This window comes from Dermochelys coriacea, chromosome 2 (assembly GCF_009764565.3).
Source record: "Dermochelys coriacea isolate rDerCor1 chromosome 2, rDerCor1.pri.v4, whole genome shotgun sequence".
Classification (NCBI taxonomy): Eukaryota; Metazoa; Chordata; order Testudines; family Dermochelyidae; genus Dermochelys; species Dermochelys coriacea.
Window position 1 is genome coordinate 142,516,975 of NC_050069.1, and position 144,179 is coordinate 142,661,153.

Sequence of the window (144,179 nt, forward strand, 5' to 3'; positions counted from 1 at the left end):
TGAGTCAATGCATATTCCATGCACCATACCATAACCTGATTATTTTAAAAGTTGACTAGCATTGGTACATGAGACTCTATCCCTTGAAGGGGTAGGGTGGGGGGGCTGATGAATGCGGTGGCAATATGAGGCTGCTAGGCAAGAAAATAGAGAGTTTAGCATATTACTGGTCTTTCATGAGCCAACAGCCACAGATCATATTTTGGGCTAGATCAGACCCTTAATTATGTAAGAAGATTCATAGTTTATGGTCATGTAATTAATATGATTTGCAAAAAAACTCTATTGGGAGATTATCCTAGAGTTAGATTCCTGCTTTGCTGGCCCGATTTCCCTGCTGCTGCTAGTGGCTGGCTGCCTCGTTTCCCCTCCCCTCTCCTCCCCTCCTCTTCCAGTTGGTTGGTTAGTTAGTTGCCATTCTGTCTTCAGGACTTTTCATCCATTCTCCTAAGAAGCATAATGGAATGTTCCATAATTTTGCCTTCTCTGGAAAGTACCAGATATTATGCAAAACATAGACTTTTTTTAGCTCTGTATTTATGCAAGAGTATTTGGTGTACATTGTGCAAAAGAAATGCTGATTTAAGACTTCTGTGTTTTTAAGGATGACATCTCACACAGATGGAGTGTAGGCAATAAAACAAAATCAACCAGTCCAGACGCTACAGTATGTTGTTACAACCACCCTCAAATAAAGTAAATGATTATTAATAAACAGTTTTCATCTCCAACAGTTTTACAGATCTTAACTAATCTTTATAGTGCCCCTTTGAGATAAGAAGAAAATATTTCCATTTTATAGATGGGGAAACAGACTGTTGCTGTCCTTTATACAGCCATGACGTATAGGAGAGGCACCCACCATCATAACCCTCAAGCTCTGTGATACTCTGTCTCTCAGAGGAGTGCTGCACTTTACTATGGTTAGTGTACAAACAGCCTGAGCCAACCCATTCTGTGCAGAGCAAAAGAATTGTGCAAACATTGCACTTTCCTCTTAGGTGGGTAAGTGAAAAATGTTATCCCTCTTTCACATACGGGGTGTGTGTCACAGGTTATGTACCTTGTGGAAAATGCAATAAAATCTGAGAAATTGAATACATTTACAACTAGGTTAACTTTACAAGCATGTACAATTACAAATATGTAGCTCTAAATAATGATAATTAATATTTTGATCTGAATGCACTTGAGAAAAATCAGTTAAGCCCTAAGTTAGCAAATCCATGCTGTATGGCAGAGGTGGACAAACTACGGCGCGCAAACTACTATCCTGTCCAGATCTTGAGCTCCTGGCCGGGAAAGCTAGCCCCCCAGTCTCTCCCTTGCTGTTCCCCCTCCCCCGCAGCCTCAGCTTGCCGTGCCACCACTGCTCTGGACGGCGAGCTCCTGCCGGGCAGCGCAGCGGCATGGCTGCCTCCAGCCATGCAGTGCGGCTGCCAGACATGCTGCTCGGAGCAGCATAGTAAGGGGGCGGGGAGCAGGGGGGTTGGATAAGGGGCAGGGGGTCCCGGGGGGGCAGTTAGGGGACAGGGAGCAGGGCGCAGATGGATGGGGCAGAGGTTCTGTGGGGGGGGCAGTCAGGGGATGGCGAACAGGGGCGGTTGGATAGGCATGGGAGTCCCGGGGGGCCTGTCAGGGGGCAGGGATGTGGATAGGTGTCAGGGCAGCCAGGGGACAGGGAGCAGTGGGGGTTGGATGGGTGGGGGCTTCTGAGGAGGGCAGTCGGGGGCAGGTAGTGGGAAGGGGTAGATAGGGAGTGGAGGCCAGGCTTTTTGGGGAGGCACAGCCTTCCCTACCCAGCCCTCCATACAGTTTTGGATCCCTGATGTGGCCCTTGGGTCAAAAAGTTTGCCTACTGCTGCTGTATGGTATAACTATCCCATTCTACACAGGTGGGGAAAGGGAGGTACAAAGTGTACGATGACCCCTGTGACCCCCACTACTCCCTTCAGCCAAGTGGGCTGGAGGAAAAAAAATCTCCAGTGATTCAAATTGGCAGGAGCAGTATCTTGGAGGGGTAGAGAAGTCCAGGTGGGATACTCTGCTCCAACATCTCTTAGACCTAGAAGTGTGCAGGGTAGAGCTCCCCACAAGGAAAACCAGACCCTATGCACTTAGCCACAGAGGCTCATCCATGGAGGCAAGGCAGTGACAGCAAACAAAGGAGTTTCAGCTGCAGGCACCTTTGAACCACTTGTTTACTGATGATGTCACCAATCCGTCTTTTCCCAGGGTTTCCTCTCGACATTCTCTCCCCTGTGCTGATTGGCTGTTTGTGCCCACTTCTCCCTCTGTCTCTTCCCTTCAACCTCACTTCAGCTGCCCTTCCTGCTTCTCTTTCCTCCTCTCCCTTCCATCTCCCCCCTCCTTTCTTTTGTCTTTCCACTCCCTAAACACCACTCACAAAAACCCACAAGTAGAACGAATGGGCACATGTGAACCATCCCATTGTTCACTCTGCTGGTATGTTACAGACCTTCCTCCGCTTTGCCCCTCATGTCTGTGTTGTCCCCTTACTAACACTCAGTGGGGTGTTTTAGTTGCTAGCTCCCAGTACCAAAAGAAAGGGGAAGGGTCGATGGGAAATCGGGACCCTGAGACTGACAGTCCCCAGGGGCAATGGGGAGAGGCCAGTGCTCCAGGTCAGCCTGATTGACAGGGCAGGCAGGCCAATAAGAGAGTCAGGAAGCCGGGGTCCCAGTGAGCTCAGGAGCGAGCAGGAGCCTGAGCTGAGCTGGGGAGCAGAGCCAGAGGGGCAGCCCAGAGGCTGTGCTAGAGGCAGAGCAGCAGAGTGCTGGAGCTGGAGTTGGAGCTGGAGCTGGAGCAGTCCGGAGCCAGGTGCGGTGAGCAGCTGGGGAGAGTGAGGTGGGCCCTGGGCAGAGGGCCCCGGCAGGAGACACTACCAGCGGAATAGCCACTGGGCCAATAGAGGCTGTGATGAGAGGTTCCAGCCAATTGGCCGGGCCCCAGAAAAATGGGCACCTGACCTGCTCCGCCCACTTGGTGCTCCTGCCGGGGAGTGGGGTAGAGGCACGGGGACTTGCCTGATCCGCCCGCCCACCCAGCAGTCCTGCCGGGGAGTGGGGAAATCTCCTATGCCCCGACCTTGCTCTTCGGCAGGAGCAGTGTGGGGGGATTGCAGGTGGAAGGGTTAGAGAGGGGCCCCCACTTGCTCTGGCCCAGGACCCCACAAACCTTTAATCCACCTCTTCTAGCCAGGAGGCCTGGCTGGCCAGACTTGGAGGGATCATAACCCCAATGGGGGGGTGGGCAGATGCTGGGAAGAAGGGTCCTGCCACCTAGAGCCCGAGGGCTTGTGGCCATCGCCAGAGCAAGTGTGCAACCCGCAGCATCCCTGCAGCACAGCCAGGGCCTGGGCAGGAGGCCTGGCACATGTGAGGAACAGACTGAACTTCCCTTACATTCCAGAGATGCTGGTTGTGACGTCCCCATGCCACAGAGCAGGGTGACATGTTTTCCTTTAATCTTTCCTGTTTTTTCCTTATTTTTAAATTGATTGCTGTTTAATAAATCTTATTTGCTTGAACTATATGTAATGATTAGTGGGTCAGGGAAGCGTCCAGAGTGGAGCGAGTACCTTCAAGAGGAGACCCCAGCTCCAGGTCTAAGTGACCCCTAGGAATCCTGGGCCCAGCCTTGTTGGGGTTACGAGGACTCAGCCACACAGGAGCCCCTGAGGTCAGGCAGGCCTCTGGGTAAAGGGAATGGAAGCGAGGACTCAAATCCTTTCACTAGCCAATTCCACCAGGGAGATGTATAAATCAGGAAAGTTCCCCACAATAATGGGATCATTCCTCCACTTTCATCTATGTAGATGGTAGGCTCTTCAGGTAAAAGACTGTCTCCAAAAACAGTGGGGTCCCTTACCTTAGTTGAGGTGCTACTGTAGTACAAGTCTGTAATAGGAGAGGCAAAGGCACAGAATTTGAAGTTTACTTATCCAATTCTTGATTTATCAGGTTTGTTTACCACCACATGTTGTGCAGCCACAACCTCCACTGAAGTCACTGTGAGCTGTGGGTGCTCAGCCTTTCTGAAAATTAAGCTCTAAAGGCCACTTTTCAAGTTATCAGCACAAGAGCTGATCAAAATTGTTGGTTAACTTTTTTTTTCTTGTTGGAAAACATTTTGAAAGCAAATGAATTTTCATTCACAATTTTTCATTTATGAAAAAATATTTTGATTTTTTAAAAGGGGTTTTTGATGTGAGGATTTTTTCCCCTTGCTCACTTTTCCCCCATTTTTTTCCACTGAAAAAATTTGAGCGTGAGTGGGGGAAAACCCACTGGGAGACAATGGAGTGGGGAAGACTCATCACAGATACAGCAGAAGAGGAGGGCAAAGGTGTTTGGTGGAAGGAGAGAGAATGAGAAGGGCAAGAGAAAGAATAAAGAAAATTAATCCAAAACGTAAGGTCAAAATGTTACCAAAAATACACTATTGTTTGAATGTTTATGAACTGAATCCAAAGCACATTGAAATTAACAGACTCCCACTGACTTTAATGGACTTTGGACCATCCTCAATAAGAGGAGATATCAGGGTTCAGTAGTTCTATAGGAGGATGAAGAGGTGGGGGTTTTAGGAGACAAGGTGGTGCACAGGAGTTGGGGATAGGTGTGCAGTGTTGTTCTGTTTAAGGATAGGAATAGCTTATCAGAGGAAGGGGACTTTTTTGGTTTCCTGTGCAGGGAAGGGCAGTAAGAGGCATCCATCAATTAAGATATTTTTGTAGCCATTTTTAGAAGCTATCATCATGGCCATATATTGCATGTGACAACAAAAAAGGGTATATGTACATACAGAACTAATATAGGTCTTTCTGACCAGGCTGCAAGCTTAGTGCCTGGCAAACTTGCTGATTGTCTCCAGTACATGTTAAAATCCTGCCAGCTGAATTCTGTACACATTGCATTTTGTAAAGAGAGGCCTGTGAGAGATCTGCAAAGAGGGAATTACTATAATCCAGCTTGGATGTCACAAAGCATAGATTAATATTTCATCATCTGGCTCTGACAATACTGTTGTCAGCCTCACTTTGTTCCTGAGCTGGGGCTATGATCTTCAAAAGACAGCCCTAAAGTAAAGATTATGGCAGCGTCTTCACAAGCCAGAAAGAGAGCAGTCTCTAGAAAATATCTTGTGTTCTTCTGAATTAACTCATCATTGAAAGCAGAAGTTTGAACTTCCCAAAACTGAAATGCTAATACAAAATTGTAACATATCAGCAGATTGTTAAAGGAGTTGGAGCCCTCAGCAGTGCCAAGGCGAGACAGTGAGAATTAGACTGTGTGGGCATACTCAAAGTATGCTAGTACTCAAGGTGAGTAAAGGGGCCAAAACTGGGCCCTAAGGTACCAGCTGACTTGGGATGGGGGAGGGAAGAGTAGGAGACACTCACTATATAGATCTGAAAATAATGTGATTTACAATTTAAAAAAAAATCCAAACAAATGATTATACTGTTGGGAAATGAAACCAGAAACAATATAGGAAAAATGGGATCATCATAGAACTAAAACTAGAACCTTAATAAATGTAGAGTCTTGAAGACTCAGTTTTAAAACTGATTTAATAAAAACCAATGCAGACCTGTGGATAGAGGCTCTTATTTCAATTTGAATATCTTACTTTGGTTTAGCTTAAACTGATTCCTAACTGATGTAAATTAAATCAAAATAAGCCTTGTTTAAACCAAAATAAGAGTGTCCACATAGGTTTCTCTGCCTGTTTAACTACATTGGTTTAAAATAACATCTTTAATTAAACCAATACAACTTTCTTGTGTAGACAAGGCTTTGAGATATTTGAACACACCTTGGCATGCTGTTTAGGCTCCTCACCTAATAGAATCATAGAAGTGTAGGACTGGAAGAGACCTCGAGAGGTCACCTAGTCCAGTCCCCTGCACTCATGGTAGGACTGAGGGTATGTCTACACTATGAAATTAGGTCGATTTTATAGAAGTGGATTTTTAGAAATCGATTTTATACAATTGATTGTGTATGTCCCCACTAAGCACATTAAGTCGGTGGAGTGGGTCCTCAATTGCTAGCATACCATGGCTAGCATTGACTTATGGAGCGGTGCACTATGGGTAGCTATCCCACAGTTCCCGCAGTCTCCATTGCCCATTGGAATTCTGGGTTAAGCTCCCAATGCCTGTTGGGGCAAAAACATTGTCGAGGGTGGTTTTGGGTACATGTCATAAGTCACCCCTCCCTCCATCCATGAAAGCAACAGCAGATAATCATTTTGCACCTTTTTTCCTGTATTACTCATGTAAGCATGGAGCCCGCTCAGCTCACCACTGCTGTTGTGAGCATTGTAAACACCTCACACATTATCCTGGAATATGTGCAGAACCAGGCTAAGAGATGCCAGCATGAGGACAATTGTGTTGAGGACATGGACACAGATGTTCCTGAAAGCACAGGCTGTGGCAATTGGGACATCGTGGCGGCAGTGGGACTGGTCGATACAGTGGAATGCTGATTCTGGGCCTGGCAAACAAGCACAGACTGGTGGGACCGCATAGTGTTGCAGATACGGGATGATTCACAGTGGCTGCAAAACTTTCACATGTGTAAGGCCACTTTCCTTGAACTTTGTGAGTTGTTTTCCCCCACCCTGAAGCACAGGAATACCAAGATGAGAGCTGCCCTGACAGTTGAGAAGTGAGTGGCAATAGTCCTGTGGAAGCTTGCGATGCCAGTCAGTTGGGAATCAATTTGGAGTGGGCAAGTCTACTGTGTGGACTGCTGTGATCCAAGTTGCCAATGCAATCACTGACATTCTGCTATCAAGGGTAGTGACTCTGGGAAATGTGCGGGTCATAGTGGATGGCTTTGCTGCAATGGGATTCCCTAACTGTGATGGGGGTGATAGACAGAATGCATATCCCTATCTTGGAACTGGACCACCTTGCCAACCAATATATAAACCACAAAGGGTACCTCTCAATGGTTCTGCAAGTGCTAGTGGATCACAAGGGACGTTTCACCGACATCAACGTGGGAAGGCTGGGAAAGGTACATGACGCTCGCATCTTTAGGAACTCAGGGCTGTTCAAGCAGTTGCAAGAAGGAACTTACTTCCCAGACCGGAAAATTACCATTAGGAATGTTGAAATGCCAATAGTTATCCTTGGGGACCCAGCCTACCCCTTGTTCCCATGGCTTATGAAGCCATGCACAGGCAGCCTGGACAGTAGTAAGGAGCAGTTGAACTATAGGCTGAGCAAGTGAAGAATGGTGGTAGAATGTGCCTTTGGACATTTAAAAGCTCACTGGTGCTGTTTGCTGACTAGGTTAGACCACAGCGCAACCAACATTCCCATTCTTATTGCTGCTTGCTGTGTGCTCCATAATATCTATGAGAGTAAGGGGGAGACACATTTATGGTGGGGTGGGAGGTTGAGGCAAATCACCTGGTGGCAGATTTTGAGCAGCTAGCCACCAGAGCGATTAGAAGAGCACAGATAGGCGCGCTGCACATCAGAGAGGCTTTGAAAACCAGTTTCATGACTGGTCAGGCTACGGTGTGACAGTTGTGTGTGTTTCTCCTTGCTGCAAACCCGCCCCTTTTGTTGATTTTAATTCCCCATAAGCCAACCACCCTCCCACCTTCGACCACAGCTGGCAAAGGGAAAAAAGTAACTATTGTTTTGAAACTATTCATTCTTTCTTTATTAATTAAAAAAGTGAGATAACTGACAAGGTAGCTCGGGTGGGGTGGGGTGGGGTGCGGGAAGAGAGAAGGACAAGGCCACACTGCTTATTGTAGCCACACTACAAATCAAAACTGTTTGAATAACAGCCTTCTGTTGCTTGGGCCATCCTCTGGAGTGGAGTGGCTGGGTGCCCGGAGCCTCCCCCACCGCATTCTTAGGCGTCTGGGTGAGGAGGATATGGAACTTGGGGAGGAGGGCAGGCGGTTATACAATGGATGCAGTGGAGGTCTGTGCTCTTGTTGACTTCATCATGTCCATTTGCTCCCCCATTAGTCTCAGCATCAGCTCCTGCCTCTGCTCTTCGTGCTCACTTAATGCTTTCCTGGACTCTGCCACTGAATGCCTCCATACCAGAAAGGAGGAAAATCTGCTGCTGCTGGGAAGAGGAGATGTGAAAAGGGGGAGGCAGCGGGGGGAAGTGTGCGGTGTCTAGTAGTGAAGAAATGGCATGGAATTGGACTGTTATAAATTTAGACTCTGAAGAATTTTCAAACTCTACTCTAGTATTTTGTCACTGAAGATTCTGACTGTTAAGCTATTGAGGATGTCCCAGCTCCTATCACTTCTTCTTCCTGCCCTAGCAACAAGACACCCTTCGTAGCTACGGCTCTCAACTGTAACTCGGGAGCAATCAGTCCTACATAAATTATGCATGGAAAGCATACATTGTTTGGCTTTGGATCCATCCTGAAAGCCGTGCTCTGGAAGCTAATGCACAGGGGAAGCACATGATGGAAAGCCAGGATGGAGACTGTTAGCATGCAATGCCCCCCCCACCACCATCTAATAGTTACCTCAAAATACATAATTTATACAGAGACTCACGAAGATCCTGTTTCAGGACTTGTAGGTTTAAATGTCCAGAGTGATAGCAGCCTCTGTGCTTGTCTGTCTAATCCATTGCCTACAATACTTTGCTGCACCCCAGTGATTACTCCCTTTTCCTCCTTTTCCCCATTATTTCCCTTTTCGGTTGCCTTCATTTCCTGTGTACTACACAGAACTAGAAGAAAATCAAAAATCAACATTATCGTCTCGTTTCTGATTCCATTTCCCAATTCTGAGGCTAATTCAACATTTAGAGAAAAACGCTGGTTCTGATAATGGAAAGTGTGAGGGGAAGAGAGGGAGGGTGGCACAGACAGAACTCTCAATTGTTCTCCAGAGTCTCAGCTTTTTATTTAAAAAAGTATATCTCTAGCTGCTATAGTTGTGAAGAAAATCAGAGACTTGAACATAACTGATGCAGAGACATCTGCTGTCGTTTGAGGAAAGCCAGAATCAATAGCTCTAAGTTGTGATCTGCCCCATTCAATTCAGTGGGTGCTACTAAGATGCCAAGGATGCTACTTTAAATCTCACATTGTTAACTCTTTCATTACTCATCAAAGCTTGTAAGAAAAGAGAGGAAGTATCATTATGAAGATCTACACTGAAAAGGGGTGATGGTGGCAGGTGGAACCAAATGAATAGTAGTGCATATGTGCAGCGGCTGTTAAGACACATAGGCCTTTAGCAGTACATGGTGCAGGAGACTGAGGCCATGTCTTCTCTTATCAGGGATCCACAATGCTGCAATCAATGCAGCGGGGGTCAATTGAGCTGGTCTAGTAAAGACCCGCTAAATTGACTGTGAAGCACTCTCCAGTCAACTCCGATACTCCATCGGAATGAGAAGAGTAAGGTAAGTCGAGAGCATCTCCAATTGATGCAGCGTGGTATAGACACTGCAGTAAGTCAACCTAACTTAGGTCGACTTACTCCAGTAGTGTAGACAGGCCTGAGATTGGTTTTATTTTCCTGATGCGGGCTCAGAATTCAAATGTTTGGGAATCACTGAACTGGTCTCTTCTGCTTATAGGAGATGATTTTAGTGGCAGGACAACAATTGCGGTCTTTTTATTTAATTTATTTATTTATTTATTTATTTGTAAATTCCTGCCTAGTAAATAGTTGGAGAAGTATGCGTTAAGAAGCCCGTCCAGGTTAGATAACATTTTTTTCCTGAGGAATACTTTCCAGTAATATCAATTCAGCTGAAGTATTTTCAATCATTTGGAATTTAAAGATTCCATTGCAAAATTTACTTTAAAAAGTGCCTGCAATACTGTCAGTCTATTCACGAGCAATATCAGTTAAGAGGCCCACCCATTTAATCTTAACTGAAAAGAAATGTGGGATTAATATTTTTTTAAGAAAAACAGTGTACTTTAAGAAACCAGTCATTTTTCAGTAGGTTATTTCTTCATGTTTTGTGCTTTGTTGGACAGCTAGAATAATTCATTTTACCCTGGTTTTCTATTTGTTTTGTTTTTACTTTATAGAGATCTATTTTCAGAATCCTTTGGCCAAATCCTACAGTGTTAACTCTTAAGCAAAGCTCTTCATATACTTCAATGGGAGTTTTGCCTGCATAGAGTATATGAAGTCTTAGAATCTATAATTCAAAAATGATCTGATAGTACTGATGTAAAACCTAACAATGTTTGGCTAATTTTGACGATCTAATCTGTGTACATTTTGTTTCACAAAGGTACAACATAATGATCAGATTCTGATACTCCTACTCACACTGAGTAGCACATTATCCCATGAGAGATCTCACTGATTTTAATGGATACACTTGTGGAATAAAGTAATATTCATAATGAGCAAGGGTATCAGAATCTGACCATAATAGCTAAGATGTAGTTCTTACAGAAATAATCATTGAGATTCAATAGGGATCAAAGAATGGTAGAAATTAGAAAAAATATTTTTAAAATCTAAGAAATGTGCCTTCTGAGGACCACATCAGCACTCAAATGGGTCAGGAATAATGCTGAGAATTCTCTTTTAGGCAGTGAAACAAATTACCATGCAACTTGAAAATGAACTATTTTGATGTAAAACCAGAAACACTTATTACATCTGTCTCCAATGGGAGCTACAGCAAAAGAAACAAGAATGACTCTACTGACTTTTATTTAATTCCATTTTTAGACAAACATTAAGTCTAGAGAAACAACTATATAAATAAATATATAAATATAACTAGAGGTAGAAAGAAGTGCTTATGTAGTGACTTACGCAAAGATCAGTATAGCACAAATTGTTTTTACAAAGCTCTATGGCAAATAGCAGTCTAAGGTCAAACTCTCTTGATAGTACCCAAATGCAGGAGCAAATTTATCCTCTGTTCAAAACAAGTAGTACATTTTTATTTGCCTTCATATAGTTAATATTAGATTTTTCATAAAGAGAGCCCAAGTATTGATTTTATGTGGCATACTGCCTCCACTATATCAGGTAAGATTTGTATTTTGTGAGAGAAATATTGGTAAGTCCAATGTTTTTTCACTGAACAATCTTCTGTGAACACCTCTACTGAATACTGACTTGAAGTTGCACTCATGCTACTCGGAAGTTTCCTATTAAAATATAAAACCCCAAAAAACTTTATCACATCTAGGCCAAGTACCAGCACTTTTCTATGCAAAGTATCTTCTCTTAGCAAGTGTTTGAGCTTGGGGCTCCTTTCATGGGACAGAACTACCACTTCAGGGCTGTTAAGGACATCCATAGCCAAGGGCATTGAACCACAGGTGACAGCAACAATTTCCCAGACTCTCAAGGGCCAAATTTTATTTGCATGACATGAAATTGACTAGTGCATTGTGGCCCAAAGAGACTGAAGCATGCAATCAATGCTCCATATCTATCTGAACAGCCTCCAGTTGATGTTTATGATTGTGCAGGCCACACCTCTACATCCAAGACAAGTGGTCACAGGCTTTATTTCAGAGCTTAGCGGAAAACATTTTGGTTATGCCTGGCAAAATTATTTCTCTTTCTGTTATAGTTAGTTGTATTCCTATTGCTCACTGCTGCAATAAATCCCCACATCAGGAACAGTATTTCCCTATGAATGACCACTAGGATGGAAGGGGTCCTTCCAGTGATTTTCAAAGATAATTAATTGATGCATGGAAAGGCTATGGAAATGGAAGTCCATAATTCGTTATTAGCCATTGGGTTCAGAAGTGTGCATAACTTCCATTAACGCACCAAAGTCTCCCAGACTGGCATAGGGAGGTATAAATTTTGCTGCACCCTAGGAAGGATTCTCTCCAGGCAGTTGCCTTCCTTTCCTTTGGCGAAGGCACCTTTAGTTTCTATCAGGGCACCATAGAAGTCTTGCCAGTAAAAGCTGCCGAAAGGATCAACTGAATTATTAAAAACAAAAGGATAAAAGACCACTCAGAGTGAGATAAAATGAAGCCCTTAGTCATTAGACAATGAAAATGTAGCTATTTCTGCTGAAATGCAGCTGGGGATGCAGATTTACAGGGCAATCAAAAACACTTCTGTGATTTCAAATCAGGTAGCTAATCATGGGCCTTTCTCCGCTCACCCTGGTGTAAACTGGGAGTAAATCCACTGCAGTCACTGGAGTAAATACTAGTATTACACTGACCAAAGTAAGAGACAGGCATATAAATTTTGTCTTCTTATCTAGCAAAGATAGAGGCTAACTGTGAGATCCATTTGGAAATCTGAAGGATCACGGTACAGTTGCCAGGAAAGAACTAAGAGCATATCTCTGTGAGGCTGATTAATTTTTGGCCATTGTATTCCTGAGGTGACTGATGTTTTGTGGAAACCATTTAGAGTTTATACATATAAAAAACAGTCACAGGATATGCAGCAAAGGTGCCAACATTGCCAGCTTTTCCAACTGACTCAGCCCATCAGCCTCAAACATGATTTAGTGGGACCATCTCTGGGCACGAGTGTATTTTCAATGCCCATTCAACCACTCACCTCTGAAGAGACAGCCAGCAAGAGTGAAAAATTAGCAACAAATACAATTAACTTTTTTCTCATTGGAACACTTGTCCACTAGGAGTTGGATTGAGACCACCCAGGTTAACACCATTCATCTAGGCAAAATGGTAATTACTAACCACCCCCACTGACCTGGTTTAAACTCATATTGGTGATCTAGAAACAAAAGGCAAAACCCCTTCATCTCTGAAAAACAAGTGCATAATTTTTAGCAGATTTGAATTCTTTTAATTCAGCATACATATACAGACATGCACAGCAAAGTACAAAGGGTTAGAACATGGGCTTCATTTTCAGCCCTTAATTGTAACCTATTGTACATTAATCCCTGAGAGAAAGTATGTCAGCTGTATCTCTATCATGAGTTAGAGTGCAAATTTTTGTGTTCGTTTTGCAGTATTGATTACTTTTGGGATAACAAATCTGTCTTTTGATACTTAAACTCACTATAGACACCACCATGAGGGGTGACCTTACAAAAAGCCTAGCTAGAGAGAAAAACATTGCTTGACAGGTCCACCCAGGCTCTTCTGAGAGGAGATTAATTAGCAGCAGTTGTGATGCTTTTATGATGTGAGCCCTAGCTTTCTAGGAGCTGGATTTTGGTCCATGGCCATTAGTGTTTCACTAAGAGTCTGGTCAGATTGTGGCCATTCTATGTGCTATGGGGGAGGAGGACCCAGGCAAACTTCCCCCTCTTTGCATGTTGTGAAGGAGTCGGCCACAACTGCATTTAGGGACTGCTCCCTTCGAGCACCCCCAAGCATGCTCTCTGCTACAGCAGAGGCAATGGATCCCACTGTGCTGTGGCCATGACTCTACCTCTCTGCACCAGCCAGTGAGACCAGCTGCTGTGAAGCATCATGCATGCTGCACCTTCCTAAGGGGCAATACAGCAACTTGGTTCTCCAGGAGCTGCAGAAGGGATTGCACTGGACCTCCCTGAGACAGAGCTCTTACTGAGATGCAGTACCCCTACCACCTGCTTGGGGCTATGTTAACAAGAAATGTCTGACTGACCCCAAGTGTAAAAAGCTTCTCTAGAAACCTTTCTCTCAAATGGATGCAAAAAAATGGCAGAGGGTGTGATGCAGGAGAATAGGGGAGTGAGTCCCACCAGCAGAGCTGCAATGCCCTGATTGACTCTGAAGTTACTGAGGCCTATTAAATACTTCTGCTAGCTCTTAAAGCTGCTTAAATGTGAAAACCTGAGAGCAGCAACAGCTTGTTTCCTGTCTTAGTTCAATATATTACTGTTGACAAGATGTGAAGCAAGATCTAGAGAGAGTCACATTCTTAGTGCCTTTGGGAACTGAGCCTTATTTGGGAAGGCTGTAATTGAGAGTACAGTAGAGTATAGTGAAGAGGGGTTACCAATGCATTAACATTTTCAGTAATATTCTCATTTAAGTTCTATCTAGTCTTGAATGCAGAGTAACACAGAGCAATACAGTGTGTTTGAAATGGAAGGAAATATAAAAACATAGATACATTATTTACTGTATGTCTTGCTGTTTTCTTTTGAATACTATATTAACATTATCTTTCTATTGCAAGTAGCAAGCACAAAGCCCTTACCAAAGTTTGTCAGCTAACTTGCTATAAAAAAAAAATCTATAGAAAATTCCTAAACTTACAAGTGGTTTCTATGCCCTTTACACAACCTTCTTGATAGAACCAAAATAACCTTAATATGGACTGAAAGAAACTTTGCCCTATTAAGCAAATTCTGAGTTTCAAAAGGGCTATGTATATACAGGAATGGTGCATTTCTGTGGCCATAAATGCCACTCACGTTCTAACATTACATCTAGGATTATGTGTGGGACTTAGGGAATTGCTCTGAAAGTCATAGGGCTTTGATGCCGGTAAAGCCACCATATGCAGCATACTTTATTAGTTTTATGGGATCCAGGAAGGGTATGGAACAATATGCCTGACATCATTGCTCCTCATTTGCCAGTTTAAGAACAGTTTGGGTGATTCCTGCTGTGAATTTGATATTAAGAAATTGTTTTCCAAGGGCTGGGATGGAGATGGTAGACACAGCACTCCCCATTTGGCACCCAAGTTGCACTATTTCAGACCCTCACTAGGATGAGTATCCTGGATTTCCAAATGCTGGTGAATGGGCTGCCTCATATGACCTTTTTGATTTTTTTCATAGAGTACTGCTGCACTCACTATCCTTGAGCTACTTCTTGAAGGTGGGAGAAGACAATTTCATTATTTGAGTGTTCATCGGGTCCTTTCTGGCTGTATGCTGGACCATTCCCAAGGGGCAAACTTAGATTTAGTAAAAGGACCTTCAACCAGCTGATGATTTTGTAGGTAAATGCAATGATACAAGAGTGGAGTAACACATTCCCTGAGACAAAAGAGAAGGTCGATAGCAAGTAAAGGAAAAACCGTAAGGGAGGAGGGAAATCTTAAAGTTGACCATGACATTAAAAAATTGGGCCAAATCCGCAGCTGGTGTAAATGGGTGTAGCACCTTTGACATATATGGAGCCAGGTTGATTTACATCAAGTGGGGATCTGATTATCTCAGTTGTTGAGACAGTGTATATGTTAGATATGCAGCCATTTTTTATCTTCAAAGAGTAAAACCAATAGCATTAAGAATCACATTCATTCAGACAGTACATGTGTAGCATTTGATACCTTTGATGTCTTAAACTCTGGTTTTCAGAATTAAAATGTTAATCATAAAGTGCTTTACCATATTCAAAAAGATCTGCATTACATATAGCCCTGGATTCATTACCCTCCACCTACTGTACCAAGATTGTGGCATACCTTAAACTCTTTGTGGTTTTCATTATTATTACAAAGCATTGCAATTCATATGGTCCTACCGAAGGGGAAGGGAGAGTGACTGGTATCAAAAGCTGAAGCCCTTAATTTTATCCAGTAGGAAATGAACACAAAACATGGCCCTTTCATGCATATGTGCAGTGAAAGCTGTTTCTCAGCTGTTAATCTTGGGGAAAAAATCACCACCTCAATTTTCTGCCAGTGGGCAAACAAACAAGTTTTTACACTTCAACTCCAAGATTTCCTCACTCCACCAGATACAGACAGTGATAGCCCATGTGCTATTTCAGTGCCATAGGGCCATCATTCAATTTAGTTGCCTCTACTTTGATGTGCACAGTCTGTTAACAATGGCATGTCTGACATCATCCCCACCATTGAGTCATGTCCTGTTTTTCTGTGGAGACCCCTGCCTCAGTTTCTGAGCCTCTGCTGCTTTCCTCTTCTCTTGTTCCTCTGCCTTCTTCCGCTCCTCCTTTAGCTCTTTGTATCTCCATTTGGGAATCTGTAGATAAGTGCCATCTTTGACACTGCTCTTCCTCCTCACTTTCTCTGGTTGGTAGGTGGGTGGAGGAGCCTTCTTGACACGGACTTTGGGGATGACAAATCCTGGTCTCACACTGCTCCTTCTCAGTAGGTGCAGTGGCAGGAGGCTTGCTTTCCTTGTGACCACAGTGTTCATGTGAGCTACTGTGAGGCTGAGGGGCTGCAGACTAGCCCGCCGGTCCTTCTTTTTGGGGACCAACATGACTCTGGAGTTCTGAAATAACTTCTCATAGCTACTAATGTGGTCTCTGTCCTGAGATCGGATTTCCTGGGCTCTCTGCTTCCTAAGGATTTCCTGCACAGCCAGTGTGCGTTTCCCCACACAGGGTGGGCTCCCTGGGCACACAGTCCTGCAAGATATGGCAATAAAGGGGCTGCTTAAACTTGTAGTCATCCTAACCATGTGGTCAAGGACGCCATCTTCTTCAGGGCCACAGGAAGCCCTGAATGACATTGCTGACCTCACACCCTCTGAGATCCTCTGCAAACAGCTTTTTGGTTCTGTGGCCTTGGCAAGAAGTTCCTTCATCTTTGGCCATTCTGACTTATACTGATCACAGAACTGCTCAGGGCATGGCCTGTCCATCAGCCTCTGCATGAGGAAGACTGCTTCTGATCTTCCTGTGTAACAGGCCCATTCCCGTGAAGTCATTCCACGGCTTGGGTCAGTCGCGTGAACATTTGCTCCTTAAAGGAGAGAAAGGAAAAATATTTGCGTTGATCAGTTATACAGTGCACACTTCAATTCCCACTGCCATAATCAAAACTGAATGAAGCAAGGATGCTGTCAAGAAAACTTGTATGTGATTATGTAATTGAAGACGGTAACATAATGCACACAAACAATTCTGGAATTTCCTGATTTTTGAGTGCTTGACTTTGCAACCTTATTGTTTTGAATGTGGTTTTCTTGTATATAATTTCCTATTTTTAAATAGCACACTGAAAATAAAACACAAAAATAAAACAAAAAACATCACACAACCCAAATTCCATCATGTGGAACCATACTGACCCCCCCACCATGGGTCACAAATAGGACTGAAACCTTTAGATCCACAGCACAGACCTCTGCCCACTTGAGCTAATGGAGTAACTGGTAGCAATAGCAGACTGTTCTCCTATATGTGGACCAGTAACTACTGAGTAATGAGACATACAGCAACGGAAGAACCCCTTCTGTCTCTGTAGTAAATGCCTACACTACAGCAGTGCAGGTGCAGCTGTGCCACTGGAGCATTTCTGGTGTAGACATACTCTGAGTGACGGAGGATGATGGTGCTGTCTACTATGATAGATAAAGAAGGGAGAATGTGGGTGATAGATCAGAAGCGCAGTTTTAGCCATGTTAAGATTCAGCTGATGGCCAGACCCCACAAGGAGACATCAGAAAGATAGGTCAAGATGTGGTTAGGATAGAGAGAGACAGGTTGCAAATAGAAGTAGATCTGTGAGGAATCTGTATAAAGGGAATAGTTAAAGCCAAATTTGCAGAGAAGATCATCAGAGACAGGGTACAGAGCAAGAAGGGGAGGGGGCCAAAATGGTACTCTGTGGGACCACACCAAAAGAAGGAGAGGGAAGGAAGAGGAGGACCCACCAAATGAGACACTGCAGAAGCAGTCAGAGAAGCAGGAGCAGAAGAAGGGTAAGGACAATATTTTGAAAGATAACAGCAGACAGGATTTCAAGAAGAATCTGGTTAACAGTATCCAAAGCTGTAAAGAGGTCAACAAGAATATGACAGAGTAGAGGCCATGATGTTTGGCCCTGGTCTACTCTTCACCTCCCCATCAGCCTGTCTGTCTCTGAACCCCTATTCTCTTCCCCTACACCAGCCTCCTGTTCCTTCACCTTTCCCCCTCTCTGCCTGTCCCCTTAACCTGACAGTCCCTGGACCCCCAACCTTTCCTCAACCCCCCGTGTGCCTGCACTCCTTCCCCTCTCCAACTTACGTAAGTCTCTCTGGGAATATAGGAAATTTCATGGGAGTTGTTTGTTTGTTGTGTTCATACAACATACATTTTAATAGTAAGCCGAGGGTGAGAATGATTTATTACATAGGACAGGGCCCCCAGCCATGTGCTGTGGATTCTGAATGTGTTTAAATTGGCCCTGGGTTTTCAGATCAAGTTTGCTGATTGCCAACCTCCCACGCATGCTTCCCCCATGCCCCCAAAACCACACACACACAAAGCCAAAACATTAACAATTCCAGGGCATATCATCCAGCCAGACCCGATGTTAGGGGAGGTGGCTATTCTGATATATGATTAAACAGATTAACCGATTTGTGAGGCCATCTCCACTTGGATTTGTTTGCAAACAGGCAACACAAAGCCAAGAGTGTTTGCCTCCAGATATATTCCAGATATAGAATCATGGAAGAGCTGTGCTCTAACTCTAAACCACAGTCAAATACACTGTGTTTCCTCTTACTCAGATACATTTCTCCAAATTGATCAGAGAACATTTACAAAGGTCCATTGGGCTCACCATTTGTGCTGCCTCTTCTATGATTTCAGATTCTATCAATACAAATTGACACATTCCCAGCTCTTTTTGGAGCTATATCTCACAAAAGAAATCTACCAAATACAGAGATCCAAATCTTTTAGCAGCATACTCAATGCTGATTTTATTTCTCATCTAATGAAATCTTGTGTGTCACGAGATTTTCTTAGGACGCTACTGACTTACTTTGCAAATCCAGAAACATTCCTAAACAAATTCCTCATTCAACAGAATTTCTAGGGGACTTTACCAATTGGGTCAGACATCAATATTCAAGCTCTTTTTCAAAGGTTATGGCAGTCTCATTGAACTAGTTGTCATTCAGATTTAAGGCTGGTCTAACGAGTCTTCTTTTAGAAAATGTGTGCATTGCCCTTGGTCCTCATTTTCCTCAGATTAAATCATGTCCTGAATCCTGTTTTTCAAGCAACTAATTTGAGTAGATGTGTCACTTTGGGATATTAATATTATATTCAGTTAATGAGGTTTCATGTCTCAAGAGATTGTTATCCGCAAAACTGACATCACTGCTGCTGTGTTTGTGCTGCGCTGCCAGAGCATCAGAGTTCCAATTAATCAGAATTTCAGACCTCTGAATAAAAATGCCCAGGGTACTATGAATTTTTTTTTATTAAAATCAAGTTGTAAGTCGCACATTTCCTGCATTGCTCCTTTAGCTTATCTGATTAGTGACAGAATAGACAAACAACTGCGGGTTTCTTCTCAATGTATGCAAGTCTTTTAATAAGTAGGATCTAAAATTCTGGTTAAATATTCATCTCTTTTAAAAAATACCGGCCCCACTAAATAAAGCAGCATCAGGACTCTAATTAAATGGATTCCTCAAGGAAAACTGCACCCATTTTGCTCAGTTTAGTAATATGAGAGTGCTAGAGTAAGTAGAACTCTAGTCAGGTCAACTCTGAAGCTCTCAGCCAGGCAACACTTTCACTTTCAGGGTTTGGCCCTGTGGACATACACCATGAAATGTATTATTTAAGGTCCAGATTCTGCTTTCTTATACTGGTGTAAATCCACAGCAGCTCCAATGGTTTCACTGGAGTAGCTTTGGTGTAAATGAGAGCACTATCTGGCCCTCCATTTTTAAATCACAATTGGCATTTCTGCATGTCTTCTGCTGGAGGTGGTTATCTTGCTAAGAAGTGATATCATTTGTGACCCTGGCAGTGCGGCAGCCCAATGGAAGTAACTGCAGAACAGTAATTAACTTGCTTTACTATTCATTTTACATTGCAAAAAGTACATTCACATTTTTAAAGATTAAACATGATGGCCAAGATTTTCCAAAGTGGCTAGTGACTGTGGCTGCCTCAGTATTTTGGTTCCCAACCTGAACACCCCGACTTTCAGAAAGAACAGCCACTCTGAAAATCAGGCTCCAATCATTCATCACATTTTTCCCTACAGGTTCCCCCATGCAACTGCTATACCCAGTACTAAAGCAGGCTGGAAACTTGGTTAGTCTCCAGTACTGAGCTCTTGCATTGCCAGCATCACAGGTAATAATACACTAATAATATCATAATACATGTACACAGTAAACACCTTCTGGTCATGATTTACAACAGAAAGCACTCCATAGTGCTTTGATCATCCTCATTATAAGGTTCGCTGTTACAGGGTGACTGATCCCTTTAAGAGGAAGCAGGGTCTAGGGCACATGGAATGATTAACGGCTGCCCAGTTGGGCTTAAGGAAAGGCACCTAGGCCTTCTAAAGAGGAAGATGGCTGCAGGTACAAGTTGGCTGATGCCTGTAGGCACAGCATGGCTTAAGGCTCCTGCAGGGCCCTGAGTCCTACAGGAAGACACCAGCCGGAAAGTCTGAGGAGAAGGCCATACTCCAAGCAACAGGTTCTGGGATGGAAGGAAAACAGACCCTCAGAGAGGAGAGCTGTGCCCATCTTGGAACTGGTGCAGAAGAGTGTTTGAACTCTGAAGGGAAGCCAGACCTTCAGGGAGGAGGAACTGTGACCATCTGAACCTGGGAGGAAGACTTTGTAGGTTTAAGTTCTATTTTGAAAAACTTTGTGCAGGACTTTATAAATTGGCCCTGGGGAAGGGAATGAATATCTGGACTGTGAGGACTTTTTAAGGGATCTGAGTGAAGAGGAAACTGAGGCAGGCCTCAGCAAAGCCACGCTTGGTCAGCAGTGGGCACTACAGGGCAGGCACCCATTTACATTGGCATACTGGGCTATAATCTACAGCAGTGGTTTTCAACCAGGGTTACACAGAGGTTTTCCAGGTGGTACATTAACTCATCTAAATATTTGCCTAGTTTTACAATAGGCTACATAAAAAGCACTAGCGAAGTCAGTACAAACTAAAATTTCATACAGACAATGACTTGTTTATACTGCTCTATATACTGAAATGTAAGTACAATATTTATATTCCAATTACATTATTTTGTAATGATATGATAAAAATGAGAAAGTAAGCAATTTTTCAGTAATAGAGTGCCTATACACTTGTATTTTTATGTCTGCTTTTGTAAGCAAGTAGTTTTTAAGTGAGGTGAAACTTGGGGGTACATGAAACAAATCAGACTCCTGCAAGGGGTACAATAGTCAGGAAAGATTGAGAGCCATTGATCTACAGTATTCTGTACAGGGAATTCCACTAGCATCAGAAACTTCCCCGTCTTGTCGTGCAGTGGCAAACTCGCTTTCTCACTCACTATACACGTGCACATAGGGGACATGTCACCATACCAACAACATCCTTTGAAGCAACGATACCACTTTAGTCCTATGGGGCATAGGGGAAAGGGAAAGTCATGATAATAAAGTAAACAACGGAAAATCATGGAATCCATGACTTTGAAGAATGCCATCAAAAATTTCTTACAACTGTTTTCTGATTACTTACTTGCTTAGTATTCAGTATGATTAGCAAGCTTCAGGATTTACAATGCACTACATCTAAGCACAGCTGAAATTGCCAGTCTAAAAACCTCACAATACTGGAATTAATAATGTAAATACATATCAGTTATTTAAGTGTGTGGGGGTTGGGGTGGAAGGGTGGGGGGGTCAGAGGAAGATCTTAAAGCTTCCTGGATTTCAAATGTTTGAAAACTTCAATGGTCCTTTAACATAAGCTATTGTAAAACTATTCTTAAAAATACCTACTGTTGGAAAGTATGGAAATACAGAGATAAGGTACCCAAATGAGGAAGTTACTCACCTTGTGCAGTAACGATGGTTCTTCGAGATGCGTGTCCCTATGGGTGCTTCACTTTAGGTGCCTGTGTGCCCCTGCACCTCTAATCAGAGATTTTTGGTAGCAGTGTCCTGTTGAGCCCACACATGTGCTCTTTCTCCCTCATGGTTTGCCTCCAGGCTATTTAGCATTGCATGGACGGTGCTTCACAACCCCCTCACTTCCTTCTCTACCACAGAGCCCTATAGAGAACTCCGAAGTAGAGGGGAGAAGGATGGGTTGTGGAACACCCATAGGGACACACATCTCGAAGACTGCACAAGGTGAGTAACTTCCTCTTCTTCTTCGAGTAGTGTCCCTATGGGTGCTCCACTTTAGGTGACTCCGGAGCCCACCACTGGAGGCTGGGACTTTGGAGCAGAGTCTTTTACTACAGAGAGTACTGTGGAGTCGAAGATGGTATCAGCGGCCAAATCTTCAGTGATCGCATAATGTTCTGTGAAAGTATGGACAGAGGCCCCAGTCATTGCTCTATAGATTGGGGAGATAGGGGTATCCCTATGGAATGTGATTGAGATAGGAACTGATTTCATGGAGTGCGTATGGACGGAAGCAGGTTGTGCCCTTGCTAAGTGATTAATGCAACTAGAGACCCATTTGATAGTCTTTGAGCAGCTATCACAGAACTTTTGGATCTTTCTGTGGATGAAAGGAAGAGTTTAGAGGATTTCCTGAAGACCTTAGTCCTGTCCAAGTAGAATGCTAATGTCCTTCTAATATCTAGCATATGCACAATTGTCTCCCAGTTGTCACAATGTGGTTTTGGGAAAAAACAGATAGATGGATCTTTGATTCATATGGAAAATGCAGAAAAAGTAGGGAGAAACTTGGGATATGGCCTTAGAGTTGTTTTTATTTACTTAATTTATTTATTTAAAGACAAAGGCCGTGAATGATGGGTGTGCCATCAGGGCCGCTATTTCTCATATGTGCCTAGCTGAGGTGATGGCAATTAGAAATGCTGTCATCATGGACAGGTGTAAGAGAGAACAAGTTGCCCTGGACTCGGAGGGAGGTCTAGTCCAAGCCCTAAGAACTAGATTAAGTCCCAGGCTGGAGAGGGTGGAGTCACATAGGGGAAGAGAATCCCAATGCCCTTAAAGAGTCTACACATTAGTGGTTGAGTAAACTCCAAGTGAGAAGCCATTTTCTCCACAAGATGTACCTTACGGGAGCTGAGTGAGAGTTTAAAATGTAGTGCAAAATCAGAGGGAGGAAAGATTAGGTTGGGTCTGTCCGTTTGGAATGGTACAAACTTGGAGTCATTTCCATTTTGTAGATAGGTATGTGGAGTGGTCAACTTGTGGTTGTGTTGCAACATGTGTTTCAACTTGTCAGAGCATTCTGCTTCTAAGCCTGGGAACAAAGAAAGATCCAAGCCTGGAGGTGGAGGACCCATAGGTTGCGGTGAAGGATCAGCCCATTGTTTTGAGAGAGCGGATAAGGAATGGGCTGACGTCAGAGGAACAGGAGGGCATATTGCCATCTGCATCAGGTAAGGGAGCCAGACTTGTCATAGTCAAGAGGGGCAATCACAATAACTCTCGCTTTGTTTCGTTGAATTTTCAACAGAATCTTGGATAGGTAAAAAACTGGGAAAACACATACAAGTGGGCCCTGTCCACTGGGAAAATGAGGGCAACTGCCAGTGAATGTTTCCCCAAAGGGTGGCTATATCTTGAAGCACCTATGAATTCAGTGTACACTCATTGTCGTGAGAAAATTTCATCTGAGACTGTTGGTTATCCCATTCTGTATCCCTTGTAGACAGACAGCTGAGATGAGCCCTTTGTGATGGGTGCATCAATTCCAAAGTTTGAATGCTGTCTTGTGGAGGGAGGGAGATCTGGCAGCTCCTTGGCAGTTTATACAAAACATACAGGTCACATTAAGTCCATCATAACCTTTGTGTGTTGTTTTTGATGAAAGGCAAAGTTTGTGCACAGGCACTCCTGACAGCCCCTAACCCCAAAAGAGTGATATGGAAGGTCATTTCTGTGGAAGGCCATTTGTCCTGAACCTTGTTGTTGTGTAGGTGAGCTCCCCAGGATATTAGGGATACATGTGTCCCAGGCTGGTGAATGTGGGTAGTGAGAGGAGCGCTCTCGCTTGTACTGCATCAGGTTGGTGCTGATAAAGTCCAGTCACTGTACTGGGGTTAGTATGCCACTACAATGAAGTGAACCTTGGAGACTACTCTGTGTGGAGTAGTCTGTACCTATAATGATCCTTCCCCAAAGGTAAGCAGTAGGAAATCTGCTGTACGATGGTTGTATTGAGATATGGAAGTAGGCACCCTGTTTAGGGCTAGAAATCAACCTCTTTGCTCTGGAACTGGTCCTAACTGCTGTGAAGTAAGGTAAGGTGACGTCTGAGTGGCGTGACAGGTATATAGATGGCAGCTGATGCTGTAAGATATCATTGTTCAGGCCCCCGACCAGCTCATCAAAGTGCTTATAAGAGGCAGTTTGAGAGGTCATGGACTGGGGTGCAGACTGTTCTCACTTTTGAGCCCTGGGCCTCTTACACTGTGGCTCATAACAGCACAGAGATGGTGAGTATTGAGAAGATTGTGATCTGTGGTGTGGTTGAGAGGTATATCCTCTTCTGTTCCACAGTGTAGATTCCTAAGGAGTGTAGTGTGGTCCGAGAATCCTTCAGGGTGTGGAGAAAAAATCTGTCTTCTCCGCAAAGAGTTTGGCCTTTCAAATTGGAAGTCTGTAGCTCTTTGGGAAATCTAGAGAGGTGTCGCGAACAAAAAAAAAACCCACAACCCACCTCAGTACCACTGTCATGGAGACTGAGCAGGCAGCTGTAACAGCTACATCCAGTGGTGTCTCTAGGACCCTTCTGGCTATTAACTGACCTTCTCTAAGAATGATCTGAATCTATTCTTTTTGTGTTTCCAGGAATGTTTCAGAATGTTGTTGATTAATACACCATCTTGCGAAGCCTGATCATATGGAGTTGACTTGACATTATGTTGCTTGCTTCATGCATTAACCACATCCACTATGATGGAGTTGGGTTGCGGATGTTGAAAACAAAGTCTGCCTCTTTGGGTAGAGATGTAGGGTTGTTTTTGTTTACATTCTGTTGCTGGTTGGTGCAATGGAGGCTGGCTCTGCCAGATAATTTTGGTAGGATCTAGAATCAGCTCATTAATTGGGAGGACAGTTCTAGATGAGAAGGTAGTGTGCAGAATTTCCACCAACTTGTGATGTGCATCTGCCACTTCCTGTAAAGGAATCTGCAGCTCATCTGCCACCCTCTTGGTAAGATCCAGAAAGTTCTTAAATCTTCACCGAGTGATGAGGGGTGGGCAGCACAGTCTCATCGGGGAGAGATGAAGAGAAGTGTGCTGAAGAGGTAGCTTCCTCTTCAGGTGTGGTTTTTTTGTTTGTTTGTTTTTCCCCTTCCCCCTTCTTTCCTGTTCTGAAAAAGCTGTCTCCTGTCCTGGCTCAGGTGCTCTCCTGCCCTGGCTCAGGTGCCAGGCTGTAGCAAACCATCTGGTGGACTCTTCCTGAGAGACACCGGAAACGGTCGCACCATGTGTGTGTATATACCCGAAGAGTTACAATATGGCCTTGGGAGGGAGAGGCAGGAAGGCAGGTACGGGCGGTTGGAATTGGGGATGACCCTTGTAGTGTGATGGTGGGCCATCTTGAGGGGCCAGGGAATGATCTTCTCCTGGCCAGTGTCAGATTTGTCAGTGGGTAAGGGTGCTGATGACTGCAGTATACAGCCCAGTGCTAAGAGCGGTTCTGGGTGCCGGGATGTGCTTGATACCGGGGTCCTGGTACCAAGTAATGGGGATTATGGTTCTTCCCCAATCATCAGGTCTCCAGGTCATGCAGTACCATGGGTTCATTTGGTACCACAGAGGAGAATCCGTGGTACATTGTCAGTACCGATAGTTGGGCAGAGCACTCCCTAAATGAGCGTTTTGCCCAGTACAAAAAGTTTGTTGGTGCCACTTTTTTAGAGACAGTATGGTAATGGTCTCTCCCTGGGTACTAAGGCCACAGGTCTCCACAGTATCAGAGCACCTGTGTTACCGTGGGCTCATCCGGAACCCCAGAGGAGTCTGTGTCGGTATCAATGGTTGGGAAGGTGCAGAACACTTCCTAGATGGGAATTTTGTTGCATCTGGTACCGAAGGGTTTCTCTGTGCAGCTCTTTTAGAGCTGGTACGGTAACTGTCCCCTCTCCTTAGGGGACGGTGCTGTTGCCTCTTGCTGGGAGCATGAGGGTGGAAGCCTCTGGGGTCTCTGTGCCCAAGCAGAGCTGACAGCAGGGCTTCTCTGTGTCGAGATGGGACCGTAACTGGGCCCGCTGGCTGCAGTAGTTGCCCAGAGTAGAGCTCAGAGCAGCGCAGGGCTCACAGAAGCCCCTTGTCAGTGCGGAGGGCAGAGCTCCCAGCAGGAAGCCCCCATGCTGAACCAGAGCCAGCAGCAGGTTGCTCTGCTGGTATGGTCCTACCGAGATGGCCGCAGTGGGGAGCACCCCTCTGGCTGGCCAGTTGCTCGGAGGAGCCTTTCCAGGGGCAGTCTGCTGGTGGCTTCTTCTTCTTTCTCTCTCTCTCTTCTCCTCTTCACCACTCGACCCCTTTGGAAGTGAAGGCTCCGGGGATGAGCCAGGGTCAGCACCCGCCGGAGTCCCCTGCAGACTGAAGTGTTTTCTCTATCGGGAGGAATTTTAACTTCAGCTCCCAGCTCCTGTGAGGCTGCGGTTTTAGGTGTGGCAGGTAAAGCACTTCTGTGAGGGTCTCCCAGGCACAGTGAGTGTCTGGCCATTACAGGAAATGACTCCTGGCAGGAGAAGCACCGCTTGGAGCAGAGAGAGCCAGGCAAGCCCCTGGGCAGGGGGTACCATCCTCTAGCAGGGAGGAATATGCAGAAGAACATAGTCTTTTTTTTTTAAAACTGAAAAAGAAATAATTATGAGTCTACTAGATGTCGGGGGGCGGGGAATGCCCTCAGACAGGGAAGGAAAGTGAAATTCTTTTCCTTTTTCTCTTTTCTTTTTAAACCAAAGGAATAAAATAAAATAAAACAAAACACTAGCCTGAGTACTTTTAGGGAGAACAAAGGTAACAAAACAAATACTACTTATGCTAATAGAAAAGGAGTACTTGTGGCACCTTAGAGACTAACAAATGTGTTAGTCTCTAAGGTGCCACAAGTACTCCTTTTCTTTTTGCGAATACAGACTAACAGGGCTGCTACTCTGAAACCTGTACTTATGCTAATGACACAGATAAGAAAGGGACAACTGCTCTTTCTGTCAGAGGCCAAAGCCCCTAGAGAAGGAAGTGAGGGGGCTTCCCCCATGCAGTGCTAAATAGCCTGGAGGCAGACCACAAGGGAGAGAGAGCACATGCTTGGGCTCAACAGGACACTGCTACCAAAAATCTCCGATTAGAGGTGCAGGGACCCACAGACACCTAAAGTGGAGCACCCATAGGGACACTACTCAAAGAAGAACATTAGCTTTCCCTTGTACTCTTGTATCGCTACTAAATTCACAAGATAAGCTTATTCCTGCATACTGCACATTTTCAGCATTAACAATATGATACATATCCTTGCTAGGCTTTACCTGACTTAAGAAGTCTCAGGAAAATTTTCCATCTCTTTCCTGTTTGAACTCTGACAGGGCTAGAGACACCAAACTGAAGCCAGAGATCCCCAGGGGTTACCTCCTGTGTATGCCCCAAAAGACACTTTGACTCTCAGGATATAGGTAATAACTCATTTGCATGTATAGGTTTGCTTGCTTTAATCTGTAAATAACTCTCATTTCTTTTTCCTATTTAATAAATCTTTAGATAGTTCATTACAGGATTGGCTACAAGCCTTGTCTTTGGTGTAAGATCTAGGGTAACAATTGATCTGGGGTAAGTGATTGGTCTCTTGGAACTGGAAACAACCTGAATATGGTGTGATTTTTGGTGTAAGTGACCATTTATCACTAAGTCCAACTTGCCTGGGTGACAAGATAGACTGGAGAGGTCAAGGTCATTGTCTGTGACTCCATGGTAAGACTGTTATAGTGATCCAGGAATTCACACTTGTTACTGGGTTGGTGAAATCTAATTATAGAACATACCACCAGTTTTGGGGGGAGGTCTGCCCTGTTTTTGACAGTCTGCCCTGAAGTTGGTACTCTCAGTGTTGAGCTACTCCAGACAGTTTGACATATGGTATATCTACATTTGAGGTGGGACTGTGATTCCTAGTTCGCATAGATGTACCCATAGTACCTCTGCTCAAGCTAGCATGCTAAACATATCAGTGTAGCCCAGGCAGCACAGGGGGGAGGGTGACTTGGGCTATCTGCCCAGTGTGTGCCCAGGGGGACCATGCGGCTAGCCCAAACCACTGTCTGTGCAACCCCAGCTACACTGATGTTTTTAGCACATTAGCTTTAAGTCTACATGAGCTGGGAATCACAGAGCTGAAATGTAGATGTACCCTCAGGGTAAAGGGCTATCAAAGGTTTGAAGTGGTTCTTAAAGTGTATATGTGTGATGTTCTTCCTGGGGAGTTGGCTGAGTGTGTGACTGTGTGTGAGGATCTGAATCTTACAGTGCCAAGAGCCAGTGTGAGTGTGTGCATATTGAGGCATTGCTCAAAGAGGGTAGAGGAAAGATGGCGTGTGCAACCTTTATGTCCTTTGATAGTGTTAGGTGGAATCCTGGTGTGTGAGAGTGACTGGGTTGTAAAAGGAGGTGAAGAATTTGTACATTTCCACAACTGTGAGGCTGGCAGAGTAAAGGTATTTGTGTTAATGGGGTGTATTGGGGCACTGTTGAAAAAGCATGGGCATGATGACATACTGCCAAGCAACCTTAACTCTGTGTTAACATAGTTCTTTGCCATTTAATTTCATAGTTTTTTTTAACAGGAAAACATATGTTGTTGGTAGGTGCTAGTGGTCTTTCAGACCATTGTACATATCATGTACTGGGACTTGTATACTGAGCCCCCCCCCGCCCCATGTAAACACACACACACACACCAGCCCTGCTTACCACACATCCCTATTCATGGCCCTGACCCATTCACTGCATTCCCTCCTCCAACTTGGCCCCTCCCCAATGCTGTACACAGGCCCCCCCACCACAAGCAGGGAACTCATCTCCCTGAAATCTTCACTCCCTGGCATACAAACATTTCTATTATTGTTAATTCCCCCCTTCCCACAGCCCGGCTCACATGCAGTACCTGGAGTGAAGGACAACTATATGACAGTGGAATGGTGTTTCTGGTTACATTTCTGAATGGTTGGAGAGTGGAGTTTATGGCAGGGCCGGTGAGAGAAATCACAGACAGGGTTTCTGCTCCACAATACTGACTGTTTTATATTTGAGAGAAAGTATTTCTATGCCATACAGCACACATTTTTCAGTCAGCTAAGAACCTTCCAATTTCTCAATGAATGTTCTTCCATCACTTATTCATAGCAGTGTTGGGGTGCACTGGCAACGCTGGAGGGGATTAAGCTACAGGAAGGTTTGGCTGCAGGGAATTGGGGCTCAGAGGGTTGGGGTGAATTGGCAGAGCTGGGGGTGCATTGAGATTGGGGTGGAGGGGCTGGGATGCACTAGCAGGGCTGTAGGGTGCCAAGCCTCCCTCACCTAAGTCCCCAACTTACTTATCTACTTTTCATGGATGATGCAAGTCTAAATCAATGAATGCTTGTAATTTCTGTTAAGATGCTGAGATGGAAATTCAACAGCAGTGTAAAGTACTATTATAACAATAATAATAATACACAACAATAACAATAATAATAAATAAAACTGCTTCACTTCTGTATTTACAAGACATTCAGAAATTGTTTTCATTTGTATCAATAGCTCCACCATGCCTCTCAATAAAGTAAATACTGGAAAGGCCAGCTTTTCATAGATTTACTGCTATCCTATTCAGAGCAAGAAGTACTGATGAAGCAACATTCCACACAAAGATGGACTACAAGCCGTCAGGAACAGTATCCCCGATAATGTCACGGCTAACCTGGTGGCTGAACTTTGTGACTTTGTCCTCATCCATAACTATTTCACATTTGGGGACAATGTATACCTTCAAATCAGCGGTACTACAATGGGTACCCGCATGGCCCCACAGTATGCCAACATTTTTATGGCAGACTTAGAACACTTCCTCAGCTCTCGTCCCCTAATGCCCCTACTCTACTTGTGCTACACTGATGACATCTTCATCATCTGGACACACGGAAAAGAAGCCCTTGAGGAATTCCACCATGATTTCAACAATTTCCATCCCACCATCAACCTCATTCTGGACCAGTCCACACAAGAGATCCACTTCCTGGACACTACGGTGCTAATACGCGATGATCACATAAACACCACCCTATATCCGAAACTTACTGACCGCTATTCCTACCTACATGCCTCTAGCTTTCATCCAGATCATACCACTCGATCCATTGTCTATAGCCAAGCGCTACGATATAACCGCATTTGCTCCAACCCCTCAGACAGAGACAAACACCTACAAGATCTCTATCATGCATTCTTACAACTACAATACCCACCTGCTAAAGTGAAGAAACAGATTGACAGAGCCAGAAGAGTACCCAGAAGTCACCTACTACAGGACAGGCCCAACGAAGAAAATAACAGAACACCACTAGCCATCACCTTCAGCCCCCAACTAAAACCTCTCCAACGCATCATCAAGGATCTACAACCTATCCTGAAGGACGATCCATCACTCTCACAGATCTTGGGAGACAGGCCAGTCCTTGCTTACAGACAGCCCCCCAACCTGAAGCAAATACTCACCAGCAACCACACACCACACAACTGAACCACTAACCCAGGAACCTATCCTTGCAACAAAGCCCGTTGCCAACTCTGTCCACATATCTATTCAGGGGACACCATCATAGGGCCTAATCACATCAGCCACACTATCAGAGGCTCATTCACCTGTGCATCTACCAATGTGATATATGCCATCATGTGCCAGCAATGCCCCTCTGCCATGTACATTGGTCAAACTGGACAGTCTCTACGTAAAAGAATAAATGGACACAAATCAGACGTCAAGAATTATAACATTCAAAAACCAGACGGAGAACACTTCAATCTCTCTGGTCACTCGATTACAGACCTGAGAGTGGCTATCCTTCAACAAAAAAACTTCAAAAATAGACTCCAGTGAGAGACTGCTGAATTGGAATTAATTTGCAAACTGGATACAATTAACTTAGGCTTGAATAGAGACTGGGAATTGATGATTCATTACACAAAGTAAAACTATTTCCCCATGTTATTTCTCCCCCCCCCCACCCCCCACTGTTCCTCAGACGTTCTTGTTAACTGCTAGAAATGGCCCACCTTGCTTGTCACCACGAAAGGTTTCCCTCCCCCCCCCCCCCCCGCTGCTGGTGATGGCTCATCTTAAGTGATCACTCTCCTTACAGTGTGTATGATAAAACCCATTGTTTCATGTTCTCTGTGTGTGTATATAAATCTCCCCACTGTATTTTCCACCAAATGCATCCGATGAAGTGAGCTGTAGCTCACAAAAGCTTATGCTCAAATAAATTTGTTAGTCTCTAAGGTGCCACAAGTACTCCTTTTCTTTTTGATGAAGCAAAGAATTTCAAATACCTGCCAACATTAAGGCTCTGACACATTCAGTTCGGCCTTGCATTGCAGATTTCATCAGTGCTGTGAATCCAAATACATTCCTCTTCTCAATATCAAGACCAGGAAAATAGTTCAACAAGTAGTTTGTAATGGTTATATGCCCTGTAGAAGGATAAAACAAGGGAGAGAAGAGTTATCACTACTGAAAAATATTAGAGTTAAGAATCACTCTGAGGTTTAGACTGCTTGAAACTTTTAGTTGACCACTAGCAGCTATCAAATATGCAAGCCACAGCTACTTAATACTATACCATTCTCTCACATCCTTTTTCACATGCTGCAGTCATTAGCATTTACTCTTAAAGTGTCATGATGATCTGACTAGGTGCATGGGAACAGGAGCCTGGAATTCCTGGGTTCTAATTCCAGCTCTGACATTGACTCTGAGTGTGGCTTTCCCCTCTATAAAAACTGATGTAATAACACTCCTACTTACCCACCCCAGGGGTTGTTTTTGGGGAATAGCTAAGAACCACATTGTGGCATGTCATAGTAAGATGCCTCCTACTTTCCTGTACCAGTTACCCATACAGTGGACAGTAGCACAGAGGGAAGAATAGCCTGTGTGGGGCTACGATGTGTCCCCCAATTCATACTGGTGGAAAGGGATAAGGAATAGGTGGAGCTGTGTGGTTCCACCACCTACAGTGTGCCGGCCAACACAACAGCACTAGGGGATGTAGGCTGTGCCAGTTATAGGGCTGGAATGGAGGAAGCCAAAACACAGAATCATCAGGGTCTGCTATTAGGGCAGTGCAAAGACATTCTGCCCATACACTGGGCTTGTGGGAAAACCAAACTGACCCCTAAAACTCTTTGAAAATGGAAGGTCTGATGCAAGTGTGAAGTTATTAATTGTACGCACATATTGTCAAAGAACTGAACAAGATACTGCCATGGAGATATGCAGACACCTGGTTCCTTTTCTCTAAAATCATGGAGTTTGATTAATGTCTGGTTGCACAAGACAGAGCTGAAAATCTCAATAGAACTTTGGGTGGGTTGATATTAGACAAAGGGATTATTTGTGTTCTCTTTTTGCTCTTTTTCACCATTTCTTTCCCTGCCTGGTTGTGGAGAGCCACTGGGCCACTCACTAGCAATAGGCCAGTGGGGCTGCTTTACTGGCTTCACAGTAAAATCAATGTGACTGATGTTCTGCTGTCAAGTTTTACTCTCCAAAAATGGCAATTGTTGCCTTTCATTTCCTTTGGTTTGTGTGCCAGTGTCACTGGTGTCAGCAGGGATAAGAAAAGCACTGGAAGACTATCACTGGCTAAAATAATAAGTGTTACGGAGCTAAAAGCCTGAAGACCAATTAAAACATCAAGCCCTTACAACAGGACTAACAGAAGATGACAAACATCTAGTGCCATTATGACTCATTCAAAACAGTTTTCCCTTCACTTGTCATTTATTTTATGATGGTTTGATGGTTTGTATAATAATGCAGTCTGTCAGGCAGCTGCAACAATCACAACTTAACTACTGTGAGCTATAAAAAATGTACTGTCATCTCACTCTGCAGTCCAGTTGGATATTCTGCAATGCATGGCTGTGAAGTATATCCGGAAATGTTACTGAAGCAGATTGTAATTCACACAGAGCAATTTTTAAAAGAAATTTGTCGCAGCACATTTGGTGCAGTTTTCATCAGCAGTTGTTTGCACCAACAAAGTCCTACACTTCTTCTGGAAGGCAGAAAAAGCAAATTTTTTGCCAGTTAAATGGTTTTAGATAGATCTGTAGTCGTAGTGTTAACAATGTTTTTCAGTCTCAGCCTTCTCTGAGGTTTGCCAAATCCCACCAACCCATTTGTGTAACCGGAAACTTCCTTGAAAATCAAGTTAATTTCATAGACACCTATAACAGGAGTTTAAACTGTGCGAGAATCAAAGAAATTGAAGGCCAAATACATAGTGGTTCTGCACCTTGTGTCATCACTTAGTTCAAGTACAAAGTGAGTGCAAACTAGGTGTAAAAAAATACCAAATTAGAATGGCAATAATTTACGCTCATTTTCAACTGGGCCCATAACATGAACCAATGCCCCAATTCTGCTCATGTTGCAGTGGATGGCACAACTCCTATTGACTTCAGTGGGAGCAGGATCAAGCCACAAATAAGGACAATGAAGACAATTAACACTAATGGAATCTCTGTGCCCAGAAGGTTTGCAGGACTGGCCTCTTGATCTGTAAGTATCTCTTTGCATAGCCTGAAGGCCTCAATGTAGCAGAAACACTTCTGTTCAACCAGGGATATCTAGAGAACATCAGAATAGTGAGGATATTTAAAACAACAGCATTACATACAAATAAATGAATTTTTAAAAAATCTCTATGTTAATTACTGTTAAAGATGCTCTTCATGTTGCCAAAAATATAACTACAGATTGGGCTAGTTGACACAGATGGGGAATGGGGTGGGGGAAATCATAGTCAAAGCTCCCGAGGGGATTGGATCTAACTTCAAGTGAAGACAAAAAAATAGCAGCAAAGTAACAAAGAAAATTAAGACCTTAAAGTCTATGATTCTATGATTCTAAGCAGAGCTGTGTGGAACTCAGCTGTTCAATATCACAGGGATTCATGCAAACCTCTTCAATTACAATCCACAGGGGTTTATGTACCCTGAGGTTTGCTTCAAATTTTAGGTTCAAAGAAACACAGACTCAAAATAAAACAGTCATAAATACCAAATTTCACATTATGTTTAGTTCAACGTGTCATATGGTTTTGATACAAAGCCATGAATTTGGCCCAGGTTCTCTTGAAAAGTTCATCAGTGTTTCAGTGAATCTAGGTGAACTCTAGAAAGTTTGTACATAACCTGAAACCAGGTGAGTATTGTGTGATTTCAGGCTTGCTACAAAAGCTTCATGAAGCTCTAAAAAGAAGTTACCATGGTTATATTTGAATTGCATGCTATTGCTGACTATTAATGACAGATGTGAAGTCTGATCCATAGTGTCAGTAACCTTGGGCTGCTATAAATACAGTAGTTTAGTGGGAGTGGGAGAAAGAGCACTGAGAGGGTGTGAAAGGGGATTGCGAATGAGGAAGCATGGCACTAGGAAGCTGCAGAATGGGGGGAAAATACTTTCTAACATCAAAGAGTGTGTCCGTCTGTATGCTTGGTGTGCTTCCTACCAAGAATACTACGCTCAGTATACAGTTCTTTGTCCTGCGTGGGAGAAGGGGCATGTGGTGTCACGAGTCCCCCTCCCCTAATTTCTGCCAAGGTGGGAGTCTGGCTGAGTGCGCCTGAGCGGGATGTGCCTGGGAAAGGCACCAGCACCAAGCACTCCCGCTCAGTCCTGCTAGGAGACACCTGGAGCAGGGAAGAGAGATGGAGCTGGCAGCACAGCAACACCAGAGGAGGCATGGGGAAGCCTTCTGAATCCCGTCCCTTCCTCGCTCGCAGCTGCAGTAATCTGCTCAGTGGTAGGTATCAAAGCCCGCTCTGGCCCACAGGGGGAGGCAATGGGAGAAGTAAGTTAGGAAGGAGCTCTCTGAGGGGAGTGGGGGCAAGAGGGCATGGGAGGCACAGGGGGAGTGGGAAAGGGCCCAGAGGTGACGAATGCATGGAAAGGGTGGTCGTGTGCGCTCCCCAACCTTTAAATTGTGCTCCCACGCCACCATCAAGAGTTACGGGTTGTCTCTGTGCATGTCTCTTATTTAAAGACCTGGAGAGAGATTGTTGTCCAGCTCAAGTATCTGTTTTTCATTCACTCCATGACTAGCTTGGAGAGAACCTGTACAATTTATACAGTATTACTTGCTTATGGAAACATTGTGCTGTTTAATTTCTTATGCATCCCATTAAATACAACTAAACTCACTTTTTCCAAGGTTGGTACTGTTTCACCTTGCAAAGTGGTGCACAGCACAAGACCCAGTAACTTTTTAAAGACACCATAATAGAGGTTCAACTTAAATGTATACCCCAAATTAAAAAACATAGTAAGGTAATCAAAAAAAGTGCCACCATGGCTAAACAAAGTAAAAGAAGCAGTGAGAGCCAAAAGGCATCCTTTAAGAAGTGGAAATTAAATCGTAGTGAGGAAAACAGAAAGGTGCATAAACTCTGGCAAGTGAAAAATACAATTAGGAAGGCCAAAAAAGAATTTGAAGTACAGCTAGCCAAAGACTCAAAAAATAATAGCAATTTTTTTTAAGTACATCAGAAACAGGAAGCCTACTAAACAATAAGCGGGGCCATTCGACGATTGAGCTTTTAAAAGATCACTCAAGGACGATAAGGCCATTGCAGAGAAACTAAATGAATTCTTAGCATTGGTCTTCACAGTTGAGGTTGTGAGGGAGATTTCCAAACCTGAGCCATTCTTTTTAGGTGACAAATCTGAGCAACTATCCCAGATTGAGGTGTCATTAGAGGAGGTTTTGGAACAAATTGTTAAACTAAGCAGTAATAAGTCACCAGAACCAGATGGTATTCACTCAAGAGTTCTGAAAGAACTCAAATGTGAAATTGCAGAACTTCTAACTGTGATATGTAACCTATCATTTCAATCAGCTTCTGTACCAGATGACTGGAGGATAGCTAATGTGGAGCCTTTTTTTAAAAGGCTCCAGAGGTGATCCCAGCAATTACAGACCAGTAAGCTTCAGTACCGGACAAACTGTTGAAACTATAGTAAAGAGCAGAATTATCAGACACATAGATGAACAATCTGGAAAAAGGGGTAAACAGTGAGGTGGAAAAATTTGCAGATTATACAAAACTACTCAAGATAGTTATATCCAAAGCAAACTGCGAAGAATTACAAAGGGATCTCACAAAACTGGGTGACTGGGAAAGAAAATGGCAGATGAAATTCAATGTTGATAAATGCAAAGTAACGCACATTGGAAAACATAATCCCAACTATAGGTACAAAATGATGGGGTCTAAATTAGCTGTTACCATTCAAGCAAAAGATCTTGGAGTCATTGTGGAGTTCTCTGAAAACATCCACTCAATGTGCAGTGCCAGTCAGAAAAGCTAGCAGAATGTTGGGAATCTTTAAGAGAGGGATAGATAATAAGACAGCGAATATCATATTGCCTGTATATAAATCCATATGTGATGCTCTGTACCTCGGGGGAACACCCAGCACCCCCTTGTTCATCCTCGTAAAATGATTATGTGGTATCCAATGCAAAGTTTGTCATGTCGGGTGTCTTCAGAAGGCTCATCATGCACTAAACATTGTTGTTACAGTAATTTTATAGTAAGGTTATAGGTTATAATTTCATGTATGTAGTTATGAGGCTGAAAACGTAGCCTCATGGCTTAAAATAAGCCCAGGCAAAAATTCTCTGTGATGGGTTGAGTCACAAAGACCACCTTGGACTGCCACCTGATGTGCTGAGACTACCTCTGACCCCGTTTTCCCTGCCAGCTTGGGACTCCAGTACCCTGTCTTGTTGAGCCAGACACGCTAGCCTGATGCAAACACAGACCCAGGTCTGAACGACGTCCTCCACAAGCACCAGGCTTAAGTGAAAACAGCTTAATAAGTGCTCCTGCCTCTAGCACCCAGATACCCAGTTCCCAATGGGGTCCAAACCCCAAATAAATCTGTTTTACTCTGTATAAAGCTTATACAGAGTAAACTCATAAATTGTCCGTCCTCTGTAACACTGATAGAGAGATATGCACAGCTGTTTGCTCTCCCAGAAATTAATTACTTACTCTGGATCAATTAATAAGCAAAAAGTGATTTTATTAAGTATAAAAAGTAGGATTTAAGTGGTTCCAAGTAATGACAGACAGAACAAAGTAAATTACCAAGCAATATAAAACCCCACCCTTGTGAAGCTTCCCAAATGCGGAGTTTTTCTCCCCCACAGCCTTGAAGAGACAGTGTTAACTTTTACAAGGGTAGCAAGAATAACATTATTTAATGGAGTGCTTTAGATTGGTAAGATCCTCTTGGTTACCCCACTCTCTGCTCCCAACAGGTCAGCTGGATGGACTCTTCCCTCCAGGAGATCTGACCCCCAGTCTTTCCTTAAAACCTGATCCACAGGAGAGTGGTCTGGCATTTTAGATGCAGATTTTTCACCCTCCTCCTGGGGAAAAGTCTCCCTACAAAAGGTGAGCAGACCCTCCTGTCCCCCCTCACCTTCTGTCAGGACTTCCCTCTCTGGGCTTCCCTCCTGTGTCCCCCAAAGGGGAAGGTGACCTGATCCAGCTGTGGGCTCACAGCTACTGGCTCTGACAGACCCTTCACTGGCCAGTAAAATCCCCCCTGCCCTTTCCCTCATGTTGGGCTTGCTTCCAGCTACAGAGTCCTTGGGGTCCATTCCCAATGCAGCAGTCACCAGGACCCCAACTTCAATCTCCCGGCTACATGTCTCTGTGCACCCCAGAGCAGGACCTGTCCCCTGATGACTTGCAACTTCCTGGAAGTCAGCAGCTGGGAAGGCCTCCCTGTTACAAGGTGGAACATTCCCCTCCCCCAGGGAGACAACAGGACAGGAACTGGCTCTATCCAGCCCCTCCCACAGGAACTTGCCTTGAGCCCCTGGGCTATAGGAACTGCTTTCAACTGCCCCTTCCCCCAAAGCTACATTCTCCACGGCTACAGAGGAATTAGAGACACTCTCCTATTCCCACAGCAGCACCTGTGACTTCACCGTCTCCCCTGGGGCTTTTAGCACAAGATTCCTTCTTGCTGCTAACAAACCCTGGGACAGATTTTACCATATTAAATAAATCATTTCCTTGTAGAAAAGGTGCAGAATTGTGTGCCACTACTGCAACAGTCAGTTCAGCCTGCAAATCACCAGTTTCCATGTGTACCTTAGCTAAAGGTGCAAGGACCTTGTAACCTCCCACCAATTCTAATTGTGCCATTTTTCCTGGTAACAAATCCTTCTCCTGGATCAGGTCTCTCCTGACCACAGACATTTCTGCACCTGTATCCCTTAAAGCTTGGAGAAGTTTGCCATTAAGTTTAACAGCATGCATATGCTCATTGCTTGGTAGAGTAGCAGCAACCTTTACAAATCCTGTGTGGTAAGAGACAGTAGCCTGGGATACCTCTGTGCTCGTGAGAAACAGCAACTTCATGTGTTACCTTCTGCCTATTACCACTCAGCCAAGGACATTTATTCCTCAGGTGCTCAGTGGACTTACAGTGTTAGCACCTCTTGGGCGTCTCTGCTGGTGCAGGAGAACTGGGACGAGTAACAGGAGAATGGGGAGGTGAACGCCCAGCCTCCTTTTTCCCAGGGTAAAACAGTGATTCTGCTTTCCACCCACCCTATACCCCTCTGCCAGTGGTTTATGTTTAAATGCAGCTTGTGACTGCTCGTCAGAGTCTGCAAACCCAGCCAATCCACCCACTGCATCCACGGTTTTGTCCCACAAATACTGTTTTACATCATCACTGCACATATTCAGGAATTGTTCCTGAGTAACCAAACACACATTCCTTCAAAGCTTGTAGTGCCTTTTCCCCTCACCAACTTATCTAACAAATCTCTCATTTCATTTACATAAATCACATTACTCAATCCAGATCCCCTCTTAAGAGTCCTGAATTTAACCCTGTAGGTTTCAGGTGTAATCTGAAAAAGTTTCAAAACCAGTTCCTTAAATTTACCATAGTTTGAAGCATCATCAATAGGCATCTTATTGAATATGTCCAGAGCTCTTTCAGTCAATTTTCCCATCAACATAGTCATTTTTTGATCCTCAGGAATTGCATGGAGGGTGCACAGTCTTTCAAAGGTTATGAAATATTCAGCAATATCACTGGATTCATCATACTGCGGACATAGCTGGCTCCACTCCCATTTGTGGATTTTTGGGGAAGTGGAGCCAGTTGCTGAAGGGTTTTGTCTCTTCCACTCCGTAACAGTCATTTCATGCTTCTGGGCCTCAATCTAGGCCTGTATTTTTGTGTCTTTTAACTCCAGGGCTAGCCTCTGGGTTTCCATGGCTTTTTTGTGAGCAGCTTCCTCCCTGGCTGTCTCTGCTTCTTTGGTTTCCCTGGCTGCAGCTACTTCTTTGAGCGTCATTTCGGCCTGCCACATTTGAAACTCGTGGTCCTTTTCCTTTTCTTCCACTTCCTGTCTGGTCAGCTCTAATTTTGTAGCTGCCTCACTGGTAGTCATTTTCCTGCTTTCTTGTGCTTATTCCCTCAGCCAAAGTAAACAAACAGAAAATAGCAAACCAGTAACCACTTTGTCTGTTCTTCAGCCACCACACTTAAAATTCACTCAAAATCACTACCAGCATCTCAGAGCAATCAGCTGTGCTCAGATCCTGCTGACTATGCCACTGTGATGGGTTGAGTCACAGAGACCCCCTTGGGGCTGCCACCTGATGTGCTGAGACTACCTCTGACCCCGTTTTCCCTGCCAGCTTGGGACTCCAGTACCCTGTCTTGTTGAGCCAGACACACTAGCCTGTTGCAAACACAGACCCAGGTCTGAACGACATCCTCCACAAGCAGCAGGCTTAAGTAAAAACAGCTTAATAAGTGCTCCTGCCTCTAGCACCCAGATACCCAGTTCCCAATGGGTTCCAAACCCCAAATAAATCTCTTTTACTCTGTATAAAGCTTATACAGGGTAAACTCATAAATTGTCCGCCCTCTGTAACGCTGATAGAGAGATATGCACAGCTGTTTGCTCCCCCAGGAATTAATTACTTACTCTGGATCAATTAATAAGCAAAAAGTGATTTTATTAAGTATAAAAAGTAGGATTTAAGTGGTTCCAAGTAATGACAGACAGAACAAAGTAAAGTACCAAGCAATATAAAAAAAACACGCAAACCTAAGCCTGATACATCACCCTCAGAGATGTTCCAATAAGCTTCTTTCTCAGACTAGACTCCTTCCTAGTCTGAGTCCAGCAATCACTCACATCCCCGTAGTTACTGTCCTTTGTTCCAGTTTCTTTCAGGCATCTCTTTGGGGTAGAGAGGCTATCTTTTGAGCCAGCTGAAAACAAAATGGAGGGGTTTCCAGGGCCTTTCATATTCTGTCTCATGGGCATAAACCCCTTTGTTCTCCTGTGCAAAATCACAGTAACAAGATGGAGTTGACTGGGCAAGTCAAATGTCTATGAATTTTTTTCAGCTTTTTCCAGGCTGACGCCATTGTTTATATGTTACTTTGAACATTCCTAGGAAAGCTCAGATGTAGATTGGCATCTCCCAAAGTCCATTGTCAGTTAAGTGTTTCTTGATTGGGCACTTACTGAGAATAGTCCTTTCTCAAGAAGCTCACCAAATGCTTCACTGAGGCTATTTAGAATCAAACAAGTACATAGCCAGTATTCATAACTTCAAATACAAAAATGTTACATATATACAGACAACATAATCACAACCAGCCAACTACAACCTTTCCATAGACATCCCACTTGGCCTCCTCTGTACAAGAACTGGTGCAACCACAGGACCATGGTTGCAACAATGATCTATATGGTCACTGTTTATGTCAATAACGTCACACTCTTCAAGAGCTGAGAAGTTCATACCTCATCAGGGCATATATGGGACAAACCCAGCCGAGCCTCACAGGAACAAAGAGTGCCAGCCTAGGCAGCAACAAAAGAATCTGTTGGACTCTCGAAGGAGTCACCCCCCTTCCTTTGGTCAGTTTGGAACTGCGATGAGGTAATGCTCACCTGACACTGAAGGGGGGGGAAAAGCCAAGAGGGAAGAAAGAAAATGACAAAAGGGAGAGATGTTTTCCATGCTCTTCCTCTCTCTTCCACCTACATCTACAGACACCACACCAAGTGACTGAAGCGCTGATCAAAGGGGAGAGCCTGGCTGAAGAGCAACCAGCCAGCCTGTGGTGAGAAATATCTAAGTTTCTAAGGATACTGAAAGTGTTAAGATCAGCTTAGAATGTGTTTTGCTTTTATTTCATTTGACCAAATCTGACTTGTTATGCTTTGACTTATAATCACTTAAAATCTATCTTTATAGGTAATAAATTTGTTTGTTTATTCTACCTGAAGCAGTGTGTTTACTTTGAAGCGATTCAGAGACTCCCCTTGGGATAACCAGCCTGGTACATATCAATGTCTTTGTTAAATTGACGAACTCATATAAGCGTGTGGCGTCCAGTGGGCATAACTGGACACTGAAAGATGGAGGTTCCTAGGGTTGTATCTGGGACCAGAGATATTGGCTAGTGTCATTTGGTTGCACAATCCAAGAAGCAGCTTACATGCTAGAGGTTGTGTGTGACCTAGCAGATCACTGGTCCAGATAACACCAGAGGGGAACGTCACACCACTGTATGCCCACATATTGAATACTGCGTGCAGATGTGGTCGCCCCTTCTCAAAAATGTATATTGTAATTGGAAAAGGTTCTGAAAAGGAAACAAAAATGATTAGGGGTATAGAACAGCTTCCATCTGAGGAGAAATTAAAAAGTCTGGGATTTTTTAGCTTGGAAAAGAGAGGACTAAGGGGGAATATGATAGAGGTCTATAAAATCATGACAGGTGTGGAGAAAGTAAATAAGGAAGTGTTATTTACTCCTACTCATAACACAAGAACTAGGGAGTCACCAAATAAAGGCAGCAGGTTTAAAACAAAAGAAAAAGGAAGTATTTTTTCACACAACGCACAGTCAACCTGTGGAACTCATTGCCAAAGGATGTTGTAAAGGCCAAGACTATAACAGAGTTCAAAAAAAAACTAGATAAATTCATGGAGGATAGGTCCATCAATGGTTATTAGCCAGAGTGGCAGGGATGGTGTCCCTAGCCTCGGTTTTGCCAGAAGCTGAGAATGGATGACAGGAAATGCATCATTTGATGATTAAGTTTAGAAGCGTAAGCAACAAGGGTGATGTCATGGTGGGAGTCTGCTATAGACCACTGGATCAGGGGGATGAGGTGGACAAGGCTTTCTTCCGGCAACTAACGGAAGTTACTAGATCACAGGCCCTGGTTCTCATGGGAGACTTCAATCACCCTGATATCTGCTGGGAGAGCAATATAGTGGTGCACAGACAATCCATGAAGTTTTTGGAAAGTGTAGGGGACAATTTCCTGGTGCAAGTGCTGGAGGAACCAACTAGGGGCAGAGCTCTTCTTGACCTGCTGCTCACAAACCGGGAAGAATTAGCAGGGGAAGCAAAAGTGGATGGGAACCTGGGAGGCAGTGACCATGAGATGGTCGAGTTCAGGATCCTGACACAGGGAAGAAAGGAGAGCAGCAGAATACAGACCCTGGACTTCAGAAAAGCAGACTTTGACAACCTCAGGGATCTGATGGGAAGGATCCCCTGGGAGAATAACATGAGGGGGAAAGGAGTCCACGAGAGCTGGCTGTATTTTAAAGAATCCTTATTGAGGTTACAGGGACAAACCATCCCGATGTGTAGAAAGAATAGTAAATATGGCAGGCGACCAGCTTGGCTTAACAGTGAAATCCTTGCTGATTTTAAACACAAAAAAGCAGCTTACAAGAAGTGGAAGATTGGACAAATGGCCAGGGAAGAGTATAAAAATATTGCTTGGGCATGCAGGAGTGAAATCAGGAAGGCAAATCACACCTGGATGTGCAGCTAGCAAGAGATGTTAAGAGTAACAAGAAGGGTTTCTTCAGGTATGTTAGCAACAAGAAGAATATCCAGGAAAGTGTGGGCCTCTTATTGAATGAGGGAGGCAACTTAGTGACAGAGGATGTGGAAAAAGCTAATGTACTCAATGCTTTTTTGCCTCTGTCTTCACAAACAAAGTCAGCTCCCAGACTGCTGCACTGGGCAGCACAGCATGGGGAGGAGGTGACCAGCCCTCTGTGAAGAAAGAAGTGCTTCAGGACTATTTAGAAAAGCTGGACGAGCACAAGTCCATGGGGCCGGATGCGCTGCATCCGAGAGTGCTAAAGGAGTTGGCGGATGTGATTGCAGAGCCACTGGCCATTATCTTTGAAAACTCATAGTATCGGGGGAGGTCCGGGAAGATTGGAAAAAAGCTAATGTAGTGCCCATCTTTAAAAAAGGGAAGAAGGAGGATCCTGGGAACTACAAGCCAGTCAGCCTCACCTCAGTCCCTGGAAAAATCATGGAGCAGGTCCTCAAGGAATCAATTCTGAAGCACTTAGAGGAGAGGAAAGTGATCAGGAACAGTCAGCATGGATTCATCAAGGGCAAGTCATGCCTGACTAATCTAAATTGCTTTCTATGATGAGATAACTGGCTCTGTGGATGAGGGGAAAGCAGTGGATGTGTTGTTCCTTGACTTTAGAAAAGTTTTTGACACAGTCTCCCACAGTATTCTTGCCAGCAAGTTAAAGAAGTGTGGGCTGGATGAATGGAAGATGAGGTGGATAGAAAGCTGTCTGGATTGTTGGGCTCAACGGGTAGTGATCAATGGCTCCATGTCTAGTTGGAAGCCGGTATCAAGTGGAGTGTCCCAAGGGTCGGTCCTGGGGCCAGTTTTGTTCAATATGTTCATTAATGATCTGGAGAATGGTATGGATTGCACCCTCAGCAAGTTTGCAGATGACACTAAACTGGGAGGAGAGATAGATATGCTGGAGGGTAGGGATAGGATACAGAGGGACCTAGACAAATTAGAGGATTGGGCCAAAAGAAATCTGATGAGATTCAACAAGGACAAGTGCAGAGTCCTACACTTAGGATGGAAGAATCCCATGCACCGCTACAAACTAGGGCTAGGCCGCAGTTCTGCAGAAAAGGACCTAGGGGTTACAGTGGATGAGAAGCTGGATATGAGTCAACAGTGTGCCCTTGTTGCCAAGAAGGCCAATGGCATTTTGGGATGTATAAGTAGGTGCACTGCCAGCAGATCGAGGGACATGATCATTCCCCTCTATTCGACATTGGTGAGGCCTCATCTGGATTACTGTGTCCAGTTTTGGGCCCCACACTACAAGAAGGATGTGGAAAAATTGGAAAACGTCCAGCGGAGGGCTACAAAAATTATTAGGGGACTGGAACACATGACTTATGAGGAGAGGCTGAGGGAACTGGGATTGTTTAGTCTGCGGAAGAGAAGAATGAGGGAGGATTTGATAGCTGCTTTCAACTATCTGAAAAGGGGTTCCAAAGAGGATGGATCTAGACTGTTCTCAGTGGTAGCAGATGACAGAACAAGGAGTAATGGTCTCAAGTTGCAGTGGGGAAGGTTTAGGTTGGATATTTGGAACAACTTTTTCTAGGAGGGTGGTGAAACACTGGAATGCGTTACCTTGGGAGGTGGTGGAATCTCCTTCCTTAGAAGTTTTTAAGGTCAGGCTTCACAAAGCCCTGGCTGGGATGATTTAGTTGGGGATTGGTCCTGCTTTGAGCAGGGGGTTGGACTAGATGACTCCTCCTGGTCCCTTCCAACCCTGATATTCTATCTTTCTATGATTCTATGATTACTTGTTCTGTTCATTCCCTCTGAAGTACCTGGCATCAGCCACGGTTGGAAGACAGGATACTGGGCTAGATGGACCTTTGGTCTGACCCAGTATGGCCATTCTTATGAAAATAGAGGAGTGTCTATACAGTATAAGTAATCAATCATAGCTTAACTTGTACATATGCCAAGCATATTTTTAGTGAAGTGTATCAGTGCCCTCAAAGACATGCTCTGTGACTCACTTTATACCTGGCCGGGTCAGTCCACTAGAATGTCTTTCCTATTTGGTTTGACAGTGCCTGGTACAATGGGTCACAGTTTTGGTTGGGGCTTCTAGGCATTGCTGTACTACTACAATAATAATAAATAATAATGTCAGCAGCAGCATGCAAATTCAGTCCACTATATGCAAAGCTCCCCAGGCTATCTTTATTTAGAAATTATTTTTTCCATCCATGCTTTACAAGGAAGGTAAATATCATTATCTCCATTTTACAGATGTGGAGACCGAGACAGGAAGGTGGAATGACTTTCCCCAAGAATACAAATCATTTAGATCTCTTGACTTCTAGTTCAGGGCCCTAAACATTGGATTATGACTGCCTCGTTGTTATTTCTGCATATAAGCAGGCATGATGCCCAGAGGTGCTGGAACAATTTGTATAGTGGGGGTGCTGAGATCCATTGAACCAAACTGTAAGCCCTGTATATGACGGAAACTGCTTCAAGCCAGGGGGTGCGATAGCATCCCAAGCACCACTAGTTCCAGCGCCTATGATCATGTCACTCACTCACTGTCCTGAAAATGTGTGTCACATCAAGAAGAAAAAAGGGAGAGAATCTGTTTTGAAACATTATAGTTGAAACATTGATTTGTGCCTGCGAATGTAGAGTCCAGTCCTGTAAGATATTGAGTGCCTCCTGACAGATCAGCAGAATGGAGGCTGCTCAGCACCTTCCATAATATTATCAATACTTCGTATGATTGGTCTTTACATCCTCATTTATGTAATGGAATTATTCTAATTTGCAATTCCGTACTCCACTGTTACTACATAACTGTGTTAGAGATTGATAGATAGTTGGCCCATATAATACACTGGCATCCAGCAGATGTTTTGAAAGAGTGAGCAAATAAGGATTCCCACTGAATAACAGCACCTGTTATCATTCATGACTGGATAGAGCAATTGCTATCCTGCAGCAGCAATATTGTGCATCCAGACCCTGAGTTTTTAGTTGTATTATTATTACTTTATTTTATTGTCCCATTAACCTTTATCAAATAAAATTACTGTACTGTATCTTCCTCCCTTTTTTGCTTGTTTCTATTTTGTATTCCTTCATTACTTTTTATTTCCCTTTACTCTATGTAGTATTCTTTCCTTCTGTTTTTGCATTGGTTTTCCTCCTCAAATTATTTTTTTCCTTCTCTTCATCATATTTTTTCATCCTCTCATCCAACTTTCTTTTTCTCCTTTCACAACAATCTCTCCTTCATTACCATTTTCACATTTCTTCCTCACTCTTTTTGTCATTCGTTTATTACCTCCATCCCCCTTAATCTCCCATCTAGGGTTGCCAACTTTCTAATAGGACAAAACCAAACACCCCTGCGCTGCCCCTTCCCTGAAGCCCTTCACCAAGGCTCCGCCCATGCTCACTCAATCCCCTCCTCCTTCCATTGCTTACTCTCCCCCACCCTCACTCACTTTCACTGGGCTGGGGCAGGGGGTTGGGGTGCAGGAGGGGGACTCTGAGGTGGAGCCTGGGATGAAAGATTTGGGGTGAGGGAGAGGGCTCTGGGCTGGGGTAGGGAGTTGGGGTGCAGGAGGGTGTATGGGCTCTGGGCTGGGGGTGCGGGTTCCAGGGTGGGGCCAAGGATGAGGGTTTTGGGGTGCAGGGGGGGCTTTGGGCTGGGGCAGGGGGTTGGGCTCTGAGGTGGGGCCAGGGATGAGGGGTTCGGAGTGCAGGAGGGGGTTCCAGGCTAGGGCCAAGGGGTTCAGAGTGCAGGAGGGGGTGAGGGCTCTGGCGGGGGGTGCGGGCTCTGGGGATGAGGGTTTTAGGGTGCAGGAAGGAGTGTAGGCTCCGGCTGAGGGTGAGGGCTCCAGGGTGGGGCTGGGGATGAGGGATTTGGGGTGCAGGAGGGGGCTGAGACAGGGGGTTTGGTGTTGGGGGTATGTGGGCTCCGGGAGGGAGTTTGGGTGCGGAAGAGGACTCTGGACTGGGGCAGGAGGTTGGGGAGTGGGGACAGAGTGCAGAGCCTCCCTGGCCGCCCTCGTGTCTAGGGGCTGCAGGGACCTGGAGGGCCATTTCCAGGAGCCACACAGAGCGAGGGCAGGCAGGGAGCCTGCCTTAGCCCTGGGCCCCCGCTGCACCACTGACTAGACTGACTTTTACCAGCCCGGTTGGCATCAGTCCCTTTTTGACCAGGCGTTGCAGTTGAAAACTGGACAGCTGGCAACCCTACCCCCATCCTTTCTTCACTGCCCCACAACACCCATCCACCCAATCTTGTTCCCCCTCTTAGAATTTATAAATGCATATTTAAAACCCTCTATCATCTTTTAGGCTCTGATGAATTTACAATTCTAGACAACAGGCACGTTGTCTCTGAAAAGAAATGCTTTGGCTGGAAGAGATGCTGAGAGATGGGCAGGCAAGTTATAGAGGCATGCTGGCCATTTTTCAAACATGTGATTTGCATGCCAAATTGGGTACTTCGTAGCTGCTTCTCAATATTACTAAGCTGAAAGTACAGCTCCCTCCCTATACTATTTCAAGGTTGTCCTTCTAGAAAAACCCTTGAGCTGGATGCTATCTTAGAAAAGATGTACATCTTAAATTTAAAAAAGCAAATGAACATCAGTGAGCTGAATTCACTTCTCTGCTAAGACTTTTGCTAATCTGAGGTTTTAAAAGCAATTCTGCTGCCAGCATCTTGACAGATCCTGATGCTCAGATCAGAGTGTCAGAATAACTATGAAATTCTACATATCAAAGAGTTTTCTTTCAACCTCAATCCACAAAATACAATATACAAGTCCTTCATACAGCCTCACTAAACACTGCAGGCCTGCTTATCATCTATATGTTTCCTTTGCTGAACTGCACACAAAAGATGTGTTGAGACTGTGAAATTCCATAGAACCACCTTATCTACACACAAGTACTGTTTGGATTCAGACCCTGTGAGAGCATTTCTGAGGATGCACATCTCATATATTTGAAATGTTTTATACAATCTTACAAATAAAATAGTCTAGATTTACTACTCTGTTTAGCACATGAAAGAATAATTTCAGATGAAGATAACAATGATCTTGGTGTAATAATTACACTTATTTTTTTAAAAAATTGCTATTTCAATGGCCTGGGAGTTTCTTCCAGTGATTATTTTAAATGGGAATACCATGCAGTTAGGAAAAATCAATTACTGATAATAGTTTGAAATATAATGAACTCACTCAGACCATGGCGACAAGTACTGCTTCATGGCATATTTAAAGCAGGGAGATTTGCAGAGCAGCCTCTTGGAGTTTGGCTCACACCTTCACTAAGCACAATTCATTAAACCTGGCCTTCTGTTTAGAAGCTAGACTTGGGCAGGTAGTTCTGCAATATTTATTTAATTATAGAACTCCTCAGCCTACCATTCATCTTTGTTGGTACTGCTCACACATCTCCCATATGGGGGAATGCACGGAGGCCCTCAAAGAAGAAAGGTCAATTACTTACCGGTAACTGCAAAAAGAAAAGGAGTACTTGTGGCCCCTTAGACACTAACAAATTTATTTGAGTATAAGCTTTCGTGAGCTACAGCTCACTTCATCGGATGCATGTAGTGGAAAATACAGTGGGGAGCTTTTATATATACAGAGAACATGAAACAATGGGTGTTACCATACACACTGTAACGAGAATGATCAGGTAAGGTGAGCTATTACCAGCAGGAGAGTGGGGGGAGAGGGGAACCTTTTGTAGTGATATCAAGGTGGGCCATTTCCAGCAGTTGACAAGAACGTGTGAGGAACAGTGGGGAGGGGGGAAAATAAATATGGGGAAATAGTTTTACTTTGTGTAATGACACATCCACTCCCAGTCCCAGTTTATGCTCAAATAAATTTGTTAGTCCCTAAAGTGCCACAAGTACTCCTTTTCTTTTTGCGGATACAGATTAACATAGCTGCTACTCTGTTACCGGTAACTGTTGTTCTTTGAGAGCCACCTCTTTGCATTCACATGTCCTTGACACTTTCCCCTCTTTCTCAGAGTTCTTATCTCAGTTTAGGACTCCATGGTGTGGAAGAAAGGACTGAGGCAGTGGAGGGATACACTCACTTATGAAGACTCAAACATAGAAGTCACGGGAGAAGGGGGTGCTTATGTGACCCAATGGACCCTATTATATAATGGACATACTGTTTGTAGAGTTATTTAAGATCAAACCAGAGAGCACCAAACCCTATAAGTGGCCCTCCAGAGAGGAGACTCGGAGAATAACTGTCACCAGTAAGTAAAATTTTCTTTTTTGGATTTAATAAAGGTGTCTACAGAACCCCCTATTAAATCAGCATTTATTGGGTGACTAGATGCCTCAGGGTACTGCTAGTGAGCTACTGAGCCTTTTACCTCTAGGTTGCTGGTTTGAATTTGGCCAAGCTCAGTACAGATTAAAATTTATTCCTATCTAGTGGACGTTTGGTGGCCTCTACAGGAGATCTCAGTTTCAGCTCCCACATCACAAACTCACTAGCACACTCTACATTGCCCCAGATAATTGGCAGATTCAGCAGAGAAGCCAAGAACTTCATGAGCCAAGGAAACTCAACTGTCCCATTGCCCCAGATAAAGTGAAGAGCAATGCTGGCAGGGCAGTGTACGTGGGATAGACAGAGAGCTTCGTATATCAAGGTGATGCCTTTCACCAGCACCAAATGTACATGATTTCTTTAAAGAATATAATTTATGCAGACTGTTTACAAATAAACTCCTTAAATAATTCACAAAAGATCATACATGGAGCTCCCCCTGGTAGTTATGTATCACCACAATAACCAGGAGCTGGCAGGAAGCACTGGTACTGCCAGACTAGCTGAGGAGAGGCCAACCTGGCAACATCAACAGCCCAGAAACCAAAGGGAAAGAGTGGTCTTGGGGAATAGGCTCTCCACAGCTGTGGGGATTGACAGGTATTCCATTTTTCAATGCAGTTATCGTGTGTGTGTGTGTGTGTAATTACATACATCATAGTAAAGAGATAGGTCTTTAAGTCTTTAGTAGCAAATTACAGTTCATCACAAATAACTGGACAACTAGGTTCAATTTGACAAATGTATTGATTTCAATGTTGGGCCAGTCTACCCAATCAGCATGGAAAGCTACTGAAAGGAACTTTTGGGTGAGGAGGAAACCAACCAAAAGCTGCAAGAAAGTAGTAACTGCAAGTAATGTGGGGAGGGTGGGGGGAAATGAAGTCACTAAAGCCTGGTCTACACTACAGAGTTAGGTGGACGCAAGGCAGCTTATGTCGGTCTAACTATGGAACTGTCTACACTTAAATTTCAGTCACGCCGATGTAACTGCTCTGCTATGCCAACTTAATAACTCCACCTCCACAAGTGGCGAAGACTCAAGGTCGGTGTAGTTAGGTCTACGCAGTGTCAGTGTAAATACTGCATTGCTCACATCGAATGTTTCAGGAACTATCCCACAATGCCCCACACTAACAATACAATCGATACAAGTTCTCCTGTTGAGGATGTGCACCACCAGCAGAAGAAGCAAACTGTAGACATGCACAAGCAATGTAATTACTTGCAGTGGTTCTATGCCGACGTAAATTAGGTCGACTTAATTTTGTAGTGTAGACATGGCCTAACCAAATAAGAAAAACAGAAGAGGGGATCATTCTAAAGTTTAAAAATATTGGTTATTTACAATATACTTGAAAAATTAAAGAAAAACCACATAAAATATATGGCTTCAGCCTTCTACAGTATATTGCTCTGGGCTACTACTTATAATTAAGTAGCAACTATATTCCATGTTAACTCCACTGATTGCGATGTTAACCACATAATAATCTATATTAACACAACAGTATCTTGTAATAATGTATTAAATAACTGGTATCAACACTCTGGCTCAGGATTACAAAGTGGAAAATAAGTAAAACCAAATATTTATGAGCTTGTATAAGCTTCTGCTGACTGAGGTCAGTCTCAATTGTTTTTGGGATCAATATAAAATACTGACAGACGGTGTCACGTTAATGTCTGTCAAGTCAATGTCAGCACTGTAGATTAATTCTGAGCTCATTATAATTAAGTATAAAGGTCAGAAAAGAGCCAGACTTAACTCTAAACCTTTTATGGGCCAAATATACATCAGAAGCAGATAAAAGAAAAGCAGATTACAGAGCATCTGAGCTCTCCTGATTCTATTCAGAAAGTTACAGAGATCATTACCTTGCTATAAATAAGACAATTCTGAAAAAACTTAAACATTTTATAATTACTACCTCCAAGTGATTTCTTAAGTAGAAAATAATCCATCATTTCCTTTTTCAGAATAATACAAAAAAATTTCTCAGGTAAAGCCAAATATTTACTAGCAGCAAAGGTAATAGTTTTTATTGCTAAATAAATAATGTCTATGCATGTCCAGTTAGCTGCCAAACAAGTTTTCTGGTAACTAGGCATAGAAATGTATAATTAAACTATATAATTTTCTTTTTTAAACAACAGCACCAGATGCTTTTAAAAGGGACTTGACTACCACAGCTGGACCTCTTGTCTGATGCTGTCCATTAAATGTAACACTAAATGTATGCTGTATGCAGGGCCATCCCTAGAGGGGTGTGGGGCCCGGGACAACCCACCCACTCCGGCCCAGGCCCCGGCCCATTCCACCCCTTCCCCCCAGCACGGCCCCTACCCCTTCCCACCCCTGCCCCACCCTGCCTCTTCCCATCCCTGCCCCGCCCCCTCCCCACCCGCATTCCACCTCCTTCCCCCAAACTTCCGCCCCGCCTCTTTCTGGCTTCTGCCCCCTCCCCCTGGGTGATGCCAGGAGCCAGTGGGGCGGAGCAGGACGGGCTGGGGCTGGGTTGCTCTCTGCTGCCAGCACCAGGCCCCACAAGTCGCCCTGGACCCTGCATCCCAAAGCATGGAGCCCCCCAAAGTGTGGGACCCAGGACAGTTGCCCCAGTCCATCCTATGGACAGGACGGCTCTCGCTGTATGTGTATACATCAACCTATTTGTTGCTAATTATTACATTCCTTCAGTTACTCTGATCTCAGATTTGGAACTCCTCAACACTAGATATAAATCCTCTTAACTAACATATGTCAGAATTAATTATCGCAAGGGTCTATAATTTCAAAGTTGCAGAACTTCACATTCCCTGCCAGTCAGAGAAACTAAGGGTATGTCTACACTACGAAATTAGGTTGAATTTATAGAAGTCGTTTTTTTAGAAATCATTTTTATATAGTCGATTGTGTATGTCCCCACACAAAATGCTCTAAGTCCATTAAGTGCATTAACTCGGCGGAGTGCTTCCACGCTAGCGTCGACTTCCGGAGCATTGCACTGTGGGTAGCTATCTCACAGTTCCCGCAGTCTCCGCCACCCATTGGAATTCTGGGTTGAGATCCCAGTGCCTAATGGGGCAAAAACATTGTCATGGGTGGTTCTGGGTACATGTCATCAGGCCCTCCCTCCATGAAAGCAACGGCAGACAATCATTTCGTGCCTTTTTTCCTGAGTTACCTGTGCAGATGCCATACCATGGCAAGCATGGAGCCCGCTCAGCTCATTGTCACCCTACATCTCCTAGGTGCTGGCAGACACGGTACTGCATTGTTACACAGCAGCAGCTCATTGCCTTGTGGCAGCAGACGGTGCAATAGACCTGATAACCATCGTCATCATGTCCGAGGTACTCCTGGCTGCCTCGGTAAGGTCGGTCAGGAGCGCCTGGGCAGACATGGCGCAGGAACTGAAATAAGAGTGACTCGACCAAGTCATTCTCTTTAGTTCTGCCGGCAGTCCTCTGGCAGCCAGGAGATGAGGATGGCTAGTAGTCCTATTGCACCATCTTCTGCCAAGCAGGCAGGAGATGAGGATGGTCAGCAATCCTTTTACACTGTCTTCTGCCGAGCAGCCAGGAGATGAGGATGGCTAGCAGTCCTACTGCACCGTCTGCTGCCAGCCAAAGATGTAAAAGATAGTTGGAGTGGATCAAAACAAGAAATAGACCAGATTTGTTTTGTATTCATTTGCTCCCCCCTCCCTCTGTGACATCAATGTCCAACAATAGTTTCGGTGAGGTCTGTCAGGGGCACCTTGAAAAGTTTAATAGAGATTCAGTCTTGCCTGAAATACTGCAGGGAGGGATAGCTCACTGGGTTGAGCATTGGCCTGCTAAACCCAGGGTTTTGAGTTCAATCCTTGAGGGAGCCATTCTGTGTGATAGTTGTTTTTGTTTCTCCTTGATGTAAAGCCACCCCCTTTGTTGATTTTAATTCCCTGTAAACCAACCCTGTAAGCCATGTCATCAGTCGCCCCTCCCTCCATCAGAGCAACGACAGACAATCGTTCCGCGACTTTTTTCAGTGCAGACTCCACACCATGGCAAGCATGGAGCCCGCTCAGATCACTTTGGCAATTAGAAGCACATTAAACACCACACACATTATCCAGCAGTATATGCAGCACCAGAACCTGGCAAAGCGAAACCAGGCGAGTAGGCAACATCAGCGTGGTAACGACAGTGATGAGGACATGGACACAGACTTCTCTCAAAGCATGGGCCCAGGCAATGTGGGCATCATGGTGCTAATGGGGTACGTTCATGCCGTGGAACGCCGATTCTGGGCCCGGGAAACAAGCACAGACTGGTGGGACCGCATAGTGTAAGGGCACTTTCATGGAACTTTGTGACTTGCTTTCCCCTGCCTTGAGGCGCAAGAACACCAAGATGAGAGCAGCCCCCACAGTTGAAAAGAGAGTGGCAATAGTCCTGTGGAAGCTTGCAATGCCAGACTCCTACCAGTCAGTCAGAAATCAATTTGGAGTGGGCAAATCTACTGTGGGCGCTGCTGTGATGCAAGTAGCCAATGCAATCAAAGATCTGCTGATATCAAAGGTAGTGACCCTGGGAAATGTGCAGGTCATAGTGGATGGCTTTGCTGCAATGGGATTCCCTAACTGTGGTGGGGCCATAGACGGAACCCATATCCCTATCTTGGCACTGGAGCACCAAGCTGGCGAGTACATAAACCGCAAGGGGTATCTTTCAATAGTACTGAAAGCACTGGTGGATTACAAGGGACATTTCATCAACATCAACATGGGATGGCCGGGAAAGGTACATGACGCTCACATCTTCAGGAACTCTGGTCTGTTTCAAAAGCTGCAGGAAGGGACTTTCTTCCCAGACCAGAAAATAACCGTTGGGGTGTTGAAATGCCTATAGTTATCCTTGGGGACCCAGCCTACGCCTTAATGCCATGGCTCATGAAGCCATACACAGGCAGCCTGGACAATAGTCAGGATCTGTTCAACTACAGGCTGAGCAAGTGCAGAATGGTGGTAGAATGTGCATTTGGATGTTTAAAAACATGCTGGCGCAGTTTACTGACTCACTTAGACCTCAGCGAAACCAATATTCCCATTGTTATTACTGCTTGCTGTGTGCTCCACAATATCTGTGAGAGTAAGGGAGAGACGATTATGGCGGGATGGGAGGTTGAGGCAAATCGCCTGGCCGCTGGTTATGCACAGCCAGACACCAGGGCGGTTAGAAGAGCACAGAGAGGCTTTGAAAACGAGTTTCATGACTGGCCAGGCTATGGTGTGACAGTTGTGTTATTTCTCCTTGATGAAACCCCCCGCCCCTTGGTTCACTCTACTTCCCTTAAGCTAACCACCCTCCCCACCCCCCTTCGATCACTGCTTGCAGAGGCAATAAAGTCATTGTTGCTTCACATTCATGCATTCTTTATTAATTCATCACACAAATAGGGGGATAATTACCAAGGTAGCCCGGGAGGGGTGGTGGAGGAGGGAAGCACAGGGTGGTGGTGGAGGAGGGAAGGACAAGGCCACACAGCACTTTAAAACTTATTCGCAAAAAGAAAAGGAGTACTTGTGGCACCTTAGAGACTAACAAATTTATTAGAGCATAAGCTTTCGTGAGCTACAGCTCACTTCATCGGATGCATTACGCTCACGAAAGCTTATGCTCTAATAAATTTGTTAGTCTCTAAGGTGCCACAAGTACTCCTTTTCTTTTTGCGAATACGGACTAACACGGCTACTACTCTGAAACTTAAAACTTATTGAATGCCAACCTTCTGTTACTTGGGCAATCCTCTGGGGTGGAGTGGCTGGGTGGCCGGAGGCCCCACACCGCGTTCTTGGGCGTCTGGGTGAGGAGGCTATGGAACTTGGGGAGGAGGGCGGTTGGTTACACAAGGGCTGTAGCGCTGATCTGTGCTCCAGCTGCCTTTCCTGCAGCTCAACGATATACTGGAGCATATTAGTTTGATCCTCCAGCAGCCTCAGCATTGAATCCTGCCTCCTCTCATCACGCTGCTGCCACCGATCAGCTTCAGCCCTCTCTTCAGTCCGCCACCTCTCCTCCCGGTCATTTTGTACTTGCCTGCACTCTGACATTGTCTGCCTCCACGCATTCGTCTGTGCTCTGTCAGTGTGGGAGGACAGCATGAGGTCAGAGAACATTTCAATGAAAGTGCATTTTTTTCGCCTTCTAATCTTCGCTAGCCTCTGGGAAGGAGAAGATCCTGTGATCCTTGAAACACATGCAGCTGGTGGAGAAAAAAAAGGGACAGTGGTATTTTGTAGAACAATGGATACACTCTTTCATGGTAAGCCTTGCTGTTAACATTACATACATAGCACATGTAACGAAAGCACAAGGTCGCATTTTGCCTCCCCCCACTATGAGCCACAGGCAAACAACCCAGCAGGAACAGGCACCTCTGAATGTCCCCTTAAGAAAAGCACCCTATTTCAACCAGGTGACCATGAATGATATCACTCTCCTTAGGATAACAGAGAGATAAAGAATGGATGTTGTTTGAACGCCAGCAAACATACGCTGCAATGCTTTGTTCTGCAATGATTCCCGACTCTGTGCTACTGGCCTGGCATGGTAAAGTGTCCTACCATGGTGGATGGAATAAGGCTGCCCTCCCCAGAAACCTTTTGCAAAGGCTTTGGGAGTACATCCAGGAGAGCTTTATGGAGATGTCCCTGGAGGATTTCTGCTCCATCCCCAGACACGTTAACAGACTTTTCCAGTAGCTGTACTGGACATGAATGCCAGGGCAAATTAATCATTAATCATAAAAGCAATGCTTGCTTTTAAACCATGTATACTATTTAAAAGGTACACTCACCAGAGGTCCCTTCTCCACCTAGCAGATCCGGAAGGCAGCCTTGGGTGGGTTCAGGGGGTACTGGCTCCAGGTCCAGGGTGAGAAACAGTTCCTGGCTGTCGGGAAAACCGGTTTCTCCACTTGCTTGCTGTGAGCTATCTTCCTTGTTCCCCAAACCTGCTTCCATGTTGCCTCCCTCTCCATTGAAGGAGTCAAAGCACACGGTTGGGGTAATGGTGGCTGAACCCCCTAAAATGGCATGCCGCTCATCATAGAAATGGCATGTTTGGGGCTCTGACCCGGAGCGGCCGTTTGCCTCTCTGGTTTTCTGGTAGGCTTGCCTCAGCTCCTTATGTTTCATGCGGCACTGCTTCAGGTCCCTGTTATGGCCTCTGTCCTTCATGCCCTGGGAGATTTTGACAAATGTTTTGGCATTTCGAAAACTGGAACTTAGTTCTGATAGCATGGATTCCTCTCCCCATAGAGCAATCAGATCCCGTACCTCCTGTTCGGTCCATGCCGGAGCTCTTTTGCGATTCTGGGACTCCATCACGGTCACCTCTGCTTATGAGCTCTGCACTCACCTGCAGCTTGCCACGCTGGCCAAACAGGAAATGAAATTCAAAAGTGCGCAGGCCTTTTCCTGTCTACCTGGCCAGTGCATCTGAGTTGAGAGTGCTGTCCAGAGCAGTCACAATGGAGCACTCTGGGATAGCTCCCGGAGGTCAATACCGTCTAATTGCGTCCATAGTACCCAAATTCGACCCGGCAAGGCCGATTTCAGCACTAATCCCCTTGTTGGGGGTGGAGTAAAGAAATCGATTTTAAGAGCCCTTTAAGTCGAAAAAAAGGGCTTTGTCGTATGGACAGGTGCAGGGTTAAATCGATTTAACGCTGCTAAATTCGACCTCAACTCCTAGTGTAGACCAGGGCTAAGGCTTAGATCGACAAAAGGACATGAGTGTTGTGACCCTGAGCTTTGTGGTGCCTAACTTTTAGACATATAGAAAAATCACAGGAACAACACTATGATCCACTAAGCTTAAATTCATAACTCTGCTAGACACCAAAAATCATGGATTTAATAAAGACACTGGATTTACGGCCCATTACAACAATCTGTAACCCACTATGGCCATGTCTACTCTAGTAGCTGTGCCACTGTAAGATTGCTCATGTAGCCACTCTGCGCTGACATAATAAAACCACCTCAATGAGTGGTGGTAGCTATGTTGCTGGGAGAAGTTCTCCTGCCAACATAGTGCTGTGCAGACTGCCACTTATGCCAGTAAAATTTACGTCACTCAGGAGTATTTTTTTTCCACACCCCTGAGCGACATAAGTTTTGCCAACGTAAGTGGTAGTGTAGACATGGCCTAACTCTCCTTTGTCCTATGACTGTAGAGGGGTTAACTGCGCACTTCACCTTGAATGGTCTCTTGCAACGTGTGTTAACTCCTTATCTGTTCCAGCTTATATTTAGTCATGACACTTTGAGTACCTTTTCCAGACCTGAAGAAGAAATCTGAGTAAGTTCGAAAGCTTGTCTCTTTCACGAATAGAAGTTGGTCCAATAAAAGATATTACCTCACCTTCCTTGACTCTTTAACATCCTGGGACCAACACAGCTACAACATTTGAAACAAATAAATACAGTAAGTACATCATGGATTCCATGCCTGGGGAGGGGAGAAGGTTGGGCATCCACTTAACTGTTACATGATTGCCTCTGAGGACCAAGCTAGACAATTTGCTTAGATGAGCATAGCTGCAGAGCCTGGTAGGGCTGCAGACCTGTTTTGGGCTCCATACCACAGACAAAAATAGTCTTTATTTGGCCTGTCGATATAAATCCTAATCGTATTTGTCACCTCTCTTTTCTGAGTCACTTTAGCATTTTGTATCCATTTATAATACATGACTACAGCAGTCTTTAAAATTAAGGCACAGTATTTTACTTTTTAACAATAATCAACAGTTAGCTGATTATGGGTATATTCATGCTAGAATAAACACACATTTGTCTCTGGGTGGGATAAAACATGCAGAGTGATTCTTTGATTTCTCTCTCACTCCAGTGTAAATTAGGAGTGGCTCCACTGAAGTCAATGTAGTTATCCTGGTATAAAACCAATATTAGTGAATACTGAATCAGGCCCATAATATCTGATTAGATTCCTTGTCCTTAATAGGGAATGACTAAATAACATATTAGCAGCTAAAATACTTCCAAGCTGTCACATAGCTCCTTAACTTTCTTTCCAATATTTCTTTATTTCTTTCAATATTCAGCAATGACCACAGGCCATCAAGATATGTACAAGGTATGTGAAAAAAGCTATAGTTATGATACATTGCAGCTACATAATATACCGTATTAACATCATTATGACTAGTTGTTTATCATAGAAGAAAAACAGAAAATTCAAAAGGAAAAAAACAAAATCAAAAACTCACAGGATCACATTTTTGAACAAAATTTCATTTTTTTTAAGTTAAAATAATTAAAACCATCTGTTAATAATTAATGGCTGATATGCATTCATAAGTCCAGGTTACTCTCCCATACAAAAAAGATATGGTTTAAATTTGCTATCTATATATACTGAACTTATAAAAGATTCATGAGAGCTTTGGTTGGGATTAGACTAGCTGGGTTTATAAATTCCACAAGCCATTGTGAGAAAAAAACTGCTAAGGGTCACAGTTTTTGTCTCAAAAGCGATGGCCATGACAAACACACTGCTGTAAACCTGATACATAAAGGTGAAACAGAGAACCTTACCTGCCTGCGCAGCTGTAATTAGAGCCGTGTTCCCTTCATTGTCCTGCCAGTTTACATCAACATGAGGGCACTGTGCTAAGGCTATTACAATATCCACAAAACCTTGGTAACAGGCAACAATAAGGCCAGTCTATAAATAAAAAATAAAGAGGTAGTTAAGGGTAAGCAGACTGATCAATAGTACATTGAGGGAGCATATCATTTGGCTTTTTTTTTTTTAAACATGAGAGAAACAACATGACATTTGAGTGTTAACTAGTGCTGAGCCTAAATTGCAAAATTTGAATCTGAATGTCCACAAAGTTAGGGTAGTTTGGGAGAGGGGTTACACTGGACCTGGATCTGAAGTCCCACAAAACTGAGTGTGTGGATCTGGGGCTTTCGTTCGGGCTAATTTTCTTAGGGCCAGATTGTTCCCGGTTGCTTCATGGTTGCACAGGGATTGAAGTGAAGATGAAAAGCACAGCAATGGGCTCCATAGTGGTCCCTGTGCTTCATACACTAAAGAAACTGCTCTCTGCATGTGCCCCTTGGGTTCATGACACCCCAAAGGGGCAGGAGGTAGGGTAGGCCATGACTGTGTCCCCAAAAACCAACAGGGAAGGGGGGTAAAAGCAGATATGTGGAGATATCCACATTCCTCTAAATGCAGGGCTGTGCCTGAAATGAATCATTGACCCTTTTAATAAAAGGCTTGGGTTTACATTTGTAAATTACTTCCTTTAAAAAAAAAACCAACAGTAAATAATATATATTGAAAAATATTAAATGAACTCTAACAATTTTAAATATTATAGAAAATTAAAATTATAAAATTATAAAATAAAATTGAGCCCCACTAACTACCATTTATCAATCATTGCCACTAGTGATTTGTTGTAGTTCAGCTAGTGACCATGGTGTTCCAGATTCAGAAATTAGTTTTTACAAAATATTTTAATTCAGAAATTCTACTTCTCACAATAGATTGTGGATAATAGGAAAAATCACATGTAGCTCTAACAGGATGTGAGTCATTATATTGTAAATCAATGTGGGATTATGAAGTATAAGAGTATTCATAAGCCACCATACAACTCATTTTTGGAAGCACAAAAAAGGCTCATATTAAAATACAAACTAGCATGCTTTTAAAACACTAATGTTCTGACTTAAATTTGGGAAATTCAGATTTAAGGTACCCATGGCATACTGATTTCTGTGCCTTATACATATATTTTATGGTGGGACACAAGAACTTTCCTTATATTATCACATAGCAATAAGCCAGACATAATACTGTACTACTAGGCAAGAATTATTTTACAAATGTGGCTTAATGATATGCAGGTCTAGAAAAATTTTGTATACTAATTATTATAAACTATCAGATTATATTATATGTCAAGATGAACACAAGAAGTTCCCAGGCCACTGGGTGATTTTGCATTTAGTCATCTGAAAAGCAAATATCTGTCGTATGGGTAGTTTTATTTTAAGTTCATAATATCTGTGGTTAATTTTAAATATTTCACCTATCACCTGGCAATCCCGCATTCTTAATACTGTAAATAAAATAAATCAGTTTAAAAAAAATCACCATTTAATGTTCTTAGTAACAGCTAAAAGCTCAATAAAATCTCCAGGAGGAAGAGAAACCAGGAAATGTATCTGACCACCCAATTTAGCCCTGAACCATTGTTTAATTAAAAAACAACAAAATAACAGGTTCCCTGAAATATCAAAATACTCCAGCCATTGATTAAATGGAACCAGAGTACTTAACATCTCATTTGACCATTAGAATTAAAACCATTATCTCATGTTTTCAGAATTACTTGTGTAACCCAGTACATAAGCATCCACAGTGCTCTGATAAATGTGCAAGATAAGGCAGCAACAAGTAAAATAACTTCAGTGTTTAGTGAGAGTCCATGGGTTTTCCACTACCTACACATTGTTCTTAAATGCTGACTGTGATCTAAACACATCAACTAACTGCTCAGAAGACAGAGGCAAAGAATAAGGTGACAAAATTAATCCTTTCTACTCTGCTCCCTCTGCCTAGCCAGAATACACAGACATGCAGAATTCAACTTGACCACCAATTTACAGGGAGAAGTAAGAAACCTGTTGGTGAAAGAACTTTAAACCTAATGATGTGGCAAACATAAACCTCTCTGAAATTTTTTCAGTTCAAAAGGTCCAAATGACCCCATTTGACTCCTAATTGGTTCCTATTTAATCAGAGAAGTGATGACTGCTGTTAATAGTAGCAGGGTCCTTCACATATTCCAGCCTGTCCACCATATGCACAAGAGAGAATCCCCTTCTAGCTACCACTGTAGCTATAACCCCTTAGTCACATTTAAAGTGGAGTAATGGGGAGGAGTAAGCACATCAGAATCTGACCCTTAGGTTTTCTTTCTTTCTTTGGGAAAATTAAAACAGCAGTAAGGGCACAACATGATGTGGGAAAGATGTTTATTGAATAGATATGAAACACCAAAGTTACACATTTCTTGTAGCCATGGTATTAATAAGCTTGTAAAGGAAAGACTTCGGCAGAAACCATCTCTAATCTTTTTTGTTAAGGAAAATATTGGACCAGATGTCTGGCTGGTGTAAATTGGCAAAACTGCACTGAAATTAATAAAGCTATGCCAATTTACACCAGTTTAAGATCCACTGAATGCACCAAGGGAGAAGTAAGCAAGCAGCTGTGATTCACAGGTGTGTCTCTAAGTCACAATGCCACTCCAGGCTATTCCTGAGGTGATGCGCTTTACACACCACTCCTTGCTCAGGGATGCGCCTAAATTGACTACAAAGTCATTAGCAAATACAGCAGACAGTAGATCACTTCTGGGCTTAGTTTACTCAGCCTACTTCTACCACAGTACCACTACTGCTAATAATCCCATCCTAGCCAATCTCACCACCTTTCTTAATTACTCTTACCCCAGCCCTGTAGTCTGTGCAATTGATGTACTTCTGACACAGACCCTACTGGTCAATGAGCTTCCTCTGCCAAGCTATTTTGTCATTACAATCAGGTTGCTATTAGTCAATACATTAATGTTACAAAGTTGTCTCAATTTCCTGTTCCATTTAAATTCTGGGTTGTCCTTTCAGTTCAGGTGACAAACAGTTTTGTTAAGATACAGACAAAATGACATCTTTTTGGTCAGCATACAGACCACAATATTTCTCAACTGGACCTTTGAATAAGACTATTATTCTGATTTCTTTTTTACACAATTCACCTCACACCCAATATTTAACAAAGCTCAGTGCTCCTTGATAAAGAGCATTTCAATTTCCTTCCAGTTAACATGCAATACTTCAAAAGATTCCTTTGAAACTGGATGGGGGTCTTGTTAAGTGAAAGTATCCCTATTTGCATACAACTTCAAGTAACACTTTCAGAAGACATTCATTTTCCAGGTGAGGCTGTCTCAGCAAACTGAAATCTTACAGCAATTTAATCATTCTGACCCCCTGCAGGTTTGTGCATTCCCTTTGCCTGAATGGTTGGTCCTGAGACACAATGCAACTCCTTTTGGTCACACCCTTAACATTACTCTCTTTCTTTAATAATTTCACTTCCTGTTGAATCCTCAGGATTTAAATCGCCTCAGTTTTAAAAATCTGCAGATGAAAAACATAGTCTGATCATATGGAAAAAGTAAAATATTAATGGTATCAGCAAAATAAGTGTACAAAAGTTATAGGAATATAGGGCTCTTCAGGGAAAAGATGGGCAATTGTTTTATTTGAGAAGAAAATAATCTTTAATACAATGGTATTTTTAGCATGCCCTGACAACAATACAGTATAGTTCTGCTTTTCAGTGGGTAAACCACTGACTGCTTCAATCACTATTCAGAGTATCAATCCTGTAATGAGTTCAGAAACTTGTTAGTGTACTTCAGAAAAGCCCATTGCTCATTTCCTGAGCTTGCTTCCTGCTTTCTACAGAAAAAAAAAAGAGAGAAAATACTGCCCCCTTCATTTGTGGGAAGATTGCTGCATTACAGCATTTTGAGACTTTCCTCATTTTGAAAGGCTTCTAGGCAAGGTTTCTTTGTAAGCCAAAGCATCACTTATTGGAGTTCAGATACAGGTTTGGAGAAATCTTGCCAGTTTATTTAAAAGGTTAATATTTCACATGACTCTTTTATGGTTTCCAGAGAATTTAATGACCAATTAATCTAAAAAAGAATTTCTCCAAACCCTGAACAGTTGCTTCATGTCTTTCTTTTTCAAGGGTTTAGGCAGTCAAATATGCGACTGAAGCCAAAGCTGTTGTCACGATTGAGTTCTAATGCAATGCCTTGGACCCAATCAGATCAGTGTCTCTTTGTGCTCGTAGTCACTGTACCAACATGCAGAAAGACATCGGTCTGGCTCCAAAAAACGTACAATCTAATTGGAGGGGTAGCCCACGCACACAGGAGGACCAAACTATACTGCAAAGTGACAGGGAGAGATTACTCCAACAAGAGCTGCAGAGAATGGAAGGACACTTTTATTAAAGACCTACACCGAAGGAAAGGAACTAAATAACACACATACACAGTATTGAGCAATGTAATCAAATGGCGAAAACTATCTCATTAAAGTGAGTTTATTTTCATCTAATCTTCTTATCACCATCCTAATATTATTTTCATATAGCTATTTGGTGTGAGATCTGGAATGGGTGGGTGGCAGGGGAACTGGTCCACTAATATCTTTGTTTTAAGAACTGATCCGCAAAATAACATATTTGAGAACCACTTTCTATATCTCACTGTCCTTCCTGCCCAAAAACAGGAAAAGTTTTCAGATCTGTCTGAAAACTCAGACTATGTTCCATTTAACATAAGCACAATGGCAACATAAAAGTGTTGACTTTTATTTTTGATATGCATGACGTTATGAAGCTTTACGAACAAAATACGAAGTAGACATTTACTGATATGTTATAATTCTGTCACCATTTCCCTTCCCTCAACATATTATTCTGTGCAACCAGTCAGGTTATTTTAATCACACAGCACTATTTTCCTCCTGCTGAAAAGAGATTCCTGGTAAGACTAGTGATATTGCTGTCCCCTTATTTTTTTTACTTTTTGAGGAGGAGAATGAATTAAAAACTATGAGATTGTGAAACCTAACATGACATCCTTCCATAGAATTATATAAGCCTGGAATAGTAGAAAATGGACAGCAGTGACAAAACAGCTGTGAATGTTGTTTAGCAAAAACTGTTGTTGTAAAACTTTCACATCATTTGTAAAATAGACACTATTTTCAGCTGTCACTAATCCTGCAATACAATGAACATACTACACAAACACCCATTAGTACTTTGCTGCCACAAGTAGTGGTCTATTTCTTTTTGCGGGCATATTTTTAAATAACTACAGACAGACTAGATCCACGTAAGTAGCTCTCTCTGATGTTAACAGAGATTTCTGTGCATAAACAATAGTTAAATGCTAGAATATAAAGCATTTATTGTTACACTCTATAGCACTAGGCAGTAGCATAATTCAGTTGAGTGAACTGATACAAATTCCACTCCTGTGGATGTCTTATATCTTAAATGTAATATATTATGGGTAAGGCTGTAAGAAAGTTGTGGGGGTAGGGGGTGGCTCAGAAGTTCCAATCACAGTCTGTTAAAATTGTGATTAAAGTAAGTTGCGGACAGGCCAGATTTGAGTGGCGTTGCAACAGGGTTGGCATTTCAAATTTCAAAGGGGGAGGGTGCAAATATTCATTGTGTCCAGGGCTGCTTAATGTTACCTAGCAGCTCTGTGTTCTTGGGGAACCAAGGCGCAGTACCCAGCCTGTCTGACTCATGAAAGACCTTCCGCCCCCCCCCCCCCCCCCCCGCAGCCTCTCCTTGAACCAAATTGATCAGAAGAAAGACTTACAAAAAGCAATGAAAAGGCAGTGGGAGACACACCTAAACCCCTGGGACAAGGGTGACAGGATTAAGGAAACTCCACTAGCCTCATTTGTATCGTAGATGGGACAAGGAGGCATCTCCATTAGCATACAGAATGGAGAACAGAGATTCCAAGGCAAGAACCGCATGGAACTCTGGGTCCAGAAAAGCAGGGAAGCACTGCATGATGGGGAATCTCTGCTCCAGATGGTAATGAACCCACGGCCTGCACACACCCAGTTCAGTAGTTATCAGTCCAATTCTAGTAATAAATCCTTTATTGGTATCCAAAATAGTGAAGCTCCCTAATTGCATTGTGAGCTCCCTACAAGGAACACCATCCATAGCCAGGAATGATCAGCACCCATTGTCTAGCCTGAACAAAACAACTTTGGTATACTCCCTTGAGCCATCAGCTTACACATAAACAAATCCAGTGTTTTCCCTTGAACCACTGGTGTTTCTCTATGAAGACCCCTACCCGTGCTCAAGTAAGTGTTCTGATGCCTGGATCCAAATCTGCATCAGTTCCATTGGACTTCATCTTCTCCTGACTGATCATGCTGGGGGCTCTGCCTGTCTCCAGCACTCCAGACCCTCAGCTACCATCACCACCTGGGACCCTGGATCGATTCAAGCTTCACAGAGTGGTGAGAATCCAGCTCTCTCTCTCTCTAGGTATAACCTTCTGACCCTGACTTGTGTGATCACTTATAGTTTTCTAAACCTGACCTTTATAATCAAATTTAAGTTAGATTTAATATTATAGTTGTTTTGTTTGTTTGGCTCCCCTATGGTTATTAACTGGCAATAAATAACTTTCATGATTAAGCTGGTTGCTTCTCTCTCTCTCTATTCCAGTAGGGTGCCCATGGCATATGAGGGTGGCAGCTTGGCGGTGCTGTTCGAACCAGCCTGCTGAATCCAGGGACATATAAGGGGTCAGCTTGGGAGTGCTGATTAACCCACTCCTCTCAGATGTGCTCTGTTAGTGTGTGTGTGTGTTTGTATCTGATTCTGGGGTTGGAAGAACCCAGCCCTGGGGAACCTAGGTCCTGCAGGATAGCTCCATTGGGAGGGAACTTGCAGCAGGGATAATTAGAGCTCTGTTTGAGAACAAAAGTGACACAAGCAGTACATTGACAGAAGTACAGACCACCACCCCTGGCCACCCCGCCCCAGAAAAGTAACCCTAATAAATGAGCATACCCCAAAGCAATGGGAAAAGCTGGTAACGTTAGGCCCAGTGTGGCCACCCAGTGCTGGGACCATATGTTGGGGGAAGGTGTTTTAGAGTCTTACTCTCCCTGTCCCACATCCAGCCCTGTTCCCCCCACAAGAGAGTTGCCATTGCAGACCAGAGCAGGCAGGAGCACACAGACTAGGCACCTCTGCCCACCTATTTTTCAAAGATAATATAGCATAGAACTTACACAAGATCACTTCAGGTACAGCTGGGTATAGAAACTTGGTTTATAATTAAACACAGCACACTGTCTTTCAGAAATAACTTGCTGTAACTTATATTAGCACAGTGTGACTCAGTCACCCTCTAGCAGCTACAGGTTTAAGTCTCCTACTGTTTATTTCCTGGTTCTTTAGCTTTAGTGAAGATGCTTATACTGTTATATCTGGTGATACTGGGTTCAGTCCCTGAAGAGCAGTGGTTTTCAAACTGCATGTCGTGACCTGGGTCACGGAATGTAAGGCACTAGGTCACAATGGCTCTGGTCAGCACCACTGACCGGGCCATTAAAAGTCCCATCAGCAGTGCTGCCCGGCTAAGGCAGGCTAGTTCCTAACTGTTCTGACACTGCGCTGTGCCCTGGAAGCAGCCAGCAGCAGGTCTGGCTCCTAGGCAGGGGGCCACAAGGCTTCGTGTGCTGCCCCTGCCCTGCCTATGCCTACGAGCGAGAGCCACGCAGAGCGACTTGCACACCTCCACCCAGAAGCCGGACCTGCTGCGGGCCGCTTCCAAGGCACAGCATTGTCTGCAGCGCCGGGACAGGCAGGAAGCCTGCCTTATCATCCCCGCTGTGCTGCTGCCTGAGAGCTGCCCGAGGTAAGCCCACACCCCAACCCCGTGCCCCAACCCCCTGCCCCAGCCCTGAACCCCCCAACCCAAAGTCCCCTCCTGCACCCCAAACCCCTCATCCCCTGCCCCCCCAGAGCCTGCACCCCCAGCCCAAAGCCCTGACCACCTCCTGCACCCCAACCCCCTGCCCCAGCCCAGAGCTTCCTCCCACACCCTGAGCCCCTCATTCACAGCCCCACCCCACAGTCCTTACCCCGACACTCCAACCCTGAGCCCCTCCAACACCCCAAACCCCTCACCCCCAGCTCCATTGGGTCATGGGCATCAACAATTTTCTTCAACTGGATTGCCAGAAAAAAAGTGTAAAAACCACAGCTGTAGAGACCCAAACAAGTACTCTGTTATGTTTAGCTATGCGGTTTAGATCACAATCTATTCCCAGAGCCAGGAATAAAAAACAAGAATTTTGGCAGCTGGCATTCCTGTGCTGTCTCACAAATACTTGTGTAACCCACTAGTAATAGGTGTGTTGTGTCTTCCTGTTTGGGCTGGTCCATGCAGAGAAGACCAATATGCATTTTCTCTCATCTTCTATAGCAGAAATGGTCTGTCTTGTGGTTTTAAAAGTTGTGGGATCCAACCTTGATCTTGACTCATGGCTGGAGAGAGAGATATATGTATAAAAGTTAACATAAGAACCTTGGTGTAACTAGTAGAATGATTTTATATTGCAAAACATTACATTTAGAGGTGAATATGGATTCTGTGCTAGTATTTGCTTTACTGATTTTTTTTAATTATTGGTGTTTGGTTAATGGAAAGCAGCGTGTAATGACAGGTTTCAGAGTAGCAGTCGTGTTAGTCTGTATCCGCAAAAAGAATAGGAGGACTTGTGGCACCTTAGAGACTAACAAATTTATTTGAGCATAAGCTTTCGTGAGCTACAGCTCACTTCATCAGATGTGTCCAGAGAGTGGATGCCCTGCCTGTGTGAGCTATGAAAAGGTCAGAACTTGATTTAATAAACTTATATTTCCAGAAAGCAAGCCTGATTCTCAAAGGTGTAACTTTATTGCTTGAGGGGACTGGATACTACCAGGCATTGTTAATAAGGTATAGAACCTTTCACCAATACACAACTAGTCTGAATCTTGCCCAGCTCAGATGGGATTAAAAGTTATTCTCATTTCATTGGTATCCCCTATACAAGATGAGTTTGGTGAGTCTGTGCTCCAACTCCCATGTCACAAACTCCCTACCATGGATGCGCTATTTTGTAAGTTGTTCATGGCAGAGATTGTCTCTTATTATGTGTTTCTACAGTGACTATCACAATGGGCCCCTGAGCTCTGTCGTGTCCTCTACATACCTCCTAACATTTCAAGTGGCTAAAGTGGGATGCAGTGCCCCTCAGGTGTGGTCCATCCATCCCTGTGTAGATGGAGATAGAGGGAAGGGTGGGCAAAAGTTGATTGGCATTGCAACCTAGTGCATGAGGTTACAACACCACTCAGACTTGGCCTGGCCACTCCTCCATAGATGCTGAGAGAGGGGTGACCGGGCCACACCTGAGTGGTGCTGCAATTCTGTGTGCCAGGTCACACCACCTCTCAGCTTGGCGTCCCTCTCAAATGCCACGGGCAAACTATCCCTTTTGCCCCCACCTCCCAGGAGACCCTGACTGTGGGAAATGTTCTGTTCCAGCCAGGACAGGGAGTTTTCAGGGATCGAAGTTGGACAGTCTTGTAAAACCTAGGACTGTTGAGAGGTTTGCCTCTAGCAAGAGTGCCTGTAGTAGGGGCCAAAATTGCATTACTCACTCAAAATTTGTGAGACTTAGCAACACTATAATGTCATATATACAGGCACTGCATGAATTCAAAAAACAGAATACAAACCAAAAAGCCTCCATATCTTCAATATTTTTGAAGATTTTTTGTTGAAGAATGGCCATCATGTGCCAGCAATGCCCCTCTGCCATGTACATTGGCCAAACCAGACAGTCTCTATGTAAAAGGATAAATGGACACAATTCAGACATCAGGAATGGTAACATACAAAAGCCAGTAGGAGAACACTTCCATCTTCCTGGACACTGAATATCAGATTTAAAAGTAACCATTCTTCAACAAAAAAACTTAAAAAACAGACTTCAAAGAGAAATTGCTGAGCTACAATTCATTTACAAATGTAACACCATCAATTTGGGCTCGAATAGGGACCGGGAGTGGCTGGCTCATTACAAAAGCAATTTTTGCTCTCTTGGTATTGACACCTCCTCATCAATTATTGCGAGTGGACAACATTCACCCTGACTAAATTGGCCTTCAACATTGGTTCTCCACTTGTAAGGTAACTTCCTTCTCTTGATGTGCCAATATATATTTATGCCTGTATCTATAATATTCACTCCATGCATCTGAAGAAGTGGGTTTTTTACCTACGAAAGCTTATGCCCAAATAAATCTGTTAGTCTTTAAGGTGCCACTGGACTCCTCATAGTTTCTATAAATAGGCAATGTTATTTGTGCATCAGGTCATTATGGAAAATAAAGAGATTGCTGGAAATATCACAGGATCAATAATGAACCCAAGGTGAACAGCAGAGAAAATCACAAATACCATAAAATGATTTTAGCATAATTAAATTACATTCAGACAACACATTTTCCTCCAGGAAGGTAAGAATGAAAACAACTTAATCTAAACTTTGCCCCACTTGCCTGGAACAAGTAATGTGTTTGACAGGAGAATAAAATATCATTAGATTGTTATGAGCATCTTGGTAAAGAATTGACAAACAAATGTTGGATGGGTTCCATAAAGATACTTAGGCACCTAAGTCCCATTTTTAGGCTCCACTGCAATCCAGAAAACTCCCACTTGGGTGCCGCCTAAACCTGAAGACCCAAAATTCACTTGGTGCCTAAGTTTTTGCAGTAAAAGTTCCTGAGGTGCCTGTTTCTGCCTCAGAGCATGCACACTGCTGTACCACTCTAGGTACTCAGATGCCTATCTCCTGTCTAAATCCCAGACAGATTCACAAATCAGGGAAAAGATAGGCAGCTGAATGCCTAAATTGCGTGTGGGGCCTGATCTGGTAGGCATGCTCAGAGGCAGCCTAACAGTATACAAAACCATCACAGGTGAATTCGCTCATCACCTGTAGCTTAGCAGTTAGGATACACTCCCATGATGTAGGAGAGCCCTAGTTCAAATCTCCCCTCCCCTCCCACTTGCTGAGGAGAAGGGATTTGAACAGGGATCTATCACTGCTCTGGTGAGTGCTCTGTCTAGAAAGCCATTCTAATGCTGTCTCTGGTCAAACTAATAGTTAACTACTTGATTATTTTATTAAAGTGAAACAACTTCAACAGGAGAGCTTGAGAGCACCTCCCACAAACACCCCATACCTCAATGGTTAGCTCACTCACCTCAGAAGTGGCAGATCCCTGTTCAAATCCTTTCTCCTCAGTAGGCAGAGGGAGAACTTGAACCAGGGGTCTCCCATATCTTAGGTAAGTACGTTAACCACTGGGCTGAAGGTAATGAGGTAGGTTTTCATCCTTCCCCAGCTGTTTTATATAGAATCAGGTGGCCTCTGACGCTGAGCCAGTATACCAGATTGGGCCCTGCACATGACTTAGGCAGCCGAACACCTAGCATCTCCTGGTTCATGAATCACAAGCAGAGATAGGTACCTCCCTGCAGCTTGGACTTAGGCGTCTGTCTCCATAGAGAAGAGGGATTTAAGATGCATCTCTGTTGGCATCATCTCCCCTTGGCTAGCTTCCTAGCATGCTGGCTTCGAGGATTGCATTCTAAGGCATAAAAAAAAGGAGTACTTGTGGCACCTTAGAGACTAACAAATTTATTTGAGCATAAGCTTTCGTGAGCTACAGCTCACTTCATCCGATGAAGTGAGCTGTAACTCACGAAAGCTTATGCTCAAATAAATTTGTTAGTCTCTAAGGTGCCATAAGTACTGCTTTTCTTTTTGCGAATACAGACTAACACGGCTGCTACTCTGAAACCTGTCATTCTAAGGCATCACTCTCTACCCATTCATTGTACAAGCTGCCTAATTCAGGCCTTGTGGATTACAGTGTGGTTCCTGTGATTTTCCAAAGCCTAAAAATTAGACACTGGGACACTGAGCATCAAGTGCCTAATTCCCTTGGTGGATCTGGGCCCCATAAGCCTAGCTTTGTAAGCTTTCATGGCACTTTTGCAAGATTGGTTAAAAGTAAGATTAAACAAATATGTAATGTAACTAAATTTAATAATTTAACTCTAACAATGTAAATATGCACAAACATATTTAGAGAGAATTATGGTAACTACATTTATTAGATTTAAAAGTATATAAATCAAACAGCACTTATATAATCATCAAAGATTTTCAATTAAGAAAAATAAAAATACTCATCGTTATTGTATTAAGTGTTATAAATAATGGTAATTCATAAATAAAATGTCTAATGTAATGAATAGCATTAAAAATCTGGATATTTTATATTTAAAAATACCATAAAACAAAATAAAGCACCACTATTTTATAGATTAAAAAAAATCTCCTCAAATTATGCAATCTAGGTCAAATTCTGCTCCCAGTTGAAACTGTGTAAGTCTGGAATAACTCTTAATCTACCTCTGCACTTTGAGCGGGAGGTGTGAGTCCTAGCTTGCACAGAGATACCCGTGCTAAAAATATCACTGTAGCTGGGATAGCAAGGGTAGCGGCTATACTGCTCTTTGTAGCGCGCTATCGCTCAAGCAGAGCTAGCGTGTGTATGTCGACACAAACTGGGAATCACAGCTGGCTCCCAGTTTGCAGGTAGCCTATAAATCATCTGAGAAAATCCAGATTTACACCAGAGTAACTGAGCAGAATTTAGTACTGAGCACTGATAGCTGTTCTTACCTGATTTGTGTGGACTGGATAAACTCTTATAGACTACATATACCATTCGGAGAAACATTTGCCAGTAGCTGAAATCATATTTATAATTGGTTTTGCTAATTAGGTCAGCAGAGAATGAGATAAAGTAATTATCCAAGTCTTCAATCCCATGAGAAAGATTGTTTGTGTGCCACAGAAATCTGTCAGGCATATAAACTTTAATACCATTCATAAAGAGAGAATTTAGACTGACCTTTTAGAGAGAGAATAGTAGTAATGTATTTGTGTAGATATTATATTGGGAAACTGACAAAAAAAATCAGGAGTTTGAAAGAGGAAATTGTTGTTTGGACAAAAATACAGGAGCCTGGGGGAAGATGCTGATTTTTCCAGTGAAAGTGATCAGACAAGAACAAAAGAGAGTCTTTCAGTGTGGACTGAAGCAGGGAAGTGTAAATCTTTGTGACTCTGCAAGGGAACATAAAAGCCAAAAGCAAAATCTTGTCTCCAACACCAAAGCTTGATGACACTATCCACTCCAGTTCCTGAATAAGAGGGTCACAAAAATGTCACCTCCACTGCAAAACATTAAGAGTACTAAGAACTCGGCTTGAAGTGTATAAGAGTTTTGTGCTATGTAAAAGCATGCCGGTCCTCAAACCTTACAAAAAATAATGTATAACTCTCATCTGCCATTTAATGAATGGGATACATTCTGTCCTCAGTTACCCCATAAAATGCTACATATGTCAGTGGATCTTCACAAGTGTAAATAAAGGTAGAATTTAGTCTATGTATCAATTCTGCTAAAAATCCCTACATAATCTACTATAATCTAAATCTACAGTAATCGCTACTAAAATAGCCTGAGAGGCCATTTTTCTGTGCTTGCAAAAGCTTACATCATATAACAAATAAACCAGTTGTTACTTGGAAATAAATAAGCTAACAGAAGGGCATGTTGTCTGCTAATAAAGTCAATGTTACTGTTGTTAACATGTAAATGATTTTAATTAGTTATAACAGCATCACTAATGACATAAAGGAATGATAAGAGTAGGCTAGCAGATACTTCTGCTTTACAAAACTAATCTCTTTTTCATAGTGAAGGAATTATATGTAAACTCGTAATTCCTATGATGGCATGGTAACAGGAGTTATCTCACTTTTAAAAGTGCTTATCTTAACAAAATGCTTATGTTAAAGAAGAAGTGGAAAGGTTTTAACTAACTGAGACCAAGTGACTTGTAAGGAGTTAACCAGTCTCAGCTGATTCAGGGACAAAGGAGGTAAAGGCTCTCTAAAAAAATCCAGTTTTAGCTCTTTGAGACAGATGGAGGTTGTTTGTTCAGCTCTCTGGTCTGGACACAATTTGTCTGAAAGGGTCCCTAAAAGCACAGTTTGGATAAGAGTCTATTTTCCTGCCTCTGTATGTGTGTGGTGGGTTTAGTATTTTGTTATTTATTATTATTAGATTGTGCTATTTTGAGGGTCACAGTATTACTGTGGCATTAATGTTTCTTTGTATTCTATGAGATAAAATAAGAAATTAATGTCAGGCTTTAAAAAGAAATCCTACAAACATGCTCAGGATTTTTATGATGAGGGACCATCCTGCTTCTACTGTGAATGTGGAATGTCTTTGTCCATCTCCTGCCCTGTCCTCTGTCTTTTCCCTAGTATAATCTCAGAGTTACAGACACCTCAGGAATGTAGGTTGTTCGTAACTCTGAAATGTTCGTTACTCTGAACACAACATTATGGTTGTTCTAAGTTTACAACTGAACATTGACTTAAAACATTGACTTTGAAACTTTATTATGCAGAAGGAAAATGCTGCTTCCTCCTCCCCCTTTTTTAAAGTAGTTTACATTTATCATATTACTGCACTGTATTTGCTTTTTTTTTTTTTTTGGTCTCCGCTACTGTGTACTTCCAGTTCCAAATGAGGTGTGTGGTTGACTGGTCATTTCATAACTGGTGTTTGTAACTCTGGGTTCTACTACATGTTTCTTCTCTATCAGGCTGGTTGTGCTCCCTCTGACCTCTGCTGAGTTGAGGCCTGATGGTAAAGTCAGAAACTGAGGGCCAGATACTCAGCTCCCAATAAAGCCTCTTTGTACCGCTCTATCAGCACAAAGTCTTAAAGCTAATGTATCAGGCAAGCAGGGGGAAAAATTAACCTATGCATTTTTTACATAGTCAAATTCTATTTTTCAGTTTAGTTAGGTTGTTGGGTTGGGATAAAACTATTAAGTGGCAATGATTCCTTAGAAATAATAGGAGTACTTGTGGCACCTTAGAGACTAACAAATTTATTAGAGCATAAGCTTACGTGAGCTACAGCTCACTTCATCAGATGCATTTGGTGGAAAAAAATCCAAATTCATCCAATGAAGTGAGCTGTAGCTCACGAAAGCTTATGCTCTAATAAATTTGTTAGTCTCTAAGGTGCCACAAGTACTCCTTTTCTTTTTGCGAATACAGACTAACATGGTTGCTACTCTGAAACCTGAGAAATAATGTAACCCTATTAATCCTAACATTATAGTTTGTATTACACAGACTAATCAGCCTTAATACTGTCAAATATTATGGCTAAATCTTGATGGCATTGGCAGAGATAACAAAGGTATTTTGGATACACGGCAGCCAAACTCCTAGCTGATCCCTACTTCTCAGTATTTATTTGTGAGTCAGCCTATTATTCTCACTTGGAATTATGGAGAGAGAAATCAAAATCCAGGAGGCTAGGCAGAGAGGTCTGAATTCATAAATATAAACAACACATTTAGCATTAGTTAAAGGGATACTAGTTGTGACACTACGCCCCATATTCTTCATATATCAGTTACAAGTGGGTTTACAACTGGGGGACGCCCACTAGACCAAATGCAATCAGTCTGGATAGGCCATTAGGAAGAACAATAGGTCTTTGAAGATGCTAATCTCTCATCTTCCTGAGAAGCTTTCCTGGGATGCCACAAACAACCTCTGACTCATGGCTGCTTTGACACTGCAGGGTCATGTGATCACGTCACCTGGTACAAAGGGTTCTCAGCCATATATAAATATATAATCTACGTAAGGCTGGGGAGTGACTTAATCAGTGGTCGTTCTTCACTGAATCCCTGCCCAGGATGACTGCTGGAAACATCTAAGAAACAAAGACAAGGGGGGGAGGGGGAAAAGAGAAGAAGGTGAGCCCAGGCTGGGAAGGTGTCTGGCCTGTGAAAGAACTACCTGGAGTTTTAAGCTGCAAGCATGAGGAGCTTGCCTTCAAGAAACCCTGCAATCTGCCTAGAACAACATTTAGGATGAGAAATTACTACTTGTAACCAGTTTCAGAGGGGTAGCCATGTTAGTCTGTATCGCATACAGACAGCCCTCCCAAACCTGAAGCAAATACTCAGCAGCAACTACATACCACACACTAGAAACACTAACCCAGGAATCAATCCCTGCAACAAACCCCGTTGCCAAATCTGTCCGCATATCTATTCAAGGGACACCATCATAGGACCTAACCACATCAGCCACACCATCAGAAGCTCGTTCACCTGCACATCTACGAATGTGATATATGCCATTATGTGCCAGCAATGACCCTCTGCCATGTACATTGCCAAAGTGAACAGTCTCTATGCAAAAGAATAAATGGACACAAATCAGACATCAAGAATTGTAACAGTCAAAAACTAGTAGGAGAGCACTTCAATCTCCCTGGACACTCAATAACAGACTTAAAAGTGGCCATTCTTCAACAAAAAACTTCAAAAACAGACTTCAGCGACAAACTGCAGAACTGGAATTAATCTGCAAACTTGAAAGCATCAAATTAGGCCCAATAAAGACTGGGAATGGCTGGGTCACTACAAAAATAATTTCCCCTCCGTTGATACTCACACCTTCTTGTCCACTGTTGGGAATGGACCACATCCACCCTGATTGAATTGGCCTCGTTAGCACTGACACGCTCATTTGGTAAGGCAACTCCCATCTTTTCATGTGCTGTATTTTTATACCTGCCTACTGTATTTTCCACTCCATGCATCTGATGAAGTGGGTTATAGCCCACAAAAGCTAATGTCCAAATACATTTAGTTAGTCTCTAAGGTACCACAAGGATTCCTCGTTGTTTTTACTTGTAACCGGTTTCTTTAGTATTAAGCTTTGCTGCTTGTTTGTTTCATTTGCTGGGTGATCTGCTTTGATCTGTTTTCTGATCCTTATAAACACTTAAAATCTATCTTTTGTAGTCATAAACTTGTTTTTGTTTTCTCTGAAACCAGTTTATGGAATTCATAACGGGGGCGAGGGGGCAAAAAGCAGTGCATATATTCCTCCACTTTGAGGGAGGGAGTGAATTTTATGAGCTTACACTGTACAGTTCTCTGTGTATTGTGCAAGACAATACAATTGTGGATTTACACTCCAAAGGGGGTATGCTCTTGAGTGCTGGGCAATCCCCTAGCTGAATCTTTCCATGCAGAGCTGATTTCAGTATTTGTGTCTTTCCGCAACAGGATGTGTCCCTACCTTTTGTGTGCTGGAGGATTCTTGAGTGCCTGTCTCAGCAGGACAGTGTAAGGGAGCCCAGGCTGGTGGAACAGGCGGGCTCAGTGATACCCCAGTACATCAAGTGGCATTATGGTAGTGGGGGACAACCCGTCACAATGGTAAAAGCCCCATTATTTTAAGAAGACCTCTTTCCCCCACACATCCTCTGTCTGCAGTTTAAGATCATCTAAGCCAGGGGTTCTCAATCTTTTTCTTTCTGTGCCCCCCCCAACATGCTATAAAAACTCCAGGGCCCAGCAGGGGAGGTGGGGACTGGGGGCTCTGGGAGGGGGGTGGGGGCTCGGGCATAGGTATATTTTGACTTCTATTTCGGGTGGGAAGGGGTCAACAGGGCTCAAGGCAGCTCCACATGGTGGGGTCCGGGGAGGGAGTGCCACCTCCACCCCCTGACTCACCTCAGCAGGCCACCCACCTGTCTGGATTGAGGGGGGTCACAACCAAAATTATGACTCGAACGTGTGGGGGGTCAACTCAAAAAGTTTGAAAACAGTTCAGAGTGCATGGAGGGGATAGCTTGGTGCAGGGAGGGGGGTAGCTAGGGGCTGTATGCGGGCAGAAGGGAAGCTCAGGGTGCAGGGAGGGGGATAGCTAGGAGCTGTGTGCTGGGTGGGCTCCCCTGTGGTCCCTGTTCCTCGAGGGCTCTGCCAGCCACGGAGCCAGGTCCCGCCACCCAGGCAGCTCTTACTGGCTGCATGAGCAAAGTGGGCTGGGAGTTGAGGAGCAGCTTTAACCCCCTACACTACCAGCAGCAGGAGATGGAACGCTGCAGCTGCCTGCTCCATGGCACCAGCCAGAGCAACAGCTGCCAGCACTGCCTGGCTCCCCGCCTCTGACCTGGCCAAGGGGCAGGGAGAGAAGGAGGTGGAAGGGGGTGTGGAACTGCCCCGGGACCGCCCTGCTCTTGCACTGTAGTTTGGGGGGGGCAACACCCCCATGTTCCCCCTACTCTGCCCATAGGGCTCAGGGCTCTGGAATTCAGCCCTGTTGCTCCTGGCTTCAGCCCCGCGGGGGGCGCTGGGACTCAGGCTCTGAGTGTTAGCTGCAGGGCCCTGTGGACCCCTGAAACGGTTCATGGATCCCAGGGAGCCGCAGACCCCCTTATGAGAACCGCTGATCTAAGTCATTAGTAGCTTGATCCAAAGCCCACTGAATTTACTGGAAAGACTCCCATTGACTTCAGTGGATTTGGATTTGGATCTGGCTCTAGCGCAGCGAACTGGGAGTCAGACCAGCAATCTGTTTTCACTGACTTTCTGTATGACGTTTAGCAAGGCTCCTAACCACTGTGCCTCCACTTTGCAACCTGTAAAATAGGCAGTAGTAATACTTACATTTTTGTAATAAGTGTTTTTGGATCCTTTGATCTACAGTGAGTTTACAATAAGGACCAAATTCTACTCCTTTGAAGAAAAAAGTATATAAGAAGATTTTGGAGTATCTGTATGAGTGATCAAGGCAGAGAAATCAATTCCAAATCTAGCCATTTAAGGAATACAGATCCTGTTGTGTGGTCTTTGCTGTGAAGGAGGATTTGGGAGGGCTTTATAAATCCACAGGTCAGAAATGTCAATATTTAACCAATAATTAGTGCCATATCTAAGTTAGGGTTGTCAACTTTCTAATTGCAGAAAGCTGAACACCCTTGCCACACCGCCTGCCCCGCTCCTTCCATGAGGCCCCACCCATGCCCCACCCTTTCTCTGAGGCCCTACCCCCACTCACTCCAGCCCCCCTCGCTCAGTCGCTCACTTTCTCCCACCCTCACTCACTTTCACTGAGCTGGGCTGAGGGTGCATGCTCTGGGGTGGGGCCAGAAATGAGGAGTTCAGGGTGCAGGAGAGGACTCCAGGCTGGGGCAGGGGTTTGGAGTGTGGGAGGGGGTGAGGGCTTTGACTGGGGGTGTGGGCTCTGGGATGGGGCTGGAGATGAGGGGTTTGGGGTACAGGAGGGGACTGCGGGCTGGGGCCAAAGGGTTTGGAGTGTGGGAGGGGGCTCAGGGTTGGGGTGCAGAAAGAGGTTTGGGATGTGGGTTCCAGGAGGGAGTTTGGGTGTGGGAGGGGGTGTGGGCTCTGGGAGGGAGTTTGGGTGCGGGAGGTGGTGTGGGGTGCGGATTCTGGCAGGGTGCTCAGGGCTGGGGGAGTGGGTTGGGGTATGGGAGGTTTTTGGGGTGCAGGCCAGGGGTTGGAGTGCAGAGTCCAGGAGGGAATTAGGTGCAGGAGGGGGTTCTGACCTGGGACAGTGTGTGGTGGTGCAGGAGGGGGTTTGCAGTGCAGGCTCTGGCCGGGAGGCACTTACCTCTGGTCGGTGGTATAGCAGGACTAAGGCAGGCTCCCTGCCTGCGCTTGCTCTGCGCTGCTCCCAGAAGTGGCCAGCATGTCCAGCCCCTAGGTGGAGGCACGGCCAAGCAGCTCTGAGCATAGTTCCTGGCCAATGGGAGCTGCAGAGCCAACGCTGGGGGCAGCACGTCGAGCTTCCCCAATTGCCCCTGCATCTAGGCAGACATGCCAGCTGCTTCCAGGAGCTGCGCTGAGCCAGGAGAGGCAGGAAACCTGCCATTCTTTTCAACTTGGCACCACCACCAGCCCTGATGGCTGCTCCTTCTAAAAAGGATAAAAGAAAGTATGCTGGCACCAAGAAGCTGCTTGGGGCGTGGGGGAGGGGAGAAGAAAATGTATTAGTGCTCTTCTCCATCCGAGTGCCAACTTCTTCAGAACACCAACACCAGAGTTGTTGGTGCAGAGCCTGTTAGAGGTGATGATCCAAGATCTATCCCCAGTCAGGATTCCAGAAAACATCATCCATTTCCCTATGCTATGGTCCATCCCCTTACACATATCTTCCTTCTGAAGCCCTCCAAGAAGGGTCAATCTGTTATGGGCATATAGCACCCTGGGTGCCATCATATACTTGGGGGATATATTTTATAAGACAACATGTGAAGTAACCGTGTAACCTTATTTTTATAAACCTTATCCATCTGACTTCCTACTTTCTCCCACCTATTGTAACTGTCACTTGCTGCATCATGTCTAGCATTAGAATTTAAGATCTTTGAAACAGAGGCTGTGTCTTCCTATATGTTCAGAAAGCCCATTTTGGGTGTTGCCACAATACAACTGTTATTATTAATAATACAATTATGCTAATCTAACATTGCTCCATTCCAATAATTTTTAAAATATGCCTAATAAGAATGGAAAGCAGAAGAGTGATGATGATTGTGTGCAGTCACACACATATTGTGCTAGGTTCTTTCCAAACACTTAAAAATCCCACTGCCCTCAAGACTTTATAATCTGAAAAACAAAAACAGATAAAGGAGGGGGAAGAGAGTAGAATATACACGCCAATTTTAAGAGTGATGGCTGCCACACACATTAGTAGTTCCATATTTGTTATTGTTGTTTTCCATTTGTTTATTGAATAAGCTCCCCCCAGCTGCCCTCCTATCTCGTGACTGACAGCTAACAAATTTTGTAGTCTTCATAGCAGAAATGGACCTTGTTTCTAACATCTATATTAATAAATGACATACTGACACTTGACTGAGAAATCAGCCAGTGATACAGTTACTGTATTAAAAATAAATGTTGTGGTTTTTGAGGAAGTGAAAAATAGTTTGAACTTAGAATCATAGAATATCAGGACTGGAAGAGACCTCAGGAGGTCATCTAGTCCAACTCCCTGCTCAAAGCAGGACCAATCCCCAACTAAATCATCCCACCCAGGGCTTTGTCAAGCCTGACCATAAAAACCTCTCAGGAAGAAGATTCCACCACCTCCCTAGGTAACCCATTCCAGTGCTTCACCATCCTGCTAGTAAAAAGGCTGTTTCTAATATCCAACCTAAACCTTCCACATTGCAGCTTGAGAACATTACTTCTTCTGTCATCTGTTACCACTGAGAACAGTCTAGATTCATCCTCTTTGGAAACCCCTTTCAGGGAGTTGAAAACAACTATCAAATCCCCCTCATTCTTCTCTTCTGCAGACAAAATAATCCCAGTTCCCTCAGTCTCTTCTCATAAGTCATGTGCTCCAGTCCCCTAATCATTTTTGTTGCCCTCCGCTGGACTCTTTCCAATTTTTCCACATCCTTCTTGTAGTGTGGGGCCCAAAACTGGACACAGGACTCCAGATGAGGCCTCACCAATGCTGAATAGAGGGGAATGGTCATGTCTCTCAATCTGCTGACAATGCTCCTACTTATACAGCCCAAAATGCTGTTAGCCTTCTTGGCAACAAGGGCACACTGTTGACTCATATGCAGCTTCTCATCCACTGTAACCCCTAGGTCCTTTTCTGTAGAACTGCTGCCTAGCCACTCAGTCCCTAGTCTGTAGCAGTGCATGGGATTCTTCCATCCTAAGTGCAGGACTCTGCACTTGTCCTTGTTGAACCTCATCAGATTTCTTTTGGCCCAATCCTCTAATTTGTCTAGGTCACTCTGTATCCTATCCCTACCCTCCAGCATATCTACCACTTCTCCAAGTTTAGTATCATCTGCAAACTTGCTAAGGGTGCAATCCATGACATCCTCCAGATCATTAATAAAGATATTGAACAAAACTGGGCCCAGGACTGACCCTTGGGGCACTCTGCTTGATACTTGTGTATCTAACAGCTATTGTAAAGCTTCTTCCATAGTGAAATGTATTTTGTGGAAATGGAAAAATTTGAAAGGGAAAAGTTAACATAAGCAGGTCACAGCTACAACTATTTGGCATTTCACAATGCTAGCTCTGCATTGTTTAGTTAAAAACAATCATATGTTTTAGCAACGTAAACACTTATACTAAACTTACAGTCTTTTTACACTAATATATGAATGATAGCACCATAGCAAGAGAGAGGGGTACACAGTCAGATATACAGAGTATATTATTCACAGCAGTATGGACTGTACTTGTATGCACACAGAGTTCTCCCATATAAGAATTGTAACATAAATAGGGCCAGATCATGGATACATTGAGTAAGGAATCCAGCATGAAGCTCACAGCCATACATATATGTATAGAGAAGTACTTTAGTAACATGTGTGCAAAAGCCATGCAGGGTAATAAGTAATTACATAGTGTTTAATCATTTGAAAGTGGTTTTAGAAGTGGTTATAGTGTGGTAATCACTACACTAGGAAATTAAGGGCACAGTTTAACAATCCTGTGCTATAGGTGATGATATAAACAAACATTTTAGAATATGTAAACTTAGTGTCCTTTTTACACCACTTTACCACTTGTATAAATAGTCTTTAGTGGAGTTATTTCTCACAGTACTGGTATAAATAAGAGAAGAATAAAGCCCAAAATATTTAAACTTCTTCATCTTTGTTTTATTTATTACACAGGCACAGATGGAAATTTGGTTTGTGGTGTTCATTTTCTATGTGTAAAACAATTGCAGTATTATTCTTGTATGGGTGTCTCTAACAAGGTGGCAGGTTCTTGGACTTTGTGTAGGAATGCAGGACTTTGAGTCTCCCTAAGCTTTTGCGTTAGAACCTTATTTAAAGATATATAGTAATTTCTCCTGACTCACGATGGCCAATTGATTTTGTTAGGGCTTGTCTTCACTACCAGGGACATAGATGCTGCTGCAATCGATGCAGCGGCTGTCAATTTAGCGGGTTTAGTTAAGACCCGATAAATCAATGGCAGAGCGCTCTCCAGTGAATTCTGGTATTCCAGCTCCCTGAAAAGAGTAAGGTAAGTCGGCCGGAGAGCATCTCCCATCGATGCAGCACAGTGCAGACACCACAGTAAGTCTACCTAAGCTAAGTTGACTCCAGCTACATTATTCATATAGCTGAAATAGCGTAATTTAGGTTGACTTACCCCAGAAGTGAAGACAAGCCCTTAGTTCCAACTAAGCTATAACAGAAGTTATAGAGTCTCTGCACCAGAAGGAGCTGGGGCGGGGACAGAGGGCGTACTGAAAGAAAAGTCCTAGGAACAGCCAATCTTGAGGGAAAAAGTCCAGATGAAGTTTGTTTATTTTTTGTTATTCAAATTACCAGCAAACAAAACCCTTGGAAGAAGGTCAGTTTGGATTTACACACACACACACGCATGTGTGCGCCATAAAGAACTGGATAGTTACAATACTAAATGTTAGAGTGGATGTACCTATTAATTGCCACTGCTTTTATAAATTTGAGTACTTTACTATTATATTAATTAATAATTTGTATGTTATAGATTATGAGACAGGTGCAAGATGAATATACTGCTATTATCCCTTTTGCCTTTATTTTTGTACTTTATCCATTGAATAGCATTATATAAGCATTTTCAGTTAAATGTGCAGCTATGTTAGTGTTATTATTATTTTTTAAAGGAAAACTCTTTAAAATTAAACAACTAGTACATATTGAGTCAGTTTTCGGAAGGTGCTATGTAAAAAAATATAATTATTTTTTGTTTAATGCTCTTATTAAGCATAAACTAGATCAAACTAAAAAAATTTCACAGAAAAATATAAAACACTAATGTTAAATGAAGGACACTTCACAATGTTGCATCTCTGAGGAAAATACTTGGGGTGATGAATTATAGGAGAAAGGTAGACAGATCACTTCATCACTTCTCTTTATACATTTGTGGCTGCTTGATATTGCTTATTGCTACTAAAACATTTTTTCTCAGGGTGAACTTTTTTCACATCATGTCACATAACTGTCATTTATCATGAAGTTTGTTGGGAACTGTTATATTGAGAAAACAGACACTGACTTTTTGCATTACATTTGAATTTTTTTTTAAATTGCATTTTGCTTTGTTCTTTCAAGCAACTATATGCTCAGCCTTTAATAAGGGGTGGGCAAAGCATTTAATAGCACCCAGGTGTCACATGAAATGATCTTGCTGTTATTGTTTTCCATAATTGTAATTAGTTTTATTATTTTTTATGGGAACTAACCTGTATCTTGTGAAACTGGGTGGAAAAGTGTTATGGTTCAACTGCACCAAGGTATCAGGATTCAGTTTGTTGCACACAAGCTATTTTAACTCAAGTGAGATACTAACAAGATTATTTCTTACCAAGGGCCCAATTCTACTACATTGCAATTAAGGCCCCTATTCCACCAACACTTACGGTCATGAATAACTTTACACAATAAGACTATTTGTGTGTGTAAAGGTACTCATGTGCATAAGTGTTTGCAAGGTTGGGACATAAATTTGCAATCCACAAACAAGTAGTAGAAAACATCTTCAGACTCCAGAAACAATACAACAAGCTGCTTTTTAAATTTTATTAGGCTGTACATGACCCAGAAGGGAAGGAAACCACCTACACTTACACTAAAATAGATGAAATACTGCACTTTTAAATTTATTGACTGTCAAGCCTGATACAGATTTTAATTAAGCTTCTCAGAGAAAGGAGGGGTATTTATATGGTGGTTTGAGGACATAAATAGGGATAGCATGTGGTCTGTCTTTCCTCCTCTCTCATCCTTCAGGTGCCAAGGTCTCTGGGGGTCTCACAGATAAGGAGCTTTTCAGTTATAGTGAGTATATATAGTTATGCTTTCTGTCGCAACTAAATTTTCTACCTTTCATTAATGAAATCTCTTAGCTAGTTTGCAGGAATACAGTTCCTGGACAAGGCACTCCTCCATATTCTGTTTCCTCTTGAACATTTTACTTCCCATATATTGTAAAATGAAACATTATAGCTCTAATCCTTTTCACTGCACAATATTTTAAGGGAGCTCTCTTTTAACATGAATCTTAAAAGCGTATTGCCAAAGCAAATCAACTACACATGGAAATGTTTGGTCCTCATTTACTGGGACAAAGAGGAGGAGAGTGTTTGAATCATGGCACCAACGTCTAAGAGGTTCATTTGTTTTAAGTTTTAATTCAAGAAAAGCGAAGGAGTTTGCACTGGGATGGTGTACACTTGGACATTCAATAAAAGTTTTGGCTACATGAAGTGTTTTGGAGAATACTCTCTGAAAGCATGCTGAACCACCCATCAAGTGGCAAAATATCAACATGTTGGTAAAGAACCAACAGTTCTCAGTAAATGGCCGTGCTGTTTTGAGAGTTATATCCAATAGAAATGTTAATTTCTGCCCCTTGTCGCACAGAGGGCTGCCTCTTCTCAATTTTAATTTGCACAAATTATTTATTTAGTCTCTTTACAGCCATGTAAACCCCCTTACAGTCATTCCATGTGCAAATCTCTCACTGAAAATCAATGGGCCTAATTCTGGTCACATACCAATTTTATATTGTTGTAAGTCCATTGAATGAGATTCTCAGCTGGTGTAAATTGGTGTAACTAGCTTTGTTAACTTCTATGAAACTACACTGATTTATGCCAGCTGAGGATCAGTCCTACTGGATTAACCAGAGTTACTTGTGATTTATTTCTGATTTATGCTCCCATGATATCAGAATCAAGTCTAACAGGGGTTCTTTGTGTAGGAGAACTGCAGAATTAGCCCCTTCTAGGGGAGAAGTCCAGTAACTTCCTTCCTGAATTCATATTAGTTCATATTCTTATGTGTAAAATTCCTGTTGCCATCAGCTAGGGACCTTATCTCTTGTGCTGTTTTCACCTAATAAAAAGGATTTAATTCTGATGGTTCTATCTGTACTAAGAGGTGCAGGTCAGAAGTCTTTTGATTTTTCCCACTCCGTATTATATGGACTACACCTTACAAAATATCAATTACTAATTAGAATACATTTTGGGGTTGTTACTATCAGTTCACAGGGAGATAATCCTGACTATCCAGATTTCTGGAAAAGACCAGCAGAAGTGGTGTGGGACACACCAAGTATCCATCTATTGTTCAAACACCCACTCTCCAGAATTGCATGTTAAATAATTGTTGCTCCCCCAGTGGGTCAGATTCTCCAAAACTAAGATTTGTGGTAATAACAGAGAACTAACTCTGTATTGTTATTTATGTTGCAGTAACACCCAAAAATGTGCCAACTGCTTTCCAAATACAGAAGGAAACACATAGTGAAAATGTGAGTGACTGATCAATCATGGCTGAAATTTTGTTGGTGATTGTCAGGAGGCAAGGTTAAAGAAACACAGGATTTGGAATGGGTACAAATACTCATGTTTCAGGACATAAGGTGATCTCTTAACCATAAGGGTGAAGAGGGATAACCTTGTGGGCAGGTTATCCCCTAACTGCCTAATGCAGAATTGCTTTCCTTTGAAGAATCTAGTACTAGTACCTGTTGGAGAAAGAGTACTGGACTAGGTGGACCACAATGTAATCCAGTATGACAGTTCCTAGGTAAACGATATATACACAAATAATGGAAATTATTTACATGGAAGACACCAGTAAAACGGTTAGTCTTGGGATAGTTCCCAACTCTCTGCACTTTCTGGATAACTCCACTCAAAATTTCTCATATTGTGCCTAGTTTCTGCCCGCACTTAGTATCAATTTTAAATCTTTGTTAAAACAATGTAAATTATGTAATTCTACGTACATGTCTAAGTTATGATTAATTGTATACATATGTACAAATTGTATTATTTATTATTTGTTTTCCATTATGATTTCAGTATATGCTCATTTTTTTCATAGTGCTAAAGAACATATTATACTTTGTTTTCATATGAAAATCTGTAATTGTAATTAATTATAATTGATTATATTAGTTTTTAGGGTAGTTCTGCAAGCACTATCAAATACTTCCTGAAAGGCTTTTTGTGTGATCAAATGTAATGTATTCAGCTATTCCCCACCTGTAAAATGAGGATAATGATACCAACCTCTCCCGTAAAGCACTCTGAGATCTACTAATGAAAAGACTTAGGTATTATTATTCATCATATTCCTACTTCATATAACTATTTACAATGGTTTTCAATCTAAACACCCATTCCTAATGCAGGCAAAACTCCCACCGAGACCAATAACAGCTTTGCCTGAATGTGGCCTGATATTGAAAGGAGTTGAGCACTTTGAGTTTCCATTGACTTCAGGGGTCTGACCATATGGAGCTCAGTGCAAGGTAGGGGCCTTGGATATGATTATATAGGAGCTGGCATGACACATAGACAACAGGGTGCTCAGCATATTGCAAGATCATGCCCATAGGTACTACAGGTTGGGCTCAAAATATTACACATAAACTGTGTTGTGCATCACAAGAGCCACTTTGTCACCCTACACACAATTTATATAAATCCTTGACACAAAGAAAAGAATACACTGCTCTATACTGAAAATGGAATAAGTTTCGTAGAGCTGTTTCACGTTGTTCCCTATAAAATTTAAAATACACAGAAAAAAATAATAGAAGTGAGAAATGGGAACCATTTCCACATTGTATTTTTCCATAATGGTTGAAATTTGAATTGCTAATTCACTGCCAGATGTGCAGCTACAGACCCGTTTAACAACTGTCCTGTTCATGTGGTATTTAATTATTTCTTATTGCGACATATAGGATATGCTGCAAAATCTGGTAATGAGCCCTGAGGTTTTGTGGAGAAGGGTGGGTTCAGAAGAAGTAAATGAAAAAACCTCACAGATGTGGAAATGTGGATGTACATGGCACAGGTGTTAAATAATTTACCAGGAAAAAAAGCATTCAGAATGAAGCACAACAAGCAAGCACTAAGGGTGAATTGATGGCCCTATTGAAGTCAATGAGAGTTTTGCTGTTGACTTCAAAGCGTCACCAGCTTTCAATATTCCAGGCTTTTTTTCAGGTGTAAAATTCCCCTAGTACTTTTAATAAATGTCCTTTATTTATGCAAGCAAGACTCAGCCACAAAAGTCAGATATAACAGCACAATGCAACAGCATGGCCACAATGTAAGAAGAATGTGTGGGAGAAATTAATTAGCAAACAATATATTCTGCATGTAATTTATGAAAAAATACAATAAAGATATTTGCATTAACACAGTATGGAAATTGAAAAAAGATTAATGCAATTTGCCATCTCAGTCCAGAAAATATTCCTTTGGGACAAAACCATAGCATATTTCTTGAAATGTGTGTCATTTAAAAAATAGCTATATATAATTTTTCTGCTTAAATGCATGGAAGAACAAAATTATTATTTCTGAAAAGAACACAAAAACAAACTGAGAAATACCAACAATCCTCAAAATTTTGAGGAAGCAATACAAAATTAGCAGGGAACTAAAATAACCACCTTATTTCACAACATATAAAAATAAGTTATACTCATTTAGAAATTCTTCTTGCTTTGTTCCTTGATAGTGGGCCCTTTTGGAGCCAAATCTAGCAGTGAATTCAGAAGACAAAGTATTACTGAGAACAATAAATGATGTCCCTGGTTTAGCAATCGAACGACGACAAAAAAAAGTAACAATACCATGTGAGTAAAGTAAAGAGATACTTTGCCAACCTATCCTGAAGGACGACCCATCACTCTCACAGATCTTGGGAGACAGGCCAGTCCTTGCTTACAGACAGCTCCCCAACCTGAAGCAAATACTCACCAGCAACCACACACCACACAACAGAACCACTAACCCAGGAACCTATCCTTGCAACAAAGCCTGTTGCCAACTGTGATATGTGCCAACATATCTATTCAGGGGACACCATCATAGGGCCTAAGCCACGCTATCAGAGGCTCGTTCACCTGCACATCTACCAATGTGATATATGCCATCATGTGCCAGCAATGTCCCTCTGCCATGTACATTGGTCAAACTGGATAGTCTCTACATAAAAGAATAAATGGATACAAATCAGACATCAAGAATTATAACATTCAAAAACCAGTTGGAGAACACTTCAATCTCTTTGGTCACTCGATTACAGACCAAAAAGTTGCAATTCTTCAACAAAAAAACTTCAAAAACAGACTCCAACGAGAGACTGCTGAATTGGAATTAATTTGCACACTGGATACAATTAATTTAGGCTTGAATAGAGACTGGGAGTGGATGGGTCATTACACAAAGTAAAACTATTTTCCCATGTTTATTTCCCTCCCACCCCCCACTATTCCTCAGACTTTCTTGTCAACTGCTGGAAATGGCCCACCTTGATTATCACTACAAAAGGTTTTTCCCCCTCCCCCGCTCTCCTGCTGGTAATAGCTCACCTTAAGTGATCACTCTGGTTACAATGTGTATGGTAACACCGATTGTTTCATATTCTCTATGTATATAAATCTCCCCACTGTATTTTCCACTGAATGCATCCGATGAAGTGAGCTGTAGCTCACGAAAGCTTATGCTCAAATAAATTTGTTTGTTTCTAAAGTGTCACAAGTACTTTTCTTTTTGCGAATACAGACTAACACGGCTGCTACTCTGAAATTTGCCAAAAATCATTATAATTTATCCAAACTTGTTAGAAATAAGAATTTAAAAATAGAAAAGATATCTTAGTGCATTTAAATCACCATGCTATATGACTCCTTCAAGTCAAGATAAAGCTACCAGCATTAACCCAAAGAAGCACATTAAGGCCAAATCTTGTGCTTCACACCTTTATAGTGTAAGTGGGCACACTTAAAGAGTTGCACTTGTTTGACAGATTGTACCACCTCCACAGATATTCCCCATCTTGAACAGAATGAGAAGTTCTGTTCAAACTTTTTGGAAGTTTTTTGAGAACGCCAACTGATAAGCAATACATAGATCTATCAATCACTTGGAATAGGAACATACAATTGGCATGGCTACAAGGGTCATTGCCAGGGCTGGCTCCAGGCACCAGCTTTCCAAACAGGAGCTTGGGACGGCATTTAGAATGGGGCAGCAGTCCGTGACCTGCGGCAGCATTTCGGCGGCAGCTCCGCCGCTCTTCCCGCCGCGGCGGCTTTTGGCAGCAGTTCCACCGCTATTGTGGCGGCAGGAATTCAGCAGCAACTGCTTGGGGCGGCAAAATTGGTAGAGCCACCCTGGTCATTGCACAGATATACAACCTTTGGTGAGTCCATAGAAGAAGCTACAGAGACCAGACTACAAATACGTGGTATAGCTGAAGGTGTATAGGATCAGAAGTCAGGTCTTTTTGGTGGTGATGGATCCCACTCCACTCATTGGAAATAATCACACCTACAAAAGGGCAACATGGTCCTTGTGATCATCAAGAGCTAGGGAAATCCATAGGAGGAGGGAGGGTGTCTGGCCCTAGAAGGCCAGATCAAGATACTTGAACAGAATGAGTCTGCCACCCTGCCACAGAGAACATGCTCTTTTGCCTACCTACCACTACTGCTGCTTCCTGACTGCACTCTCAGCTTGAGAACCACAGAGTGGGAGATAGCAGGCTGGATATAAAGAGATCATGTCATGGAGCTTGCAGCAACTACATGCTCATGAACAGAGACTGCAGCTGGAAGGACATGGACAGGCTCTTCACTGACTGGTAGGAGGTGATGGTCTGCAGCTGCTTGACATGTGAAGAAAGACAGCTTGGGTATAAGGAGATCACTTTATAGGTGGGTGAGTGTAGGGTCAAAATTGTAGTAAACGAGGGAGGAGGACTCATCTCAGAAGTAGGGAAGGGAAAATGAGATGAGTTAATGTGACCCTCACTCTAGGATCCCAAGGGAGCATATTCATCCTTCAGGTTAACTTCCTTGCTTTGCTGTATGTTTCTCTTTGCAAATTTTCTGCTTGTTAATAAGTCTATTTTCATCATAATATTAAAACTTTGGGTAAGTTTGGTTTGTTCAATGAAACATTTCTACTGTCCTGATATCTGACTGTGCAACCGTAATTCGGGTGCCTCGTGTGTCTGCATTATGGTAGAATCTTTACATGACCACGTGCTATTTTTGCCATAGGATCTCTGCCTCAAATATTGCAAAAGATGGATGGTGCTCAAGGAATGAATCGGGGTGTGTAGTGATTGACACTGTCAGTAGGACCCAGCCTCATTCTCTATAGGGTTTGACAAATCAGAGATGGCACTTCATGAAGAGCTAAGATAGTCTTGAAATTAAAACAATTGATTGTCCCCCTTTCCCCTCCCACCAAAAAAGACAAAAGGTTTCTATTCTTGGCACAGCCCCATACTTCTTATGTGTCGTTGGGCAAGTCATTTAAACTAAACTTTTCAAAGGTGGCCACTTTGTGTGTTCCTCATTTTGTAGGTGCCAAATTTGAAAACCTGAGGCCTGGTTTTAAGACTTGTTAACTATGCACCACTGCATCTGAAGTCAATGGGAGCTGTGGATGCACAGAACCTTCTGCAGTAAGACAGTGTGGTCTGGGGGACTGAGCACAGGCTTGAGAGTCAGGTGGGATTGCATTCTACTCCTGCCTTTGTCACTGATTCATTGTGTGGTGGTAGGCAACCTTCCTTTCTCATTTTCCCCTGAGGTCAAATGGGGATAATTACACTCTCCTATTTATATGGATGTGGAGAAAATAAATGCATTAATGTTGTGACACTCATTTACTATGATGATGAGTGCCAGAGGAAAGCCTCTGAGAAAATTAATAATCAGCAGATGGTGGGCACTAAATAAGGCATGGGACAACTTATTGAATAATGGGGATGAAAAGAAATATATAATAACTGTCTCAGCCAATGAGCATGTATCCTGGGCACCAACTGAGGCAGGGTTCTATGTTAAAAAAAAATGTGTAATTAAAGCCTGTGCCAAAATATGTATGCCACAAGGGGTCAGAATTACGGTTGCATGGGCAACCTTAATTCTGGGATTTTGTAACTTTTTAATGCTTGACTTTACAACCTTATTACATTATTTAAACACAGGTGTTTTTAGTATGTAATATGCATGTAAGGGAGATGTTGGTAAAGACGAGAGTTGACGTTGTGTTAAAATTCCAGATAAAGCAGGACTAAAATCTGTTATACATTTGAGTAATTCAATTTATTCTCCAAATTTAATACAAAAACTCTTAATAAGACAAACACATTTTCTATGTAATTTTTAGTAAAATGCTAACTTTTGCAGAGGAACTCTTTTTAAATGTTCCCTTTTTGAAGTTGTACTCAATTTTTCTCACATTTCTTTGCTTATATCTAGCAACCTCAGTCCCTATAAATTCCAAACTTCACACACACACTCATTCTGATAACATCTTGGACACAGGCTACGTTTGAAATTTTAAATTAAATACATAAAGCATTATTCCCATTATTCAAAGTAACTAATTTGATTTACTCTAAGATTAGCCAATGAAACTTCAGTTCCATCAGCTACTTTTGTTTTCCAAAGTCGCCAGCCACTTTCTTATCACCTCTGTTCAGCATAACGACCATGGAGGGAGCCAGGCAACCTAGGCAGCAAAGGGCAAAGAGGAGCGGGTTGTAGGGAAAGATGGGACTCCAAGAGGCCATAGTGCATGAGTAAGGAAGTGGGGAGATAGAAGTTTAGCAGAGTAGACCCTCCTCACGATCCTCTTTCTCCCTCACTGGCCCCACCACACAGCAGCCATAGGGAGAGGGCATGGGTTGTAAGCAGGGATGTGGGGGGGGGGGCAAAGGTGGAGCAGGGTTGTGTAGTGAGAACATACAGAAGAAGGAGGCCTTGATTGGAAGGGGCCTGGAACAGGAAAGTGCTTCTCTCCCTTCTGCTTCTTCACCCTAGGGCCTGTAAAATGCAGCAGTATTGAGCTCAGTATTGTTCCTTTCAAACTTTGCACTTCTGAGGCTCTCCTTTGCCAGTGAAGATACCAGACCGCACAGCACAGAAAAGATATGGGAGATCACAGAAGATTTTTAACAAATTGTACTAAGATCACTCTGCCTTATGGGGTGCCCGCCAGGGAAACACCCTGGAAAGCAGCAGCTGGTCCAGAACTTATCCACAAAAGATTCTTCTAATTTGCTGCAAGAATGCTTTCTGAAATGAAGTGCTGGACAAGTCTGTCTTCATCTATCTATTGCAATTGACAGGGTTCAATTTCCATCTGTGCTGGCACCAATTCAGTGAAAGTGTAACAGGAGAGAGGCAAATGTGGCTCTCTCACCCTCATGTCTCTGCTGATCCTGGGCCTGGCCAAGGGCCAAATTTATGCCAAGTAGCATAACCCCTTAGAGACTTCTGCCATCCGAGGATGAGTGAAGCACATCACACTCCAGCTCCACCTTCTTCAGCGCCTGCCGCATTTCCTTCCCACTCCCAGGCAGCCTGGAAACATCCAAGTACTGAGCTATGCCAACTTTACACTATCTCAGGATTCCCCCATGCTGGGGATATCCTCAACTGCCCTTTTAGGGGCAGCTTTAAGGTCACTTTGCATTGTGCTCTTCCAGGTCCCACAATGTTTAAATTCAGAGTAATGTTAAGGATGACGGATGGATTTGAAAACTAGTACTTTCTCATGTAGACAGTGCGTAGCTGGCTCAAAGGAACACCACTGAATGGCATGAATAATTCTTTTCTCCTCCCCATCCCAGAGTGCCTCTCAAATTCTCCCCTCCTGTGAGGCCAGCCTGGAGTGAAAAGTGTAAGTCTGCTGCATGGTAGTTTGGAACCCTAATGCTAAGGCATGGATAGGCAACCTATGACACGCGGGCCAAAGGCAGCAGGCAAGCTGATTTTCAGTGGCACTCACAGTGCCCGGGTTCTGGCCACCGGTCCCAGGGGCTCTGCTGCTCGCCTGGGGTACCGGCCGCTGGCCCCCTGCCAGTCAGGGTTCCGTCCGCCCGCCCTGCTGCCAGCCCCAGGTTCTAGCCACCGGTCCAGGGGGCTCTGCTGCCAGCCTGGAGTCCCAGCCGCCAGCCCGGGGCTCTGAGCCACCCCCAGCTGTGGCCCACTGGCCTCAGCCTGAGGCAGTGAGGGGTGCAGACAGGGGAAAGAGAGGGCACAGCTCAGCACCTCCACCTTAAAAATTGTTCCAGCGCCACTGTACTGGGATATTTTTAAGTCCTGATTTGCTGCTTATATCACTATCATGCCACGTGGAACAGCACACTGTGTTTGATGTTGAGATTAGAATGTACATGCAAGAACTGGAATCAGAATTTTCTGACAGATTTCAAGATTTCCAGTGAATTGGCCCAATGCTTTCTTTTCTAATTAAACCTGAAAAGCTCAACGAAAGTGACTTGGATTTGTCTGTATTTCAGTGGATGGATGTTGAAGATTTTGAAATTCAGCTCATTCAGTTAAAAAGCTCAGAATTGTGGGCATCAAAGTTTGGAGATCTGCGGAATGCACTTGAAGCTACCGAGAGAGATCATGGGGCCTCTATTCTGACCCGCTGGACATCCCTGCCTGTGATATTTAACTGTTTGAAGAAAATTGCGTTTGCAATGCTTTCAGCATTTGGATCCACATACCTGTGTGAACAGGTATTTTCACACATGAAATCTGTCCTCTGTCCCTCTCGGAGCCAGTTAACAACTGATCACTCAGAAGCCTGTGTGCAGCTTAAAGTATCCAAATATGTGTCAGACACTGGAAAACTCAGCAAGAAAATGCAAAGGCAAGGATCACACTAAACGGGTAAGATCTGCATTTTAATTTAATTTTAAATTAAGATTCTTAAACATTTTTAAAACCTTATTTACTTTACATAAAACAATAGTTTAGTTATATATTATAGACGTATAGAAAGAGGCCTTCTAAAAATGTTAAAATGTATTACTGGCATGCGAAACCTTAAATTAGAGTGATTAGATAAATGAAGACTCGGCACACCATTTCTGAAAGGTTGCAGACCCCTGTACTAGGGCATGAGGCTGGCAAAGTCATCTTCCTTTTCTATCTCCACTCTAGCAGGAATGGAATATGACTTTACTAAGGACTTGGCTACATCTGCGAGTTACAGTGCAATAAAGGAGCCCTGGGTGCACTAGCTCACTACCCATCCACACTGGCAAGGCACGTAGAGCGCTCTGACTCCGCAGCTACAGTGCTGCTGGTACTCCACCTCGGCAAGTGCAATAACGTTTGCTGCACCCTCGCTGGAATGCCACGGCGCCAGTGTGAACGAGGTGTTGCTTTACTGCACTCTGATCAGCCTCCAGAAACATCCCATAATCCCCTTAAGTCAAGTGGCCGCTCTTGTCATTGTTTGGAATCGGCTGTAGGAATGCAGAAATGCCCTTTGAAAGCTCCGTTTCTGACAGCCAGCTGCTTATCTGCTCCAAGACAAAGCAACCATTAGTGTGGAATGCTGTGTGTGAGAGAGAGAGGCGGGAGGTGAGGGGGGGTCTGCTACTGTCTGAATTTACAAGACAGCATGCTAACATGATCTCAGCCCCCCAAAAACCCACTCTCTCTCTCCCCTCACATACACAACACACTCCACCCCACCTCACCCCCCATTTGAAAAGGACGTTACAGCCACTTGCATGCTGGGATAGCTGCCCATAATGCACCGCTCCCAATGCCACTGCAAATGCCGCAAATGTGGCCATGCCAGTGCGCTTGAAGCTGTCAGTGTGGACAGACTGCAGTGCTTTCCCTACTGCGCTCTACAAAGGCTGGTTTAACTCAAAGCACTCTATAACTGCAAGTGTAGCCATGCCCTAAGGAAATTTATGCTCTTCATGTTTTTTTCTCAAGTCACTCTATCACTCTTAAAATGCTATAATCCCCACATTTTTCTCTAGTCCTGCTCTGGCATTTGACTCCAATGTTAGAAGTTATACAGTGTTAATAGACATAAATAGATATAAATCAAGTCTCTAAAAAAATTACTTTGAACTATGCCTTTTAAAACATCAAACATTAAATAAAATTAAAAGTGTTATGTTCATTGCATATACACACAGAAAAAAAAATTGATATTCTTCCTGTAAGACTGCAACATAAAACAACTTTATCTCTTAGAATCCAGAAATCTAACATACCCCCAACCAATTAGAGAGAGAGAGAGAGAAAGCAGGCTGCTACCTAAGGCAGAAAAGCACAATTAAACTCACCTTGCTCCAGGCTGGCTCTTTGCAGACCAATTGCTGAAGTCAAAGACACAAATTGCTCGCTTCCCTACAGAGCCCCTTAGCCTTCAACAGGACCATGAAACCTCTTAAAACTTAGTTATGGCGTGTAATTTTAACACAATTTTCAATGCACCACAAAATATTTTTCTAAATCTGGATTTTTTTAACCACAATTTTCTATCTCAATGAAATACCAAGAGGAAGAGTCTTTAAGTGAGAGAGGATGAGTGCAGTTTCTTGAGGCAGTAATTCCACCAGAGTCCTGTGGCAAGAATTTAAATTTATATTTTGTAATGGGTTTAAGAAGGGGTAAGGAGCACAGCTGGTGCCATAATTCATTAGTAGAACTACAGCTTGAAAACAGCATTGCAAAGCTAACCTCAAACAGCCTCCTGGAAAATGCAATAAGGCATATTGAGATTATATTTCATGACTATAATAAAAGCAGATTACATTACAAATAGCTTTCTTTTTAGTCCTGTCCTTGGAATCATTGATAACAAATCTCTCCGAACACCAATCTTGTTATAATTTCATTTGATTTTAAATGTAACCATATCTTATTAGGTCAGGAGTCAATCTGTGCTTGACTGTACCCCAATCATTCCTAGGTTTGACAAAAAGCCCCATAAGACCAAGTAGTTGACTTGATATAAAATACCCATTTGGAGAAATGCTCAAATTCCATATTCTTAATCTTTATTCTTTGTCCTCTCCTTGGTTTCCTTTGTTTTAGAGCTGTCAAGTGATTAAAAAAATTATTTGCGCGATAAATCACACGATTAAGCAATAATAGAATAACATTTATTTAAACATTTGTGGATGTTTTCTACATTTTCAAATATATTGATTTCAATTACAACACAGAATACAAAGTGTACACTGCTCACTTTATATTTATTTTTGATTAAAAATATTTGCATTGTAAAAAGAAAAGAAATAGTATTTTTCAGTTCACCTAATACAAGTACTCCAGTGCAATCGCTTTATCATGAAAGTTGAACTTTAAAATGTAGAATTATGTACAAAAAATAACTGCATTCAAAAATAAAACAATGTAAAACTTTAGAGCCTACAAGCCCACCCAGTCCTATTTCTTGTTCAGCCAATCGCTCAGACAAAAAGTTTGTTTACATTTGCAGGAGATAATGCTGCCTGCTTCTTGTTCACAATGTCACCTGAAAGTGAGAACAGGAGTCCACATGGCACTGTTGCAGCTGGCGCCGCAAGATATTTACATGCCAGATGTCCTAAAGATTCATATGTCCCTTCATGCTTCATCCACCATTCCAGAGGACATGCTTCCATGCTGATGACAGGTTCTGCTTGATAACGATCCAAAGCAATGCGGACCAACGCATGTTCATTTTCATAATCTGAGTCAGATGACACCAGCAGAAGGTTTATTTTCTTATTTGGTGGTTCGGGTTCTGTAGTTTCTTCATTGGAGTGTTGCTCTTTTAAGACTTCTGAAACCATCCACCACACCTCATCCCTCTCAGACTTTGGAGCCACTTCAGATTCTGAAACCTTGGGTTGAGTGCTGTAGTTATCTTTAGAAATCTCACATTGATACCTGCTTTGCATTTTATCAAATCTGCAGCAAAAGTGTTCTTAAAATGAACATGTGCTGAGTCATCTGAGACTACTATAACATGAAATATATTACAGAATGTGAGTAAAACAGAGCCGGAGACATACAATTCTCCCCCCAAGGAGTTCGGTCACAAAGTTAATTAATGCTTTTTTTTTAAACGAGAGTCATCAGCATAGAAGCATGTCCTTTAGAATGGTGGCGGAAGCATGAAAGAGATACGAATGGTTAGCATTTCTTGCATGTAAATACCTTGCAATGCCAGCTACAAAAGTCCCATGTGAACGCCTGTTCTCATTTTCTGGTGATGTAAATAAGAAGTGGGCAGCATTATCGCCTGTAAATGTAAACAAACTTGTTTGTCTTAGTGATTGGCTGAACAAGAAGTAGGACTGAGTGGACTTGTAGGCTCTACAATTTTGCATTGATTTGTTTTTGAGTGCAGTTATGTAACAAAAAAAATCTACATTTGTAAGTTGCATTTCCATGATAAAGAGATTGCACTACAGTACTTGAATCAGGTGAACTGAAAAAATAACTATTTCTTTTGTTTATAATTTTTATAGTGCAAATATTAATCAAAAATAATAATATTAAGTTAGCAGTGTATACTTTGTATTCTGTGTTGTAATTTAAATCAATATATTTGAAAATATAGAAAAACATTCAAAAATATTTAATAAATTTCAATTGGTAGTCTATTGATTAACAGTGTGACTTAAAACTGCAATTAATCAAGATTAATTTTTTAATCGTGATTAATTTTTTTGACTTAATCACGAGTTAACTGTGATTAATCGACAGCCCTACTTTATTTCATTCTATTTCTTTGTCTCTCTCACATTTATCTTCTGAACATTTTCTTATTTTCTTCCTTTCTCTCTTCACTGTGTTCCACTTTGCCTTCCCAACTTCTCCCTGCTTTCAGTTCTCCCTTCCTTGACTTCACAACAATCAATCTTCCTTGTCTCTTACATTAATCCCTCCCTCATTTCCCTCTTTTGTACTCGTGTATGTCCCCACAAACCTTTCTTTTCTTTACCTTGGTCTTCCCCCCTCATCCATTTTACATTCCAAAATAAATCAGATCTCCACAGCACAACTTATTTAGGATGCCATGCCCCCTACTACATGGTCTAGAAACAAGCCTTTGTAGGACTCCTAACTCATTGTTCCTAATTCCTGCTGCACTCCAAGGACTGCCTCACCTCCAAGTTAGGTGACTGGCTGGCTCAGTAGCAAATGAAATTCAGTGTTGAAAAATACAAGGTAATGGGGTACATTAGAAGGAATAGTCTGAACTACTCATAAACTTTGTTTGGTTCTAAATCAACTGTAACCACTCAAGAAAAAGACCTAGGCATCTTTGTGGACTGTGTGAAATTCTATGGCCTGTGTTGTACCTGGGGTCAGACTCGACAATCACACTGATTCCTTCTGGCCTTTGAATCTATGGATCTAGACAGTTCTGTGATAACCTACATGCAACAGAAGTCAAGATAGCAAACAAACAGTGAAGATGGATAAAAAATGGGATAGAAAATAATACAGAAAATATAATGGCATTATATAAATCACACTTTCACCTGGAATACCCTGTGCAGCTCTGGCCAGCCTATTGCAAAAAATATGTGGCAGAAGAGTTCAGATGGATAATGAAAATGATTGGAGGCACTTGAAGATTTCCTTATGAAGAGGTTGAAAAGGGAGCAATTGTTTACTTGAGAGAAGAGATGAGGGAACATGATAAAGTCATTATACCTATTGTTCTAGTGGCTCTCCATTGCAAAAAGTTATTGCATCCAAATCAAAAGACGTGTGGAACTTGCAAAAAAAGTTATGTACAAGTGGAAGAATCCCATGGAACCCTTATTCCATTCAGCAGTCTCCAAAACATTTTAATGAAGCTGGCTGAGTGCCCTCTGCTTGGTTTCATTAAAAGCTACATGCTGCCTTGGTGCAGCTTTCTCATGGAGACAAAGTCTTAGAATAGAGATTCCATTGATTCTGGAGGAACCAACTAGGGGCAGAGCTCTTCTTGACCTGCTGCTCACAAACTGGGAAGAATTAGTAGGGGAAGCAAAAGTGGATGGGAACCTGGGAGGCAGTGACCATGAGATGGTCGAGTTCAGGATTCTGACACAAAGAAGAAAGGGGAGCACCAGAATACGGACCCTGGACTTCAGAAAAGCAGACTTTGACAACCTCAGGGAACTGATGGGCAGGATCCCCTGGGAGAATAACATGAGGGGGAAAGGAGTCCAGGAGAGCTGGATGTATTTTAAGAATCCTTATTGAGGTTACAGGAACAAACCATCTCGATATGTAGAAAGAACAGTAAATATGGCAGGCGACCAACTTGGCTTAACAGTGAAATCCTTGCTGATCTTAAACACAAAAAAGAAGTTTACAAGAAGTGGAAGATTGGACAAATAACCAGGGAAGAGTATAAAAATATTGCTTGGGCATGCAGGAGTGAAATCAGGAAGGCCAAATCACACCTGGAGTTGCAGCTAGCAAGAGATGTTAAGAGTAACAAGAAGGGTTTCTTCAGGTATGTTAGCAACAAGAAGAAAGTCAAGGAAAGTGTGGGCCCCTTACTGAATGAGAAAGGCAACCTAGTGACAGAGGATGTGGAAAAACTAATGTACTCAATGCTTCTTTTGCCTCTGTCTTCACGAACAAGGCCAGCTCCCAGACTACTGCACTGGGCAGCACAGCATGGGGAGGAGGTGATCAGCCCTCTGTGAAGAATGAAGTGGTTCGGGACTATTTAGAAAAGCTGGAAGTGCACAACTCCATAGGACCAGATGCACTGCATCCAAGAGTGCTAAAGGAGTTGGCAGATGTGATTGCAGAGCCATTGGCCATTATCTTTGAAAACTCATGGTGATCGGGAGAGGTCCCAGATGACTGGAAAAAGGCTAATGTAGTACCCATCTTTAAAAAAGGGAAGAAGGAGGATCCTGGGAACTACAAGCCAGTCAGCCTCACCTCAGTCCCTGGAAAAATCATGGAGCACGTCCTCAAGGAATCAATTCTGAAGCACTTAGAGGAGAGGAAAGTGATCAGGAACAGTCAGCATGGATTCACCAAAGGCAAGTCGTGCCTGACTAATCTAATTGCCTTCTATAATGAGATAACTGGCTCTGTGGATGAGGGGAAAGCAGTGGACATGTTGTTCCTTGACTTTAGCAAAGCTTTTGACATGGTCTCCCACAGTATTCTTGCCAGCAAATTAAAGAAGTATGGGCTGGATGAATGAATGATAAGGTGGATAGAAAGCTGGCTAGATTGTCGGGCTCAACGGGTAGTGATCAATGGCTCCATGTCTATTTGGCAGCCAGTATCAAGTGGAGTGCCCCAAGGGTCGGTCCTCGGGCCGATTTTGTTCAATATCTTCATTAATGATCTGGAGGATGGTGTGGATTGCACCCTCAGCAAGTTTGCAGATGACACTAAACTGGGAGGAGAGGTAGATACACTAGAGGGTAGGGATAGGATACAGAGAGACCTAGACAAATTAGAGGATTGGGTCAAAAGAAATCTGATGAGATTCAATAAGGACAAGGGCAGAGTCCTGCATTTAGGATGGAAGAATCCCACGCACCGCTACAGACTAGGTACCAAATGGCTAGACAGCAGTTCTGCAGAAAAGGAGCTAGGGGTTACAGTGGATGAGAAGCTGGATATGAGTCAATGGTGTGCCCTTGTTGCCAAGAAGGCCAATAGCACTTTGGGATGTATAAGTAGGGGCATTACCAGCAGATTGAGGGACGTGATCGTTCCCCTCTATTTGACATTGGTGAGGCCTCATCTGGAGTACTGTGTCCAGTTTTGGGCCCCACGCTACAAGAAGGATGTGGAAAAATTGGAAAACGAAAGGCAACAAAAATGATTAGGGGACTGGAACACATGACTTATGAGGAGAGGCTGAGGGAACTGGGATTGTTTAGTCTGCAGAAGAGAAGAATGAGGGGGATTTGATAGCTGCTTTCAACTACCTGAAAGGGGGTTCCAAAGAGGATGGATCTAGACTATTCTCAGTGGTAGCAGATGACAGAACCAGGAGTAATGGTCTCAAGTTGCAGCGGGGGAGGTTTAGGTTGGATATTAGGAACAACTTTTTCACTAGGAGGGTGGTGAAACACTGGAATGTGTTACCTAGGGAGGTGGTGGAATCTCCTTCCTTAGAAGTTTTTAAGGTCAGGCTTCACAAAGCCCTGGCTGGGATGATTTAGTTGGGGATTGGTCCTGCTTTGAGCAGGGGGTTGGACTAGATGACCTCCTGAGGTCCTTTCCAACCCTGATATTCTATGATTCTATGATTTCAATGACTGTGTGATCCAGGGACCTCTTTGTGCCCCACTGGCACAGGGATGCATGAGGGTTACAGGGATCCCCTAGGTGTGGGATCTCCATATTAGTTCACCACTGAATGTCATATAAGGTCTCTACAGAAAGCCTATGTCACACAGGTCATCATAATCATTGTGAGATGTATGTAAGGAAAATATGTGAGGAGCTAGGTATGTATACTAACCATTATGTTCTCTAGGTCTGTGAGTTAGGGCAGGTCACCAAAAGATGAGCCACATATCAAACGGAGTGCTCCAGGGGTTGGTCCTGAAGCCGGTTTTGTTCAACACCTTCATTAATTATCTGGATGACGGGATGGATTGTACCCTCAGCAAATTCGCGATGACACTAAGATGGGGGGAGAGGTAAATATGCTGGAGGGTAGGGATAGGGTCCAGAGTGACCTAGCCAAATTGGAGGATTGGGCCAAAAGAAATCTGATAAGGTTCAACAAGGACAAGTGCAGAGATCTGCACTTAGAATGGAAGAATCCCAGGCACTGCTACAGTCTGGGGACCGACTGGCTAAGCAGCAGTTCTGCAGAAAAGGACCTGGGGATTACAGTGGAGGAGAAGATGGGTATGAGTCAACAATGTGCCCTTGTTGCCAAGAAGGCCAATGGCATATTGTGCTGCATTAGTAGGAGCACTGCCAGCAGATCGAGGGAAGTAATTATTCACCCCTATTCGGCACTGGTGAGGCCACATCTGGAGTACTGCATCCAGTTTTGGGTCCCCCACTACAGAAAGGATGTGGACAAATTGGACAGAGTCCAGCGGAGGGCAACAAAAATGATTAGGGGGCCTTAAACTACCTGAAGGGGGGTTCCAAAAAGATTAGATCTAGGCTGTTCTCAGTGGTGGCCGATGACCGAACAAGAAGCAATGCTCTCAAGTTGCAGTGTGGGAGGTCTAGGTTGGATATTAGGAAAAACTATTTCACTAGGAAATCGTGAAGCACTGGATTGGGTTACCTAGGGAGGTGGCGTAATCTCCATCATTAGAGGTTTTTAAGACCCGGCTTGACAAAGCCCTGGCTGGGATGATTTAGTTGGGTTTGGTCCTGTTTTGAGCAGGGGGTTGGACTAGATGACCTCCTGAGGTCTCTTCCAACTCTAATCTTCTAAGATTCTATGATATTCCTGTCAGGCCATATGCTTCTCTCTCTCTGGCCGATCATATGCAAATTGAGTATTGTATAGTTCACAATGGATGCCCATTCACAATTTGAGTGAAATGCTAATCAATAGATTGAGGGGCTTGCATGGAAAAAAAACCAACAACAGAGAAAAAAACTCAACAACTCCTAAACTCCTGTTTAGGTGTAAAGACAATGAACTTGTATCTGGGGAACAGATGTCTCCCCTTCATGAAGGATAACTGCGGGTTCAAGTTGCCAAGGGGCTTGATTTCATGAAAGAAGGGTTTTAAGCCCATCCTGGCTGAAAAATGCTCTGAAGACTTGGGGGTCTAATTAGACAAAAGAGCATTTTGTTAGTTGAGTTTAGGCCCTAGAATGCATGTTAAGATTTTGTTTTAGATGTTCCCTTTGTTTCCATTAATCCTATTTGCTATTATCTGAATCTCTAGTCTTTGTTGAATAAACATCTACTTGTTTTGTCTATAAACAAATCTAAGCGCTGTGTATTAAGTAAAGCTGTTCTCTAAGGTGTGATTAGTAAACTGTGATGTATTGTTCATTTGGGAACAGCAGGCCTGGTAATTGTGTGATTGTCCAGTGGATATGGCTGGGCACTACAGGGGGATACTCAGAGAACTCAGGGTCCAGAGGATGCTCGGAGAACCATTGTCCCTCATGCATCACTAGGCTGCATGAAGGACTACGGAGCCCACATGGACTGAAAGGGGAGTGCTTGTGTTGCCTGTGGCAGGGAGAGTAGAGAGCTGACTCCTAGCAAGCAGAGGAAAGGTTCCCTCATGCTAAAGGCAGTAGAAGCTCATGTTTTTGTTTCCACAAGACCCAGGTTTAGTCCCCACAGGAAACCCAAACAGGGGTGGCACTACATTTGGCTATGCCATATGTACCTCCTAGACCACAATCTGCTCCCAGAGCCAGGAATGGAAACCAAAAATCCTGATACTCAGCATTCAAAGGCTGTCACACAATATTAGTGTAATCCATTAGAAATGTGTATGTTGCATCACCATGCATGGGCTGGTACACTCAGAAGATAATAGCAAGCTTTCAGTGCCCCACCTTTTAACAAACTTGGAAGAGGTCTGTGTTGCAAATGTGGAGATTATGGGTTCAAATCGTATTGATGACCCATGGTAGGAGTGCAAAAAAATAGATATATATGTATATAAGAGCAGTGGCTTCTGGCTGGGAGCCCAGCTCTGAAGGCAGAACCGCTGCCAGCTGCAGTGCAGAAGTAAGGATGGCACGATATGGTACTGCCACTCTTACTTCTGCGAAGCTGCCTGCAGAACTGGGCCATCAGTCAGCAGCTGCCACTCTCTGGCCACCTAGCTCTGAAGGCAGCAGCGCAGAAGTAAAGGTGGCATGGTATGATATTGCTACCCTTACTTCTGTGCTGCTTCTGGCTGAGCGCTGCCTTCAGACCTGGGCACCTGGCCAACAGCTGCCGCTCTCCGGCTGCCCAGCTCTGAAGGCAGTGCAGAAATAAGGGTGGTAATACCATGACCCCCCTAAAATAGCCTTGCAACCCCCCTGCAACTCTTCGCAGTCTGCTTTGGACTTCACTATCTTGAATAGTTTCGAATCATCTGCAAATTTGGCACCTCACTGTTTACCCTCTTTTTCAGATCATTTATGAATATGTTGAACAGTACTAGTCCCATGGTGGACACCACTATTTGCCTCTCTCCATTCTGAAAACTGACCATTTATTCCTACCCTTTGTTTCCTATCTTTTAACCAGTTACTGATCCATGAGAGTACCTTCCCTCTTATCCCATGACAGCTTACTTTGCTTATGAGCTTTTGGTGAGGGACCTTGTCACAGACTTCCTGAAAATCTAAGTACACTATATCCACTCGATCATCCTTATCCACATGCTTGTTGACCTCCTCAAAGAATCCTAGTAGATTGGTGAGGCATGATTTCCCATTACATAAACCATGTTTCAGAGTAGCAGCCGTGTTAGTCTGTATTCGCAAAAAGAAAAGGAGTACTTGTGGCACCTTAGAGACTAACAAATTTATTAGAGCATAAGCTTTCGTGAGCTACAGCTCACTTCATCGGATGTTGACTCTTCCCAACAAATCATGTTTATCTATGTGTCTAATAATTCTGTTCTTTACTATAGGTTCAGAATGAATTTATATTGCAAAATGTATTTAGAGGTGAATGTGGATATTGTTCAAAAATTAGCTTTATTGCTATGTATTTATTATTGGTATTTGGTTAATGGGAGCTGTTTCTTTAAGATAAGGTATGGTAGACTTAAAATGTGTTTGATACTGAGGGTATGTCTAACACTATAAACTTAAGTCGACCTATATTAGGTTGACCTACAGCCACCACAGTAATTACTGCAGTGGTTGATGTCCATGCTGCCCTTCTTCTGTTGGTGGCACATGTCCGCACCAGGAGTGCTTCCACTGACTTCAGAGGAGCAGCATGGGTGACTGAGAGCCAGAGTTCTCAGCTTTGTGCACAGCTCCCCAGCAGGCTCCCCGGCTGCCCCCCCCGAACTCTTCCCCCCTGGCTTCTCAGCTTCCCGCTCCCTGCCGGGAACAGGGCAGCCACACTGGGCTTCTCGGCTCTCCCCTCCCCGCTGGTAATGTGCCTCCTCCCTCCCCCCACTTCTCAGCTCTCTGTCAGGAGCATGGCAGCCAGCCAGACTCCAAGCATGGAGCTCCCAGGGGCATATTAACGCCTAGGCCGACAAGACCTAGGCCTAGGACAGCAAATTTGCAGGGGCGGCAAATTTATAATAGTAGCCAGAGGCTGCTTCCCCTGGCCCCGCCCCACTCCATCCCTTCCCCGCCCCCATTCCCTTCCCCCTCCCTGCCCCTATTGGTCCCCTTCCCCAAATCCCCACCCCAGCCCCACCTCCTCTCCTGAGCATGCTGCATTCCCCGCTCTTTCCCCTCCTTCGCAAAGCTGTTTCACGCACAAGCACTGGCAGAGAGTGGGGAGAAGCAGGACCCGGTGGTGTGCTCAGGGGAGGAGGTGAAGGCAGAGGCGAGCTGGGGGGAGGGGGGCGCGGCGGCAATTATTTCAAGGGCCTAGGGATGGCAAAATCTTTAATCCGCCACTGGGAGCTCCCACTGGGGAGCTGAGTCCCTGGAAGGGCACATGGGCTTCCAGCAGGGAGATTAGCTCCCAGTGTCTGGTCATTTGCCCCATTCCCAACTGGGAGGGTGGAGCCGAGAAGCCCAGGGCAGCTGCCCCATCCGCGGGGAAGGGAACAGGGAACTGGCTGGCAGTCTGGCTTGGAGCAGAAATGGGCAGTAGCCCAGCAAGAATGATAGCCAATAGATGTAAGTAATGCAGTATCTACACGGACACTGTGTCACCCTAACTACACCGACATAAACCTCTCGTGGAGGTGGGGTTATTATATCAGTATAGTAGGGCACTGTGACGTTCTGTACCTCAGGGGAACACCCAGCACCCTCATGTTCATCCTTATAATTTAATTGTGTGGTATCTAATGCAAAGTTTGTCATGTCGGGTGTCTTCAGAAGGCTCATGATACACTGAGCATTGTTGTTATAGTTATGTTACAGGTTGTAATTTCATGTATATAGTTATGAGGCTGAGAATGTGTCCTAATGGCTTAAAGCAAGCCCAGGCAAAAACTCTCACAGAGCAGAGAGGCAGTTCACACCTCATCAGGGCACATATGGGACAAATCCAGACCAGTCTCACAGGAACAAAGGACACTGGCTAGGCAACAACAAAGGATCTGTTGGACTCGAGTGAGTCACCCCCTTCCTTTGGTCAGTTAGGGACTGCAATGAGGTAATGCTCACCTGACTCTGAAGGGCAGGGGCAAAGCCAAGAGGGAAGAAAGAACATAATAAAAGGGACAGATGTTTGCCATGCTCTTCCTCTCTCTTCCACCTCCATCTACAGTCATCACCACAAAGCGACTGAAGCGATGATCAAAGGGGAGAACCTGGCTGAAGGGCAATCATCCAGCCTGTGGTGAGAAGCATCTAAGTTTGTAAGGGCACTGAAAGTGTTAAGGTCAGGTTAGAATGCATTTTGCTTTTATTTCATTTGCCCAATTCTGACTTGTTATGCTTGGATTTATAATCACTTAAAATCTATCTTTGTAGTTAATAAATCTGTTTGTTTATTCTATCTGAAGCACTGTGTTTGATTTGAAGTACATCAGAGACTCCCTTTGGGATAACAAGCTTGGTACATATCAATTTCTTTGTTAAATTGACAGACTCATATAAGCTTGCAGCATCCAGCGGGCATAACCGGACGCTGCAAGACAGAGGTTCCTAGGGTTGTGTCTGGGACCAGCGATGTTGTCTAGAGTCATTCGGTTGCACAATCCAAAGAGCAGCTTACATGCCAGAGGCTGTGCATGAATAGCCCAGGAGTGGGGGTTCTCATAGCAGAGTAGGGTAAGGCTGGCTCCCCAGAGTCAAGGATTGGAGTGACCTAGCAGGTCACCAGTCCAGATAACACCTGAGGAGAACATCACAGGTGAGAGCAAGGCTGTTGTGTGTACACTGACATAATCAGGTGTATGTAAGACATCTTACATCAACCTAACACTGTAGTGTAGACCAGGACGGAGAGCAGTGTGGGAGAGATTTTGCCCATGTCCAGAGAGTAGAAGGCCCTGCCTGTGTAAACTGAGAAAAGGTCAGAACTTCTTTTAATAAACTTATCTTGCCAGACAGCAAATCTGATTCTCAAAAGTGTAGCATTAGTTATGTGTACTTGGACGCCTCAGGGTATTGGTAATAGAGCACCTGTCACCAAACTGAATCCTGCCCAGTTCAGCTGAGACTAAAAGTTATTCATGTCTGATGGAGGTTTGGTATTAGGGTTGCCAACCCTCCAGGATTGGCCTGGAGTCCCCAGGAATTAAAGATAATGTCATGTGATTAAATCTCCAGGAATATGTCCAACCAAAACTGGCATCCCTATTTTGTATGCTTTCTATAAGTTCCAGCTTCCATATCACAAACTCACCACCATGCTTCGCACTAGATTGTAGGCTCTTTGGGGAAAACTCTTACTGTGTATTTATGCAGTGCTTCCAGTAAGAGCTGCCTGCAGCAAAGGCCAAAATCATGTATAACCCCCAAGGAGATTACATGGATTCCTGGGACTCTGTCTGCGGGCAGCTCAGGGAGAGGCACACTGTCCCTGGTAGGGAGGGGGAGCCAAGGCCGACAGAGTCCGCCCAGCAACCAACAGGGAGTGAGAGGCCCTCCCAGGAAGAAGCCATTTTGTAGTCCGTCTGGAGCCAGCCAGGGAAAGGACAGGACTGGCTATGTGGGGAGCTGGTGAGTCCCAGGCCTGCATGCAGGGTTCCCCCTGAGAACTGGCCTCTGGGGACCTGACAGCAGATTCCTCAGCTGGGTTTTTCCTTCCTCACTGATGATGCCCAATTTGTAGCATTTGCCGGGAAACTTCCCAGCCAGGCTGAGTTCACCCTCCAGCTCCCTAAGGGAGACCAGTCACCACTGGGTCAGCTCTGCTCTGTCAGCTAGTTCAGGGAAGCTGCCTGCCGAGTGTGTGACTGGAGGCTGGGCTAGGAGGCTACAGTTTGGATGTTAGTGTAGTTGTATAACCTACACCTTGAGCCCTACACCCCTTTGTGGTGAAGGGAAATCCTGGGACCGATGCAGCCTGATTCCTGCCTGAGGAGGATCCCTGCCAGCAAAGATCAGCCCCTCTGCAGTGACTGAGGAGTCCAGAGTCATCTTCAAACCTGAGGATCATTCATGGAGTTTGTGAGTGCATCTTTTAGTTAGTTAGTCAGGGAATTTGTTTTGGGGACCCTCTACTCCCTGAACTGTGTTCTCAAGCCAGGGAGTAAGGGTTTGAGGATTTTATAACCTGCTGCATATTACATCTGTGGAGGGATTTACCACCTTCTCCACTTGTGAGTCCTTTGGGCTGTACTGAACCTGTCAGCCACATTGCTAAACCACTGCAGAGAAGAATTTTGTGGTTATAGGTCATCAAGGGCCCCAGCCAAGTACGAGTACCAAGGGGGCACTATTTTTACATTTGCTACATCAAGTTACAAGTATTTGCAGTGTGGGCACTGGTGACCCAAAAATAATGTTTTACCCTGTTATGTTGTATTTGTCTCCTGTTTAATATAATTATTGTGTTGAATATATTTTTATATGTTTGTGTTATTTCTTGGAAGTCTCCAACTATCTGGCAAGTAAGGGGGGATTACTCTGTAGTTAGAATTTTCCGCCCAAGCTGCCCTGGTGACCCTGCCAGGAGGGAGCGAGGGGGGTGGAGGCACCGCCAAATAATTTCATAGGAAAAAAAGAAAGATACACACACCCCTCTGAGCGGGTCACGGGATCCAAAAGAACCCAGACCTGTCCATCAAAACCTGTAAGCAGATTGGCATTAAAGGAGGTAACCAGGTGGAGAGGGGGCGTTACACATGTTACTGAAAATTTGTAAGAGTCAGCAACATTAAATATGATTTAATCTTTCTAAAATCTTCTTGAGCCAATCTCTTTATTTTTGAAGGTCTGATTCATTATTTTTTAAACTACTGGGGTTGGCAACAATGATTTTTGGCAGTTCATATCCAAGTTGTTTTTCCAGACAGTCTGAAGGTTCAGGAAGACTGCATTGGTTTACATTTTATTCATAATTTCAATCTTTACAACACTAGAAACAATTTTTTTTAAAAAGCACAAATTCTGGAACAGAAATCTTTGGCAAAGACAAATTCTGTAGCCGCATAGAATCACAGAATACTCTGAGGCCTTGCTAAAGAGCTGTCACTACATTTGCTGGCCAAAGCAAGGCATACTGTGCAATGACATGTTTGACTGTAGCCTCAGGTATGAAACTACCTATTGGTCCAATGGGGAGACTACTTAGGCAATGACAGTCTGAAAACCCTTTGTATAGCCACAACCAGATCTACATTACAGGCACAAAAGCATTTCCACTTAATATTTATGTGACTGTGGATCTCTCCAACAGAATTTATCCCCTAGAAAGTCCTTCCCCCGCAACTCCACCCTACTTATGTCAATGGTTGGCACCAACCCACATTTCTATAACATGTTTTTTGGAGACCCTGAGTTCCCTGATTCACTGATGTGATCCTAACTAAAGCTGGGTGAAATTTTTTGGATAACACTTTTGTTTGACCAAAAAAATAGAGATGCAGGTCAACCAAAACGTTTTGCAAATTTGTGCATCAATTCACAAAATTACCTCAATCTTAGTTTTTAAAAAAGGTTAAAAAAAATCCTCAAAAATGAAACAATTTGTCATAACATTTTTTTCAGCATTTTTGTTTCATCAAAAAAATTTTATTTGGGGTAAACTCAAAATGATTTTTTTTGACCAGCAAACCAAAAAAATCAGTTATTCACACAACTCTGATCCTACCCTCTTTTTGTTTGCTGACTAATAAATACCTATGGGTTTTTGGTGCATCTGTGCCCCTCCCCAGTGTACATCTTTATTAGCAGATACTTAGCAGCAAGCAACTAATGAGAAGGTAACTCAATAGGAGCTTAGCTAATGGTGAACAACAAATGCCTTCAAAATTCTGCCTCTAGAAAGACAGACAGACAGACAAAGGCCAGCAAAATATGATCTGTTTCACAGAAGCTTAAGCCATTCACCCCTGAAAAAGCAAAGTCAACATAGAATAAGGCTGGTCAATGGTGCATTCTATGGAGAGTTTCTGTGACATATTCTAAGTGTACTTATACATGGTTTCTTGTATGGAGAAAGGCAAAATATTCTGTTGATACATGCGGGAACTCTGAGGGGAAGAAAACAAGACCTCACAGGCAGGGACATGGAAAATATTTTATCTTCACACATTCTAACATAATGAGGTAAAAATATGATCACAAACATGATATCCTCAAAAAGCAGTGTTATACCTATGAAAATAATAAATAATGTCTTCATTGCATGTGTTGCGTCTAGTGGTTTCTGCACTCTACAGAACTGCAAGGGAGATCTATGAAGTAAAAAAAGTGAAGAACTGGAGAGGAGGAAGGAATAATAGCATGTTTGTGTCACCAGGTTTTGAGGAGAGGCTCAACTCTAAAAGAAAGTTATGGAACTATCAAGCAGATAATTAATATATTTGCTGTCATAGTTATAAATCTCTCTTTTAGGATGATAATTGCCATATGTATTAGAAACAAGGCCACTTTTTTTTTTTTAAAAGAAAGTTGCTCTGCCCTGACCAGAGCAAATGTTTAACAACTCAGTTACATAGACTTTCTAAAATCAATTTTTCTAACTGAACAACAGATACACAGACAAGGTTGTAAAGGTGTATCAGAGATTTCTACTAAAAACCTTATTAGGATATTAAAGTTTTGATGTTGTTCTAAATTCTTGAAAGTCCAGAAGCTCTAAGTTAAATTTATGAAAAAAATAAATATTTGCAAGTCTGGAAATTTAGAATTAAGGATCAACAGCCCGCCGTTCTCCTCTATAGTGTATATTAGCCACATGATGCAAATTGCCACCTATGTAAGGCATTCTGCATGAAATCCTTGTCCCACTGAAGTCAATTAGGAGTTTTGCCATAGACTATATGGAAGACCTGAGATTAGAAGTTTTGGTGAGTGAGGGTAAATCCTCTGGGATCTTCAACTAGGATTGGTACATTATATAGGGTCACAGTGGATTTCTAAATGGTTATGTCTCAGGCTCAGCAGGAGGGAGGAAAAAAATAAATACTGTTTGGTGCTGTTTGTATTTTGCATAAAGAGGATAGTAGAATGGTGATGTGGGTGAATGTTTGGGGAACTTGTGCAGACAATGACTGCAAAACTGTTGTCTCAACTACAGTGGGAATGTGGAAAGGGAGTACAACCATATTTGGGCTGCATCTGATAGCTATCAGGCTGGATGCTGCTGAGTCTGACTCACAACAGGAAGTTGAGAAAAGGTTGCCCCTTTGGTAGGTGGCTCCTAGCCAGACAGCATACAGTTCATAGATTATTAGGTAGGCTATGGAGAAATGTAAGGATGCACACTCACCACCAGTGCATCTCTTTGTATCAGTGTGTGATGTTGCAGGCATTTTCATCTCCGGTGCCCCTTGCAGACCAGCTGCAAGAATTGGCTAGTCCAAATCCCTTTGGGCTGGAGCACAGGGTTTCAAACTTAATGGTAGCACGGGATAGGGAGGACCTGGGGTAGAGGAAGGGCAGACTTGAGAGCCCGAGCTCAGCCTAAGCCACAACCTCAAAGCAACATCTGCTATTTTTAGTGCGAGTCTCACTAACACAAGCCTGTGTAGCAAGGCTAGGAGGCTTGCATCCAGATGCAGTGTGGAGGTCTCTGGCACATCAGCCCTTCACTGGAAGCAGCCATCTGGTCTCCTCCCTGTGACTTCTTTCCCCGATGAACTCAACCTATTTATAAGGCCCAGGTGTCGGAGTCATCATCTGATTCTTCCTTATTCCCCCCTTCTCTGTCTACCAAGTAACTACCTAATTACTGCCCAGGTGACGTGAATATGACTAACTGGTCCTTTAATCCTTTCTTGTCCCCCCTCACAAGAAAGTATGTGCCTCATATAGGAAATATGTGAAAAGAGTGGTGGAGGGATATAAGACGGTCTCTGGAACATAGAATTCAAGGACATGGGAAGGGAAGGGAAAGAATTAAGGTTATTTGTGGACATTAACTGAGAATTTTCAGACTTTTGTTTTTTCATAAATTTAAACTTAACTCAGATTTGCTTTTGTTTTAAGGCCAAGATTTTGAAAAATAGGTACTCACATTTATGCTCTCAAGTGTGTATTTAAGAACTCATCTTTAAAAAAATTGGTCTGTTTTTCTTTTATAACTACAATATTCCAATGAGGATTTTAATCAAAGCAATTGATATGTTGTAACAATCATAACTGAATCTTAATAAGGTGTTTTGTTTATGATTTTTCTTGGTGTATTTAAGGAAAGTATTTTTTTAAATTATGAAAATAAAAACACACTTTAGATTGTTATCTTCTGACAGGGACTCTATCAGTATAACTATACCTATAAAGACATTTGTGCTGTTCAAAGAAACACAAGTAAGCATGGTTCTGGAATCAAATACTATTCTGGTGAAATAGTGTGGTCTCCTTGAAACTAGTTGTCAGTCACAGGTGCTTAGAAACTATGAGCACAAGTGGAGTTTATAAACTTGGCAAGACCCTTCACTTTACTGGGGAGTTAAGTTTAAAAACAAGTTTTGTCCATGAGTAGCCTGTTTATAAATGCAACATGTGTTGATGGACTGTGTGTATAAACTCCATAGAAAGGATATTGTAAGCTCTGTAGCAATGTCTCCTGAAGTATGTGCTTCAGAGCTCACCTATAGCCTCAGAGTCAGACCCTCTCTTTCCCTTCTGATGCTCAAAACTCTCACTCCACTAAACCTCTTCACATGTGCAAGAGTCTCTCCCTTCCAAAATAGAATTAATGGAGTTTACAATACCAAAGAGTTTATATCTATAGCAGCGGTTCTCAAATTGTGGGTCAGGACGCCAAAGTGGGTCACAACTCCATTTTAATGGGGTCACCAGAGCTGGCGTTAGACTGGCTGGTACCCAAGCCCAAGCCTGAGCCCCACCACCTGGGCTCAGACTTTGGCTTCAGCCCGGGGTGGCGGGGCTCAGGTTACAGGACCCATGCCCAGGGATGAAGCCCTGGGGCTTTGGCTTTGGCCTCCCACCCAGAGAGACACGGCCTCCTGGGGTCGTGTAGTAATTTTTGTTGTCAGAAGGGGTCACAGTGCAACAAAGTTTGACAACCCTGAATCTATAGGCTTCCATGAGAGTTATAATGGTAGTGGGGGAACTATGTGACTAAAGACTTGTGAATTCCAAAAGACTAAAACTGCACTAGTTTTCATTTGGGATAAATAAGTAAAAACAATTTTGAAGTCTTGAGGTCAAAGGAGGTCAAACAGTGAAAAGCCACTAATTTTATCAGAATTTGAAAATCAGTTGCCTGTAATACTCTGGCTTTCTTTCACAAATTATCCTATCTGATCTCCTAACCATGGACAATTTCAAGCTGAAAAATATTTGGGGAGATTTTCTCTGCGTGTGCAAAAATGAGGTGGTGAGTGTCAAATTGGGCTTTTAATTGGAACTGTCAATCTTAATTCTGGAGTCAGTGCTATGAATCTTCACTGTGCAGCTCATCTGAACCTATTACATATTATCTGGGAAAAATTACAAGTCCTTTGTTCTGCTTTAGTGAAAGAAATCTGTCCCACCAATGAATCAAACTAAGTGCCTGACCAATCAAAACTGTTAAAACCAGAATACATATATATGTATAAGAAATCAGAAAAAAAATACTCCTAGATGCTCAGTTTTTAGCATGGAAACTCATTAAACCTTATTTGACATTTCGGAGCTGAGAGAATGCTTATATTTTAGTATAAAGAAATCATATTGTAGAGAGAGAGAGAGGAAATTAACCTTGATCAATAATGAGAAATGTAAAGTATCCTGGGGCAGGGGTGGGGCAGGAGAGCAGCTGGTTTACTTCTGGCAAATAAAAAGAATTAGTAATAAAGTCATTCCTTCTACAAATCTTTTTGAACAAGAAACCAATTAAAAACAAAACTGAGAAGATGAGCTTGGGAAATTACCTGGTGTTTCAAACTTTCATGGGTAAAACATTTATTTTAGTAAGGAAACTTGACCACCATCCCTCCCCTCTTTTAATTGGAGCCCTATTTGTCAAATGGGGGATGGAAAGTTATGTCAGTCAGTATCTGTGTTAAGGTCTATGCTTTTTTCCCCTTCATTCTTGTGCATCAGGGTACTACTTGGTCTGTGCCCCTACCCCATCTAGGAATGTGGATGCATGCTTCTCCCTAAAACCCCTACAAAGCAAGTGATACCATCATGCCTTCATTTTCTACTTCCAGCATATTCAGGTGTATGTTCTCTGAGTAAGCAAGCAAGTATAGGCTCACATGGGGCGGTGCATGTCTGAGTGTTACAGAAACTGAGTAAAGTTTCAGAGTGTGAGGACAGAGCATATAGGAGAGGCAGGCATGGGGGCTAGGATGTGTGATAGAAGCATGGGTATGTATGGGGAGACAGAGGATGAATTCAGGTGTGTGGGATAGCCAGGTGTGTTTGAATGGCAGAGTCGGGAGCATGGCAGGAAAAGAATGGCTTTAGAGTATATGGAAAGTGTGTGAGCAGAGGCGAGAGTGTATAAAGAATACAGGAGCCAAACTCAAAAGTATTTCAAAATTACTGGGTATCTGGGGAGTTGTTGGAAGACAGGAGAGGACAGAAAAGATCAGTGTGGGGTGTATGTTTAGGAAGCATAATGAAGGGAATTTTAGGGGTGTTGGTTGTACACGTTGGGGTTTGGAAGGCATATTTAAGGAGAGAGTCTGGATGTGTGTTGGGAGTGTTGCATTAGTGCTGATAGAATGGAGGCCAAAGGGGATGTACAGGATCAGATTAAGGTTTGAACACCGGAATGCCCCCATATGTCTACACCGGAAAGCCCCCAAATCCTGGAGTCCTGATTACATCACAATTTCAGCTATTATTTTTTTAAAGGCTCTAGCCCTTGTGGGTGCAAAGAAAAGCTTGAGAATGTGACTTGAGTGTGAACAATGCAGTGATGTCTTCCTGAGTCTGCAGAGAGCTTGGGAAAAGAATAGCTCAGATGCTACAGAGATGAGCATGGTATAAAATCTGCATAGGGTCAGGTTGCATTCAGAGTGTGTTGGGCAGGAGACTGGGGGATAGCTGAGGAGGGGGTTAGAGAGTGTGTATAAAGGTGGAAGCTGAGCAGGATGGACAGCGGGGCCTGATGCATGTGAACACGGAGAAATTCTGGTGTGATTGTGAGTGGGTGAAGGGAGGGGGGTGAGATCTGGCAGGGAGGGGACCTGCATGAGTAGGTGGTACCCAGGGGCAGTAGTAGGGCAAGTCTTGAGCTGTGTGCGGGGCTGGGGACTGAGTGAGAGATGTGGGCTGCAGCCCAGCCACGCTTGGCTCACCCGATTGTTGCGGTCGGTCTCCCGCACCTCCTCCTCCTCAGGCCCCTGGCGCATCAGCGCTCTCAGCACCACGGCGTTGTTGGTGCAGCACGCTCGGAAGAGGCTCAGCGGCTCGGGGCTGCTGACATCTGACTCTCCCAGGGACCAGCTCTCCTCCTCATCCTCCTCGGCGCCAGGTGGGTAGAAGGAATCATCCGAGGCGATGCTGCAGGTGTCGGGCAGCTCGGAGAAATCCTCGTACTCCTCATAGTCCTCCTCCTCCTCCACCGCTGCCACCACCTGCTCCTGCAGCTCTCCCTCCAGGCCCCCTGCCGCCTCCTCCCCCCCGGAGTCGGGCCAGACCTGCTGCTGCTCCCCCTTCAGCCTCCCCCCAGGGCCACGCAACTCCCGGGCACCTGTCCTGTCCCCAGACAGCAGCACCATGATCCCAGCACCCGGGGGTTGGGAGAGGTGCCTGGGGGGGAGGGGATCGCCCCTCCCAAGGGGGGACACTGACACAGCTGCTGGTCCTGCTCCCCACAGAGGGAAGGGGCACCCCAGTGTACCGAGACCCCCACAGATACCCCTACCCCCTGGGACCCCCACAACTCACCCACTGAAACTTCCACAGCTACCCCTCCCCCCACACCCCTCATCCACAGAGACCCCCCCCACGCGCACACCCCTCACCTACTGAGAGGCCCCCACGGATACACCCCCCCCGAGCTCCACCCCCCAATACAGCCCCTAAGCCCCACTCCCCCCCCCAGCACACCCAGTCAGAGCCGCGCGCGCTCACTCCCTGAGCCCTCCTCAGCCCCCCTCAATGCAGCCCGCGAGCCCCTGAGAGCAGCGGCCCGGCTCCCTCCCGCCCCCCAAAGCCGTGTAGGGGCGGGGGCGACAGTGTCGATGCAAATACCGGGGGGGGGGGTCTCTCCACTTCTAAGCCATCTCGGCAGAAAGCCGCGCGATCCTGCAGCTCCCGGGTTTGCACGCGGCGGCGGGCGGGGGTGTTAAGCGAGTTGTCCCGCGCCGGGCGCCGGAGTCGTCGGGGCCCCGCTGCACGGGGTGTTTGGGAAGGGCGGCGACGCCGGCTGCTCCCGGGAAGGCTGGGGCGAGCCCCACGGACGCCCGGCGCCCCCGGCCGGGAAGGCTCCGCGCTAGGAAGCGCCGCCTCCCTGAAATCACCGCGCGTCTCCCGCTCTCGGCTTTCCAGCGAGAGGGGCCGGTGGGAAATTCCCTCTTCGCTGCCTGACAGCCACGTGCCTCTGCCCCAGACCCCGGGCTCCCCCCTCCCCAAGGCGAACCAGCCCCGCTGGGCTTCCCCGCCGCACGCGGCTACATACGAGCCTCCGCCGGCAGAACAAAAATCCCCGGGAGCGGTAGTTTCGTTCGGCTGATCCGAAACTCCGAGCCCATCTTAGCTCCGCTCCTGGGATGGAGGAGCCATGACAACTCGTGCTGCACACACCCTCTTCTGTCCGCCTGCCCCTGCGGCGGGCATCGCAGCCAGGGGTGAGAGGAGAGCCCCAAGCACCCCCGTCAGCTGCGAAGGGAAAGGCTGCGAGGAGGCACGCAGCCCCTGACAGCAAGAGAAAGAGCCATGTAGAAAAGTCCTGGCCCTTAATCCGATCAGCGTCTCTTTGAGAAGATTGGAGCTGCAGCTTAGCATGTTGACATCAGGGACACATTTTAAAAGCGATTTAGCCAGGGGCCATGCAGCTGTCAAGGGTGCTTTTTACACGCCCCACAACGAAATTGCAAGTGACAGGTGAGTAATTTGAATTTGAAGAACACCTTCAACTTCTTCGCCTCCTGTGCTGCTCATTTGTTCCTCTCCATTAAGTAATTTTACATTTCTGATTTTATTGCTATTGGACAAAAAGCTGATTGCCAATCCGTGCTATATAGAGTATGCGTCTCTGCAGTTTATGTAGTGGGGGAGGTGAGGAAGGCTAGAGCAAACTGTTTAGTACAAATCCTAAATTTCTAAAAGCCACGATTTAAGTAAACTCTGTGAAAAATTTTGGGAACCAATATAACTTAAGTAGAATCCTAACTAATCCTTACTTAATATTTTTTTTAAAAAAAGATTGTGTTAAATAATTAGACTTAGAAAAAAAAATTATACTCAATCAGGATTCTTAGAAAACTTCATTTTCAGAGAGGAATTCATTAAATGATGTAACCACTCACAAAGATGTACCAAAGATAGAGATAACACAAATAAATTCTGGGGGATAGCAATTCTAACTGTGTGGACACATCTCTCTCTTTATCAGTCACTTTAATGATCATATTCTGCTATCTGTACTTACCTGTGGAATACCGGTCTCCACAAGTAATCCCACTGAAATCAATAGGACTTCATGCTGATTAAAGTACTACATAACAAGTAAGGGTAGCAAAATCTAGCCCTAAATATCTAGAGTTACATTGTTTCTCTTATTGAAAGCATTTCAAATATCAGCTAGAAAGCAAGGGATAATGCGTATATATATTGAATTCCCAGAGCTGTCTTGTCAGAGTTCTTTTCCCTGCAAATGTCATGCACTGGTTAGGACATCCCTCCCCCTGTCTGCTGAGCATGGGGAAGCACTCCTTCTGAAGCCTCTTAGGATTGCTCCTTCAGTCAATAAAAAGGGGATGCTTGGCTACCTAAACTGCAATATAAAAGGTAACCCACACACATATACGATTAGGTCCTGTCTACACTGGCAAGTTTCTGTGCTGTAAAGCAGCTTTCTGCATTGTCACTCCCAAGGCCACACTGCCAAGCCACTTAGAGTGCAGAAACTGCACACTTGTCGCGCTTTAAAAACAGCACCCCAATGAAAGGCGTACAGCTTTCTGCAACGGGGCTACAGCGCTGTGGTGCCAGTGTAGACACCCTGGTCAATTACGGCACTCCAATTGGCCTCCAGGAGCTGTCCCACAATGCCTGTTCTCGCCTCTCTGGTCATCGGTTTGAAATCTACTGCCCTGCCCTCAGGTGACCAACCATCATCCCCACCCCATACATTCCTTTGGAATTTTGAAATTCCCCTTCCTGTTTGCTTGGTGATGCATGCAGTGGTCTCAGCACTTCCTTCCAGGTGACCAGGCCTGCTCCACGCACCAGGTGATCCCCCGGTTGGAGCAATGCCGAGCTGCTGGACCTCATCAGCATTTGGGGAGAGAAGGCTGTCCAGCCTCAGCTGCACTCCAGCCATAGGAATTATGATACCTATGGACAGATTTCACGATGCATGGCAGAAAGGGATCATGGCTGGGACACATTGCAGTGCAGGGTCAAAGTGAAGGAGCTGTGGAAGGCCTACCACAAGGTGCGGGAGGCAAACCGCCTCTCCAGTGTTGCGCCCATGAGCTACCAGTTCTACAAAGAGCTGGACGTGATACTCGGTGGCAACTCCACCTCCTCTGCGAAGACCACTGTGATACTTTGGTGGCTCGCGTGCCAGTCTACAGTGGACCAAGCCAGGAGGAGGAAATCTTGGACGAGGATGTGGAGGGGGAGAGGGACCCAGAGGCAGAGGATGACTCGGAGGTTAGAGATGCATGCAGCCAGGAGCTCTTTTCTACCCGGGAGGAGGCTAGCCAGTCACAGCTGTCAGATGTTGGCAAAGCGCAAACGGGAGAGGAGGCCCCTGGTAAGTGGATTTGATTTTGGGAATCGCTGAAGCGAGTTGTTGGGGGGGAAGGAGGATTGCAGAAAGCAGGCTCGTCTTCCACAGTATGCCTCGTCTGAGTGGCGGAACAGGCTGTTGATTGACTCCCTCACTTCACGGGAATCTCCCTCAGAGATCTCCAGGAAACTCTCGGGGAGATACTGGGCAATCCACAGCCACAGGTTCTTTGGCAATGCCGCTTTGTTTCTTGCCCCATTCAAGGTAACTGTCCCGTGTCACTGTGTTGTCACGGGGGAGAAGACGACCATTGCTGCACACAGGCGAGCTGCATAGGGGTCAGGGCGGAAGCCGCCGTTTTGGAGAAGACCCTCCCTTGATTCCCTGCTGATCCTCAGCAGTGAGATATCTTCCATAATGATCACCTCCTGTTGAAAGTGTGGGAACAGGAATGATTATCAGCCCCCCTTATAGTGCTGGCTCTCCCCAAGAGCCATGTGCACAGTATACAGCAAGGTCTGGGAAGAGCGATTACCCTGCCCCTGCAGCTACTCACCATTTTGGGGGTCTTGTGGTTCATGTGTGCTTGCCTGGGGTCAGCCAGTTAGTGACAGGTATGTGAGTACTGGCTGTGTTTTAAAGCACTAAATCAGTGGTCTCTATGTTGCAAACAATACTGCTTCTGTAAAATGTTTCATTTAAACTTTACAAAGATGACCTTGGGAGCCCAGCCTCCCTCTCTGTTATCGGCAGCTGAACGGCTGCTCAGAATTAGAAAGTGGCCACAAAGAACTAAAGAGGACTTTCTGTGTGATGTTATGATGCACTCTGCCGCCATAAAACAGGAATTGAAGGAGTGTCAGGACAGCGAGAAGAGGGACCGAAAGGAGAATGAAAAGCAGTACTTGTGGCACCTTAGAGACTAATAGTCTCTAAGGTGCCACAAGTACTGCTTTTCTTTTTCCGAATACAGACTAACACGGCTGCTACTCTGAAACCCGAAAGGAGAATGCGGCACACCAGAGTGAAGCCAAGGAGTGGCTCTGAAAGGTTATGGAACACCAAGCAGACATGTTCCAGGTGATACTAGCTCTTCAAACCAAGCAGCTCCGCGCCTGCCCTCCCCTGCAGCTGCTGTCACAAAACTCTTTCCCAAGTGCCCCACAGACATTGCCAACAAACTCTTATCAACCTTCTGGCTCCAGTTTATACCCTTGGCATTTCACTCCTTCCCCCTCACAGTCCAGCACTGCAGACTCCCACTACCTACTGCACTCAACACCCATCCCTCTGCAGTTTGGCCCTGCTGAAGCACAATACCCACTGCATTGTACTCCAAAGGAGAAGGTTGGATATGATCCCTCGACATACACAAATCTTTAGCCATCCCTGGACCCCCTCCTCCTCCTGGGACCTTCCCTTCCCCCATACATAGATTCATAGATACTAAAGTCAGAAGGGACCATTCTGATCATCTAGTCTGACCTCCTGCACAATGCAGGCCACAGAATCTCAACTACCCACTCCTATGAAAAACCTCACCTATGTCTGAGCTATTGAAGTCCTCAAATCGTGGTTTAAAGACTTCAAGGAGCAGAGAATCCTCCCTCAAGTGACCCGTGCCCCATGTACAGAGGAAGGCAAAAAACCTCCAGGGCCTCTTCCAATCTGCCCTGGAGGAAAATTTCTTCCCGACCCCAAATATGGCAATCAGCTAAACCCTGAGCATATGGGCAAGATTCACCAGCCAGATACTACAGAAAATTCTTTCCTGGGTAACTCAGATCCTACCCATCTAATATCCCATCTCATGGGATTAGGCCTATTTACCATGAATATGTAAAGATCAATTAGTTACCAAAATCCCATTATCCCATCATACCATCTCCTCCATAAACTTATCGAGTTTAATCTTAAAGCCAGATAGATCTTTTGCCCCCACTGCTTCCTTTGCAAGTCTATTCCAAAACTTCACTCCTCTGATGGTTAGAAACCTTCATCTAATTTCAAGTCTAAACTTCCTGGTGGCCAGTTTATACCCATTTGTTCTTGTGTCCACACTGGTACTGAGCTTAAATAATTCCTCTCCCTCTCCGGTATTTATCTGATATATTTATAGAGAGCAATCATAGCTCCCCTCAACCTTCTTTTAGTTAGGCTAAACAAGCCAAACTCCTTGAGTCTCCTTTCATAAGACAAGTTTTCCATTCCTCGGATCATCCTAGTAGCCCTTCTCTGTACCTGCTCCAGTTTGAATTCATCCTTTTTAAACATGGGAGACCAGAACTGCACACAGTATTCCAGGTGAGGTCTCACTAGTGCCTTGTATAACGGTACTAAAACCTCCTTATCCCTACTGGAAATACCTCTCCTGATGCATCCCAAAACCGCATTAGCTTTTTTCATGACCATATCACATTGGCAGCTCATAGTCATCCTATAATCAACCAATACTCCAAGGTCCTTCTCCTCCTCCATTACTTCTAATTGATGCGTCCACAGCTTATAACTAAAATTCTTGTAAGATTATGCATTTAGGGATTAACAACATTTCTCACTATTAAATTTCATCCTATTACTATTACTCCAGTTTACAAGGTCATCCAGATCCTTCTGTATGATATCCCAATTCATCTCTGAATTGGCAATACCTCCCAGCACTGCTGATGGGTTTCTTTGTTTGTTTGACTCTCTCCTCCGGTTGTTGTTTTTTAATAAAAAAAAATTGTGTTGGTTTGAAAGCAATCTTTATTCTATGAATTGAAAGCAAAAAGAGCCCTGCAAAGCAACACACAATTATGTTAAATCCACATATTGCATTGTCTGCACCAATCACTTCCTAGCATTACAAGCACTGCACTCCCGAGCATAGCAACAAATATTAGTGGCTTTCAGCTTCAAATTGCTGCCTCAAGGCATCCCTGATCCTTATGGCCCCTGCAGCCCTCTAATAGCCCTGGTCTCTGGCTGTTCAAACTCAGCCTCCAGGCGCTGAGCCTCTGTGGTCCAGCCCCGAGTGAAGCTTTCACCCTTCTCTTCACAAATACTATGGAACATATAGCACACGGCTATAAGCATAGGAATATTGTCATCGGCCAGGTCCAGTTTCCCATACAGGCAGTGCCAGCAGGCTTTTAAATGGCCAAAAGCACACTCAACAGTCATTCTGCACTTGCTCAGCCTGTTGTTGAACCGCTCCTTGCTGCTGTCAAGTTGCCCCGTGTATGGCTTCATAAGCCACAGCATTAAGGAGTAGGCAGGTCTCCCAGGATCACAATGGGCATTTCAACTTCCCCTATGGTGATCTTCTGGTCCAGGAAGAAAGTCCCCACTTGCAGCTTCCTGAACAGGCCAGTGTTTCAAAAGATGCATGCATCATGCACCTTTCCAGACCAGCCTGCAGTAATGTCTGTGAAATGCCCATGGTGATCCACAAGCACCTGGAGAACCATTGAGAAATGCCCCTTGCGATTAATGTACTCAGTGGCTATGTGGTCTGGTGCTAGAATTGGAATGTGCATGCCAGCTATTGCCCCTCCGCTGTTAGGGAAGCCCATTTGTGGAAAGCCATCCACAATGTCACACACGTTGCCCAAAGTCACAGTCTTTCGAAGCAGGATGCGATTAATGGCCAAGCAGCCTTCTGTCAACTTGAGTCCAACTGTTGACTTTCCCACTCCAAACTGGTTAGTGTCTGGCATAGCCAGCTTCCACAATGCAATCACCACACGCTTCTCCAACGGCAGGGCAGCTCTCATTCTTGTGTCCTTGTGCCGCAGGGCTGGGACGAGCTCATCACACAGTCCCATGAATGTGGCTTTCCTCATCCGAAAGTTTTGCAGCCACTGCTCGTCATCCCAGACATGCATCACAATGTGATTCCACCACTCAGTGCTTGTTTCCCAAGCCCAAAAAGCGGTGTTCCACTGTGGTCAGCACCTCCATGAATGCCACAAGCAATTTTGTGTCGTAGCTACTATGCGTGGTGAGATCAATGTCACATTCCTCTTGCCTTTGTAGTTTAAGGAATAACTACACTGCCACTCATGATGTGTTGGTCAGAGCAAGCAGCGTACTGGTCAACAGTTCAGGATCCATTCCTGCAGCTCGAAGAGACAGGGTGCACAATACACAAACTGTTGAAAGATGGTGCCAAATGTGGATGGAAGTACAGGGATTGCTGGGATGTGAAGCAATGCATCACAGGGCATTGGGATAGGACCCAGGATGCCCTGCGACCTCCTCCACCTTCTCACAACTCTTACTGGCAGAAGAGGAAGAGATGCTCTGTGGGATAGCTGCCTAGAGTGCACCACTCCGAATACTGCTGCAAGTGTGAACATACTAGTGATTTCCCTTCAGTGCTCTCTGAGCAACGCTGTAACTCCCAGCACTGTAACTCTGCCAGTGTAGACATGCCCTTAGCAACTGAATGTGCTTCGGCAGTGCTCCAAACCCTGCTGGTTTGAGGAGGAAGGAACAAGTGTGGATTTCCATGTATGACATTGTGTTGTGTGGCCCCATAAATATTTTGTTAAAATAATATAGGAATTAAAAAAATATATAAAGCCATGTAAAGGTGGACTGAACAGCATAGAGGATTATGAATAGGATATAGAGTTTTGCAACACTAGATCACAGGTGTGAATCTGACTCAGGTCAATAGTGATTAAAAGCCCAATGGCTATTTAGTGAGCTGTACAGAAAGAATTGGTGTAGTTTCTAGTAGAAAGAGATCAGAATTAGCTCCCTGATTGACGACTTCAATGAAGAGGCTAAATTGTGCATGGTTGAGATTGAACTATCCTTTCATCTGTAGATACTTTTGAGATTCTGGTTGATGTACGTGGGCAGAGCAGGGTAGGGAAGTTCACACTGCTGCCTGTCTTGTAGGAAATAAAGTTCCTCCTCACAAGTAATAGAGTGAAATATATAATGTCAAGTTGAGCTTGAGTTGAAGTCAGTGGCGGATTTAGAGTTAGTGGGGCCCTGTGCTCAGCTGCATTTTTGGGGCCCCTCCTTGGGACCCAGCCAAGAAAAAGAACATTCTCTCTTATCTCCCCCCTCCCCCTGTTTTTCATTGTTTTTTTCTTCATCCTCCTCCTATAACTAATAGGAATTAAACAAAAATAAAGTGAGATACCTTGATTGGTTTTGTAGTCTAACTTATTTTTCCACAGACCACTTGAAAATCGCTGAGGGACTCGGCGGACCACTTAATGATCTTTCCAAATATTGTTTGTACCATTAGCTAACTATTGTAAAGTGCTTTGGATAAGAGTGCTTTATAAAAAAAAGTAAATAAATTTTAAAGCGTTGGGGTGCGGGGTCTGACCAGGACTTATGGTGTGGCAGAGGGCTCAGGGCTAGGGGTGCAGGGTCTGGGAGGAAGTTAGGGTGCAGGAGCAGGCTGGGGTTGGGGTGCAGGGTCTAGCCAGGAGTTAGGGTGTGAGAGGGGGCTCAGAGCTGGGTCGGGGGTTGAGGTGTGGAGTGCTTACCTGGGGCAGCTCCCATTTGGTGCAAGGGGTGCAGGTGGGAATGTGGGTGGGATGTGCAGGAGCTCCTGTTTGGTGCTCAGGGTGGAGGGATGGGGAGGTGCAGGAGTCAGGGAGGGAAGGGGGCTGGGGGTGCTCTGAGTGGCTCATGGCAGGAGGCTGGGGTCAGGGGTATGTGTAGGGGGAGTGTGGGGACCCCACCTTTGCTCCGCCCTTCCCTGATTCCACCCCCTTCCCCAAGGCCCCACCCCAGCCTCTTCTCTGCCTCCTCCCTTGAGCGTGCTGCGGCCCCACTCCACCCCCTCCCTCCCGGAGCCATCTGAGCACCGGCAAACAGCTGTCTGGCAGTGGGGGAAGCACTGGGAGAGAGGGGAAGTGGCAGGAACATGGTACAATTGGGAGAGGAGGTGGGGGAGTGGGTGGGTGCGAAGCCTGCAGCGGGAGTCCCAGGAGCTGGCAGGACCAAGCTTCTGCCCTCGCAGCTGCCCGGCCCTGAGGCCCTCTGTCATTGGGGGGCCTCGTGCCAGGGCACCCTGTGTTTCACTGTAAATCTGGCTCTGGTTGCAATGTAGAATAGCACAGCAATTGAATAGGATTAAAATTTCAATTCATATTACCTATCCATCATCTTGCATTTTGCTCTTGCATTCATAAAACTCAAGTGCTCTGTTCAGTATATCTTTACAGTTCTCTACACACTGATGATCCTTGGTCATTAACTGATGAACCCATGTTCCACTGACAGTCTGGCATAGCTTCCTTCTTACTTGCTTCCCCTATGCAGCCAATGAGTGTATTGGCTGTTTGGTATTTAACCCAGCATAATAGACAATAAAAGATTTAATACTAACTAGAGAAGAGCAAATTCAGACTGGAAAAAACTTGTACATTTTCAAACAGTGAGAGTAATTAACCTTTGGAACAATTTAGCAAGGGTCATGATGGATTCCCCAGCACCAAATTTTTAAATCAAGATTGGATGTTTTTCTAAAAGCGATCCTCTAGGAATTATTTTGGGGAAGTTCTATGGCTTGTGTGTGACCCTAGGCACCCCCATATTCACACCCTACACACTACTGTGATATTTGTACAAAATATGGCTGGTGAGATAGTATATGAAAGCTAATAACATACTGATATTAATATTATAAAATGCATGTGTTAAATGTTATATGGGAAGTTATGAATTTCCTCTGTATGATGTTACTAGAACATGTTTAAGACAAGACAGCCTAGCCTAGGTAAAGGTGATAAACAGGTCTGTCCTAGACAAAAAAAAAAAAAAAAAAATGAGGTTTTACCTCAGTTTACATATTGACAGTAAACAAAGCCATGGAATTAAACCAACTGGAGGTTATCCTGAATTTGAGAGACAGAGAATTGATATGGCTCCTGTACCCCAGAGAGACGCAGAAGATGGAATCCCCTGAAGGCTTTCTAGACCCATCCCTAACAAAATCCACCATTTTCTGTTTAGTGTTGTGTTCGACACAAGTCTATAACATCATTCTTCTTCATACACTCTACACATTGTGTAGCTATACTGATGCATGGAGTAGTTGCCGCAAGTTACCTAAAATCACCCTGCCATCTGAGAATTGCAACTGCAACTAGAGGAATCAGAGATCCCTATTGTATGGGAAGTTATGCAATAGATGACCACGATAGTCCCCCTAGGCCTTAAAATCTAGGAAGGTATGAAAGAGTTGTAAAAGTAAGTGAAGAGTTTCAGATTATGACATCCCCCAAGGTGCAATCTGTACTGTGGAACCGCTGTGCACCCTTTAACTGTCCTGCCCAGGCTGTCTCCTACACTGCTGTGCTAGTGAACAGCAAACCCCTCCAGGCTCTGTTCACTCCACCATCAGCTTGCCGAGGCACACCCACCAAAGTTACATGCAGGCTCTCACAGACACTCATGAACTGTATATAGAAAGCAGATCCCAAAAAATGTACATCTTACACTGCTCAAGACCTTCTTGATCAATGCAAGCTTGCTAATAGATTAGCCATACCATCAAAGGGTACAAATATTATACCTGAGAAGATTCCCCAAACACTCCAGCCAAAAACAACTGGTTTAATTAAATATAAAATAAACAGATTTATTAATTATAGAAAGATTTTAAGAGAGTAAGTGGTATTGGCATAGAAGATCAGAACTGGTTACAAAAGGAAAGGAAATTGCAAAACTACCAATCTAAAATACTAAATTTTTCCAAGCTAAAAATGGTAGAAACAAACAGCTTTTCTCACCCCTCTGGATGTTGTAGGCATTTCACAGTTCTTAGTACAGGCTGAATGGATTCCCTTCCCAGCCTTGGACCAATACCCCCAGTTCAAAGTCTTTCAAGCCATCTGGTTTCAGTATAGCTGGGGGGAGAGAGAGGCCCAGTGGTGATGTCACTGTCCCTCATTTGTACCTTTCTCCAGGTGCTGGAAAAAATCCATGCTGATGGGGTTAGGCAGCCCCATGGTGTATGCGACCTGCTGACTATCCTTCAGTATGAATTGTAAATGCATTGTTTACAACTCCCTCCCTGGTGAACGGCCAGTTATGGTCACTTAACACCTGGCTGGATGTTGGTCACCCTTTTGTTGCAACCGAAGAACTAGTCTGTGGGCATTTCCCAGATTCACAACATGTTTCAGTAACAAACATATGGCAAAATCTCATAACTTCATGTACAGTTATGATACACGTATTTGAGCAGGATAAAGAGGTTCATCAAATCAAGACTTCTCAAATGATACCTCCCAAGGCATACTTTGTACAAAATATATCATAATCACATAATGGTGGTGAATATGTGGGTACAGGGGATGATATGTATGTCACAGGGCCACTGGAAGAGCTGTCACTGCCATCTCCACTAGGTCTATCATGAAGCTAGCAGAATATAAAAGAGTGCTTCTCCCTATTCTAACACACTCTTGCATATTCTCAGTTCCCACCAGGACTCTGGCATTAGCACAATGCTTTACACTCTATATGGCACTGTTTGTCTGTAGAGTTGTAGCACTATTGGGACATATCATGGTGTACCACAAGTCCCAGTCAGGGGTAGCAGAAGGTGATGTCCCATAAGAATCCTTACAACAAGGATGAAGAGGAAATTAACATTTGTCAAGCCTTTGGGGGTTTGTCTGAACTAAGCAAAGTAGTCAAGTGTAGATCAGGCTTAGCTACCTCACATTCACTTAGGGCAGGTCTACACTACGGCAGGGATTGATGCTCCGAGATCGATCCACCGGCAGTCGATTTAGCAGATCTAGTAAAGACCCATCAAATCAACTGCAGATCGCTCTCCAGTTGACCCCTGTACTCTACCCTCAACAAGAAAAGTAAGGTAAGTTGACAGGAGATTTTCTCCTGATAACCCCCCGCAGCGCAGACCCTGCAGTAACTCAACCTAAGGTATGTCAACTCGAGCTACATTATGCACGTAGCTGGAGTTGCTTAGTGTAGGTCAACTTACCGTGGTAGTGTAGATGTAGCCTTACTGACCTAACTCTGAACTTTATCCTAATCCAGGCAAGGCCTAGAAAGTGACCCTTGCTGCTCTTGTGCAATTTCCCCACTGTTCTCCAAAGGACATTATTCAGAGGGGGTATAACTAAGTCCATGTGAAGGTGTGGTGTGGGAGACTGTCACAGTTCCCTCAGTTACCCAGTGTGTTGCGCTGCCTTAGCCACCACACGTATCTTTCCATCACACGTACCTTTTATTCCTTTTGTCAAGGTTCCCTCCCCACTCTGAACTCTAGGGTACAGATGTGGGGACCCGCATGAAAGACCCCCCAAGCTTATATCTACCAGCTTAAGTTAAAAACTTCCCCAAGGTACAAATCCTTTCTTGTCCTTGAATGGGTACTGCTGCCACCACCAAGTGAGTTAGACAAAGATTCAGGAAAAGGACCACTTGGAGTTCCTGTTTCCCTAAAATATCCCCCCAAGCCCCTTCACCACCTTTTCTGGGGAGGCTTGAGAATAATCTACCAACCAAATAGGTAAACCAGATGAGCACAGACCAGACCCTTGGTTTTTAGGGCACTAAAAACCAATCTGATTCTTAAAAAACAGGACTTTATTATAAAGAAAAAAAAAGTAGAAAAAACACCTCTGTAAAATCAGGATGGAAGGTAATTTTACAGGGTAGTAAGATTCAAAACACAAAGGATTCCCCTCTAGGCAAAACTTTAAAGTTACAAAAAACAGGGATAAACCTGCCTCTTAGCACAGAGAAAATTCACAAGCTAAAACAAAAGATATTCTAATGCATTTCCTTGCTATTACTTACTATTTCTGTAAGTTAGATGCATCATTCAGTAGGAGCTAGATTACTTGCTTGGTCTCTCTCCTTGTCTCCAAGAGAACACACACAAAGACAAAGCAAAAACCTTCCCCCCACAGATTTGAAAGTATCTTCACCCCTTATTGGTCCTTTTGGTCAGGTACCAACCAGGTTATCTGAGCTTCTTAACCCTTTACATGTAAAGGGGGGATTTTATGCTACCCTTAGCTGTATGTTTATCATATCTTTGCTCTTTTACTCACAGAATATAACATGGGCAGCTTGTAGAATGAACTTGCCACACAGTCTGCCTCTTCAGCATAGCTCACCTTCTGAGTTTCCCTTGCTTCCTCTTCCTCCTACTTATGTCCTCCTACTTATGTCATTAGCCTAGTAATTACCACCCCGTTGCCCATAATCCCCCAACAGAAAGCGCTACACTGCCTCCAGCTGGACCTGCAGCTTTCTTCATGCTGCAGCAATGCTGGTGATCCCCATGCTGCTGTTGCTTGCACTCTGTCCCAGCGACATTACCATAGCCATTTATTTCGTGATCTTCAGTGATCCAAGTTTAGACATCCTCCATGTTCTGAGTGGGAATGAGGCAGAGCTAGGCAACCTTAACTGTGTGTTAATGATATTTTTGGAATTTTCCCTTGGTTTTTGAAGACATTTTGGTATTGAAGGGGCATGGCTGAGGAGGGCACAAGTAGGGTGACCAGATAGCAAGTGTGAAAAATCAGGATGGGGGTGGGGGTGGGGTAATAGGAGCCCATATAAAAAAAAGCCCCAAATAGCAGGACTGTCCCTATAAAATCGGGACATCTGGTCACCCTACGCACAAGAAGGCTTCCTGGGCACACCTCACACCCACTCAGCTACCAGTTCTGGCCTCTCCGTGCCCCACTGGGGGTAGGGCTTGAGGGGCCCTGAGGAGGAGAGAAGGTGTTAGCTGCTGAACTTCAAGAAGCACATCTGCCAGCTGGAGGCAGAAAGGGGGCAAGGAGCCCCAGAGTTCCTACTTTACTTTGGGAAGGGGGAAGTATTAGAGGAAAGGGCTCTGCATACCCTCTGCAGCATAGGAGTCTTACAGGGGTGTGAAATGACCCATTTGTTTCAATGGGATATTCTCAGGTGAATGAGGACACACCATAGAGATGAACACAGCTGAAAACAATACATATGAGAGGTGTAAACTGTGCCAATCATCTCCATAGGAATTCTCCTCCTCCCCTTCCAGTCTTAGCACTTTATGCCTGTGGCATGCACTGAGCATTCCTGTTCTCAGCTTCTTGCCCTCTCTCATAACTTTTCACCTCTGTCATGCATTGTGAGCATGCCTGTTCTCAGCTCCCAGAATAGCCTAATGCTGCCTGGGAGGAGTTCAGGGAACTCTTCTACCACAGAAGTGGTTAATCCTGGCCAGGACATTTATACTAGCTTCTCTCATATCATTTCCAATATAATGGCATATGTGAACTCATTTATACATTTAGCATGAATAATACTTCTATAATTCACAGTGAAGCTATCAGCTGCTAGTATAGCTGGGAGAAAATCATTCTGAGCCCTATTGCAAAAGTGAGTGAGTGAGATGGTGAATTGCTTTTTGTAACAGTGCTAAAAATGGTCTTGCCTCGCCTATACCAGCAAGTGAATCATTCTCTACAATACTTCAGGCAGACATATTATTGATCATCAGAGGCTGATATGGGCTAGTTTCCTAATTCCTAGTATAGATGGGGCATAAGAAAGCACATGAAGTAGGACCCCTAATAAAAGTTTCTTCTCATTTCTGGCAATGGTGCAATATGCTTTTTTCTCATCTTCTTTAATAAAGCATATGGTTTTTTTATGTCATATCATGCTGATCAGTGGTAATCAAAATCTTAATTTGCATGAAATAATGAGCGATATAAACACATTGGTAGGAGAGATTCCATATATCACTATTGCTTATTTGCAGAAATCTGTCTTACTCCTTCTTCCCAACCCCAAATAAAGGGTGAGCTCAGTACTCCGAAATGAGGCAACAAAACTCTTTGGGCTAATCCAGCACTTCTGGATTAGGAACATTGGAATTTCTAGTAGTAATTGATTAATGGTTCATCTACTCTGATATTTTGTCTCCAATAGTGCACAAAATCCAAATGCCTAAGAGGAAAAGTGAAAAGCCCTTATAACATACCTAACTGGGCATTACTACACCATAATCCTTGACAAATATCCAGCAGAACAAGCTTCATCATTCTACTAATTAGTGCTATGTGCAAAATTTGGGGTAGAGGAGTCCATAGACTTCAAAGCTTTTGAGTTCTGCAGGAGAGACTTTCTCCTTCACTCCCTCATACTCTGTGTACTTCCTAAAATCTGCAGGGAAAAGCTTCTCTCCACTCCTGAGACAAAGCTCTTTCAGGGTTTATGTCCATTAGGAAAACCTAACAGTTCTTGTTTTCTGCTTTTGTTACAGTATTCTACTCTCCAGACTTGGACTTTGTCTATCCTAGAAAATATTTGCCGTTATAGCTACACCAGGAAACCCTCCTACTGGAGACAGCTTATATCAGCAGAAGAGTGCTTTTGCCAGTATAGTCTACACCAATTCCTCAAACTAAGTAAGCTATACTGGCGAAGGACTTCTTTGCTGTATAACTATGTCTACACTAGCCAGCATGGCTGTGTTGGTTAGGGGTCTGATTTTTACACACTCCTAACTGACATAGCTATGTCAGGAAACCTGTTACATGTAGAGGCTTAATCCAGTTTTATGGCACCCTAATTCAATTACACCTTTAGTCCACTTTAAACCTAACTCTCCTAGATACTTTCACTCCATATGCATAACTCCATGAGAAGGCAGGAGATTTCAATGAGACTACTTGACAATTAAGGTACTGTTCACTGTAAGGGTGACAAAATCTGACACAAACAAACACCAGGTCTAACATGAAGCAGATACTAGTACTCTATGTTGAATAACAAGTTACCATTACTACTTTGAGTAGTACTACAATTACTACTTTCAGTGAGGATAAAATTCTGCTTGGTTTAGCCTTGTCTACACTAAAAGTTTGACCATATCAATGCACAGCTGTCTACCGTGGTAAGGAGCATCTAGTTTGACCTAAGTTGTATCCTTAACATGGCTCTTTAACCATGTCATCTGTCCATACTACAAACAAAACACATATTCAACATGGGTGCCTCTAACCAGGCCACACAACTGTACATTGGTATGGTTAGACTTGCAGTCCCGATGGGGCCTCATTCACTCATGGAGTTCAATGAGACTGTGAAGGGTCGCCCCACTTCGAAATGCCACCTGATGTGTTGAGATACCACTGAGCCCGTGTCATATCCATAGGGGTAACCTAAATTCCTCCTTACCTGTAAGGCATTAAGGAGCTCAAGTAACTGGTTGGCACCTGACCAAAGGAACCAATGGGGACAAAAGACACTTTCAAATCTGGTGGGGGGGGGGAAGAGGTTTTGTTTGGGGTTCTTTGTTTCTGTGGCCGTTTGCTCTTGGGACTAAGAGGGACTGGACATCAATCCACGTTCTCCAAATCTTTTGAAACAAGACTCTCGTATTTCAAACTTGTAAGTAACAGCCAGGCAAGGCGTATTAGTTTATTTTTGTTTTCTCAGCTTGTGCATTTTCCCTTTGCAAGAGGGAGGTTTATCCTAGTTTTTTGTAACTTTAAAGTTTTGCCTAGAGGGGAATCCTCTGTGATTTGAATCTAATTACCCTGTAAAGTATTTACCATCCTGATTTTACAGAGGTGATTCTTTTACCTTTTCTTTAAATAAAATCCTTCTTTTAAGAACCTGACTGATTTTTCCATTGTTCCAAGACCCAGGGGTTTTGGGTCTTTGATCATTTTGTAACCAATTGGTTAGGATATTATTCTCAAGCCTCCCCAGGAAAGGGGGTGTAAGGACTTGGTGGGATTGCTGGGGGAAGAGGAATTCCAAGTGATCCTTTTCCCTGATTGTTTGTTAAATTACTTGGTGGTGGCAGCAACCCCAAGGCAAGAAAGGAATCTGTGCCTTGGGGAAGTTTTAACTTAAGCTGGTAAGAATAAACTTTGGGGGTCTTTCATGCAGGTCCCCACATCTGTACCCCAGAGTTCAGACTGGGGAAGGAACCCTGACAGCCTGCCTGTTATGCCAGCCTGGGCACCCTTTTTCCCATCTTACTGAGCCAGGCTATTAAGCCTCCTCCAGCACACATACAGGCAGGGCCACACCCAACTGCACAACGACACAGACACTGAGATCAGTTCTGGGAAGAATCAGTTTAAGGGACTTGCCCCAGCACTCAGGTGTCCACCTCCCTTGGAGTGCAGACCCAAAGGTATATTATGAAATCCGCCTCCTCCCTCAATGTGGAGAAAGGTATGCACAGCCTCTTCCCCTCCCCCATTATTATGAATTGTACAAATGGGATTATATTATAAACAAGAAACAAGTTTATTAACTAGAAAAGATGAATTTTAACTGAATATAAGAGATAACAGACAGAACAAAGCAGATTACTAAGCAAATAAAACTAAATAAATTGGTTACAAATACTAATTTCTCACCCTAAATCTTGAATTTAGACAGGATGCAGAGTTTCTGTAGCTCTGAGTTCCAGTTATTTTTCTTACAGACTGGACCCCTGCCTCAGTCTGGACTCACCCCTGCCTTTCCCTTCAGGTTGGTTTCTTTGTCCCTTCAGGCATTTTCAGCAGTCTTCTTTCTTGGGTAGGCAAAAGAGGAAGGTCTCATTTGTCTTCCTTCCCATTCTTAAATAAGATTTACATAAGGCGGGAATCCTTTGTTTCCCAAACTTGACCCCCTTTCCCTTTCAGTGGAAAGTTACAAGAAGTCCAACATAACGTTTAGTATCAGGTGACAAGACCACCTGCCTTAGTAGTGTCACAGTTACGTCCCAGGAGGGAGAGAGATTAGTACCTTCACAGTCTTGTTGTTCCTTCCTAATGGCCCATCAAATCTGATGGCTTGTCATCTGGTGGGTGTCTTCCCAATACACACCCAGTTGTAATTGTTACATAGTCCATATTCCTAACTTTAGATACAGAAATGATACATGCATACAAATTGGATAATCACATTCAGTAAATCATAACCTTTCCAATTATATCTTGCAAGACCCATCTTGCATAAATCACATCTCAGTTATGTCATATCCATATCATAAGTATATTTTCATAAGGAATATGGAATGGAATGTAACAGAGACAATTTGTGTAAGGCAAACAGGATTTGTCTCCACATGCACTTCAGTGTGCAGATCCAAGTATGATGATGTCAAAGGGCCACACAAGAGAAAGCTTACAACACATGCCTATATAAGATCTGAACTTGTGAAGTAACCAGGATAAAACAGGTATTTCCATTAGGTGTGTAAAGGGCCTGTCTACATTTCAGCTGGGTGAGAGCCTCCCAGCCCAGGTAGACAGACTTGCACCAGCAGGGCTTGAGCTAGCATGACAAAAATAGCAGTGTCAATTTTGTGGCTCTGCTGGTGACTCCAGCTAATCAGCTGAGTGCAGATCCAGGTGGCTGAGTGGGCTTAAGAGCCAAAGCCACAATGTCCATACTACTATTGTGTGCTACTTGAGTACACAAGCTCGAGTCCAGCTAGCACACATCTGTCTACTCACTCTGGCAGGTTTACTCCCAGCTGCAGTGTAAATGTACCCTTAGAGCACAGGCTCCAATCGCCAATCAAAATAAGACAATAATGTATTGCATTGAAGTTAAATGCTGTAAGTAGGGGTTTTGTAATGAAGACAAAAGAAAATATGATAATGATCTTAAAACAGATATTAACAGTCTATGACTATCAGCAGAATCTATTCAAAGTTTATTGCAGGAAACTAACAAGACAGGAAATTAAAATATTCAGGCTGGATTCCGCTGGTCCCCAGGCAGGCAAAATTCCCATTGAAGAAGTTTACTGTTGGAGAGATTATAGAACTGAGCCATTCCAGTTTACCACGACTAGGTTTGAGTCATTCCATGAGAATAAGATTAAGAATAAGATTCCTTACATAGGAAAAAGAATGGGGAACATGTAGTATAGTGAATGTGAAAATTCAATGAGTCTTAAATATAATTCTTACATTTTAAAAACGTACATTCAGGAAACATCATAAATTTACATTCAAGAGCAGAGAAACATCACCTAAATTCTTACAAATAAGCAGAGACCAAACAATAATCATTAGTTTGTGTCTGTAATTTAAAAGTCTAATTATTATACTTTTGGTTGTCTAAATAATTTAGGGACTAGTGAACTTTAGAGTGCTGTAATAATATACTCTCGGATTAGGTCTTACTAGTTACATGAAAAAAAGATGAAACCAGCTTCACTTCGAAACGTCCTGTGTTCTTGGTTTGCATGATGTAATGGATTGGGAATAAAATAAGCCATTATATCTTTCCTAAACCTGGAATTCCTCCTTATTAAGGATACACAAGATAAAAATTCATACTAGAGGACTGATTGTCAGAAATCTGTGATTAATGAGAAACCTGTGTGTGTTTCCTTTTTCATCTGTATTGTGGTGAGGCACTTCTTTTCTCTTGCCAGACTTGGCGTTTCCCCCTTTGGCGATGGCGGGCCTGGGGTAATCAACCCTACGCAGGCAGGGTTTGCCTTTCCCCTTCTGTGCTCCCTTGATCGTATTTTCAGGGTAGGCCTGAGGGTCGGCTTAAGGGATGATCCTCCATCAAATGAAAAAGGAAACAGTCTCATAAACAAAACTCCGGAGGGGGGGGTACCTTTTGCTGTCCTCCCTCGCTGGGGCAAGGTGTCATCTAGTTGGTTGCCCTGGGGTGACTCCATCTGTCCCCTAGCAGGCACTCAGGTTTGGCTGTTTCCCCTATGGGAAGGAGCACAGCCTCTCAGCCTGGAACAGCCTGGCAGCAGCTTATTATTCTTTCTCCCTCCCCCACAGGAAGAGTTTTTAAAGGCCTCAGCCCTTAATTGGATTCAGGTGTCCCTAATTGACATGAGGTAATCCCTTCCCAGCTTGTAGGGAAAAGGGCCATTAACGTTCTAGGACAAACATATCAGCTGTCTAGGACCCTCTTGCGGGTGTGGAGCTGAGAGGCCGCTGGGCCCAGGGTTCTTGTTGCTTCAGCTTCTCATCTGGGTCAGACCCCCGCCACCTTGCAGGCTGGTAGGCTCCCAGGTTGCTGCTGCTCTGGAGGGGGCCTGCTAGTCTGCTCCCTGAAGCGGGAGTGAGGGACCCTGCCCTGGCTATTGCCATTGCCATCATGCGAGGGGTCCTTCTCGCCTGGTTGCCAGACTGCCTGCTGGTGCTGCTGCTCCTACTGCCTGGAAGCCAGCTGCTGCCTTGAGGAGGAAGAGGAAGACTTTTGCTGTTGAGGGAGCGCACAGGAACCCTGCAGGACACCGTGAAGGGGGCCTGCTGCTGGACTCAGTGACTGTTTCCATCTCTGCTCTGGTGGTGCGGGTATTGTCTGTTGTTGTGGGGAGACTGGGGGTGTGGTATTTCCCCCCATCCCCTGGTCCATCTATCCCACCTGCCCCCACCTTTGTCCCCTCCATCACCCCAGCTTACCATCTGCCTCTGCTCCTTACTCCAGGACTCAGCTGCTTGCCTTGCCCCTTTTCCGCCACTTGGGCCTGTAGCGGCAGCATGCACAGACTGAGCTTTTGCAGGTGCACATGGGCGCACGTGCCTTCTCCCTTCCCTTGGACTGGCCCTTACATCTCCTGCTGCTTTCAGCTGGTGGACTTTCCCATTGCCTACCTTGCCCACCAAGCTTCCTGCAACAGTTCCCCCATTTCTCCTTGCTACCTGCCTCACCCGCCCCTTGCTGCCCATTTCCCCCCCCCCTTTTTTTTTTTTTGCCCTGGCCCCCAGTAGCTTCAGTTTGTTTGCCTAACCTGCCCTTTGCTCTTGAGAGTTTTGCTGGTTTGCCTGCCCCGCCCCATCATTAGTCCTCTCCCACTGGGCTGCAAGGACCCCGCCTTCTGTCATGTCCTCTCGTTCCACCAGCAGGTGTAGGTTCAAGTGCCACTGGTGGCGTGTGATGGAGAGGTCCTCGAGAGGTCCTTTTTGGTCCCCTATTAGGGGCCGCATTACTGGGTGCATTATTCCTCAGGGGAGGCCAAGTTCTACCTCTGCCAGGTGATGGGAAAGAACTGCCCCCCTGGCCTGGCACGGGTGGAGCATCCGGGACCCCTGAGCCCCGGCAGGGCACCAGCCCTGTCACTGCCAGCAACCCTGGTTGCCCAGCATCCATAGTCACTCCTCCTCCTTCCTAGCTTATCACTGCTCTGCTCAGGCCCCAGGGGCAGCCCCCCACCATGCCCAGATGAGCGGGCGGACCCCGCCTCTGCTGTGTGCAGTCCGGCAGGGCCCATGGAAGAGGATGTGGCGGTGTTACCGCCAGGCGTGGGAGAGGGCCCACCCCATGCAGAGCTTTCCCTTTCCCATGCTGTCCCCCCCACTACTCTCCTGACTCTCCGTACCATCGCCCTTGCCCCCTGGCCCTGCCCTGCTAGCCAGCCCACTGATAACAACTTAGAGGGCTGGGTCCTTGTTCAGGGAAGCGGGGCAAGCAGAAGGCACAGGTTCAGCTCCTCCACCCAGATGCAGTAAGACCAGAAAGGAGGCCGCTGGGGCCGAGCCTTCTGCCTTGCCCCCAGATACACTTCAGCCACTGAAGCTGGCTGGGGATGTCATGGCAGCAACGAGGGGCAGTACTACCCCTCTTCTGGAGTCCCTACTCGTGGGGGTCTCTGATGGAGCTCCCCAACCCTCTTGCCGTCTGTTCCCCCTGTCAGCATCAAGGCGAGTGTTGCCTCGAACGCTGGCGGGGAGGCTCCTGGGTAGGTGGAGAGGTCTCCTCCATTTTTGAGGAGATCGAGGCCTTGGGTCAGACTGTAGTTACACAGCAGGAGGACAGTCCTCTGTCAGCGGGCCTTGATCTGGGCGGCGTTGCACCGCCCCCGCCCCCAATTCCTTTCCCCCAGTTGCTGCTCCTATTCTCACTCCCAGGGAGCTCCTGGAATCATCTACCTGCCCGGCCGCGGACAGCACCCCACTAGTAGCCACCAAACCCACTGAGGTGCTGGGGGTTGCCAAAGTTGTGCCGGGCCACCTGCTGCACCTCCAGGTCCATATGGAGGGGCTGGCATTGAACTTTGTCAACGTCTACGCCCCATTGGGCCCAGAGTGGATGCGTTTTTTCCAAACAGGCGTCCACCTTCCTTGGCTCTTTGGATCCTTGTGAGTGCCTGGTCCTAGGCGGGGATTTTAACACCATCCGATTCCTTGAAGAGTGGAACAGCTTGGGGACCGAGCAGTGCCCTGCTGCCGCGGATATCTCCAGCAGATTATTGACCATCACTCCTTGGTGGATGTCTGTCACGACCACCACCCGGACGACATGTCCACATTCACCTATGTCCAGGTGGAGGCACATAGGTCGGGCCACTCCCAGTTGGACCTCATCTACTTATCTTGCTATCATCTTTCACAGGTCCATTCCTCCGGCATCTGGCCAACCCCGTTCTCGCATCACCATTTGGTGACCGTGACAGCCTCTCTCACCTGGGAGAGGCATCTGGCTACCAGTCCCAGGGATCCATCCCTCTGCAGAGCATGTGGGGAGAAGTGGGAGGAGCTCTGGCTCCTCAAGGACTATCGGGCCTGGGGCGCATTTGTTCGATCCCACATCCGTCTCCTTTGAGAGATGGGTCACAGCTCCCGCTTCTTCTACGTCCTGGAGAAAAAGAGGGGGGCTAAAAAGTACATCAGCTGCCTTCTGGCAGAGAACAGCACCCCCATCTCAGATCCAGAGGAAATGCATGGAAAGGCCAGGGCCTTCTACGCCAGCCTCTTCTCCCCGGATCTGACCAACACCGATGCCTGCAAAGTGCTCTGGGACAAACGCTCCCAATGGTCAGCGCAGGCGACCAGTACCGGCTAGAGCTAACTCTCACTCTGGCCGAGTTCTTGGAAGCCCTCCATGTCATGCCCACTAATAAATCTCTGGGCATGGATGGGCTGATCGTGGAGTTATTCCACGTGTTCTGGGACATCCTCAACCAGGATCTTGTCACTCTCTGGGCCGAGTCCTTGGAGAGCAGGGTCCTCCCTTTGTCATGTAAGCAAGCCGTGCTCACCTTGCTTCCAAAGAAGGGGGACCTCTGCGACTTTCAGAACTGGTGACCCACCTTGCTCCTCAGCATGGACTACAAGGTCGTAGCAAAAGCCATCTCGCTGTGGCTGGGGTCCGTGCTGGCAGACATGGTCCACCCTGACTAGACCTACACTGTCCTGGACCATACCATTTTTAACAATCTGTACTTGTTCCGGGATCCCTTGGAGCTCGGGTGTAGGGATGGTCTGTTGTTCACCCTCCTGTCCTTGGATCAGGAGAAGACATTTGACAGGGTGAACCATGGGTATCTCCTGGGCACTCTGTGGGAGTTCGGCTTTGGGCCCCAGGTCATGGGTGTTCTCCAGGTGTTGTACTCCTCCACGGTGTGTCTGGTCAGGCTCAACTGGACCCTGACTGAACCAGTCAGCTTTGGGCGAGGGGTGCAACAGGGGTGTCCACAGTCAGGCCAACCGTATACTGTGGCGATCAAGCCCTTCCTCCGTCTCCTCTATTGGAGGTTGACGGGGTTGGTGCTCCGAGAGCCAGAGTTGCAGCTGGTCCTGTTGGCGTATGCCACCAACATATCCTCGTAGTCCAGGACCCGGGAGACCTGGTGCAGGTGGAGGCTTGCCAGGCCATCTACTCACGGCCTCCTCTGCCCAGGTCAGCTGGGTCAAGAGCTGTAGCCCAGTGGTCGGGGATGGATGGCAGGCAAGCTCCCTCCCACCCTCACTTCAAGTCATCCAGTGGAGCGCGGGTCCACTGCTCTATCTTGGCGTTTACCTTTCTGCTGTGCATCCTTCTCTGCCAGAGAACTGGCAAGGGTTATAGGGCAGGGTGTCTGCGTGGCTGCAGAGGTGAACAGGACTACTCCAGTGCCTCTCCCTGTGTGGGAGGGCACTGGTTCTCAACCAGCTAGTCCTGTCCGTGCTCTGGCACTGGCTCAACGCCCTGATCCCAGCCCCAGGTTTCCTGGCTGATATCCAGAAGTTGGTTCTGGAGTTCTTTTGGCCAGGACTGTACTGGATCTCTGCACGGGTTCTCCATCTCCCCCTGGAGGAGGGAGGAGAGGGCCTGGTCTGCCTTCGCACTCAGGTCTAGGCCTTCTGCCTCCAGGCCCTGCAGAGACACCTCTATAGTACAGGTAGTCCAGCTTGGGGCACGTTGGTGCATGCCTTCCTTCACCACTTCCGAGGGCTCAGATATGACCAGCAGCTCCTTTCTCTCCATCTGAGGGGTCTTCCATGAGATGTCTCCAGGCTGCCGGTCTTCTATCAGGACCTCCTTTGGACTTGGAAGCTGGTTTCAGTGATCAGGTCCGTGGCGGCCACCGAGAGGGCAGATCTCCTCGCAGAGCCCCTGTCAAGGTTCCTTGCCCACTCTGAACTCTAGGGTACAGATGTGGGGACCTGCCTGAAAGACCCCCTAAGTTTATTCTTACCAGCTTAGGTTAAACGCTGCCACCACCAAAGTGTTAAACAAAGAACAGGGGAAGTGCCCACTTGGAAACGTCTCCCCCGCAAAATATCCCCCCAAGCACTACACCCCCTTTCCTGGGGAAGGCTTGATAAAAATCCTCACCAATTTTGCATAGGTGAACACAGACCCAACCCTTGGATCTTAAGAACAATGAAAACACAATCAGGTTCTTAAAAGAGAATTTTAATTAAAGAAAAAGTAAAAGAATCACTTCTGTAAAATCAGGATGGTAAATACCTTACAGATTCAAAACACAGAGAATCCCTCTAGGCAAAACCTTAAGTTACAAAAAAAAAACCAGGAATATACATTCCATTCAGCACAACTTATTTTATCAGCCATTTAAACAAAACAGAATCTAACTAGATTGCTTACTAACTCTTTACAGGAGCTCTGACCTGCATTCCTGCTCTGGTCCTGGCAAAAGCATCACACAGACAGAGAGCCCTTTGTTCCCCACCCCCTCCCAGCTTTGAAAGTATCTTGTTTCCCCATTGATCATTTTGGTCAGGTGCCAGCGAGGTTATCTTAGCTTCTTAACCCTTTACAGGTGAGAGGCTTTTTCCTCTGGCCAGGAGAGATTTAAAGGTGTTTACCCTTCCCTTTATATTTATGATATGCCCCCCCAAATCACAGATAGGAGAAAACAGAGTTAATAAGACACATGCACCTCTAAATATACTACCAAGTATATAAAGACTAACAATATTTTCCACATCTCAAGGATGATTTGAACCAGTTGATTCTGGGAAACTTTCACAGGAGAGTGCATCAGCCACTTTGTTAGAAGCTCCTGAGATGTGTTAGATACCGAAATCAAAATCTTGGAGAGCTAAACTCCACCGAATAAGTTTTTTGTTATTTCCCTTGGCGGTATGAAGCCATTGTAGTGCAGCATGGTCAGTTTGCAGGTGGAAACGCCATCCCCAAACATATGGGCGTAACTTTTCCAGAGTGTAGACAATGGCATAACATTCTTTTTTCACTGACTCACCAGTTGCTTTCCCTCTCAGACAGCTTCTTGCTGAGAAACACTACAGGGTGGAATTCTTGATCCAGTCCTTCCTGCGTTAAAACTGCTCCCACACCACGCTCGGATGCATCTGTGGTTACTAGGAACGGTTTGTCAAAGTCTGGGGCCCTTAGCACAAGGTTAGACTTGAGTGTCACTTTAAGCTGGTTAAAGGCCTTCTGACACTCTTTGGTCCACTGAATGGCATTTGGCTGTTTCTTTTTGGTTAGGTTTGTCAGTGGGGCAGTGATTTGGCTGTATTGTGCTACAAATCGCCTGTAATATCCGGCCAAGCCTAAGAAGGATTGGACCTGTTTCTTTGACTTTGGGACAGGCCACTTTTGGATAGCATCCACTTTGGCCTGTAGGGGATTGATAGGTCCTTGACTCACCTGGTGTCCAAGGTAAGTCACTCTGTTTAGGCCTTTTTGACACTTCTTAGCCTTAACAGTTAGTCCTGCCTCCCTTATGCACTCAAAGACTTTTTGTAGATGTTCCAGGTGTTCTGCCCAGGAATCCGAAAATATGGCCACATCATCAAGGTAGGCAACTGCATATTTTCCTAATCCCTCTAGGAGACCATCTACAAGTCTTTGGAAGGTGGCGGGTGCATTCCGCAGCCCGAAAGGGAGTACATTAAATTCGTACAGCCCGACATGGGTGGTGAAGGTTGACCTCTCCTTGGCTGATTCATCTAGCGGTAGCTGCCAGTACCCCTTAGTAAGTCCAAGGTAGAGATGAACAGGGCCTGTCCCAGTTTCTCTAATAGTTCATCTGTGCGTGGCATTAGATAGTTGTCTGGGCAAGTTACAGCATTTAGCTTACGGTAGTCCCTGCAGAAACATATCTCCCCATCTGGTTTGGGAACTAGAAACACTGGAGATGCCCATGCACTGCCAGAGGGGCGGATTACCCCCATCTGTAGCATATCCTGGATCTCCCTTTCTATAGCAGTTTTAGCTTGAGGAGACACCCGGTAAAGTTGGACTTCAATTGGGTGAGCATTACCTGTGTCAATGGACTGGTATGCCCGTTCAGTCAGTCCCGAGGTGGCTGAGAACGTCGGCGTGTAGCTAGTGCACAGCTCCTTGATCTGCTGTTGCTGCATACGCCCAAGGGTCATGGAGAGGTTCACCTCTTCCACACCACCAGCACTTTTACCTTCGTAGTAGACACCTTCAGGCTACTCAGCATCATCTCCTCCCTGGGCTGTAAACTGACAAACCTTTAATTCTCTGGAATAAAAGGGCTTTGGAGAATTAATATGGTACACCTTAGGCTTTCAGTTGGAGGTGGGGAATGCTATGAGATAATTAACAGCTCCCAGGCGCTCCTGGACCGTGAATGGCCCTTCCCATGACACTTCCATTTTATGGGCCTGGAGCGCCTTTAAGACCATGACCTGATCCCCTACTTTGAAGGGATGCTCTCTGGCATGTTTATCATACCAGGCTTTTTGCTCTTTTTGAGCATCCTTTAGGTTTTCTTTAGCAAAGGCTAAAGAGGTTCGGAGGATGTTTTGTAGGTTGGTTACAAAGTCCAGAATATTAGATCCTGGAGAAGGTGTAAACCCCTCCCATTGCTGCTTCACCAACTGTAATGGCCCCTTAACCTCGCAGCCATATACAAGTTCAATTGGTGAAAACCCTAAACTGGGATGTGGTACAGCTCTGTAGGCAAAGAGCAACTTCTGCAACACTAGGTCCCAATCATTGGAGTGCTCATTTACGAATTTACGTATCATGGCCCCCAAAGTTCCATTAAATTTCTCCACCAGGCCATTTGTTTGATGATGGTAAGGGGTAGCAACCAAGTGACTTACCCCATGAGCTTCCCAAAGGCTTTCCATAGTTCCTGCCAGGAAATTAGTTCCTGCATCTGTAAGGATGTCTGAGGGCAAACCTACCCAGGCAAAAATGTCTGCTAGTGCCTGGCACACACTTTTAGCCCTGGTGTTGCTTAGAGCTACTGCTTCCGGCCATTGGGTGGCAACATCCATGAAAGTCAGTATGTACTGATTTCCTCTGGGTGTCTTTTTCGGAAACGGACCCAGAATATCCACAGCTGCTCGCTGAAATAGAACTTCAATGATGGGGAGTGGCTGAAGAGGGGCTTTGACCTGGTCTTGAGGTCTTCCCACTCTTTGGCATACCTCACAAGACCAGACATAAGTAGAAACATCCTTGCCCATTCCCTCCCAGTGGAATGACCTCCCCAAACGGTCTTTGGTCCTGTTCACCCCAGCATGGCCACTAGGATGATCGTGGGCTAAGCTCAAGAGCTTGACCCGGTATTTAGTTGGAACTACCAACTGTCTCTGAGGATGCCAGTCTTCCTGGTGTCCACCAGAAAGAGTTTCCTTGTATAAAAGTCCTCTTTCTACAAGAAACCTGGATCGATTAGAAGAGCTGAGAGGTGGTGGGTTGCTCCATGCCACCATCCAAGCTCTCTGGAGGTTTTCATCTGTTTCCTGTTCAGTCTGGAACTGTTCCCTTGATGCTGGAGACATCAGTTCCTCATTGGATTGTGGACCTAGGCTTGGCCCTCTGGAAGCGATTTAGGGGATGGGGCTGTTTCCGTTGACTGTGAACTGCTCTCCACTGGTGCACTATGTTGGGGTTCAGGCTCCAGCTGAGCCTCTTCTGTAGGGTTATCAGCTGCTGCTGGTTCAGGTTCGGTGGGGCCCTCTGGTGTTGGGGTTGCAAGTACTGGATTCAGTGCTGGCAATGGGTCTGGTGCTAGTTGTTCC

The 144,179-nt window shown here is 44.3% G+C and overlaps 1 protein-coding gene across 1 annotated transcript; it reads right to left on the bottom strand.

Moving 5' to 3' along the window:
* Window positions 1-14,255: 14,255 nt before the first annotated feature.
* ANKRD33B (ankyrin repeat domain 33B) lies at window positions 14,256-116,437 on the bottom strand. The gene is made up of 4 exons (XM_038391137.2): window positions 115,391-116,437; window positions 58,960-59,089; window positions 31,361-31,501; window positions 14,256-16,633 (listed from the first exon to the last, which is right to left on the bottom strand). The coding sequence occupies exons 1-4, from the start codon at window positions 115,811-115,813 to the stop codon at window positions 15,783-15,785; spliced, it is 1,545 nt and encodes a 514-aa protein (XP_038247065.1). The 5' UTR covers window positions 115,814-116,437; the 3' UTR covers window positions 14,256-15,782.
* Window positions 116,438-144,179: the final 27,742 nt, after the last annotated feature.

What these genes read in the sequence shown, in the direction of transcription:
- ANKRD33B (XM_038391137.2), bottom strand. Translation starts at nt 115,813, where the DNA reads ATGGTGCTGCTGTCTGGGGACAGGACAGGTGCCCGGGAGTTGCGTGGC. An exon ending in AGACCGACCGCAACAATCGG is followed by an intron (nt 59,090 to 115,390) that starts GTGAGCCAAGCG and finishes TTTTATTTATAG; the next exon opens with ACTGGCCTTATTGTTGCCTG. An exon ending in AATTACAGCTGCGCAGGCAG is followed by an intron (nt 31,502 to 58,959) that starts GTAAGGTTCTCT and finishes ATCCTTCTACAG; the next exon opens with GGCATATAACCATTACAAAC.